Genomic DNA, 139,466 nt, shown 5'->3' with positions numbered 1-139,466 from the left:
GTGCTTTAAAGGGAGTCCCTTAGATACAAACAACCTGCTGATCTTGTCGCATTTCGTTGCACACTCCTCCTGCACTCCCCCAGTTTTGTGGGTAAATGCAGAGTGTAGTGCAGTAGAAGCAGGGATGCTCGAATCCGAATTTGGGTGAATCCGGATAGTTGCTATCCGGATTTCACCCAGATACCTGGAGGAGAGGGCGGTTAAGCTTACCCGTCTGATGTCTTCTTCGGTCCGTCCCTCAGCGCCTCCCATGATGCGGTCCACACGCATCACGTGACTACGAACGCTTCCTCCTTAAACCCGGAAGGAGGAAGTGTTTGTACTCCTGTAACCGCCGCGTGGAACGCATCGTGGGAGGCGCCGAGGGACGGTCCGAAGAAGACGTCACACAGGTAAGCTTGACCCCGCACAGGTTTACTGGGTGAAATCTGGTTAGCAACTATCCGAGTTTCACCGAAATTTGGATTTGAGCATCCCTGAGCAGAAGCGGTGCTCTCACCTCTATGCTGGAGTCCAGTGCTGTGCTTCCACTCTGTCCTCTAGGCCTAGTGCCCAGCATCTCCTACTGCATGTAGCATGATTACCCGCGGCATGAGGAGAGTGAGGTGCCGTTACTAGACGGAACAGGAGACAGACAGGATACGCAGCACTGAGGTGCCGTTACTAGAGGGAACAGGAGACAGACAGGATGCGCAGCACTGGACTCCAGTGGGGAGGTGAGGGCACAGCTTCTGCTGCACTATGCTCTGCATTTACACACTGGGCTGGGAGAGTGCATGAGGGGGATGGGGGCAGATTGTGAAACAAGGGGACATAAGGAGGCACAAAGGGGGACAGAAGGAGCCATGGGATAGGGATGCATAGGGTAGCAGAGTTAGCACAAGGCGAGAGAAGGAGGCATGGATGACGGAGACACAGGTTGACTAAAGGAGGCACAGGGTGACGGAGGTACAGGGGGGACAGAGGTGGCACATGGGGGAGAAGGAGGCACAAAGGGGTCAGAAGGAGGCAGAGAGGGACTGGAGGAGGAACAGGGTGGAAAAGTAGCACGGGGACAGAAGGGGGAACCAAAGGGGCAGAGGTGACGGGGACTGAAGGAGGACAGAAGATGGCACAGGAGGACAGATGGACAAAGGGGGCAGAATGGCACAGGGGACAGAAGGAGGCACAAGATTGACAGAAGGAAGCACAAAGGGGGACAGAAGGAGGCACAAGTGGGGACAGAAGAAGTCAAAGGGGGGCAGGGGGATGCATCGTGGGTGGGGGGGGATGTTTAAGGGGTCACGGAGGGCCATAGTGTTGGCTGCCTGCAGCTTACACTATCTGGACTCGGCAGAAGCAAGTGATAGAACACTTGTGAGGGCAGGGATTAATTTGGGGGCGAGGCTTAATCCAGGGCCATGGCGCTCTCCAGGAACAATGGCACTCCAGACGATGGCCTGGAATGCCTATGCCTAAAAATGGCCCTGTTCCTGAGTTATCTCCTAGGAGATAATTTCCATATTCTTAAAATAACTTTTAAGAGTTTTACAATTGAAAAAGTACCCAAAACTTGGTGAAAAAGTACTATCAAAAGGATTTTGAGTATTTCCATGCTTGCTGATGGTTTAAAAAGCATTTTATGGTGAGGTGCGAAAATATTACTTAGGAAAAAAGTGAATTGCATATGGGCCATGGTGTTCCAATATTTCAGCATACCCATCAAAATAGCATACAGATGTTTCTAAACATGTGCAAAGTCATGCAGCCCATACCCACCAGCAGCACTAGCCTGTCTCTGAGCCTCAGTCTTGGTACCCACTTGCTCTGGATCACGTGCGCGGAGTGGACAGTGTAGTGTCCGCTCTGATGGCTCTCTGTGTTCGGGGTGTAGCCTGGGGTACATGCGATACCCCCATAGGCTATATGGTAAACTCATCTGCCTGCCTGGGATTATATCCCATGGAGCCCTTGCAGAGTGAAAAAGTGTGAACGGTTCCTATTTATATAATAGAAGCCGTTCACTGTCAGTTTTGCAGAGAACAGCCAAAAATGTCCGTTCTCATCTCAAGTGGGAACAGCCTCACGGTGGTTAGGCCTCTTTACCACGGACAGTTGATAGTCAGTGAAATGCCTCTCAAACTCTCACAACTGCTTGCTGCTGCATGATAACTGTTCACTGCTGCCTGGCAACTGCTTGTCTTAGTCCTCTTTTCCACGGACAGTTGAACTGTGTGCTCAGCAAGCAGACAGCAGTGAGCAGTTGCCAGGCAGCAGCAAGCCGTTGTGAGAGGCATTTCAATTCCTATCAACTGTGGAAAAGAGGCCTTAGTGGTTTCCCTGCAGCTTTACTGCTGGTTACCATAAGGGCCCTATTCCACAGGCAACTGAACTGATCGCTCAGTGAGCAGTTACCAGGCAGCAGCAAGCAGTTGTGAGAGTTTGAGGCTTTTCACTGCCTATCAACTGCTCCTGGAAAAGGGGCCTTAGGCTTCTTTTCCACGGGCAGATGAACTGTGTGCTCAGCAAGCAGTTGCCAGGCAACAGTGAGCAGTTACCAGGTAGCAGCAAGCATTTGTGAGAGTTCAACAGTCTTTTCACCGCCTATCAACTGCTCATGGAAAAGGACATACAAATGATTTATTCACTGGGAGATTTGGGCACAGGGTAAAGCCGATATACAGCTCACCCTGCTGCTGCACAAGTCCCAGCAGCGCTAATTACTATTCCACCTCAAGGTCGCCGTGGATAGTGGGGAAAGATGTAATTGGCAGCCAAATTACAGTGCTTTTATAGTAATTTGTGCTCTATCTTTTGACGGTGCCCAAATTCCTCATTGAGAGCCGCTATAGCTGTAATTCCTATTACAGCCTATGGCGGCGCTAGCTGCGCCCAAATCTCTGGCGCTGTTTTTACAGCGCTCCTGGAAAGGGTCCTTAGGCTAGGTTCACAGTGGTCAGTTGCATAGCGCATGTGTTATATTGGGTTATAAGGAGTGTGAACTGCAATGGAGACTGGACATAGACTTCAATTCAAAGGCTGCATGTGGTGAGTTAGAATAACGTGATCAGTTACAATGCAGGCCCATAGAATTGTATGGGCAGTGAGTTGACATGCAGAATTATTCTGCATCGTAACGGAGCATTATGAACTAGCCCTTAGAGTTGCAAAGATCGGCAGCTGTCAGCGGCAGTAACTCGCCCGCAAATCATTACAGGTCTAAACCCCCCCCCCCCCCAATCAGCATTAAAGGGAAGGTTCAAGCAAAATAAAAAAATGAGTTTCACTTACCTGGGGCTTCTACCAGCCCCATGCAGCCATCCTGTGCCCTCGTAGTCACTCACTGCTGCTCCAGTCCCTCGCTGGCAGTTTGCCGACCTCGGAGGTCGGCGGGACGCATTGCGTACATTTTTACGCATTCCCCCAGTGCAGGAACATTAACACATACATTTTTACGCGTTACTGGTTCAATGCATAAAAATGTATGTGTTAATGTTCCCGCACTATCGGGAATGCGTAAAAATGTACACAATGTGTCCCGCCGACCTCCGAGGTCGGCAAGCTGCCAGCGGGGGACTGGAGCAGCAGTGAGTGACTACGAGGGCACAGGATGGCTGCATGGGGCTGGTAGAAGACCCAGGTAAGTGAAACTCATTTTTTTATTTTGCTTGGACATTCCCTTTAATGCCACAGACATTTGAATCCAAAGTCTTCCGAAGCTATGGCCTAACCCACCTGCCCTGCCTTGGCCAACCCCAACTTGGCAGTTGCCTAATAAGCTGTGACTGCTAAGTGGTGGACGGGCCAAAGCCACAGGTGGGGGTGGCCACAGGTGCAGAAGACTTTAGAAACCCAGTTTCAACCCCGTAATAATTTATAGGCAAGCAGATGAGTTACCACCACAGATAGCCACCGATCCTGGCAGCAATAACAGAGAGCCTTAGGGCCCTTTCACAGGAGCAGTTGATAGGCAGTGAAAAGCCTGTTGAACTCTCACAACTGCTTGGTGCTGCTGCTGCCTGGTAACTGCTCGTTGCTGCTTGGCAACTGCTTGGTGAACACACAGTTCACCTGCCCATGTGAAAGGGCCTTACATTACAGGGACTCTGTATTTTAATCTTGTTCCGCTTCACTGTAAAGGTGCACATACACTTACTCAATTTCCCGCCGGTAGACAGCAGATTCGATCACTGTGATCGAATCTGCTGTGAAATTGATGCGCAAACGCTGACCGATCGACTGATTTCCATCCATATCGATCGATCCCGTCAATCTGTCCATGCGAAAAATGTAGTTCGATCGCCGGCGGGTCGGGAGTGCGTTGATAGCGGCGTTCGAATGTCTGACGTCCGACGCTAGTGGCAGTACAGCACCTGTTCCGTCGGCATGTGTCCCTGCGGTCCCTTCTCCACGCTAGGCTCCGGCTGGTTTCACTTACTTCCTGTCGGGGGAAGTTTAAACAGTAGAGCGCCCTCTACTGTTTAAGCTTTCCCCGACAGGAAGTGAAGCTGAAGCCCAGAGCGGAGAAGAGACAGCGGAGACCGGGAAATGCGCGCCGGCCGGATCAGGTAATGTATCCTGGGGCAGCGGCAGCTCCACAGATTGTGAATCGATTTCATAGTGAAATTGAATCAAAATCTGTTTCCAGTGTAGGCAGCCAATAGATCCCTCTTTGATCAGATTCGATCACAGAGGGATCTATCTGCTGGTCGATCTGGTGGCAATCGACCAGTGTATGGCTGCCTTAACTGTGCTTCCTAGTCATATTGGAAGCAGCATTGGTGGCACCTGTGACCCAGCTATAAAGTGTGGAAGAACAGCGCTGCTAGTGGTTTCTCTTGTATTGTTTAAAAAATGCAACATGTGCAGCTAGAAGCAGTGAAATTTCACTGTGCTAAACATCATGTCACATGCAGGGAACATCCTATTTATTTTTTCATCACCTGACTGGATGCTTGAAATTAAGCCAGTAAAGTTTGGTTACACAATGACTTCAGTAATGCACTAGCACTGTTCCTACATTCAGATGATGTAGAAAAAAAAAAGTGTCACCAAGGATGTGGATAGTCTGAAAGTGTAACTGTAGGGGGGAAAAAGTGCCCCAATTAGATACAACAGTAGAAAGAAGCCGCTGGATAATCCAGAGGCTTCACTTGTCCCCCTCACTGAACCAACAATTGGATCCCCTCAAACTCCTTCAAGGGCTTGTGAAAGAGTGGGCGTGGCCGAGGTCCTGACTCTTGCCTCACATGTGCACAACAGCACAAAGCTGCTCATGCTTGGCAGTTGGCAGAAGAAGGCTCCTGGGATTTGCTCTGGAAAGAGTGAAGGATACTATTCTGAGGTGCACGAAACGCATCAAATACTTAAAGTGAACCTGTAATGGATTGCGGAGACACCGCCGCACGGTCTGGCAGCGGGGCGGCTGTCTTCGCGTTCAGACCGGCGGTTTCCGCATAGCAGCATGCGTCTGGTTTGTCTGAGCCTAGTAGTGCACACAGATGGAGAGCTACGCACGCACGCGCGCGCGCGCGCGCTAGGAGGCAGGAAATTTATGTCAATAGGAGAAGGATCAGCTGATCAGGACGATCAGCTGATCCCAGCGCAGTGGGTGATTGGCTGAGTGGGACTGGGCGGCGCTGAGGAGACCTGCACTATATATACTTCTTGCCTGTCAGTTGCTGGTTGTCTGCCGTTGCGAATACTAACGTGTGAGCACTCAGACCAGTCAGATCTCACAGTGTGTTAGAACCAGGGGGACCTGGGAATTCACACTTAGCCAGATTACGTTTGTGTTATATGTTAGACCAGTTCCAGGGTGTTGTGACCAAGGACCTCACACCCAAGCTTAGGGATACTGTGTCATTGATGTGTTGTACTTTAGACCAGTTCCAGGGTGTTGTGACCAAGGACCTCACACCCAAGCTTAGGGATACTGTGTCATTGCTGTGGTATTATCTAGACCAGTTCCAGGGTGTTGTGACCAAGGACCACACACTCAAGCTTAGGAACACTGTGCTATTACCGTGTTATACTCTAGACTAGTTCCAGGGTGTCGAGACCAAGGAACTCACACCCCAGTCTAGGACTTTGTTATACTTATATGTTATGACCATTTGCTCTGTCGACCTTTCTCTTGCTTTCTGATTCGGTACCTCTGCATATCTGCCTACCTGTTGCCAGACCCTGCCTGTACCCGGTTAGAGGAATCAGTCTCTCTCTCTCTCTGTACCTGATCTGCTCGTGTGTTGCCGACCTGGCCTGCCTGACCACTCAAGCTGTCACTCTCCCTGAGTGCTCAGTCTATCTGTACTAGCAGTAACACCATTCCACCAGGTGTCAGCTGCAACCAGGACTCCCGCTCCTCAGAGAGTCTGGCCTGTTAGCAGCCAGTGGTCTCTTACTCTGGCTGCAGTACAGTTTACCATCTGATATCATTATCCCTGGTTACCAGGTCCTCACTATCAAGGAGATAGTTTCTGCACTGCCCAGGGCCACCTGCCCCTCAGGTGGCTCTTGGCGAGCCGTTTACATATTCCGCTCCTCGGGAGATAGCCTTCAGTTCATCTAGCACTTTACTCATTAGGTGTCCAGAGGTTAGTCATACTTGTATTATTGGTGATTCTGCAGATCATCAACAATCAGATTCTCTCTGTGTGCTGACACCAATCGTTACAGAACCCAAGGCAGATGCTAATAAAAAACATAGTTACTTGCCTACGAAGAGGGAAGCCTTGGGTTCCTCCTCGAGACCACCGCTGCTGCCCAGGACCTCTGGAAATTTGTGACGGTGCGCCTCTTTATGCATGCACCCGACCCTCCTGCTCCGTACTCTGCAGGGAGCGTGGCCACATATTAGACGGCTGGGCTCTGAAGGGTCCGTGTGAGGCAACAGTGATCTCCAGGAGGACGTGGGGGCCTCCAGATGCCCCAGAGGCTTCCCTCTTCTCAGGGAAGTATCTCACTTTTTTATTTCAATTTGCCATGGGTACACTTTAAACTCATCTTTGTAAAAATTACATTCCAAAGTATGTTTCAATATTTGGGACAATTTCTCCAATTTATGAAAGAAAATGAGCTCAAAGGGAACCAGAGATGAACGTTTCACACAAAATAAACATATCAGTCGATAGCTTGTAAAGAATAAATGCTCTACCTGATAATTTTGCCACTCTGGCGTGCCTTTTTTAGTGTTTTATTATCCATTATTGCTCCAGGAAAAATCAAATATGGCCGCCGGCTCATATCCCTTCTCCTTCCGGGTTATGAGTTGTTCTGGATGTGCTGTCTAGGCTATATGAGACTAGGCTGCTATCTAGGCTATATGAGACTAGGCTGCTGCAGCCTTTCATCTATGTGCTTTCATTTTGGTATGATGTGCAGCTGCCTGTAGGAAGTGTCTCTCATAGGAATGAAACTGCAGTCATCATCAGTATCTAGTGCACACAGAGCACACAGGGATCATATTGCAGCCACACTTGTCTGTTTCAGAGATTCTCTCTCAGCAGCAGCAGCCCCTCCCATGTTATCACAGCTCTCAGTATGCAAAGAAGGAAATCTGAGCCAGGAGGTGGCAGGCTTGGGCTTGAAAAGACTCCACAGAAGACTGACTCAGCTATAATGATTCCAGGTCAAACCTAGACTGAGCCAGTCAGGGATTCTTATCACAGCTGCTAATAGACTAATTAAGCAGATAACAATGAAACTAAAAGCAGGGTAGGTGTTTACTGTCATGTTCCCACTGATAAATGTAATAAAATACATGAGGGTGCTTCGTCTCTGGTTCTCTTTAAAGTGTACATGAGATGAGTAGAAGAAAAAAAATGTATACATACCTGGTGCTTCCTTCAGCCCTCTCCGGCCTGATCAATCTCTCGTTCTCCTCCTCTGCTTTTTGTTCGTCTGCAATTGGTCCTGGAAAGTCCTCCGGTCCTGGGCCAACTGCACATGCGTGGCCTGGTGGTGCACGCTCACGTCAGCAAGAGCGTTCTCCACCAGCGCAGTACTACTAAGCAAGCACAGAACGCTCCCAGCCATGGGAGCAAGGAGGAGGAGCAGGTTCCACTGGACTGTGCCTGCGCCGGGTCCAATTGCGGGCAAATGAAGGGGCGACTGAGGGCAACGAGCGATCAATCGGGCTGGAGGAAGCCCCAGGGGTATATATATATATATATATATATATATATATATATATATATATATATATATATATATATATATATATATATATAATCTCATCCCATCTCAGGTACACTGTAAGAGGAACCGTAGTGAAAGTAACATAATTCATAAAATTGCTATTTTTCTTACTAATTTATAGATTATTTAGTCAGTGTTTGCCCACTGTAATATCTTTCTTCTCCCTGATTTAGATTCTGAAATGTATCACTGGTGGTGATATCTTTTAGTCCTGCTAGGTGATCTGTATGGAATGTTTGTTTACTGAGAGTTCTATGCCCAGAGGCAGATACTGCTTGCTTGGCATTTTAAAAAAGCTGTTATCTCCCAGAATGCAATGAGGTTCATAGACAGCAAACTGTGAGGACCATGGTCATGTCATCACACAGTGGGAGGGGTTTCTGTCAGGACCAAGATCATGACATCACATCGTGGGAGGGGTCTCACCACAACATCAGCTTTCACATGGGCAAGTGGGTGTCAGCCACTGATTGAGACGAAGTTCAATCACAGGTTAAAGCTCCTCTATAATGAAAATGTTCCCCCCCCCCCCCTAATTTCACAAGTGTTGTAAAACACAAATCCACAATGTTATTGTGTATTAATTCAAAATGAAGAAACTGCTGCTTTCAGCTGATACAAATTTTATGTTGATTTTATGCAGCTTGGACTTGCTCTTTACTTGTCAGTATAAAAGGAATGCTGCCTGTATCACATCTTTCATCCATTTTCCCTGCACTGCAACAATTCATCAACAACTGTATGAAATACTGCAAAGATTCTTAAGATACCAAAGGAAATATCACAACAGGTAAGAGTTTTTGTGAATTGTCATAAAGTTGTTGGATAATTTACCAAACTATTACCGCATGAGGCGGATACACAAAATTTTTTTTTTACTGCATGAGGTCATTTACCTCACAATAAATGCTTAACAAACAGGTAAATTGAGCTCTAAGTCTTTTCTCAAACCCTGTGAATGGTATGCTGCCGAGCAAAGCTTGTGAAAGGAGAATGGATCTGTATTTTAGCATTACCTTCCCTCACCACTAGATGGTGATATTAGCTTAGGACACTGCTGGTATTTGCTCTTTCATATGAATACCATTAGTGTAAAGTATTCTGTTGAAAGTCAGGGCCCGTTTCCACTAGTGATGCGCGGCTGTGAGATGTGCGGCGGCACTTCCTGGTCTGCTAGTACGCAGGCGCATCCCAGAAGCTGTGCCATGGGATTTGCTGCCTCCCGCACAAAAAAAATGCTGCAATGTCGGCGGAATAAACATGGCAAGTGGTTCGACCAGCGGCAGCATTATTCCCTATGGCAGATTTTCCGCGATTTGTCTGTGAGGAAACTGCGGATTCGGCTCAATTGAAGGAGAAGAAATGGAACCCTGGGTAAGAAACCTTCCCTCCCTCATCTGCCCACTCAGGAGTCTAGCATCCCCAGTCCCCACATACCCCCAACCCCCACCCTCAGTGGATTTTGCCCCTTAAAGGTCACTAGTGTGAAGAAACGTTCCGTCCTCCCATTGCCCCCAATGCGGGGCTAAAGCTTCTGTTTCTGTTCCGCTGGGCTTAATGGTCCGGGAAAATGGGTACTGCAACAAACTTTCGGTCCATTCAGCGGATTGTGCAGAACTGATCTGTTTAAATGGATGGATGTGAACGGATCCATAGGTTAACATCGTATCCGTTCAGTTTGTACAGTATGTTGTGTCTGGAAGAAGTACGATTGTGTCTGGAAGAATTCCCAGGTAAGTAAAAGACAACTTTCCCCCTGTTGCAAGCTTCCTTTAACCCATTTTGCATGCCTAATGTTTATGCAGGGCTGTTTTTAGGCATAGGCAAACCAGGCAGAAGCCTATAAGCAGACAAACCGAGAGCCCAATATAGTGTAGTAGGTATTAGCCCGAATGGAAGAAATGAAAGGTAAGTATTATACTTACAAACAAGGGTTACCGCTGAGGCAACCACTGTATAGGCAGGTGGGGAGTATAAACCTGTCCCCACTCAGGATTAAGATGTCGCTCTCTGTGATAGAAGAAAAGGAGGGTACAACACCCTTCCACCAAGGGTGGTTCACTGGATGAATCAATGTACAGTATGTTGTGTCTGGAAGAAGTACGATTGTGTCTGGAAGAATTCCCAGGTAAGTAAAAGACAACTTTCCCCCTGTTGCAAGCTTCCTTTAACCCATTTTGCATGCCTAATGTTTATGCAGGGCTGTTTTTAGGCATAGGCAAACCAGGCAGAAGCCTAGAGTGACAACTGTAGGAGGGCGCACCACCGAGCTAGTCTTAGCACACTCAGTGGCGTAGCTATGAATCTCGGGGCCCCGGTGCGAGTTTTACATTGGGGCCCCCCAAGAACTCTATACGTAGCAATTGATACGGCGCAACAAAACCTGCCAAGGTCATCTACAGTGTCAGAGGTGCCAGAAGGGGATGGGGAACAGCTTGTTAATGATTACTACCATTCAAAGCATCTATAGAAGTGATCATTACCAACACAGGACCAATAAACAGCTTATACTTTGGTTTAGGAAGGGCCCCATGGGGCCCCTCTGGCCCAAGGGCCCCGATGCGGTCGCTACCTCTGCAACCCCTATTACTACTCCCCTGAGCACACTTTACTTTACAGACTCAGGCTGTACAAAAATAGTACAATGTTTTTAAAGTGAACACCCCTCAAAACCGTTATTGGAAGGGTTCTGTGAGTTTGGGCCAATGAGACGTATATGGCCTGGTAACACTTTGTGTATCCTTTGCAAATGTGTTTTGACAAACAACATTATTTTAAGTAAATTATACTCATTGGTGCCCCAAAACTGATTGATGCAGGGTATGATTTTCCTGTCCACGAGATTGGGTTAGGGAGACAAAAGGTGCCTTGACTGGGGTGCTAAAATGACCAGAAACAGCCCTGCCTTAATCTTCTAACTCAACAGGACGTGTCACACTGGCCTCAGAGCCACTAGCAACCAGTAGCTGTGAGTAGACATCAATACACTTTATTAGAGTTGTCAGTGACAGCCAGTAATAAGGCGTCGCTGTACAAGCTGCTGCTAGTTGCTATGTTTATAAATGTGTTTCTAGTGACTTAGTTGTCTGTGTGATATGGGCCTAGTAAAGCTGTCCTACCCTATTCCCAAGCCAAACCCTCCATACAATTAACCATAACCTATACCCCCCTTCATCATTCATTTCCGCATCAGCCCCAACACCCAAAATCTCCTCCCACCAACTCTCCAAATGCGGACATAGGTCCTCGCTGTCACCCCATCCGCCCATGCCAGATTCCCCTGCTGTGTTATTTTCCTGCCTATGGATCATTTAGGGCTAATTTAGAAATGTATTTTTTTTTTTCTTGTGCAAAGCCTACGGTATACTTTCCAAGTATACTCGCGTATAGGCCGACCCGTGTATAAGCCGAGGTACCCACTTTTCCCTCAGAAACCAGGAAAAAGTGATTGATTCTCGTATAAGCCTTCCCCAGTATAGCCCCCTCCGCAGTAGCCAGTTGTGCCCCCGGTACAAGTCAGCACCCCTCACTATAGCCAAATGTGCCCCACAGATGATACAGCTGTGTCTCAAGATGCCACTAGATGGCGTCATAGGCATGAGACACAGCAATTAGCACATAAGAAGGATCCCCGATCATTGCACAGCTAACACGTTGCTAGAATGCTTTGCACAACAAGCCAGGGGACACAGGCCATCTGGAGCAGAGCACTCTGCACAACATGTTGCATTGGATTGGGGGGGGGGAGGGGCACAGACACAGCAGGGAGTCAGTTGGCAAAGTGCGGGCTCACTAGTGCACAATCTTTACACTCCTCTGTCAGTAACAAAACCTGCTCCACCATCTGTTCTGTTCCACTGACTCGCATATAGGCCAAAAGGGGAAACTTTTCAGCACCTTTTTCTGAAAAATTAGGCTTATATGCGAGTATATAAGGTCCTCACAAGTTTGCCTCAGGCAGCAAAAAGTCCAGAACTGGCTCTGCCTGTCAGGTGCAGCACTGTGGAATGTTTGTTTTTGAGAATTCTAAACTCAGTTAAAATAATGCCTGGTCTCCCAGAATGCTCTGGGAGGGAAATTCCACATAGCTAAACGGCCTAGGCTAAATATCACTGGGAGGACAGGGCTACATGCAATATACAGTATAGCAATAGAAAGTGTCTCTGATGCTGAAACCAGGATAATTAGCATAAAAGTAGGTATTCTGAATAATTTGCTGCATTCTACTGTATGCCACTCTTTAAAATAATGTTCTGCTAGATGCGTATAAAAAAAACAAAACAAAAAGCGGGCTTTGTCAGCACCTCTATGCTTTGAAGAAGGTCTACCTAAGATTACATCTGTACAGCCTGACAGTCAGTTCCCAGTACTGCGCTAACAACTCCTGAACCAATGGCCAAGCCCCTGACAGGCAGTGATATACTGACCCCAGCTATAACCTCCTATCACACACCATAAATAGCACAGTAATAGCACATATTACCTCTATTAAGCTGTCCCAGAAGGTGATCCATTTGCCAAATTGCCAACCACACACACGATATGGTAGGTTCATAAATGATGATTTATAAGAGAATACAAAACAAGCAGACCTGCACCAAGCAGCACCGATATTCAGTGTGCTATCACCTCTAGTTATGTTATACCAAGTAACCCCCTGAAAGGAATCTGGCTATATAACCAGCAGCACCGCCGAGTAGTAAGGGTGCTTTGCTATTAGCTGTGATCCGCTCCAAAAAGCGGATCGCTCACATTCTGCCGATCTCAACAGCACTGTGATTAACAAATAAATTGCCATGTTTTTTTTTCCATTGGCGCATTTCAATTTTTCCCGAATTGCAATCCCCAGGTTGCACGATTTTCTGGGTTATCGCTCTTCATTTCCGATGGCTTATCAGGGGAAAACCCAGGATTTTCAAAAGGGGGATTCCTCATAGGTCTCCCTCAGCCACACACAATACAGTATAATAATATGTAGTACATCATGCTGGGTACATACAATGCAATTTTTTTGTCCGACTGACAGGATCTGACAATTATTTCCTAAATGTTCAATCTGTTGTTGATCGACAACGGGATTGATCAGGAGCAGTTTGGATACAGATAATAATGAGGACAGCTGACATTGCTAATGAAGGGGAAAGTGAAGCATTCACACAGCAGGGCACAGGGCTGTGCTCATACCTGACCTGTTGAGTTCCCCAGAGCTGCTCCATGCTCTGTACTCACGCTGCTGCTCCATGCTCTGTACTCACGCTGCTGCTCCATGCTCTGTACTCACGCTGCTGCTCCATGCTCTGTACTCACGCTGCTGCTCCATGCTCTGTGCTCACGCTGCTGCTCCGTGCTCTGTGCTCACGCTGCTGCTCCGTGCTCTGTGCTCACGCTGCTGCTCCGTGCTCTGTGCTCACGCTGCTGCTCCGTGCTCTGTACACACGCTGCTGCTCCGTGCTCTGTACATACGCTGCTGCTCCATGCTCTGTACTCACGCTGCTGCTCCATGCTCTGTACTCACGCTGCTGCTCCATGCTCTGTACTCACGCTGCTGCTTTATGCTCTGTACACACGCTGCTGCTCCATGCTCTGTGCACACGCTGCTGCTCCGTGCTCTGTGCTCACGCTGCTGCTCCGTGCTCTGTGCTCACACTGCTGCTCCGTGCTCTGTACACACGCTGCTGCTCCGTGCTCTGTGCATACGCTACTGCTCCGTGCTCTGTGCATACGCTGCTGCTCCGTGCTCTGTACACACGCTGCCGCTCCGTGCTCTGTACACACGCTGCTGCTCCATGCTCTGTACACACGCTGCTGCTCCATGCTCTGTACACACGCTGCTGCTCCATGCTCTGTACACACGCTGCTGCTCCATGCTCTATACACACGCTGCTGCTCCATGCACACGCTGCTGCTCCATGCTTTGTACACATGCTGCTGGCTTGTTGCTCCATGCTCTGCTGCTCCATGCTGCTGGCTTGCTGCTCCATGCCCTGTACAGTCACTGCTGCTCCATGCTCTGTACACACAGCTGCTCCATGCCCTGTACACTCACTGCTGCTCCATGCTCTGCACACACAGCTGCTCCATGCCCTGTACACTCACTGCTGCTCCATGCTCTGTACACTCACTGCTGCTCCATGCTCTGCACACACACTGCTGCTCCATGCTCTGTACACTCACTGCTGCTCCATGCTCTGTACACTCACTGCTGCTCCATGCTCTGACACACACTGCTGCTCCATGCTCTGTACTCACACTGCTGCTCCATGCTCTGTACTCACACTGCTGCTCCATGCTCTGTACTCACACTGCTGCTCCATGCTCTGTACACTCACTGCTGCTCCATGCTCTGTACACTCACTGCTGCTCTATGCACTGTACACTCACTGCTGCTCTATGCACTGTACACTCACTGCTGCTCTATGCACTGTACACTCACTGCTGCTCCGTGCACTGTACACTCACTGCTGCTCCGTGCTCTGTACACGCAGCTGCTCCGTGCTCTGTACACGCAGCTGCTCCATGCTCTGTACACTTGCTGCTCCATGCTCTGTACACTTGCTGCTGCTCCATGTTCTGTACACTTGCTGCTGCTCCATGTTCTGTACACTTGCTGCTGCTCCATGTTCTGTACACTTGCTGCTGCTCCATGTTCTGTACACTTGCTGCTGCTCCATGTTCTGTACACTTGCTGCTGCTCCATGTTCTGTACACTTGCTGCTGCTCCATGCTCTGTACACACGCTGCTGCTCCATGCTCTGTACACACAGCTGCTCCATGCACTGTACACTCGCTGCTGCTCCATGCTTTGTACACTCGCTGCTGCTCCATGCTCTGTACACTCGCTGCTGCTCCATGCTCTGTACACTCGCTGCTGCTCCATGCTCTGTACACTCGCTGCTGCTCCATGCTCTGTACACTCGCTGCTGCTCCATGCTCTGTACACTCGCTGCTGCTCCATGCTCTGTACACTCGCTGCTGCTCCATGCTCTGTACACTCGCTGCTGCTCCATGCTCTGTACACTCGCTGCTGCTCCATGCTCTGTACACTCGCTGCTGCTCCATGCTCTGTACACTCGCTGCTGCTCCATGCTCTGTACACTCGCTGCTGCTCCATGCTCTGTACACTCGCTGCTGCTCCATGCTCTGTACACTCGCTGCTGCTCCATGCTCTGTACACTCGCTGCTGCTCCATGCTCTGTACACTCGCTGCTGCTCCATGCTCTGTACACTCGCTGCTGCTCCATGCTCTGTACACTCGCTGCTGCTCCATGCTCTGTACACTCGCTGCTGCTCCATGCTCTGTACACTCGCTGCTGCTCCATGCTCTGTACACTCGCTGCTGCTCCATGCTCTGTACACTCGCTGCTGCTCCATGCTCTGTACACTCGCTGCTGCTCCATGCTCTGTACACTCGCTGCTGCTCCATGCTCTGTACACTCGCTGCTGCTCCATGCTCTGTACACTCGCTGCTGCTCCATGCTCTGTACACTCGCTGCTGCTCCATGCTCTGTACACTCGCTGCTGCTCCATGCTCTGTACACTCGCTGCTGCTCCATGCTCTGTACACTCGCTGCTGCTCCATGCTCTGTACACTCGCTGCTGCTCCATGCTCTGTACACTCGCTGCTGCTCCATGCTCTGTACACTCGCTGCTGCTCCATGCTCTGTACACTCGCTGCTGCTCCATGCTCTGTACACTCGCTGCTGCTCCATGCTCTGTACACTCGCTGCTGCTCCATACACTCGCTGCTGCTCCATGCTCTGTACACTCGCTGCTGCTCCATGCTCTGCACACACGCTGCTGCTCCATGCTCTGTACACACGCTGCTGCTCCATGCTCTGTACACACGCTGCTGCTCCATGCTCTGTACACACGCTGCTGCTCCATGCTCTGTACACTCGCTGCTGCTCCATGCTCTGTACACTCGCTGCTGCTCCATGCTCTGTACACTCGCTGCTGCTCCATGCTCTGTACATTTGCCGCTGCTCCATGCTCTGTACACTCGCCGCTGCTCCATGCTCTGGACACACGCTGCTGCTCCATGCTCTGCACACACGCAGCTGCTCCATGCTCTGCACACACGCAGCTGCTCCATGCTCTGCACACACGCAGCTGCTCCATGCTCTGCACACACGCTGCTGCTCCATGCTCTGCACACACGCTGCTGCTCCATGCTCTGCACACACGCTGCTGCTCCATGCTCTGCACACACGCAGCTGCTCCATGCTCTGCACACACGCAGCTGCTCCATGCTCTGCACACACGCAGCTGCTCCATGCTCTGCACACACGCTGCTGCTCCATGCTCTGCACACACGCTGCTGCTCCATGCTCTGCACACACGCTGCTGCTCCATGCTCTGCACACACGCTGCTGCTCCATGCTCTGCACACACGCTGCTGCTCCATGCTCTGCACACACGCTGCTTCTCCATGCTCTGCACACACGCTGCTGCTCCATGCTCTGCACACACGCTGCTGCTCCATGCTCTGCACACACGCTGCTGCTCCATGCTCTGCACACACGCTGCTGCTCCATGCTCTGCACACACGCTGCTGCTCCATGCTCTGCACACACGCTGCTGCTCCATGCTCTGCACACACGCTGCTGCTCCATGCTCTGCACACACGCTGCTGCTCCATGCTCTGCACACACGCTGCTGCTCCATGCTCTGCACACACGCTGCTGCTCCATGCTCTGCACACACGCTGCTGCTCCATGCTCTGCACACACGCTGCTGCTCCATGCTCTGCACACACGCTGCTGCTCCATGCTCTGCACACACGCTGCTGCTCCATGCTCTGCACACACGCTGCTGCTCCATGCTCTGCACACACGCTGCTGCTCCATGCTCTGGACACACGCTGCTGCTCCATGCTCTGCACACACGCTGCTGCTCCATGCTCTGCACACACGCTGCTGCTCCATGCTCTGCACACACGCTGCTGCTCCATGCTCTGCACACACGCTGCTGCTCCATGCTCTGCACACACGCTGCTGCTCCATGCTCTGCACACTCGCTGCTGCTCCATGCTCTGCACACTCGCTGCTGCTCCATGCTCTGCACACACGCTGCTGCTCCATGCTCTGCACACACGCTGCTGCTCCATGCTCTGCACACACGCTGCTGCTCCATGCTCTGCACACACGCTGCTGCTCCATGCTCTGCACACACGCTGCTGCTCCATGCTCTGCACACACGCTGCTGCTCCATGCTCTGCACACACGCTGCTGCTCCATGCTCTGCACACACGCTGCTGCTCCATGCTCTGCACACACGCTGCTGCTCCATGCTCTGTACACACGCTGCTGCTCCATGCTCTGTACACACGCTGCTGCTCCATGCTCTGTACACACGCTGCTGCTCCATGCTCTGTACACACGCTGCTGCTCCATGCTCTGCACACACGCTGCTTCTCCATGCTCTGTACACACGCTGCTGCTCTATCCAAAGTCAACTGTAGCCAGGAAAGAAAGGGGGCGGGGCTGTGAGCAGCAGGATACCTGCAGATATTCTGGTGTCTCAACTTGTGCCTGTCCCCCAACACAGCAACAGCCCTGGTCTGAGCGGGGATTCTGGGCAGCTGTAATCCCCCCCCCCCCCTGCATTTGCCTATGCTTAGTATTCAATATATCAAAACAAAATACAGGTGTATATACACAGTGATAATTAATGGAAAAAAACACTTTACAAAAATTAACATTTGCCAGTTACTGTGTTACTCAAATATACAGGTAATTCGTCAATTTATGCATATAAATCCAATTTCATGATGACGATAATAATAATATTGCACGCTGACTGAGTATACCAAACAGCAAGTAATATACTTGGTATCCTTAGTAGTCCCAAGTTGGACCCCATTTTGGTTTCAAGAAAAAAAACATATATATCGAGGCACATCGCCTCTAGTTAGGACATTAAATAAGTTATTAAATAAAAGGGAGGTGCTGAAGGGAGTGTGGGCAGAAAACAGCAAAAATCTATTAACCCTTCGCACTCTCGCATGCAAATGTTCAAACAAATGCATTCACAGATTCACTCATCCAGGCACAACTGTTATCCCTACAGCTAAGTTATAAGAATGCATTCTTCTGTGAACTAAGACCCCGGCTTTTAACTTAGCTGTAGGGATAACGGTGGCGCCTGGATGAGTGAATCTGTGAATGCATTTGTGTGAACATTTGCATGCGAGAGTGCCATTCTGGTATCAGGCTGCATTCACAGTGGGATGTTCAAAAGCAGATCCCAGCTGTTTTGGTAATCGCGAGAGTTTGGAAATCGTGGTGCTCATTTCCCACTAGTGTGAGCCCTTTTTTGCAATCGTTGGCATGCGTTATTCTCGTTCTCGGAGGATCTTAGGGCTTGAGTCACTAAGACAAATAGCATGCCTTATCAGAGTAGCATAGCGAGTGCATAACGAGCGCACAGCGAGCGCTATGAACCCGCAGGGGCTCAGGGCAGGACGAGTGGAGCTCTTGTCAGTGCCAATTAGCAGGCATAAGTTCGTAGCGCTCGCTATGTTATCTCTGATATCTTATCTCTGATAAGGAGTGTTAACCTGATAAGGCGTGTTAACTCGGATAAGGCATGTTATTTGTCTTAATGAATCAAGCTCTTACACTCTAATCCTACCATAGTTGCAGTCTAATGTCCCCCCCATATTATTATTATGTATTTATATAGCACTGACATCCTCTGCAGCACTTTACAGAGCACATAGTCATGTCACTGACTGTCTTCAGAGAAGCTCACAATCTAATCCTACCATAGTCATAGTCTAATGTCCTACCATATTATTATTATGTATTTATATAGCACTGATATCTTCTGCAGCACATTACAGATCACATAGTCATGTCACTGACTGTCCTCAGAGGATCTTAGAATCGAATCCTGCCATAGTCATAGTCTAATGTCCTAGCATATTATTATTATTATTATTATTATTATTATTATTATGTGTTTATATAGTGCTGACATGTTCTGCAGCACTTTTCTGTTGCTCTTAGCAGCTTTCCGGCATCCTCCGTGCAGAGAAGCCAGCGTGTCACTTGACCTGCATAGTGTCACGTGACATGCTGGGAGCAGTGCACGGACGCCAGAAGCCTCTAGGAGCTACAGGAAGGCTACAAGACGTCGCTGGAGGCTTGGTGAGGATTTTACTACCTGTAAATACCCCCCAAATAAAGTCCCGTTATCCCCCTCAGGCATGCTGGTTAGTTGAGACATCCGTTTGTTCTGGATAACCGAGACTTTGTTGTACAGTACATCATACAGCCAGTTGGGGGAGGGGGCAAGAAGAATTAGGGCCGGTTCACACGGACGGCAGGCGGCGTTGGGGCGGCCAGGAAGTCGCGTCGTCCTGTGACGTCCCGTTCGGTGGCGGCGGTACAGAGATCGTCGCGATCAGCGTTTCTCGTCCCCGCAGGGGGACATGAAGCCGCGCCGGCTAGCCGTCCCTGGACGTTGCATGCGGCTTCTAGGGACGGCCGAAACGATGCGTTAAATCGGGATCAAAACGCCGCGTTTATGCAATCGACGGTAACCGCGCAATGCTAAACGCTCCTATTCACTTGAATGGGAGAGTTTAGCCGATGGGTCCCGAACGCTTGACGGTAGACGCCGCCAAGCGTCCGTGTGAACCGGCCCTAAGTGGGGAAAAAGTAAGATGTGAAATTGAGGTGTAGTGAGCACATCCAGCCCCTGGGAACTCTGGTGACTGCTGTCACTGCTGCAGTAATACACACTCAATTACAGTTATATGGCTACACCACTATTACTGATGGAATGTTCACCTCGTGCTACTATAAGCTGGGACATGAGGGTGATAACAGCCAATAAAGATATTCTGCATGGACACTAATCCGTCATTGTCAGCTGTGTGCTCCGAGATAATATGACGTTTACCGCTGAGCTGAATCTACGGCACAGATCTCACATTCCATCTCCAGTCCCCACAGTGAAGGCTGAGCTATGATGGGAGTCTGAGGAGCTGCTAGTGCGTACGTATGTGATAATGCTTTGTGGATTGTGCCCATAGTTATATCACATAACTGTCCATCAGAGGAGCTCACAATGGGTACAGTCAAAAGAACTGCGCAAAAATGGCACGGGGTGATGCCGATAATGGCATCTTGCTACTAAAGTTATTTAACATTTCAGAAATGTCCTGAAACATTAAATAACTGTAGTAGTTGTCATTAGTTTCATCTGTGATATGTTACCTGGTCCCGGTGATCCCATCTCCTCTCCACTTTCTGTTTAGCTTGCAAGAGTCCTGCTGCCAGCCAATCACCATGCGGGGACTGAAACCGTATGGTGATTGGCTGGATGGCGGACTCATTCAAACTAACAAGAACGTGAAGAGGAGACTTAGGCGATTATCAGGGACCAAGTAATGTTTACAACACCACTGCCTGCTCTGCTCTCACTGAACCCTCCCTCTGCCTTACCCTAACCGCTCCAGCCCCGCTGCCCCCCCCCCCCTCCCTGGCTGCCTAACATTTACCCCCCTGACCCTACCTATTCCCTGCCGCCATAGGCGGCAATAGTACAAGCCGCGATTTGCTGCATCGAGATTCAATTATGGTGCCCGATAAATAGCGGACACCAGACGCCCGCTATTTATAGCACCCGCTATTTATCGGGCGCCATAATTTAACCTTCTTGTCGCTAATTATGGCTTGTACTATTGCCACCTATGGCGGTGCCATTTGTATCTGCTCCGCTCACAATGTAATCCCTACCATAGTCATGTGTCCCTCAGTCTAGGGCCACTTATAGTAGGAAGCCAATTAAGTTCTCTTTAGGTGTACCCTTCATGTCCCCCACACTCTCCTCCATTCTGCCCTATAGGCGTCCTCCACTTCAGGAGCCCGTCTGTATAGATAGCTGTGATCCTCTCATCATAGCCCAAGAATTCCTGCACCCAGTGATGGGTTGAGGTGAAATGAGGACCTTAGGCAAGATGGCAGCTTTAGCCATTCCCTGGTGGCCACCTTGCTTTTTTTTGGGGGGGGGGGGGGTAATGTTTGGTGAGGGATAGCATCAACCAGACCCCTGGTCTCTCTCCAGGCAAGTTGCCTTGTGGATAATTATTACCATTTAGTATTTAAATAGCGCCAACATCTTCTGCAGCGCTGTACAGAGTATATTGTCCCTAATACTGGGCATACACGGCTCGATGCCCCCTTATCAATCGAGCCGCTGATGGCTCGATTGATAATTTCCGACAGGTCCGATCACGCTGCGGATCGATACCGCGCTCGATCCCCGCGGGGGGACAATAGCGGGGAATCGAGCCGCTTATAAGGAAGCGCCCGCGGGGACGAGCGGGAATCGATCCGCGCGGCTGCGGGAACGAGCGGACTTGCACAGACACGCGGTGGGGGTCGATCCGGCAGCTAATCAAGCCGCCGGTCGACCCGTGTATTCCCACCATTAGAGGGGCTCCCAATCTAATCCCTACCATAGTCTTATGTCTATGTATGTATTGTGTAGTGTGTGTATCATACTCTAGGGGCAATTTAGGGGGAAGCCAATTAACTTATCTGTATGTTTTTGGGATGTGGGAGGAAACCGGAGTGCCCGGAAGAAACCCACAGAGACATGGGGAGAACATACAAACTCCAGGCAGATAGTGCCCTGGCTGGGTTTCACACCGAGTACCCAGTACACTGCAATATAACATCAATGTAAGCCAACCTATAACCTCCACCGCTGCTTCTGTTTCAAATGTCGTCTCCAGAAGGTGACAGACTTCCAGCCAGAAGCCGCAGTGTAGTGATGTCATAAAGATAACGGGGTAATGGGAGGGACAGTTTTATGAAAAGGCAAGGGTAGAGAAAAAAGTTATATGCAGCATCCACGGTATGAGAAACATCTCAAATAAGACAGCAGACTGAACGCAAACAGATTCAAATGTACAATGGTCAAGATCCTGCACAGAAATGAAGAAATATTTTTTATGGTCACTGCCTGTTTACACAGAATCAACAATTTTGAGCCTAATGAACACATTTATACTGCCTGCTGTCACACCATTGTCACAATAATCAGGTCACCTTTGTCACGCTTACATTACATAAATGCGTGAATGCGCTTCACTGCTATTACTTTGCAGGAGCTCTGGGGGAAGCACTAGGGGGGGGGGGGGGGGGGGAGGGGACCTGGGGACAGAGCCGGGACAAGGTCCTCCAGCACCCAAGGCTGAGATACCAAAGTGCACCACTCCATCCCCCCCACCCCAGCCGTCACCTTAATCTCTAGTTATCTGGCTTGCAGTCACTGCCATGTATCCCCTTTTTTTATTTCTCTGATTCAAACACAATAGGGGAATGAAAGCTGAGCGCCCTCCCCCCCCCCCCCCCCCCCTACGCTGTACCCTGAGGCTGGAGCCTTTCTCGCCTCTACCTCGGCCTAGCCCTGCCTGGGGTGCTTGCTAGCCACCCCTGCGGTTCCATAGATTTTTCATAGATTTCAGGCTGACATTTAATAAAAATCATTCTGCAGAGAGTGATAGAAATAGATCCCCATCTGAACAGATTTTGGTCAGTCAGAAATGGATCCACGTTTTGGCTTGTCCAAATCAGTTGGCCATTGATTAATGGACGGCTACCATTAAGATGCCCATTCCTTATCGATTTTCAAGGCAGATCAGAGTGATCAAATCTGCTGGGCATCGATTTCTAAAATGATTCCTTTTTGAACGATTCCTGTCTGCTGCTTGGTGGCAATAGATGGCAGCCATTACCTGGACTATTTCAGAACACGGATGTGCAGAGTGGAGCATGTGACCTGAAGGATTAAAGGTGTCCATACGCTACTCAATGTATGGCCAGATCGACCACCAAGATGGCCACACACGATACAATAAAATGATCCGATTTTACAGCAATTTGATAAATCTGATCAGATCTCCCTTTTTTTTTCCCCGATTTTTATCGATCCGGAATGCTGGAAATTTTTCTCCACTTTTTCTAAAGATTGTATGATGTGTGATTGTCAATTTTCTTAATATACACACCCGAGCAAGTTTCTCAGAGTTTTCAATCATTTTTATCATAATTGGGGAAAAATTAAACATATGTGTGTGCTACATCGATCATATTTTTGAAATGCTACAATCAATCAGAAGAATTGATTGCAATTCTTGAATTGAACAGATATTTAAAAAATTGTATGGTGGGTGGCCACCTTTAGATAGACCCTTCTGTGATCTAATCTGACCAGAGAGAGATTTATCGCGTGCCCATACACTGCAGACAGATTTCCAATAGATTTCAGTATGACATCTATTGGAAACCTGCCTGCCAGGCTGCCCCCCACTTGTATAAATGCCCCCCCCCCCCCCGTGCCTGTGCTCACCGGTGTCTCATCTCCTGGTCTCCTCCAGGGTTCAGCGTCACCGCGGGCACCTGTACCACATGACTCAGCCTGTGCAGTGACATCACAACGTGGCATGTGGTACCAGTGATGGCGGACATTGGGAGAGGCCGAGCCGGAAGATAGGTGAGCCTTTTATGCTAGGGACACACGATGCAATTTTCTGACAGATTTGCTATGCTATTGATTATTTCCAACATGTCCGATCTGATTTCCGATCAATTGTTCAAAAGATTTTCCATACAAGTGAACGAAAAATCTATCAAAATATCGATCGGAAATTAGATTGGATATGTTGTAGATAATCAGTCTGACAGTAAATCTGTCAGAAAATTGCATGGTGTGTACCCAGCATAACACTGCACACTGGCTTGGTGGGCACTTGGGTGGAACACCGGCCGGGAGTCTGTCCGTTGTCGCGATATTGAATGGAATTACTGTGCCGGTACTCAATCGAGCACCTGCGACTGGGATTCTTCTGTCATTCCCATTCAACCCAATCGACCGATTTCGTACAGGAATTGATCGAAAGATTGGTCAGGTGGCCTTGTTGCAGCACCATTTCTAATGTTAGGTACACACAATGCAATTTTCTGACAGATATACTGTCGGATCGATTATTTCCAACATGTCCGATCTGAATTCCGATCTATTTTTTGATCAATTATCCGTTCACGTCTATGAAAAATCGATTAGACATCAGATTGGACATGTTAAAAATAATCAATCTGACAGTAAATCTGTCAGAAAATTGCATCGTGTGTACCTACCATAGCATTAAAATGATTATATCCGGAGGTGGATCAGGCCACAATATTGTGTAATGTAGGTCACCCTTATGCTAGGTACACACAATGCAATTTTCTGACAGATTTGCCGGCAGATCGATTATTTCCAACATGTCAAATCTGATGTCTGATTGATTTTTCAAATGGTTTGTCATAGGTGTGAACGGAAAAATCGATCGGAAATCAGATTGGACATGTTTGAAAGAACAGTATGTGACTGTAAAGCCCAATCTACACGATACGATTCTTTGTGCGATTCGATTACGATTCTATTTACGATCCGATTTAAATCCGACATGTCCGATCGGGATTTGATTTGATTCAATTCGATTTGCCATTGTTTTGCAATGGCAAATCGAATTTAATTGAATCCCGTTCGGACATGTCGGATTTAATCGGATCGTAAATAGAATCGTAATCGAATCGCACAAAGAATTGTATCGTGTAGATTGGGCTTTAATCTGTCAGGAAATTGCATCGTGTGCACCTAGAATTACAGCCACACACCCGCTGACTTGAGAACAGCCGAGGTCACGCCCGGGGGTGGGGCTTATCAGCACACTGATGTGTTGGGACAGTAAACATGTTTAATATACACAGAAAGGAGTTTTACAGCCACTTTGCTAGTGTCACTTTTACTAGCTATGAATTGCAGCCGGGGGTTAATGTTTAACTTATATAGACAAGATCGCAGCAGTTCCTTCCTCATTTCTCATCCTCTGCTCAGGCAGGCACTGACTTTCTGTGCACTCCACAAAGCCTGGACTGGATCTGTGAGACAGCAGGTGGCACCTGGGTCACATCAGGTCATAGTGCGGAAGGGCTGCTAAATGGTGAAGAAATCAGGATGTGTCATTACAAACGCCTGCACCTACCTGCAGTGACAGTTTACTATGATAAATCCAGGGCAGTTTGTATTTCCCACAAAAACTTTTCTCTGTGTTAAAGTTATGACAAGCCAGACTAAACCCAAAACTGATTGGAGCGCCGTCTGTCGCCAATCACGGAGTTGAAGGACAACTGAAGCAAGAGGGATATGGAGGCTGCCATATTTATTTCCTTTTAAACAATACACATTGCCCGGCAGTCCTGCTGATACTCTGCCTCTAATACGTTTAGCCATAGACCCTGAACAAGCATGCAGATCAGATGTTTCTGCTTCTAGAAACAATAGTTTAGTGGATCTTTAAAGAGGCCCTGTAGTGACATACAGTAGAATGCAGTAAATTATCCAGGATACCCACTTTTATGGTAAGTTTCTTAATTTCAACATCAGAAACACTTGCTATATCTATATATTGCTGTATATTGGTATGTCGCCCTGCGGAATTCTCCCAGAGCGTTCTGGGAAACCAGGTATATTTTCAACTAGCACAAACAAACACTCTGCAGGGCTGCACCTGACAGCACTAAAGATGTCATCACCTGTGATATTTTTCAGAATGTAAATCAGGGTGAGGAAAGACTTGACAATGGGCAAACACTGACTAAATCATTTATAAATGAATATTGTAAACAATAAGTTATGTTATTTATTACGTTATTTTCACTACAGTTCCTCTTTAAAGCTACATGCACATTTAATGTGGCAATACATCTGTCAACTTGTCGCCGATCGACCACCTGATTCGATTTATTATTATTGAGCCAGATATAAATCAGTGCCACCACAAGCGTGCATGATCAGCGATTCGCTTAATTTCAGGCTTCCGTCACTGCCCCCTACCCGTACATTAAAATACTTCACCTGTTCTCTGTTGCTCATCTCGCTGTCCATCCATCTTCCACATTGCCGACCCACATGGGGCATATAGCATGTGGGGTGTGTGTGACCTCATACACATGCCATAAGCCAGCAGGGATTGAGGTGCAAATGCGGAAGCAGAGAATGAATGGGAACTGCAGCAGGCCACAGCGGACAACTAAAGTATAAATGCCCTTCTCAGCCTCCCAAATAACCCTCTGACCCTGATGCCTGCTTCCACCTCATCCACACCTGTAGGCACTGGAAACTGAGTGATCCGAAATACAAGGACTTTATCTTATTGATATGCAGTCCCATTACCACCAGGTGGTGCTGTTGAGTGAAAAGCAGACAACCTTTTCTGTCTATTTCAAAGGAGCGCACATTTTCACATAAAGAGGAACTGTCGCGAAAATCTTAAAATTTGAAACACATACAAATAAGAAGTACTTTTCTCCCAGAGTAAAATGAGCCATAAATTACTTTTCTCCTATGTTGCTGTCACTTACAGGAAGGAGTAGAAATCTGACATTACCGACAGGTTTTGGGCTAGTCCATCTTCTCATGGGGGGTCTCAGGGTTTTCTTTATTTTTAAAAGCATTTAGTGAACGGCAGTTTCTCCGTCCAACTGCCAGAATAGTGTGCAGCGAGCAGGGAGGCTGGCCAGCACCTTTGTGTAAATCTTTTTCAGGGAATGTCTTTATAAAGAATAAAGGCCATGCTGAGAATCCCCTATGGAGAGATGGACTAGCCCAAAACCTATTGGTTTTGTCAGATTTCTGCTACTTACTGTAAGTGACAGCAACATAGGGGAAATGTCATTTATGGCACATTTTACTCTGGGAGAAATGTACTTCTTATTTGTATGCGTTTTACATTTTAAGATTTTCGTGACACTTCCTCTTAAGGATGGCAGAACAAGTGTCTGGCAATGACTGTTCGCATTTTTAACGCAAATTTTCATGTCAAAAATTAGAGTTTGCATTTAAAGAGAATCTGTACTCTAAAATTCTTACAATAAAAAGCATACCATTCTATTCATTATGTTCTCCTGGGCCCCTCTGTGCTGTTTCTGCCATGCCCTGCTGCAATCCTGGCTTGTAATTGCCAGTTTAGGCAGTGTTTACAAACAAAAAACATGGCTGCTAACCAGCATGTAATAGGCTGAGAGAAGCTCCAGTCTGTGACTCATACAGAGCCTGCAGGGGGCGTGGAGAGGGTTTGTATAACTTCTACCTATCACAAGCAGAGCAGCACATTCCTGCCTGAGTGCCTGAGCCAGACAGACCCGACAGAGGAGAGAAGATTAGATCATATAACAGAGATAATACAGCCACTGTGCAACTAGGCAAGTCTGCACTAAGACAAAGCACATTAGAACAGGTATAGGAACTTATAGGATAGAAGAAATAAGGCTGAAAAATTTTGCATGCTAGAATCACCAAATTTGCAGGGTATGTTAAGGAGAACAGTGGGAACAAGAGGAACATTCAAAAACATCTTGTCGTTTTTGAGAAAGTGGATTTTAAAGTTATGATAGGAAAAAAGTTTTATTTTTAAATGCGGTTAAATGGCAGATAATGCATCAAGCTATCGGTAGTGTAAATTTCCAAATATCAGTGACGGCCTGGGTGTAACCGGGTGTTGGAACGATTAACTTGTCATCCCTCGGCTGACCAAGAACACACCACATAGGGTGAACACTGCGGAGGAGATTGGGGCATAGAAACTGAAATAAGGTGGTGAATGCATATAGGCCACACAACCCCTTACCCATTTCTACAAAGAGTTACAATGAAATTAAAACACAACAGCCATAAAAGTCCTTTAATGCTCTTAATTAAACACAAATACCTTTAATTAATGTTCCCACGCCAATATCCTCGCAAAAGATACCTTAATTGACGATCTCCGTGCACCTGCCGCCACACACGACGCTCAACGCACCCCCCGCCCGCGCCTAGCACTAGCTAAGTATAGCTGAAGACAAAGCATCTTTAAATGTCCCTCCAGGACTTCCTATTGATCCATTAGCAGACCAATGGGAATCTAGAGGATTTTTTTCTGCTGGAAATCGATCGATGTTGCTACATCGATATCTGCCAGATTCTATCATTATGATTGAATTGACTGGATTGATGCAGAAAATCAAGTAATGTACGGGCACCCTTAAGGTGGTCATAAATTAGGGGACTTGGCCGCTGATTGACCATGCGATTCGATAATTATTATAGAATCGGATGAAAATCGGTGCCGGCAAGAGCATGTAGGATCGACAATGCGATCAGTTTCGGGCCAAAATTGGTCACACATATCGATCGGACATGCTGCAAGATGTCGGGCCGTCGTGGTCAATCAGGTGCTTGGCAGCAGCAGCGAGCAATATTGGGCCTAGCAATGAAAAAATGTAAAATGTGCCCCTCAAGTATACTTGTCTGTATCTCCCGCTGACTCCGGGCTACATCCGCAATCCGCATACATGTGCCCCACATGGTTGTCGGAGAAACGTGGGCTTGTGTGTGACGTCATGTACGTGCCCATGTACTGTATATGCCGGCAACCACATGGGGCACATGTATGCAGATTTCGGACGGAGCACGGAGCCAGCAGCTGACACTGACAAGTAAAGTATATTGCAGGGGGCACATTTTACATTTGGGGACAGCGCCACAGACAGCGCCGCAGCGGATACGGTATCACTAGGCCAATTCCATCGGTAATTGGGCTGCGGTTTATGGGCAGCACCAAATATAGGCGGCACTTTGACTAGCTGCATAGATGTGCAGAGCCCAAACATGGGCAACTTACACAACTTGCATTCAAACAGATGCAGCAAGGAGGACGTTGACTTCAAAAACAGCCTGTGCACAGCTTGTTCAACTCTTCCACGATGATGACGTGACCTCTCGGGAGAGACCTAACTCTAACTGACAATTAAACATAGTTAAAGCCTGAGGCTGCTAACAGGGCCAGTTCTAGACTTTTTGCTGCCTGAGACAAACTTGTGAGGATGCCACCTGATTTGGAATGATCGCACAGCATCCGACAATTTACTCTGCTTCATTTAGTGTTCTCGCATGACATGCTGCAGCTCAACACAATAGCACACTGGCTGGCTGTGAGTCTGTGACAAACAAACTGCTCACCCTCCGCCACTCCATTCCTCCTCAGGAAAGTACACACAGTAAAAATGCTGTTCATGTAATCTCTGCTCCTGATGCAATTGTTTCACCTTACTTAATGACTGAACCGGCCCTGGCTGCTATAGCCCATAAATGGTCTACACATTTTTTTCCAAAGAGCAGCAAGAAATAGGCAGCGCTTTTAGGCTGCAAATGAAATAAAAACCAACTGCTGGTGTTTGGGCAGCTGACAGATCTCTCTCTAATCACATTCGATCAGAGAGAGATCTGTCTCTTGGTCAATCTGCTCATGCATCATCTGATGTATGGGCAGGCTTTGAGGTCAGGATAAGGGGGGGGGGGGGGGGGATGCAGTTGCTAATTGGGGGAAAAGTGAAAGGGAGATAGGCTTCCAGTTTCTGTCCCATCTGCCATTGTTCGGTGGAGTCTCTCTATGATAGTTCTCTGGCGTTGTGTGTTCTTCCTGCATACAATAGCCATTATCGTCCCTCCAGTGTGGTGCATTTGGGTGACTGGTCTGTGGATGAGGAAATAAAACCTGTCAATGGTGCATCTACTTGTTTATCCATCAAGAGAGCTTCATAAAAACCCCCTTTGTCCTGTTTTCTAAACAAAAGCGTGCCGGTCACTATAAACACCATAAATATTACTGCTGGGAGGACAAAAGTCAGACTATTTGTTATTCATTTATCAGTATGTTATTCAGGGAGGAACAATGCAAGTGAAGAGCCTAGTGATCACTTTTCCCAGCATGCAATGCAATAGAGCTGACGGAGCAACAATGTGGCTACAAGAGGAATGCCCCTCCCTCCACCCTCTACTATGTCCCTGATTGGAGAGGAGGTGTACACAGGCATGGACTTCCTCAGGGGAAGGCATGGACTTCCTCAGGGGCGTAACAATAGCCCCCGTGGGGGGGTGTCCTGTACATAATGCAGAACAGCAGCGGAACTTTCTACATTACCTTCTCTTGGTGTGACAGGTCATCTTCTCTTTGGTGTACATGATGTGCCGGGATGGAAGCTGAAAGGTGATTGGCTGTACGGTGCTTGTACACCTAAGAGGGGTAAAGTGCAGATCAGGACATTTCGGCGTAACGACCAGCAGGCATTTCTTAGAAGCCTGTGTTAAACTTCAGCAATCGTGCGCACAACCGGTCATTTAGTTGCCCGATGCGAGAAGTAGCCGATTTACTACAACTATCAGTAGTTTGGGTGCCGAGTTTTACATTAGTGTTAGGCACTTTTAAGGGGTGTTAGGCATTAGGTGTGTGGGGTGGAAGCTAAGGTTAGTCACCTGGGAGGGTTGCTTTAGGGTTAGGCATTAGGTGGAGGGGTTAAGATTAGGCACTTAAACAGAGGGTGAAGGTTAGAATAGGTGCCGAGTCGCCTTATCCCGAAGCCCAACTAATGCAGCCCATATGTAATCACAAAGAGAACCAGTCCCGCTGCCAGGAGGAAGTCATTTATAAGGCTCTGCTGCTGCCTAGCCCCTGGGTCCACCCCCCCCCCCCCCCCGCAACAATCTAGTTATGCCCCTGGACCTCCTTCCACTGTATTTAGCTAAGTGTAAAGCTTCGTACTTTTGATAAACGGTTCTCAGCTGAGGCGGCCGGTCGTAATCTGGGGAAGGAAATCTTAAGGGAAACGGCCTTGTTATGCTGCCTTGCCCCCCCTGGCCGCTGTCCCTTCAAATGCTAGATGTCCCCCGGTGTCTGTGCATGTAAATACATTGCCTCTTTGCTGTCCCCAGATGTCCGCGGCATACTTACGCATTCGCATCCCATATAACTACTGGCATATTGTAAATGGAGCGCAAATGTGGATGTTCAGCGGACACTCAGGGGCAGCAGGCAGGTAAAGTACATGCAAGGGCACCTCTAACATTTAGGTGGACATCAGCCAGGGCTTATGTCCCGTTCATTGGCCATTGCCATATTGCACGCCATTACCACTGCACACCTGATCATCGACCACTCCGGATGAAGCTTTCTCAGCCTGTCCAATCGATACATTCAACCAATATTGTCCAAATTGTCGATCAGTCATGATTTGGCAGCACTGTATTTCATCCAATTCGATAAAAATAATCTAATCGGATAGTCGATTGGCCACCAAGTTGACAGATGTGTGGCCACCTTTAGCTTGGCACCAGACCGATCACTAATAAATTAGCACCCCTGGTCAGCATGACAATGGTGGCCTGATGTACAGTATATCACAATGGAGTAATGTGCTAATTAAGCTCATAATTTTTTTACGAACAGTGTGTTCTTTATTGAATGTCTCTGTATTCCGGACTATGTTCCAACAGACATAGGAACACACAATGCACCAGACAGGAGCAGGCAGAGGCGAGAGAGGCTCCAGCCTCAGGGTGCAGTGTAGGAGGGGGCGCACAACTCACTCAGCTATCATTCCCCTATTGTGTGTGAAGCAGAGAGAACTAAGAAAAGGGGATACATGACAGTGACTGCAAGCCAGATAACTAGAGAATAAGGTGTTGGGGGCTCTGGGGTGCCTCTTAGTCTAATAGTGTGTGACGGCTGGGGTGGGAGGGATGGAGGGGCGCACTTTGGTGTCCCGGTTCTGGCACCAGGATGCTTTTCTATAAAGCCCTATTCCAGGATTTGTTCCCCAATATCTCTCACCCTTCCCTATGTACCAACCCCCACATCCTAAAACCCCCTCAATAGTTACCGGGTGGGGTCCCCAGCCTCAGGAGCATAACTACAGGGGGGGTGAGGAGGGCTGTAAGGGGGGCCTAACTACTACTTCCATTCCTCCAATAAAGGGCTCCATCCTCCAGATCTGGAGTTTTTGTGGCTGCACTTGTGGATGTGAAGATTATGATGTCTCCTTGCTTTATGCAAGATGGGCCCCCAGGCTGGGAGGGACACCAGGGATAGGCAAGGGAGAGGGTGTGAACATTGGGGGGGCCCCATCAAAGATTTGCTGGGGGCCCCATGATTTTTAGTTCCGACCCTTGCAGCATAGCCTTAAATCCACAGAAAGGGAGAGGATAATATTGGCTCTGAATGCCACCATACCTCCTTTTAATAAGTAAGGGTGGCCAAACGTCACTCGATTTTCAACATTGATATCCAGCCGATTTGTTCATAATGATCAAATCTGGTAGAAATCGATGTTGCAACATGGACACCCAATCAATAATTTCCAGCCAAATTGGATTGAAAGGATCGCAGTGTGCCATGTACTGTGCACGTTACCCACGTGGGATGTAAATGGTGGAGGCAGGAGCAGCTGGATAATCGAGGCGGCCAGACAGGTTAGAAACTTTAATGCACGGGCAGTGGGGGGGAGGGAGGGTTCTAACATGGGGGGGGGGGGGGTCATGAGGCTGATTCCCGAGAGATTTCATGCTTAATTTGATCAGGAATTGGTGTATGGACAACCAGCAGTTCCCTCTGGGCTGAGATTCCATGAGAGAGAGATTTGTCTCTTGGTTGTTCTGCCCATATAGATATATGGGCAATTTAATACTTTCAGCCATAGGCCCTGCACAAGCACGCAGATCAGATTGTCTAACCCAATTAGCTGCATGCTTGATTTACACAATACTGATGCCAGAATGATCAGCAGGACATCCAGGAAACTGGTATCTATGTATGTAATAGGCTGTTGTGAATATGCATAGCATGGACGCAGTGCTGCACATACTTATAACTGCCACCTACTGTGCTGGCGGAGAGGGGGGGAGAGGGGAGATGGCTTGCATGAGTGCGCATGGTGGGTGCACAAGTGGTGGGGACTCTGTGGCACATGGGAGGGTGTGCACAGCAAGTGTGGTGGGAGGGAAAGATTCTTAAAAATAATGGTACTTGCTTATTATCCCGTCTGGAAAGTTTGGCAGCTTTCTGTTTGTTCTGTTTGATCCCCTACCCAGATCTAACCATTTTTGGAAAGCTGAAAGTCCTGGCTTTGCTTTGCACTGGGTCCCGAGTCAATGCAATGCCCCATTCCCAAGTTAGGGGGGTTTGGGGGACGGGTGTCCCATGCACTTTCCTGCAGAGAGCACAGTGGAATTGAGTCTCCTGCCCGTGCCATTAAGATAGGAGGTGAGGGTGCATAGCTGCGCTGCTCCTTCATCTGTAATGAGAGACCCAGGGCACTTGACGTAAGTTTTGAAGACACATATTTATGCTGCGAAGGAAGAAGACCTACCGGGTGTGCTGCTTATCATGTCGGGTTCGTCCTGTACTTCTGTATAGGCACTTTCTAGAACTTTCTAGTTCAGGGGGCACCCCTCCTTCAAACCCCCACAACTTGGGAATTGAGCATCATACCGACTCGGAACCTGGTGCAACAGAAAGCCATGACTTTCAGCTTTCCAAAAATGGTCAGGTTTTCCTGGGGGAGAAAACAGAACTTTAACAAAAAGCTGCTAAACTTTCCAGATGGGATAATACGTAGGTATCAAAATAATTTAAGGGTATTATTGGTTGTTTAAAGTAAATAAATATGGCTCCACATGTCTTTCACTTCAGGTTCCCTTTAATACATAGCAAGTCCATGTAGAGCCTGACAATCTACTATGTCAAATGTGATCGTGAAAATAAGATAGCAGAAGAATGCAAACATGTAAAAGAAACAATAAAAATGACTTTCAGATTACTGTTACCATCCATAGCTCGGAATGTGCATAAAATAAGCATACAGCATAGATTCCCCAGAATAATGACTAGTCCCTGGCAGCAGAGAGGAGAGGTGGGGTGAGAAGGGCAGTGCCTGTGTCCTACCTGTAATCAGCTGTGCTGCCCCCCTCCTCCTCCCCCTCACTGTCCCTTTAAGTGTTTGATTGGCAGGTGTACAGTGCGGTATAAAAAGAGCAGGTGAGAGTGAGAGTGACTGTAGTGTATATCAGACTCCGCTGTTCCGCTGCCTGTGACAATGACTGGCCAGCACTGCTGGGGATACGGCGAGGAGGACGGTAATTCTCTGCTAATCTGCTTCTCTTCTGCAGCCTAGACATTCCTAAGTGTATTAGCTGTACACACAGCTCTCTGTTCATGTACTGCTTTCTGCCACCCTCTATACCACCACATACCTCCACATCCTGCCCACAACCTGCTATCGTCTACCCGTGTCTCACCTTACAGCTGTCCCCTCTTATTGCTCCATACCACCCCCCCCCCCCCCCATCCTGCTGCCCACAATCTGCTATCGTCTCCCTGTGTCTTACCAATTACTGCTGTCCCCTCTTATTGCTCCCTACCCCCCCCCCCCCCCCCCCCCCATCCTGCTGCCCACAATCTGCTATTGTCTCCCGGTGTCTTGCCCATTACCGCTGTCCACAGACATTTAACGCTCAACTTTTCTGCTCCAAGTTGCTGCTTGGATTAAATCCCGACGGTGGCAGCTTTTTGATAGCAGCAATGACATTTATAATGGGCAGCACGGTGGCGTAGTGGTTAGCGCTCTCGCCTTGCAGCGCTGGGTCCCTGGTTCAAATCCCAGCCAGGGCACCATCTGCAAGGAGTTTGTATGTTCTTCCCGTGTCTGCGTGGGTTTCCTCCGGGTACTCTGGTTTCCTCCCACATCCCAAAAACATACAGATAAGTTAAGTGGCTCACTCCTAAATTGACCCTAGACTACAGTACTTACACTACATAATATACATACATAGACATATAATAGTAGGGATTAGATTGTGAGCTCCTTTGAGGGACAGTTAGTGACACGACAATATATATATATATACACTGTACAGCGCTGCGTAAGATGTCGGTGCTATATAAATACTAAATAATAATAATAATCCCAAATTTGTTGCTGTTTCCTAGGATAGGATTTTGATTATTTTTACCCAAATCATGTATGTGGAACCTTCAGAAATTTTCTCTTGATTGCAAAATTTGTAGAAAAAAATTCTACAAATGTCTTCAGGGGCTGGTTGACACTTGGAGACTTTTCAGCGCTTTGCTGATCGCAGAGCGCTGCTGCTAATGTTTCCCTATGGGATCATTCTCACTGCAGCGTTAAACGTGCTGCATGCAGTGCTTTGTGGGCGACTGAGATGTGATTCTCGTTCTATTGAACGAGAATCACAACGCAAACTGTGGCAAAACCATGATCTCGATCGCGGTTGCGATTTGCTTTCAGAGTGTGAACTAGCCTTTACTGTATTCGGTAAGGCTGAAAACAGCTGATTTTGCTGAACAGTTTGTGAAATGTCAATTCACTAAGGACGAAATCTTATGGAAGACTGAAAATACCAACCGGTGATGTATATTACAGAATTGTGAGGTAAATACCTCAATAAATGTCAGTTCACAGAGATTATCACATGCGGTAACACAAGTGAGAAGTTCGGCGTCTCCAACCTGGAGCTGTCAGTAAATGTGAATTCTCAGATTATCACATGCGGTAACACAAGTGAGATGTTCCATGTCTCCAACCTGCAGCTGTCAGTAAACGTGAATTCACATAGATTATCACATGCGGTAACACAAGTGAAATGTTCGGTGTCTCCAGCCTGGAGCTGTCAGTAAATGTGAATTCACAGAGATTATCACATGCGGTAACACAAGTGAGATGTTTGGCGTCTCCAGCCTGGAGCTGTCAGTAAATGTGAATTCACAGAGATTATTATTACATGTGGTAACACAAGTGAAATGTTCGGTGTCTCCAGTCTGGAGCTGTCAGTAAATGTGAATTCACAGAGATTATCACATGCGGTAACACAAGTAGGATGTTTGATGTCTCCAGCCTGGAGCTGTCAGTAAATGTGAATTCACAGAGATTATCACATGCAGTAACACAAGTGAGATGTTCCGTGTCTCCAGCCTGGAGCTGTCAGTAAATGTGAATTCTCAGATTATCACATGCGGTAACACAAGTGAGATGTTCGGTGTCTCCAGCCTGGAGTTGTCAGTAAGGCCTAGTGCACACCAGAGCGGTTCTGCTGCGGTTTGCGATCCGCTTGCGGGTGCAGATCTGCTAGGGTAATGTATTTCAATGGGCTGGTGCACACCAGAGCGGGAGGCGTTTTGCAGAAACGCATACTCCCGGGCTGCTGCAGATTTTGGATTGCGGAGGCGTTTCTGCCTCAATGTTAAGTATAGGAAAAACGCAAACCGCTCTGAAAAACGGCACTTCAGAGCGGTTTTGCAGGCGGTTTTTGTTACAGTAGCTGTTCAGTAACAGCTTTACTGTAACAATACATGAAATCTGCTACACCAAAAACGCTTCACAAAACCGCAAAATGCTAGCTGCCTGAAACGCTACAGAAAAATAACAAAAAGCATTTCAAAATATGCTAGCATTTTGCGGATCTGCTAGCGTTTTTTAGTGTGCACCAGGCCTTTATGTGAATTCACAGAGATTATCACATGCGGTAACACAAGTGAGATGTTCGGTGTCTCCAGTCTGGAGCTGTCAGTAAATGTCAATTCACAGAGATTATCACATGCAGTAACACAAGTGAGATGTTCGGTGTCTCCAGCCTGGAGCTGTCAGTAAATGTGAATTCACAGAGATTATCACATGCGGTAACACAAGTGAGATGTTCGGTGTCTCCAGCCTGGAGCTGTCAGTAAATGTGAATTCACAGAGATTATCACATGCGGTAACACAAGTGAGATGTTCGGTGTCTCCAGCCTGGAGCTGTCAGTAAATGTGAATTCACAGAGATTATCACATGCGGTAACACAAGTGAAATGTTCGGTGTCTCCAGCCTGGAGCTGTCAGTAAATGTGAATTCACAGAGATTATCACATGCGGTAACACAAGTGAGATGTTTGGCGTCTCCAGCCTGGAGCTGTCAGTAAATGTGAATTCACAGAGATTATTATTACATGTGGTAACACAAGTGAAATGTTCGGTGTCTCCAGTCTGGAGCTGTCAGTAAATGTGAATTCACAGAGATTATCACATGCGGTAACACAAGTAGGATGTTTGATGTCTCCAGCCTGGAGCTGTCAGTAAATGTGAATTCACAGAGATTATCACATGCAGTAACACAAGTGAGATGTTCCGTGTCTCCAGCCTGGAGCTGTCAGTAAATGTGAATTCTCAGATTATCACATGCGGTAACACAAGTGAGATGTTCGATGTCTCCAGCCTGGAGTTGTCAGTAAGGCCTAGTGCACACCAGAGCGGTTCTGCTGCGGTTTGCGATCCGCTTGCGGGTGCAGATCCGCTAGGGTAATGTATTTCAATGGGCTGGTGCACACCAGAGCGGGAGGCGTTTTGCAGAAACGCATACTCCCAGGCTGCTGCAGATTTTGGATTGCGGAGGCGTTTCTGCCTCAATGTTAAGTATAGGAAAAACGCAAACCGCTCTGAAAAACGGCACTTCAGAGCGGTTTTGCAGGCGTTTTTTGTTACAGTAGCTGTTCAGTAACAGCTTTACTGTAACAATACATGAAATCTGCTACACCAAAAACGCTTCACAAAACCGCAAAATGCTAGCTGCCTGAAACGCTACAGAAAAATAACAAAAAGCATTTAAAAATATGCTAGCATTTTGCGGATCTGCTAGCGTTTTTTAGTGTGCACCAGGCCTTTATGTGAATTCACAGAGATTATCACATGCGGTAACACAAGTGAGATGTTCGGTGTCTCCAGTCTGGAGCTGTCAGTAAATGTCAATTCACAGAGATTATCACATGCAGTAACACAAGTGAGATGTTCGGTGTCTCCAGCCTGGAGCTGTCAGTAAATGTGAATTCACAGAGATTATCACATGCAGTAACACAAGTGAGATGTTCGGTGTCTCCAGTCTGGAGCTGTCAGTAAATGTCAGTTCACAGAGATTATCACATGCAGTAACACAAGTGAGATGTTCGGTGTCTCCAGCCTGGAGCTGTCAGTAAATGTCAGTTCACAGAGATTATCACATGCAGTAACACAAGTGAGATGTTCGGTGTCTCCAGCCTGGAGCTGTCAGTAAATGTCAGTTCACAGAGATTATCACATGTGGTAACACAAGTGAGATGTTCGGTGTCTCCAGCCTGGAGCTGTCAGTAAATGTGAATTCACAGAAATTATCACATGCGGTAACATAAGTGACAGTGGCGTAGCAATAGGGGTTGCAGAGAAAGCTACCGCATCGGGCCCTTGTGTCAAAGGGGCCCTCCCTCAAGCAAAATATTATAATTTGAATGCAAATTGATGCACATGGATGCAGCTAGCCATAAGTATACTTACATGAGTTTTGTACAGCAGGAGACATTGGCAGGGCTTCCAAACAGAGGCTGCACCCGAATTGACTACCTGCAATAGATGTGCAGAGCTCCACAATTGTGGACTAAAATACACAACATGCATTCAAAACAGGTATACACATTTCTCTCAAACAGACAAACAAGAGAGATGTGTATACCATTTTATGACTAGCAGCACTAGGAAAAAAATCGTGTTTTATCGTTAGACTAGCAGTAGGTCTTCCCCGAGAGGACCCGTCATCGCCGTGGGGAAGTCTAGTAGGGAATCATTTGTGCACATATTATTTATACTGAAGCTAACGTCCTCCTTTGCTGTACCTGTTTTGAATGCATGTTGTGTATTTTAGTCCACAATTGTGGAGCTCTGCACATCCATTGCAGGTAGTCAATTCGAGTGCAGCCTCTGTTTGGAAGCGCTGCCAATGTCTCCTGCTGTCCAAAACTCATGTAAGTATACTTATGGCTAGCTGCATCTATGTGCATCAATTTGCATTCAAATTATAGATTAGGACTATTACATGATTTGCATCTGATTTGCATTCAAGGCATGTATTTAGCCCTGTGGGGCTCTGCATGCCTCTGTTGGTCTACAATTCAGTTTCAGCCTATGAGCGCTGTCATTTGTTTGATGTTTGTTTGAGAGAAATGTGTATACCATTTTATGACTAGCAGCACTAGGAAAAAATCGTGTTTTTATCGTTAGACTAGCGGTAGGTCTTCCCCGAGAGGACCCGTCATCGCCGTGGGGAAGTCTAGTAGGGAATAATTTGTGCACATATTATTAATACTGAAGCTAATGTCCTCCTTTGCTGTACCTGTTTTGAATGCATGTTGTGTATTTTAGTCCACAATTGTGGAGCTCTGCACATCTATTGCAGGTAGTCAATTCGGGTGCAGCTTCTGTTTGGAAGTGCTGCCAATGTCTCCTGCTGTACAATATTGGTAAGATTACAGATATTCTACTTTTGAGAATCGCTCATGAGGAGATGGACTAGTCCAAAACATGCCAGATCCAACAGATTTTTACAGCATACTGTCGGCAATGGGCCTTTGCACACTTACCACGTCACACCGGATGTTTCTGAATCGCTGCCGAGCCAACGCAAAGTCTGCAGGGCTTTACCATAGGATCGTATGACTTCTGCCATTGGAGTCCATGGGTGACGCAGGAATTTCATCAACAGGAGCGTGATGCGTCGTGGTGCACATGCACGGACCATCGGGAATCCCAGTGACGTAGTTCCTGCCCAGCAGTATGTCACTGAGCGGGGGCGGCTCGATGCATATGACCATGTCGCTGCACTCTGCTGCATGATCATATGTTTGTCATTTTTGGCATTGCAGTGGGATGCAGCAGGAGCATAACATCCCTACTGCAATGCAAAATTATTCAGGATCTATAGCTAAAGGTACTGGAGGCAGGAGATCAGCAGGACAGCCAGGCAATCTGAAATAAATATGTCAGCCCCCATATATCACCTCAGGTTCCCTTTAACAGGGCGTTGCCATAACCGATTGACACGAGCTCAGTCACCTGTAATCCTATAAAGCTTATATAGATTACAGGTCACAGATCTTACACAAATCTCTTTATCCTCCCCCAGAAATGCTATACATTGGAAGTGTTGCTTTTCATTTGCTGTATGGCTCGTTATTTTTCCAAGCGGCAGGCTTTGATATTTCTCCTCGTTACGCTACTCTGATTTTGCATGTATAATGTATGATATTCATGTAAGGATTCCTGCATGTTGGATGGAATAACGTTTGATTTTATTCAGAATATTGTACCAGCGCTGGGAAGGCTCTGGATTTATGAGGCTTTTGCCTGCTTCTATGCGATGCTGCAATTTATTTTAGAACGATATTGATCATATATTTGCAGTAGCGAGATTACTCCGTGTTGGCACAAGTCAGACTCGGCATACCCGCTTAGCCAGAGGACATAGATGGGGAGAACATAAATGAATTAAACAACTTACATTTAAATTCCTGACTCCAGCGATTCTTGATTTTTTGGGGCCATTTCCCCCCCCCCCCCCCCCCCTCCTGGCGCTTTACCTGCATGTTGTGATTTTTTGCAAAGCGCTTTTCTAAAGCGATGTGGTTTGTTCACTTCCTGACGCAAGTCAGAAAGTGAACTCTTTGACCCGGAAAGAATAAATACAATGCATTTATTTCTAAAAGCGCTCAGGAAATTGCTATACTACGGTAAGCACTTTTTCAAGTGTTTTGCGATTTCCCTATACCTTCCAATATAGGCAAATCGCCCCAAATATGGTACAGGCGGTGCTTTGGTGAGCGGATCGGAATCAAACTGCTCAGATGTGAACACGCTCATAGGGAATCATTGCACAAACCATTTTAGAGCGATTTTGAAAATCACAGACGCTTAAAACAAGGTGTGAACAAGCCCTCAAAGATAGTGACACATAGTAGAATGTGGTTATAGTGGACTTGAACTCTTACACAGGACAGAAACGTAATCCTAGAGAAATGCACCCTGTATGTGTATGAAAGTTTAGCCTGTCTAACTTCCCCTCATCTGTAATCACAAATTGTAATCTGATCTCTCTCCTGTGTCACATGACTGCCTATGGTGGAGATGGCAGGTAAGGCCATTTGAAAGCACAGGCTGTAAACAATATGTCTGCTTCCATAAATCAGGAAGTAGAAACCGTGCAGATTTATTTTAGGATTTGTATCAGCTGTAACAAATACATGTTTTTTGTTTAAAGGTTAGTATGCTGTTGCTTATCTTTTAGAGCAGAGAGGAAGTTCTGAGTTCAGGTCCGCTTTAATGATTCACTTTTACAGTAATTATCCTGGTTTCAGCATCAGAAGCACTTCCTATATCTATTGCTGTGTATTGGGATTTAACCCCGCCCTCCCAGTGATGTCACAACCTAGTCTGATTAGATATGCAGAATTCTCCTCCCAGAGAATTCTAGGAGACAAGGGCCCGTATGCAATTCACATCTTCACCTGAGTTTTCTACCAGGAGATCATTTTTCATCTTCGATTTAAAATAACTTTCCAGCACTTTTCAACTAAAAAAGTACCAAAAAGTAGGTGAAAAAGTATTAAAATTATTGTGAGTATGAGTCTTGCTTTCTGGTGGCTTAAAAGGCATTTTATTGACAAGTCTAAAATTATCACCTAGGAAGAAACTCAGGAGAAAAAGTGAATTGCATTTGGCCCAAGGTATGTTTTATATTGCTTTGGAACAATCAGTAAAAAAACAAAACATTCTGCAAAGATCATCTGACAGGAGTAAAGTTGTTGTCACCTGTGATATGAGGTATGAGCCAAAAATAATTCCGGGTACAACCCCCGTTGTACTTGGCGAAATAAATATGATTCTGATTCTGATACATTTCAGAATGCAATCTACAATGGGCAAACAGTGACTAAATAATTTATAAAGTAATATTGTAAAAAAAAATGAAGTAATTTTATTCACTACGTTATTTTCACTACAGTTTCCCAAATCTGATCAGAGAGGAATCTGTTACTGCCACACATTGCATGTAGATTTCGGATAGATTTCAGCATTAACCTCCTCGGCGTTCTATTGAGATCGCCAGGGAGGCTGCGGGAGGGTTTTTTTTTAATTAAAAAAAAACTATTTCATGCAGCCAACTGAAAGTTGGCTGCATGAAAGCCCACTAGAGGGCGCTCCGGAGGCGTTCTTCCGATCGCCTCCGGCGCCCATAATAAACAAGGAAGGCCGCAATGAGCGGCCTTCCTTGTTTTGCTTAGATCGTCGCCATGGCGACGAGCGGAGTGACGTCATGGACGTCAGCCGACGTCCTGACGTCAGCCGCCTCCGATCCAGCCCTTAGCGCTGGCCGGAACTTTTTGTTCCGGCTGCGCAGGGCTCAGGCGGCTAGGGGGGCCCTCTTTCGCCGCTGCTCGCGGCGAATCGCCGCAGAGCGGCGGCGATCAGGCAGCACACGCGGCTGGCAAAGTGCCGGCTGCGTGTGCTGCACTTTATTTGATAAAAATCGGCCCAGCAGGGCCTGAGCGGCAGCCTCCGGCGGTGATGGACGAGCTGAGCTCGTCCATACCGCTCAGGAGGTTAAATGTATTATATATGTATAGGACTCACACTATCGCCGGGGCCTCAGAAGCAGACGGGCTCCCCCAAATTATTAATAGTGCTCCACAGCGGCAGCAGAGTGCAGTCACCACTCACCTGTCCAGCCGGTGCGTTTCTCCTTCCTGTGTCCTGGAGCGGGGGTCGTCACTAGTTCTGGGGCCCTGGGCAATTACATACCACCATGCCCTGCCCTGCACTCCTTCAACCAAAATTTACCATCCATAATGTTGATTGATTTTGTATGAAAATCTATCTAGACAAGACAAGACAAATAACATTTACCGTATATCGTGCTTTTCTCCTGGCGGACTCAAAGCGCCAGAGCTGCAGCCACTAGGACGCGCTCTATAGGCAGTTGCAGTGTTAGGGAGACTTGCCTAAGGTCTCCTACTGAATAGGTGCTGGCTTACTGAACAGGCAGAGCCGAGATTCGAAACCCTGGTCTCCTGTGTCTAAATTACGATCAGGTGGGCCATATGGGGACATCGATTTCTGAGTGATCAAATCCGCCAGTCTCTCTGAAACCTCCAAGGCAAAACTCTCCAGGTCTGCCTCCCAGGGGCATTGTGGGAGAGTGATGTCATCTGTCACATGTAACATATGCATGCAGGTGCACAGGGATGTGCATGAGGTGCATCGTCTGATGGAAGATGCTGTCCCATTCTCCAGAAGCAAAACAAACATGACAGCAGACATCATTAAAAAAATGTCATTCATAAAAATGTCACAAACGTCAACTGTTAGGATTCTGAAGTTTGGCTGCTATTTTGGGCTGTCGGAGGCGAGGGTAAAGGAAACCAGAGACAAATAAGGATAAAAAGTTTTATTACAAACCTGGGGCCTCCTCCAGCCCCATCCGCACAGATCGCTCCCACGCTGCCATCCTCAGCCTTCTCTATCGCTGGCACTGGGTCCCATAACTTCGGCCAGTCACGGCCAGTTTTACGCATGCACAGTGCGCTCCCTCCGGCTCTCCGGCAGAGAATAGCACTGAGCCTGCGCAGTATTATTCTCCGCTGGAGAGAGACGGATGGAGCGCACTGCGCTTGCGATGACTGGCCAAAGTTACACGACCTGGTACCGGAGCTGGAGAAGACTGAGGACGGCGGCGTGGGAGTGATCCGCGCGGATGGGGCTGGAGGAAGTCTTAGGTATGTATAAAACTTTTAAGTGTACTCATCTCTGGTACACGCTTGGGCAGAGAATGCAAATAAACCAGATAAATACTGGTTTATTTGCAGTGGGGATGACATAACCCACGCTGTATATCGATTGCCGTACCCGAGCCTCTGCCACCTGATTTCTACAGCTCACTTTACACTTAGGGTATCAGCTATGCAATGCTATTACTGCTGGTGGCATTGTCACCTCCTCACTGTCATTAACCTAACCTCAGCTAACTTTCCTTACTGATGCGTAACACTGACCTCACTAATTCTAACCATGCATAAACCTCTCTGATCCCCCTCTAATGATGCTTAATCCAAACTTCTTAACCTTAACTCATAGTACTCACATCCTCCTTCTCCTACCGTTGTATTTAAAGTGAACCTGAAGTGAAAATAAACTTATGAAATAATTAATTTTATGTGTAGTATGGCTAATGTACACATTATGCAATTTTCCATTAGATTGGCGGTCGTATCGATTATTTCCGATAGGTCTGATGGTTTATGCACAGTTCCCAATCATTGATCTAAGTCTCCGTAGCAATGATCGGTGGCTTCTATGAGAAAAAAAAAGTTTCCCATCCACAGTACACTTTCTGTAAGCGTGCATGATAGTACGCTTACAGGACGCATATAAAAAAAATACTGAGGACATCATGTGGTCAAATAGTAAAATTACACCAACAAACATTTTTTTTTCATTAAAAGTCTTTTTTTTTTTAACATGTAAAATTAACCCCTTTCCTCCCACACTCTCCCCAAGGTACCCAAACATTTTTTTGTATAATAAAAACAAAATGACGATTAAGAAATATGCATAAACAGTTACCTAAGGGACTGAACTTTTTTTAATATGTATGTCAAGAGAGTATATTACTGTTATTTTTCAGATTATGGGCTTGGAAATAGTGATGAATGCAAAACTGAAAAAATGCTCCTTTATTTCTAAATAAAATATAGGCGCCAGACAGTCATAATTTAAACGGTGTAATAACTGGTAGAAATGGGCAAATAAATTACGTGGATTTTAATTATGGTAGCATGCATTATTTAAAAACTATAATGGCCTAAAACTGAAAAAAAATGATTTTTTTTCCCCCAGTTTTTTCCTATTTTCCCATTAAAAAACATTTAGAATAAAATAATTCTTGGCAGAATGTACCACCCAAAGAAAGCCTAATTGGTGGTGAAAAAAACAAGATCTAGTTCATTTCATTGTGATAAAGTAATGAATAAGTTATTGGCGAATTAATGGAAGGAGCGCTGAAAGGTGAAAATTGCTCTGGTGCTCAAGGTGTAAAACCCCCTCAGTTGTGAAGTGGTTAACCAGTACACTGTCCAGCCACTGCTGAGGCATTTAGGCTGTCAGTAGGGGCGCCTTTGCCAGATCTAGTCTTGCATGGCGCCACCCTATGTGGGTCTTTGTCTGACACTTTGATCCCCCCCAGTACCACGCATTGCCGCATAATAATAAAATTAGAAAATAGAATCAAAGCACATACAGTGAGAATGCGCCCTAAGCCCTAACCCACACTTTTCAGTAACTTTGAGAAAGCGCCCAATTCACAGCGCCAAAATAGATTCAGACTTGCAGGAAAGATTTAGGGCTGGTTCAGACACGTCTGAATCAGCAGTCCAGCGTCTCTTTGCAAATGTGTTTCGGCAATAGTGCAGAAAAGCATTTGTCGGCTTTCGGCTGTGCTTTCTGGGTGCTGCATTTTTCACCCCCACATGGGAACACGGAAGCATGATGGTAAACGATCTGCTTCCAGAGCCAGCTAAGCGCTGGGTAGACGACTACAAAAATTGCATCAAAGCATGGTGTCTGCGCAAACAACGGTACATGATTGTACCAACGGCTGTCCATTCATTTGAATGGACAGTGTTTAAACGACGTTTACTGTCATGTAAATGTCTGTGTGAAGCGGATTTTTTTTGGGGGGGGGGGGGGGTGGACTGTTAATATGATTAAAAAAATAAATAAATAGAGAATGCAAGAGGTGTGACTCTACTCTAGAAGCTGTCATGAGCCTGGAAACCCTTATATGATGTCACGTATCGTTCTGAGAGGCGTATCTACTTCCTGTAAGAACAGATGTGGGCGCAGACAGTGATAAAATGCTAAAAGACTTTCTAACCTTTTTCCACATGCTTCAAAAGTAATCTTATTTTGTAAAGTAAAAGAAGGATTTTGCGATGAGTATTGGACCCGGCACAGCACGCCACCCCTCGGAAAGAGAATAGGAAAGTGATGTAAATTACCAGCAGCAGGGCTATTCCTTGCCGCAGGTGTCATAGAATATATAGATAAGAGATCCACTTACGCCAGCGATAGACGATCACCAGAGGTCAGGAAAGCGACACTCTAGAATGTCCTGTCTTCTGCCTCAGAAGGAGGATGAGGTTACAGACACTTCTCAGCACATACTGGAGACATTTTTATATATATGAGAACATAATGAGCCGAGATCCTGCCATTGCTGAGAGGGAATTGGGTCAGACGCTGTAAAATGCCTCTGGCTTTATCATTATGACTCGTACAGACTCATTCAGATCCTGTCATATACTGTCTATCTTCTGTCTCTTCTGCTGACATTGAGCGGTACAATGACCCATCATTATCTGGAGATCACCCAGCTCTTGTGCTGCGCCACACAGAAATCTTTACACTACAGGACTATAATGACCTGCTTGTGTTTACATCATATAGACAGCTTCCCCCAGATTTTGCCAGTTCTGTTATCCTCTCCTACTGCCAAATATAGTGTAGCATGTACTGGTATTTGAAATGAAATATAATAGAGTAATAAGCTATACTCACAAAGCAGGGTTACCTCAAAGGCAACCGCTGTATAGGCAGGTGGGGAGATTAGACCGGATTCCATTCAGGATTAAGAAGTCGCTCGCCGTAGATTAGGGGAAAAGGGGGTAACACCACTCCACCAGGGGTGGACTTGATATAGCGTAGTATGGATACAGAGGCGCCAAAAGGATGAAAGTATCTAAAAAGTTTAAAACATTAAGAAGGCAGTGGTGGACTTACCTCCTCCAAACAGACAGAAAAAAAAACACATTGCCAATTTGTTTGTCAAATAGAACAAGTTTATTTATATACTCGGGGGGACAATGCAACACGTTCCACAGGTTTGATCCCATTTCATCAGGCAATAACAACAGAGTAATAACATATGTGGTCAGAAGAGCCAGGAACCTCTGTCTGATTGTTGATCTTAAAGGACCACTGTAGTATGAGGTATGTGGAGGCTGCCATATTTATTTCCTTTTAAACAGTACCAGTTGCCTGGCTAACCTGCGGATGCTCTGCCTCTAATACCTTTAGACCTAGACCCTGAACAAGCATGCAGCAGATCAGGTGTTTCTGACATTTTTGTCAGATCTGACAAGATTATCTGCATGGTTGTTTCTGGTGTGATTCACACTACTGCAGGCAAATAGCTCAGCAGGGCTGCAAGGCAACTGGTATTGCTTAAAAGGAACTCAATATGGCAGCCTCTATATACCTCTCACTACAGTTCTTACCACATCCTTGTGGAAAGTCATTATACCTAACTGGTCTTAACTGTACACTTTTTATGCTTGGAAGATTTATGAAATAAATTACAGTTTATGCTACTTAGGTGTCCTCCCGTTACTTTTTCATGACTTGTTCTGAGTGAATACAGGATCGGTGCTGACTGAAAGGAGAATGGTCACATATCAGAGCATCTGTTTATGGAATTCTTGCTGTGTAAATGTGTATGGTTGCACCAGCGCCACAGTCCAATACTATGCATTGCATTGACTGTATGCAAACTTGTAGTCAGAAAAACACACAAGAAGACTGGCGCCTACCCCAGATCAGGCTCTGGTCTTCTTGTGTGTTGGATCACCAGAGAATCGGTGTTAATAATAGTGAAATTTACTCACAAAGCTGGGTTGCTTATAAGGCCACCACTCATGAAGACATGTAGGGAAGTACTGTCCCCACTCGGCCTTTACAGCGGTTGCAGGATTAGGTTGCAGCTCCAAATGATTTTACTCCAGGACCTCCTAGGGCAGGAGTCAGGAACCTTTTTGGCTGAGTGAGCCATGAACGCCACATATTTTAAAATGTATTTTGGTGAGAGCCACACAATATGTTTTAAACTGGGACAGTGCGCATGCACAGCAGAGGGCTCACATCCCTGTTGCCATGGTGATGTATACATGGTTGATCCAGCGGAAGTGTCTTCAGCTTCTCTTGGTTTTTCAGCAACATTAGCAATTTCCCCGAGAGCCAGACAGGAGAAATACCCACTAACAACTTGTACAATTAGCTAGCTGACTTGGGGGTTGATTCACTTTGTAAGATGCGATCCCCGCACTTTGGCTCAATGACAGACAGCCTATTGGGCCAATCAAAGTGCAGGGATCTCATCCTACAAAGTCACTGAACCTGACAGAGTCCTGGGTGGGACAATTGGAGCGGCTGTTAGTTTTGGGGGGAGTGCAAGTTAGTTATTAGTGCATGCTACAGCAGTGACATGCCTACTTTGAAAATGTTGCTTGCGCTGCCACACTAAGCTGCGCTGCTTGAGCAGTGTAGCTTAGTGAAATAACCCCCACTGATTTGTATTTGAGCCAGATGTAGCAATCAAAAGAGCCACATCTGGTTCCCGAGCCATAGGTTCCCTACCCCTGTCCTAGGGTATAGACCCCTAGCGTGGGGGTAAACTGTATGCAGGAAAAAGCTGGAGGCGCTTGTAGATATCCAAATGCATATGTGTATGAGGAATTCCTTATAGCAAAGTAAACCATGGTATAAATTATGACATACATATATATCTCCTACCTTAGAAAAGGAAAGAGGATCAGACATGACAATGCGTTTCACAGCAAAAGACGCTTCTTCAGGTCAATTGCTGTGCCTTCCATAAAAGAAGTATGCTATACAATGGTGCCCAGGAGCATACTTCTTCTGCTGAAGGAACCGTAAACGCGTTGTCATGTCAGTGCACAATAAAGTTTGAAAAGTCCAAATTTGAATCTGATCCTCTTTCCTTTTGTAAGGTAGGAGATATACAGTATATGTTCAGTATGTCATTATACCGTGGATTACTTTGCTATAAGGAATTCCACATACATACACGCATTTGGATACCTTTTGATTCCTCCAGCTTTTTCCTGCCATTTGATTGACTGAAATGGGACACAGTTCTTTTGCTGGAAGCTTGTTTTAAAGACCTACCCTGACTGATGAACGGTAAAAATAAAAGGTGCCTCTACACCAATGATCTAATATTTGGTGAGAGGTAGGGTCAACAGGCCCCTGGTCTCTCTCCAGGCCCCAGGCACCTGCCTAAGTTGCCTAGTGCATAATCTGGCTCTGTGTGACAGTGTCATGTTATATGGTTTGGGGTCAGATGCTGTGGAAGATATTTGTTTAGAACAATGATAGAAGTCAGCTATTGGGAAAACAGTAATATAGTAAAATAATAAAAGAATAGAAAATCAATGATGTTACCATTTTACCAGCTTACAAACAGATCTGTATATTGTAGTGCATGTCTCTTATTGCTCTCCATTTTCCCTCTATCTCCAGGTCCCTCTGAATGGCACCGATACTTCCCCATCGCCCAAGGGAACCGCCAGTCGCCCATCAATATTGTTGCCAGCCAAGCCGTCTTTGATCCTAACCTAAAGCCTTTAGTGGTGTCCTATGACCATTCCACGTCCATCAGCCTGGCCAACAATGGCCACTCCGTCATGGTGGAGTTCGATGACAACGATGACAAAACAGGTAAGACCTCAAGATCAACATCTTAAAGTGGAACTCTGAGCCAGAGTAATGAAGGGTTAGAGCAGGCCTGGACAAACTCTGTGCAGCCCGGGCCACATTCCTAACTTGCCTGACCTCCTCCTCACTCTTTCCCCTCTCCCTCCCTGCAGAGTCGCAAGCAGGCGATTAGCGGGGGGTTAACTCACCTACGTAGCTCTTCCTGCATCACATCTCCATAGTAACAGGCCATCATGTGACATGCGTCACATGACACGCCAGCGTACCACACACTGGTAGCCAGCGTGTAATACGCTGGCATGTCACGTGACGGCCTGTTACTATGGAGATGCGATGCAGGAATCGCTATGTAGGTGAGTTAACACCCACTAATCGCCTGCTCGCAACTCTGCAGGGAGGGAGGGGAAAATAAAAGGAATCCGGCCCACAGGCTGTAGTTTGCCTAGCGCTGAGTTAGAGCCTCCGCCAGGTTTTGTCCAAGACTTCCTCCCTTTCTGTTGATGGTGAAACCCCAGGAACTTTTTGGTTATATGAAGTATGGCTCGATCGAATGATCAGAAAAATCTAGCCATTTTATGACCACATTTACTAAGTAAGGAAGTAGCAGTGTAACTCTGGGGAGAAGTTCTGCAGCCCCCCAACTTCTAACCTACCAAGGCATTTCATCCAAGGAAGCCCCTTCCTTGGGCATTAGCATGTAGTTGTGATGCCCATGGTTGTAGCCCCGCCTCCTATGCATGGCCGTTTTTAGGGCCGTGCGGCCCGTGCCGCCGCCCTGAGCGCTGTTTGGAGGGGGGCGCTGTAATGGAGGGGGGAGCCGGAGCCGCGGGGAAGGCAGCCCGACCTCTCCCTCCCTTTCCCCGGGCCGCCCTCCGTGCTCCCCCCTCTGATGCACAGTAAATAGCGCAGCAGGAAGCTCTGACCACAACTACTCGCCTTCCTGCGTTCCACTCGCTGCTATCTCCTATCGGTATAGACACTGAGTGATACACACGCTGCTTCCTGTTTAGCCGGAAGCAGCGTGTGTATCACTCAGCGTCTATACCGATAGGAGATAGCAGCGATTGGAACGCAGGAAGGTGAGTAGTTGTGGTCAGAGCTTCCTGCTGCGCTATTTACTGTGCATTGGAGGGGTTAGCACGGAGAACGGCCCGGAGGAGAGGGAGGGAGAGGTCCGGCTGCCCTCCCCCCTCCATTATGGGGGGGACCTACCTAACCTATACTGGGGGACACCTACCTAATCTAACCTATACTGGGGGGGCAGAAACCCAGACAGGTTGTCATCTTTCCTCCCTCTTTGGAAAATGGAAAAAATGACTCTTTGGAGGAAGTAATGGGGGGGGGGGGGGGGTAGTTATTGACTAATTGGAGGGGGGAAGCTGCCTAATAAGCATCACTAGCTACTTGAGGGGGGTGCTGCCTAATAAGGGTCATAATGTCATTTTGGTAGTTTTTGCCGAGGTGAGATACAAAAGTGACATGAATGTCTGATTGATTGATTGATTGATAAGAGATTATTGTTCACGGTATATATGTTAGCTTCTTTTGGTATTGGATGTTCTATGATAGTTCATTACAACACTGGCAGTTATAATTCAAAATAACACATTTGTTCATTCTCCTCAAAAACTGGCTATGAGCTATTTCTAACCATAACACTCTCATGGAAGATTGACCATGAGAATTTTGCTATCTACAACACTAGTCAAAATATGAGATGATGTGCAAGTTCTCACATAAGCAAAAAATAGTCAGACGTGTTCTGTGACACTTCTACAGCACGTTGTGATCACGCAGTCATGTGTCTTGTCTGCACACGCGTACTGATACAAGCACATGGTGATCACGCACCCTTATCTGCACAGGTGCATGGATGAAACATGTTCTACGCCTGCGCAGACATTGAATTCTGTCTATATAAAGGAGGGAAAAATACTTTAGGGGGGACTCTCGAAGGGAAAGCAGATATGGCGTCTGTTTGTGTAGCCGGGTATTTCCCCTCCGACGTCGCTGAGGTCCCCCGATCTTCTCTGTGTGATGCAATACTCCGTAAGAAAGAATATTGATGTTCACTAATTACTCAAATACAATGTAACTATGATTCTGCAAGCCTAGATGATTATTATAACAGGATTGTAGCTCAATAAATATTACTATTGAACCTTTCCTCATGTTTTGCTGTAATTCATTTTACCCACTACGGTGGTGAGCGTAGTTAGAGGGTTTAAAAACCCTTCCCGTGAGGCAAAACACAAGAGGTGCCTTGAAAAAAAGTCATCAAGGGCGCCCTCACCCCAAAAAGTATGCGCACCATTGTACTAGACGGTAATTTTCCATCTTCTTTTTAAAATAACTTTTCAGCACTCTGCAATTGAAAAAGTACCAAAAAGTTGGTGAAAAAAGTACCGCCAAAGTGATTCTATTACTTATCAGTATTTTCTTGCTTGCTGTTGGCTTCAAATGCATTTTATTTACATGGTGGGAAAATATCAACTAGAAGAAAACTTGTGAAAAAAATTGAATTGGATCGGGTCCCGTTGTTATCTATTACACCTGCATGCTCCATCTCCACTCGTATCAGGCTAATACAGTCACCATGTCCTGGGGCACAGCCCATTGCTACCACTGATTGTATTCAGCTATCAGTGAGGCAGACAAATATTGACTGAATGGGTGGATAAACTCATAGCAGGCCAGGCCAGGAAACCCTTCTATGATTGGAGAATAACTGACTTGGCAGTTTCACCATCTGCTAGGAAGCCCGGTCACTATTAGGCTCCCTGCACACTGCAAATCCGTTTTCCGATTCCGTTTCCGATTCCGATTCCGTTTCCGATTTTCCTTGAATACATTCAACAGAAAAACGGATCAAAAAACGCAGCATGCAGTTAAGATTAAAAATCTGAATCGGAATCGGATGTAAAAACAGATTAAAAAGCGGAATCGGAATCTGAAATGCATGCAGTGTGCAAGAGGCCTTAATGACATCTTACGGCACAACTAACCAGTCATCAGAAAAGATAACAGCAGCCAATGGCCTCAGATAACCGGATCATCCAGAGGAAGGCAGAAATAACTGTAAAAGTGGTTGCCAAATCTCTGCTTCAAAAAGGAAAAATACACCCAACAGTCAATCATTCATCATTAGAAACGTAGGTAGAAACCATATAGAGAATTCCTTTTAAAGTTATAGAAGCGGCTCTGACGGACGAGTATAGAAGCCCTTTTCAACTACCAGCGTTTTGCGATCCGTTTCTGATCGCTTGTGGAGCGCAAAATGCGAAGTACAGGAAACTGATGGAATCTGTGGCGATTGCTTCCATTAGTGTGATGCGTTTGCGACACGGTTTTATCTAATTTTTTCCTCGATTTGGCAATTCAAAATATTATACCACTCGTTTTTTTTTACTCCTGGCACAAATGGCAAATGCACCACAGTTGCGCCGTACACTCCGCCTCCATAGTTCTTTCGCTAAAAACGGAAAAAAAACGCGCCTTAAAGGACAACTGACCTAAGAGTGAAATGGAAGCTGCAATATTTAATTCCTTTGACATAATGCACATTTCCTGGCTGTCCTGCCTCTTAGCCATAGCCTTTGAACAAGCATGCAGCAGATCAGGTGCTCTGACTGAAGTGTGACTGGATTAGCTGTATGCTTGTTTCAGGTGTGTGATTCAGACACTACTGCATGGTATTGTTTAATAGGAAATAATTCATGCAGCCTCCATATCCCTATCAGGTCATGTGTCTTTTAAAATTGGCAATGTTGTTCAACATTTTTTTTCGACTGAAAAAATGTTATCAAATTTATTCAATCAATTGTATTTCTGCCATGACTGATTAGATAATTATTGAACCATTTGGGAAAAGTCATTTTTATCTTGTTCAGAAAAAAAACGTATTAGGATTATTAGGATAATCTTTCTTAGTAACCATGGAAATTTTATAATTTGGTTATATGAAGTATGGCTCGATGGAATGATCAGAAAAATCGAGCCATTTTATGACCACATTTACTAAGTAAGGAAGTAGCAGTGTAACTCTGGGGAGAAGTTCTGCAGCCCTCCAACTTCTAACCTGCCAAGGCATTTCATCCAAGGAAGCCCCTTCCTTGGGCATTAGCATGTAGTTGTGATGCCCATGGTTGTAGCCCCGCCTCCTATGCATGGCCGTTTTTAGGGCCGTGCGGCCCGTGCCGCCGCCCTGAGTGCTGTTTGGAGGGGGGCGCTGTAATGGAGGGGGGAGCCGGAGCCGCGGGGAGGACAGCCCGACCTCTCCCTCCCTCTCCCCGGGCCGCCCTCCGTGCTCCCCCCTCCGATGCACAGTAAATAGCGCAGCAGGAAGCTCTGACCACAACTACTCACCTTCCTGCGTTCCACTCGCTGCTATCTCCTATCGGTATAGACGCTGAGTGATACACACGCTGCTTCCTGTTTAGCCGGAAGCAGCGTGTGTATCACTCAGCGTCTATACCGATAGGAGATAGCAGCGATTGGAACGCAGGAAGGTGAGTAGTTGTGGTCAGAGCTTCCTGCTGCGCTATTTACTGTGCATCGGAGGGGGGAGCACGGAGAACGGCCCGGGGAGAGGGAGGGAGAGGTCGGGCTGCCCTCCCCCCTCCATTATGGGGGGGACCTACCTAACCTATACTGGGGGACACCTACCTAATCTAACCTATACTGGGGGGCAGCTACCTAATCTAACCTATACTGGGGGGCAGCTACCTATCTAACCTATACTGGGGGGCAGCTACCTATCTAACCTATACTGGGGGGCAGCTACCTAATCTAACCTATACTGGGGGGCAGCTACCTAATCTAACCTATACTGGGGGGCAGCTACCTAATCTAACCTATACTGGGGGGCAGCTACCTAATCTAACCTATACTGGGGGCAGCTACCTATCTAACCTATACTGGGGGGCAGCTACCTAATCTAACCTATACTGGGGGGCAGCTACCTATCTAACCTATACTGGGGGGCAGCTACCTAATCTAACCTATACTGGGGGGCAGCTACCTATCTAACCTATACTGGGGGCAGCTACCTACATATCCTATACTGGGGGGCAGCTACCTATCTAACCTATACTGGGGGGGCAGCTACCTAATCTAACCTATACTGGGGGGCAGCTACCTAATCTAACCTATACTGGGGGGCAGCTACCTATCTAACCTATACTGGGGGCAGCTACCTATCTAACCTATACTGGGGGGCACCTACTTAATCTAACCTATACTGGGGGGCAGCTACCTATCTAACCTATACTGGGGGGGCACCTACCTAATCTAACCTATGCTGGGGGGTACCTACCTATTCTAACCTATGCTGGGGGGCACGTACCTAATCTAACCTATACTGGGGGGGGGGGGGGCACCTACCTATCTAACCTATACTGGGGGGAAACCTACCTATGAAACCTATACTGGGGGGCAGCTACCTAATCTAACCTATATTGGGGGACACCTACCTAATCTAACCTATACTGGGGGGCAGCTACCTATCTAACCCATACTGGGGGGCACTTAACTAATCTAATCTATGCTGGGGGGCACCTAACTAATCTAACCTATGCTGGGGGCACGTACCTAATCTAACCTATACTGGGGGGGGGGGACCTACCTATCTAACCTATACTGGGGGGCACCTACCTATCAAACCTATACTGAGGGCACTTATCTAACCTGTATTGGGGCACCTATCTACCTACCTAGCTAGCCTATACAGGTGGCAACTATACTGGCTACCTGTATTGCAGGCACCTACCTAACTAACCTATACTGGGGGCACCTACTTATCTAACCTATGCTGGGGGCAACTATTCTGGCTACCTATATTAGAAGCACCCACCTAGCTAACCTGTACTGGGGCACCTACCTATCTAACTTATACCGGGGGCACCTGCCTATATAACCTATACTGGGGGCAACTATACTGGCTACCTAAACTGGAGGCACCTACCTGGCTAACCTATACTGGGGCAACTATACTGGCTAACCTACGCCTGGCTACCTATACTGGGGTACCTATTCTTGGCTACCCATACTGGGGGGACCTATACTGAGTGCAACTAGACCTGGCTAACCTATACTGTGGGCACCGATACCTTGCTCCGGGGAGGGGGGGGGGTGCATTTTAGCCTACAAACTGCACTGCTCCTATGTCACATGTGGAGTTGTGTCTCCTCCTCCCCATTGGAGCTGCGGGCGTTCTGGCCGGGACTGAACATCTTATGTTTTAGCCAGGATATGGCATATGAGAAGGTATGAACTCCTGCTACAGTGGATCCACCATCCAGCAAGTCATATAATCTCTCAGCCTCTTGTGTAGGAGTAAGGATGCTGCAAAATGGCATGCTGATAAACCTCGGGTGTAAAGCCTTGATTGGGTGTGTGGCACTAACGAGTTCTATTTTCTGATGACCAATGGACCTGACGGACCCCTGACCAGTCTCCTCCCAAGTGTATGGGTGCCCCCCTCCGGCCCATGGTGCGTGTTGCATGCGCCTGTACTGTACCACGTGACACCGATGCGATTAGTGATGTCAGTACATGCACCAGTGTCACATGGTACAGGGGCTCGCAGTAACAACTCAAAAAGATACTGGACACCGGAGGGAGGCAAGGATTTGCAGCGACATGACAGGTGAGCATGTAACACCACAAGCTTGGGGGGTACATATTACATGGGGGAGGGGGTGGCCCAGCAAGCTGTGGCATCGGCTCTAGGACAATTTTTCATGCTGAAATCTGTTGGAAATCTGTCTGCAGTGTGTAAGTAGGTTACAGATCCCCCAGATCAGATTCTTTCAGAGAGAGATCTGGTGGCACATGGACAGGTGTATGGCCACCTAAACGGCTCTTTTCTACATCCAACTTACATCTATTGCTAACCTATCAGCTTACTAACCTTCATCACTAACAGGCTGCTGTTAACCCTTACAGAAAGCGAACTGAAAAAAAATCTATGTAAGCCTTTGTGACAGGGATGTGAGCACGCTAGAAATGCACATGTAAACCTGTATGACCGGTTAGAGAAATGCCTCCATCCGTCTTCGGCCACTGCAGCAGGAGTGGCTGGTTTACTGATCCGCCACAGCTATGGTGGATAGGTCATGAATATATTCATTTATAATGTCCCCCAAGCAGGTGTGTGAAGTATAGACAATGTATTTTGGTGGCCAGAACCATATAGCAAGCACACGTCTGCCAGGATGTCACTCTAACATTTAATCCAGGGTGTAGTTAATCCTTGATGCTTGGAAAAGTTGAGGACAAAAGAAGAAGAGAACATCAGAGGTTAAGATGGGTAGACAGCAGAACATGCCTTTGCAACAACTGAAAGAAGCCAAAATTGACAGACACATCTGGCGTGCAGAATTACATATGGTCACCAAGAGTCAGAGTCAACTAAACAAATGAGGACACATAGTTATGACTTTCTGATGGGAAAGCCTATTGGAGTTTGCACTAAGAAATCCCAGCACTGCCCACATGCTTGCTGGGAAAGTGGAAGAAAGGTGTGTCTGTTGTGTGCAAAGAACTGTTAACAGATAACAAACCCTGTCAACAATGCAGGAGGGGGTTAAAAAATAGAGGATCCTAAATGTAGTGTAGAACATGTCAGGCACACAAATTAGGACTGCCCACTTCCAGAGATTCTCCGCCCACAGCCCGGATTTCACCTCCACAGTTGAGGAGAGGAAACTACATCCTACTGGGGGAAGAGAAAACAACCGTGCAAATACCTGCCCAATACGTCACAGCCTGCCACCAACTAAGAGGAAAATGATACTCCATGGACTGTATACTCCTTATATTGCGACTATACCCGCTCCCCTATGGACTGCACATCCCAGCCCCCCATACTGTCCCTTATATCATTCACATCCCTATGGACTGTATTCCCTAACCCCCTATACCCTTACCTTATCCGCACAACCCCCCCCCCCCATGTTAATGCTTTGCTTTGACAATGCTAAATGTATTTGGTCCTGCCAATAAAGCTTTTTTTTTTATTTGAATTTGGATCTATTCACCAGTTTCTTCTTACCAACCACACAACCACTAATTATGCAGGAGGGGAAAATGGGATTGACCACTTGTGGGCAAATTGCAGGAGGAGGTAGGGTGGCTCCTTGATCATTGCTGTCTAAAAAGAGTTTACTCTCCTTGTTGGACCTCTGTCGATTAATTACAGCTATCAAACTGTTTCATGCAGAGACCAACTTCTGAGGGCAGGGGATAGACAAAAAAGATCAATATTTCATAGATTTTCACTCTGGGTCATGTAATAGGCTGCCATTGAGCAGAGACAATAAAACGTTAAAGGTGCCCTACATGTAGCGATGATGGGCAGATTCGACCAAGAGACAAATCTCTCTTTGATCGAAGCAGATTAGAGATCTGTCGGCTGCCCATACACCGCAGGCCGATTCCCAGTCAATTTCAGGCTGAAATCTCTCGGGAATCGTCCGAGTCTGCCGCCTTGCAGCTGCATCCCTAGTGTATAGATGTGCCCCCGTGTGTGCATTTATACATCCTATGTCACCCACCATGCAGTGCCCATCCGTCTTTGGAATCCCGCTGCTACATCAGCGCTATACACGCCGCTGGCATTTAGCATGTGCTTCGTGGAAATAGGGCACATTTATACGCTAGGTAGAACAGTGCCAAGGGTTTCGTCGCTCATCCCGATATTACTCGCAGTTACCACCGCACACCCAATCAACCACAACGGCCGGATATTTACAGTGTGTCCGATCAATACATGCGGCCAATTTCGACCCAATTGGGCACACTCTTGGCGCCATCGATTTTCATCCGATTTGATAATAGTTATCAAATTAAATGGTCGATCAGTCACCAAGTCTAAGTTGAGAGAGGCAACTTTATAAATGTTAAAACATGAAATAAACTCATGGGACATCTAAAAAAGGTTCTTTTTTTGGAGTAGGAGGATAGATACAATTGTTTATCTCATAAATTTATTTTTACCTTATGCTCACTTTAAATCTTCAGTCTGGCACACTTCATGTTGTCTTCTTCTTCCAGTGATCAGCGGGGGTCCCCTTGACGACCCGTACCGGCTCAAGCAGTTCCACTTCCACTGGGGCATCCAGCGCAATGAAGGGTCCGAGCACACAGTGGATGGGAGGTCCTTCCCCTGTGAGGTGAGTGAGGAAAGGACAGAGATGGAATATATGATGTCATGGGGACCTAGGCAAGGTAGTAGATTTGGGGCCACCTTGTGGTCCTTTTGGTAAGGTGAAGTGGTAGAGAGGTCAGAGAAGGTGTCTGGTGGGCCCCTTGACACCCACCAGGCTCTAGGCACATGCCACGGTTGCCTGGTGGATGATCCTGCTCTGGGAATAGAGGTAACATATGGAATTCTGATCCATAGTCTACACCTATAAGCTGAAACGCTCCCATCTGATTGGATGTTGAAAGAGAATTACCCTTGTAATTTTTCCCCTATATTATAGAAAGGTATGGCTAAGGTAGCCATACACTTATAGATTGCCATCCGATGTGGTATAACTGTCGCTTCCCCACTGATTAGAATCAATTCCTACCATACACATCACAGATTTTTTCCATAGATTCCAGCAGAAAATCCATGAAAAATCGATCAAACCGCAGTGTTGGACGGAGTGCAATTAGATGGACCGCCTATCAATTCCTGCTTTTGCCCCGCCCCCGAGGAGCTCACCCTCCTCCTGCACAATCTACAGGCCTGCACTGATTGTAGCAATTTGGGGGGACATATTCAGGCACTGTGTGAAATCAGCTGCCTCGGGGCCACTAGTCGATTTACTATTGATTGGCCACACTGTTTTCACCTAGCAAATATGCTTTAAGTACAGTCAGGTCACTGTGTAGGTGAATCAGCCTTTTTACTTTCCCAGATTTCACTATTCTGAGCATTTAATCCACAGCTGCACCTGGTTCACTGGAACGCGAAGTCTTACGCCACGTTCAGCGAGGCCGCTGCTGCTCCTAATGGTCTGGTTGTGATCGGCGTGTTCCTGGAGGTCAGTATGGTACCAGAATGCTGAAAGCCGATAAATGATAATGCTGCGTATGTGTAACTACAAATCATGGACCCCCCAGCAAAACCTTGATGAAGCCCCGAAATATACACCCCACTCCCCTTGCCTCTTCTTGGTGGCCCTCAATGCATGGGGGCTTATCCTACAAGGCTCACAAAACAAGTGTGGCCATCAGGATTTTCACACCCATAATGAGCTGTATTGTTGGGGGTAGACTTCTCTCTCCAGAGGTTCATGATCAGAGGTTCTGCTACGCCTATCAGGGGATCATTTTTTAGGCATTCTAAAAATAATGTTTGTGATTTCTATTTTTTTTAGACCGGGGAAGAGCACCCGTCGCTGAACAGACTAACAGATGCATTGTACATGGTTAGATTTAAGGTAAATGGTTCGCTGGGGCATTTTGTGTTGGGTAAAAATGCCTTCTGATGGCAAGTTGGAGATGAAGTGTAACACACTAAAAGGAAAAAACACAGAGACAATGAGAGCTCAAATGGTGCAGTACGTCACGATAAAAGGTGAATAATTGGAGGACAGATGAGTAATACTCACAAAGGTGGGTTGCAGAAGGGCAACTGACCACTTTAGACAGGTGGAAATACACAACCCCGACCCCAATCAGGTTACCAGGGGATCTGGAGATGGTCGCTCTCTTGCAAAAGGCACATACACTCTGATAGCCTATGAGGTGGTGGTAACCAATAGGAATCAGGTGTAGGGGACTCCCCTCACTAAGAGGGGAGTAAGACACAGATAAGGGAAAAGAGGCGCCCAGGAAGAATAAAATACATTAAAAACAAAAATAAGAGAAGAAAGTGAGGCGACTTACCCGAATGACGACAAATTAATATAAAATTAATTGTTTATTAGTATCAAACACAGGCAACGCATTTCGTGGGAACTCGCCCACTTCCTCAGGCCAAATAAAGTGCCTCTAAATGCCGGTAGCCGGCATTCGGGTCTCCTCACTTCTGATGGCAAGTGCTCATTATCATCCTACAGGATAACCCACACATCTCTCAATGGCACCATCCTAAGACAACATCCTGACGCCCCCTTTTATTACATTGAGAAACATCAGGATAGTAAAGCAATCAATCCTGCATGCTGGAAAGATATCACTGGAAAGGGCGACATTGGCTATTCCTGTGATTGACGGAGCTCTGGCTGGTCTGCCCCATGTAATGTGTTGTCCCCCCCCCCTCCCCCGTGGTGAGTGTGGAAGCAGCTCACCTATGTGCCATGTGCCTCCTCTAGCGTCTTCTCTCCATTGCCACCAGGGGCTCCTGTATCTCGTGACTCTGTTTCATGTACTGACGACATGAACAGGGTCAGCGTCACCGGGTACAGACACCCCCAGCATTGGAAAGAAGACACTACAGGAGGTGCAAGGTGGATAGGTAAGTTGCTTCCACGCTTACCACAGGAGTGGGGCTTTTGCTGTTCCCATTACATAGGGGGCAGCGGGCAAAGGCGCATTGCAAGTAGATTTCCAATAGATTTCAGCATATCGGCTTACAGTGTGTGGGCAAGTGATAGATCCTTCTCTGATCACAGTCGATCAGAGAGGGAACTATCTGATGGTTGATCTGTGCAACCTTTACAAGCGCCCCTCTCAGCCCCTCCCAGCACATGAATAGAGTTGTTCAGTTTATGGGGTTAGCAAGGCTTTCATACATAACACAGACCTTTAACACACAGCACGTTACATAAGGAAAGGTAAACCTTTTAATCTTATATTAGTGTTCCAAGTTTGCATTGTAAGTAAGTGCGGGATGTTTGCTGGCTAAGATATCAGTGCTTACTCACGCCTGTGACTATATATATAATCTGTACTCTTTACTCTTCCACCTATTGTACACACGGAATCACTTTCGGCATTCCAGGTGGATCCCATTCTATAGATTTTGCTGACACAATAGCAGCTGTTGTGTATAGAAGTGAATCACTGTATTCTCTATAGAGAGAGACCTATAGAACAACATGCAGTCCGATCAGATTCTCCTATCCCATTTCAGCCCTTGTCTCGCCCTTCCTCGCCCCTCGCGAATGACACTGCATCCTTTGTGCCGTCCACCCTGCGCTTTCCACTGCTTGTATTTACAGAAAAAAACGCTATTGTCCGCCTTATTTTTCCATACCGGCGTCTAACGTTACCCTGAATAGTCACAGCGCACAGAAAATAAGCCGCGCTTTGTCTTTGCTTTTTAAAAGACATTGTTGAAGGAAAAAGGCAGGAAATATGACTTGGGTCATGTGATCAGTTCTTTAAATAAAAAAATTGAAATTGGTAGAAAATGTCCTGCACAGAATAAGGTGGATTTTAAATTCCATCGGGGCTATTTGTTGGCAGGCCAATTTAATTTATTTTTCTTTAACTGCTTGCCGACCGCTCCACGTCGACTAGCGTAAATGCGGCGGCAGCCCCAGGACCACTCCACGCCGATTGTCGTGAAGTCCTGGGGTTTTGCAGGAGATCGCGCGCCGATGCCATCAGTCTCCCAGCGGCGATCTCCCAGCCACTAGGAGACTGTTAGACGGTGAAAACGCAGTCTAATAACACTGTACAGCACAACATCTAAGGCAGCGCTGCACTGGGGACAGTCGTGTGACACGGCTGTCCCCCTGGGAGGCACTAAAGCAACCCGCTGTGATAGGCTGAAGCCTATCACAGCCGATTGCTGTAATTGGCTGGCAGGGGAGGGAGGGATAATAAAATACAATTTAAAAAAATGTAAAATGTATAAAAAAAAAAAAAAGGAAATAAATATTTATTAAAAAAACCCTTAAAGCTGCAGTGGCCTAATTTGTAAAAAAATGGCCTGGTCACTAGGGGGGGTTTAATATCGTGGTCCTTAAGTGCAACCCCCCCCCCCCCCCCCCCAAAGAAAAATGTACATAGCAATGATCGTAATATTTTTGCAACTACGATTACACGTAATTATTATTATTAGTGGCGCTGTACAAAGTAAGAAACAAACATGGGGTACATAATAATACAGACAACGGTATACACCAATATGCAAAATACAGAGTTGGTACAAAACACAGAATTGTTACATAATACAGAATTGTAATAACAGTGACAAAAGTAACACGATGAATAAAATGCATAGCATATTTCAAGACACAAAAGGTGGAAGAGCCCTGCCCTTGCGAGCTTATAATCTAAGGATTAGGGGAAAACAAGAGGTAGGGCAGTATGCAATAATCATACCTAGAGGCAGTGTGTTTTTAGGATTTTGAAAGCTCAGCAGCCACCAATTAGGCCACGGTTGGTGCACTTGGGCAAGCCCTGGCAAGCAGGTGTGGATGGCCACGGAACTATGGAAGACTTCAGAAATAAACACCATAGCAGCATTGCTGAGGAAGGGGGAGGAGTTTCTGTCATGAATGAATTATGGACAGCAGTGGAATGATTTTCCCTAGCACTCCCCCGACCCTTACAGCAATAATAGGCAGCCTTATATATCAGGCTCTGTATTTTGCACTGGAAGTACTCTTTAAAGGAGAGGTCCACGCTAAATAAAAACATCTAAATCCACTTACCTGGGGCTTCCTCCAGCCCGCCCCTGGCAGCGTCCTGTGCCCTCGCCTCAGCTCCGGTGGCTCCTGGTGTCCTCCGCTGCAGAAGCCGACCTCGCCAGGTCGGTTTCTTGTGCGCTCCACCATGCAGGTCATGTGGTCTGGCCGACGTCATCAGGTCTGTACTGCGCAGGAAGGGGAGGGGGCGGTAAGGGTTAGACATCAGGAAGGGGGTTTTGGGGGGGGGGGCTAAGGGTAAGGCATCAGGAAGGGTGTTTGTAGAGGGGGGGCGTTAAGGGTTAGGCATCAAAGAGGGTGTTTGGGGGGGTAAGGGTTAGGTGTTTGTGCATCGGGGGCAGTTGGGGTTAGGCGTCGGGGAGAGGGTTCTGTGTGATAGCGTTATTCTACTAAAGGCTTTCCTGGGCACACAAGTTTCCAGGCACTCTTTTATTACAACCACCTGGGTCTGTGAACTTGTAGGGGAGCATCAGTATGGCACAATATACTGCATTTGCATGACTGAACTTAAGTTACTATTAAGGTCGCATTCACAGTGCCACATTGCGGAGCTGCGTTATAAAGTCTTATAACACAGCTTACCGCACTGCAATGTTGACAGCTGACATCTTCCCTCAGTGATCAGAAGCCATCGTGTATGGCTCCTGATCACATGATCACTATGATCGCCGGCGGATCATAGTGATCACTTACAGAGCTGCGGCGGTGGGGGAGAAGAAGAGGATCCACTCACCTCCCAATCCCCCACCGCTCTGGCCAGAATCTCTGCTCGCTGTGGCGTAAGTCCCGAGCCGTGGCTTGATGACTACATCAAGCCGCGACCCGGGACTTATCGTCAGTACGAGAAGGGATGTCGGCGAGAGCGGAGGTGTCCACAGCGGCTCATCGCTGGAGCCTGGAAGGTGAGTGAAGGCTGCTGGTGAAAGGGGGGACATCTGGCCCAGCAAGCCCTAACAGGATCCAGCTGCCTGACCCCCCAAACACGCCCCCCCCTCCCATGCATAAGTGCCTGGTGGCCAGTCCTGAAAGGGTTAAAAAAAACCATTAACAGTGTTGTTACACTTCAGTGTGTTGAAGCAGAAGCAGGAATAGATTTCGTACTACTGTAAACCTTATCAGTGGCAGCTACTACAGTTGGAATGCTGCCTAACGGCCAGCACCTCATACTAATCACAGATTAATCACTGACACACTGAAGGCGTAGGCAAAGCCATTATCGTCTGACAGATAACATTAAACTCCCAGGCAGTATGATTCTTTCTAGATTTCAGGGTCTAATTTTTTTTCATGAGCTTTTAGATCCTAAAAGTCAGAAAAAAATCATACCACAGCCCCAACACAGAACTCACCTCCCCAGAATCCACCGCTGCAATTCTTCCTCCTGTCCTCCGGGTGGCACTCTCCCCCTATGGTGAGTTTGCTAGCTATCGTCATGTGACAAACGCCAATCTCACCCAGGGCTTTGAGAGCCTCCAAGGACTTGAAGAAGATGGGCAGTTGCTGCTGACTCCATTTACCTCTTGCACGGGCGTCCGCACTTTGGGCAAAATGGGGCGGACCGTCAGTCGCCCAGTCACCGTCCCCGCTGTCTAATCCCAGCAGCCAGCCTACCGTCAGACCTCCAATCAGCCTGCGACCAGTGCATGCGGGCGCTAGGACCTCACGGACACCTCACTAATATGCGGAAGTCACATCTCTCCCGCATATGCAGCGCAGTGTCCACAGGGGTACCGTGCGCCCGCTCTCACTGGTCGCCGGCTGATTCTGAGGTCTTATGCTGGGCTGGCTGCTGGGACATGGTGAGTGGGGGTCCCTGTCACTCACTATATATACTGGGGGGCACCTGTCACCACCTAAGCGAGGCGGGGGGAGTCCCTGTCACTACCTAAACTGTGTGTGTGTGTGTGTGTGTGTGTGTGTGTGTGTGTGTGTGTGTGGGGAGGGGGGCACCTGTGTAGGAGGCGCTCACAGTCTAATTCATACTATAGTCCTAGTCTGATGACCCACCATTGCTAAATTCATGTACATTTAATTCCACCCATGACAACACCTACATCCTGGTCCATCGCCACGCCCTTTTTTTTGTCAAGCACACAAATAACTATGCTGTGTTCCTTTTCATCTTCCTCTGCCTGAAAGAGTTAAACATCAGGTAGGCAAGTGACAGTTTCTGTCTGGGTCGGGACCGGGTCAGATTGTAGCATTACCCTCACTGATAAATAATTACAGCCTTAAACACTTTCCTGTCAGTAAATGGCTTCTGAGAGCAGGAAAGAGATAAAAAGGGTAATTAATTCATAAATTTGAGCTCTGACATACTTCAAAGATGGTGTCATTGAGCAGAGATAATGAAACAGTAAAAACTTAAAAACTAGATTTAAATAAAAAATAAAACTGTGGCATATCTAAAAAAAAGTCATTTTTAGGAGAAAGAGGATAGAAAGATACAATTGTTTTTCTTGGTTTATTTTCACCTTGGACAGAGCATGGAGCAGCAGTGTGAGTGCAGAGCATGAGGCAGCAGTGTGTGTACACAGCATGGAGCAGCAGCATGTGTACAGAGCAGCAGTGTGTGTATACAGCATGGAGCAGCAGTGTGTGTACAGAGCATGGAGCAGCAGTGTGTGTACAGAGCATGGAGCAGCAGTGTGTGTACAGAGCATGGAGCAGCAGTGTGTGTACAGAGCATGGGGCAGCAGTGTGTGTGCAGAGCATGAGGCAGCAGTGTGTGTAGAGCATGGAGCAGCAGCATGTGTACAGAGCACAGAGCAGCAGTGTGTGTATACAGCATGGAGCAGCAGTGTGTGTACAGAGCATGGAGCAGCAGCATGTGTACAGAGCATGGAGCAGCAGCATGTGTACAGAGCATGGAGCAGCAGCGTGTGTACAGAGCATGGAGCAGCAGCGTGTGTACAGAGCATGGAGCAGCAGCGTGTGTACAGAGCATGGAGCAGCAGCGTGTGTACAGAGCATGGAGCAGCAGCGTGTGTACAGAGCACGGAGCAGCAGCGTGTGTACAGGGCACGGAGCAGCAGGGTGTGTACAGAGCATGGAGCAGCAGCGTGTACAGAGCGTGGAGCAGCTCTGGGGAACTTAAGAGTCAGATATGAGCACAGCCCTTTGCCCTGCTGTGTGAATGCTTCACATTACCATCAGACTCATTACCAATGGCGGCTGTCCTCATTATCTTTATCCAAACTGATTCTGATCATTCCCGTTGTCAGTCGGCGGCCGGACAGGAAATTGCATTATGTGTCCCCAGCATGATGTCCTACCATATTATTATACTGTATTGGGCGTAGCTGAGGGCGACCTTTCAGGAATGCCCCTGCTGCTACTGGGATGCTGCAGGATGGGACATATGCAATTCACTCTATCTCCTGAGGTTTCTCCTAGGAGATCATTTTTCATTTTTTCTTTATAATAATTTTTCAGCAGTTTGCAATTAGAAAATTACCAAAAAGTAGATCCAAAAGTAATGCCAAAATTATTTGAGTATTTTCTTTCTTGCTGGGGGTCTAAAAGGCATTTAAAGAGAATCTGAAGCGAGAATAAATCTCGCTTCAGAGCTCATAGTTAGCAGGGGCACGTGTGCCCCTGCTAAAACGCCGCTATCGCACGGCTAAACGGGGGTCCCTTACCTTCAAAATCCCCTCTGTGCAGCGGGGGAGCGCTTCCGCATTGGGGCAGGGCTAACTGCTGCAGCCCTGCCCCACGCGCGTCTGTCAGCGCGTATCTCCGCCTCTCCCCCGCCCCTCTCAGTCTTCCTTCACTGAGAGGGGCGGGGGAGAGGCGGCGATGCGCCGCTGATAGATGCGCTGTGGTCGTTGATTTTGCGGGGGGGGGGGGGGGTGTTGGGACCCCCGTTTAGCCGCGGGATAGCGGCGTTTTTATATAAGCACTGAAGCGAGATTTATTCTCGCTTCAGTGTCTCTTTAATTGACAAGGTGTGAAAATACTACCTAGGAAAAAACTTAGGAGAAAAAGTGAATTGCATTTTGGGCTAATGTGTGGCCGGTTTCCAGCTCCCCATTGTCTCCTACCCTGCATTACTGTTACCTCTCATTTTTTGAGTGCTGGTATACTGAACACCCAATGTAAACATTACTGGGCAGATCAGGAGAGGTGAAAGCACTTCTTCACAGAGGCATCATGGGAACATATTCAAATCAAAATAAAGCTGGAGGGATTTCAACGAAATAGGTGATGGGAAATTTGCGACCTGGAGGCGCCGTGAAAGTTTAGGTGCTTCATAGGAACCCTTGTTAATTCAGACAAGGTGGGGGGGGGGGGGGGGGGGATTTGGGTGCCAAAGACTTGGTCTCGCCCACTATTTTTAGCTGCCGTGTGTATACAGTGGCAGGGCTGCCCACTGTTTCATTGGGAGCTTAGCGCATAACATGGACGCCTAGTGGGTGCCCAAAGTTCCGGGGCACCCAATATTTTGCATCATTGCAGTGAAGGTGGTGTGGATATTGTTACATTTGTGGGGGGAGGGGGTAGTTAGGGCTAGACATTAGTGGGGGTCGGTTAGGGGGCTAGGCATGTCTGTGGGGTCGGTGGTAAGTTAGGGATAGGCATCTGTTTTGGGTTTGGCTAGGGCCAGCCATCGTTGTGGAGATTGGTTAGGGCTAGCCATCGTTGTGGAGATTGGTTAGGGTCAGGTATCGGTGTGGGGATTGGCTAGGGTCAGATATCGGTGGGGGGATTAGCTAGGGTCAGGTATCATTGTGGGGATTGGTTAGGGTCAGGTATCGGTGTGGGGATTGGCTAGGGTTAGATATCGATGTGGGGATTGGCTAGGGTTAGATATCGATGTGGGGATTGGCTAGGGTCAGATGTCGGTGTGGGGATTGGCTAGGGTCAGGTATCGGTGTGGGGATTGGCTAGGGTCAGGTATCGGTATGGGGATTGGCTAGGGTCAGATATCGGTGTGGGGACTGGCTAGGGTCAGATATCGGTGTGGGGACTGGCTAGGGTCAGATATCGGTGTGGGGATTGGCAAGGGTCATATCGGTGTGGGGATTGGCTAGGGTTAGATATCGATGTGGAGATTGGCTAGGGTCAGGTATCGGTGTGGGGATTGGATAGGGTCAGGTATAGGTGTGGGGATTGGCTAGGGTCAGGTACCGCTGTGGGGATTGGCTAGGGTCAGGTACCGCTGTGGGGATTGGCTAGGGTCAGGTACCGCTGTGGGGATTGGCTAGGGTCAGTAATCGGTGGGGGGATTGGCTAGGGTCAGATGTCGGTGGGGGGATTGGCTAGGGTCAGATGTCTGTGTGGAGATTGGCTAGGGTCAGGTATCGGTGGGGCGGGGTTATTTAGGATAGGACATTTTACCAATATTCTCCTAGTGCAGGGGTCGGGAACCTATGGCTCGCGAGCCATATATGGCTCTTTTCATGCCTGCATATGGCTCTCTGGCTCGCTAAAAGACGTGTGACAGAGCGGCCAGAGAGCCTGTTTACTAATCTGCGCCGCCGCCCTCTCCTCCATGCCGGGTCTTTGTATTTATGTGTGCCTCCTTCATCGGCACCGCCTCCCGCGCCAGAACGCCTTTTCTGCCCGACCCAGATGGATGCGCTGATGCTGGCGCTGCCTGTGAAACAGTGATGTCACACATTACGTGTGACACGTCGGCGCAGCCAGCGGGAACTGAGGCAGCTTGGCGGAGGGAGGAGCCGAACCGACGACGTGCGACCCGGAGGTAGCCGCACCCATAGCTACGCAGCCAGCCACTACTGCTCCGGAGCGCACTAGTGCACAAGCCAGAAGCAGCAGCTGCCGTCGTGGTCACTGTTCAGGTGGTCACTCCAGTCTGGTCAGTTCATTTGTGGGGAAATCGTCTGCCAATGAGAGTTCATTTGTGGGGAAATCGTCTGCCAATGAGAGTTCATTTGTGGGGAAATCGTCTGCCAATGAGATTGCATTTGTGGGGAAATCGTCTGCCAATGAGATTGCATTTGTGGGGAAATCGTCTGCCAATGAGATTGCATTTGTGGGGAAATCACATGTGCTAACCATTAGCAACTGCATAACAACGTTATTAAAAAGAATGCAGACACTTATTGTACTTTAAAAGTGTTTGTTTTGCATAAAATGTACACATTACCTTGTATTTAGTTTTAAACATATTGTATGGCTCTCAAAGAATTTCATTTTAAAATATGTCGTGTTTATGGCTCTCTCGGACAAAAAGGTTCCCTACCCCTGTCCTAGTGGCTATTTCCCTAGCGACACTTTTTTTGGGGGGGGGGGCAGCCAACTATAGTTATGTCCCTGCCGAACATCATCCTTCAACCCTGGTAAGCGCCTTCAATTTTAAGTGGCCACTGATTGGCTGATTTTACCACCTCCATGTGGCATGAGGGCCAACAGATGCTTTGAAGAGATTGTGTAGTGGTAACATTGACTAAACATTGGATGTGTGTAAAAGGCTTTATCCATTCTCAGCTGAGCCTAGAAAGACATTTTTATAGATAGTCAATGGGTGCCCTTCCTATCCTGCCCTGTATACGCTTAGCTATACAGCCAGCGTAAGTGGGGGCAGCATGAACACAAACTATGGGCGTCAGACACTGAACGGCATATTAGCTGCCTTCCTGCTGTAGGAAAAAAATTGTATCTGGTTCAGAGAAGGATAAATATAAATGGGGCCCAAGGAAAGGTAGTAGCATTGACAAACCATATTAGTCTTTTTGGTCAGTTGAGGTGGGAAAGGAGTCAGATAAGGTGGCAACCGGGCCCTCGACACCCAGTAGGCCCCAGATACCTGCCTAGGTTGGCTTGTTCTGCCATGGTTATCCGTAGTGATTGCTGCATCTCCTCATAGCTCTTCACTTAATGTTCCTGCAGGATACCAAAACAGAATTCCACAGCTTCAATCCGAAGTGCCTGCTGCCAGCGACTCTGGACTACTGGACGTACCCCGGCTCACTGACCACACCCCCGCTCAACGAGACTGTGACGTGGCTCGTCCTGAAGGAGACTATTAAGGTGTCTGAGAAGCAGGTGAGATGCATAAGCAACTCTGTTACTGGCAACCAAACACAAACAGCTGGGTATGCCTAGAGGTGCCCATACGCTGGCAGATGGCCAGCAGATTCGATTATCAGATCCAGTCTGATCAGAGTGGGATATATTGCTGCCAGTGTAGTGCAAACAGATTGCAGCATGAAGTTAAGGAAAGGTGGGGGGAAAGGCTGCGCATCCCTAAACACATGTTGCAATTGAATGATTAATCGCACAGGCATACACCGCCTCTGCCAGACTGAAAGATGCATGCCCTGCATCCAAGACAAGTGCTAACATTTATTAAACTAGGAGGAACTTTAGCTTCCAATATGGTTTGCATGCAAAGTATATTATACTAGACACTTGACTAGGCAAACCTCTGGGCAAGTGACCTAACCTAAATTTAAAACCTTGGGAGCAGCTAAGCAAAAAAAAAAATGTGTAACTTACATTTGGTTGAACAGCGAGGAGATTGCCAGCGCATACCACTAAGGCTGCATCTGAAATGACCACCAGATTGCAGCATGAAATCTACTGGAAATCTGTCCAGCTGCCTTCACCTACTCTCCTATATCCCCGTGTTTTGCATCTTTCTCCAAGGCCATCGGGGGTACCTGTGCCATGTGGCCGTCACACATACTGACCACATGTATATGCAGCCTTACCATGTGGTAGGGTACAGGCGCTCCGGCAGCCATGCAGTAGGACAAGAGAGAAAACCCCAAAGGACAGGTGAGCCTGTAGCACTCAACACAGGCCTGGGGAGGAGTTACATAATTCAAATGGGGGGAAAACTGGTAGTTAGGAAATTGAACACCACTACCGCCGTGCACTCAACCATGCCATTTCAAGCGACTTCTTTCCAGCATGCCGGATTAATCATTCCGATCTACTTTGGCCGGATAGTGAGAAGTCCTCCAGAGGCTTCCTACATCCTACTCGAGACCACCGATCCAGCGCGGGGACTCCCTGGAAGTTCAGGGTTGCATTACTGGCCGGGAATGAGCGCACTGCGCTGGACACCTTGCGCCTGCGCAAAAGTACAGGGCCGCTGGGGCTTGGTGGAAAAAGCCCCACACAAGTGGCTCCAAGCTACTGCCCCGGCACAAGGCATCCTACCACTGCGCAGTGCGGCCACACTTGTTTCATGGATGGGAACGTGGCCTGCACAAGATTCAACAAGTCCATGTCGAAGAGGTGTGGGGGGTGCCAGTGCTGGATGGATGGAGGTGAGGAGGCCACTGGATTATCCAGAGACTTCCTTCTACTGAGGTAAGTAGTCATTCAGGGCACTTTTTTCCCTACTTCGTAGAAATCCAACATTAATGACCCTCCTGAACCTGAGACAGGTGAATTCAGTCACCGTACTGAGCCTGTTTCCTCACAGCAGCAGGAAGCATCTCCCCCAATCCATCTACGCTCTCAAGTCACCAGCTGGAGAAGATTAAACTTTGTACCTGATTGCTGCTTGATGAATAAATTAAACACAAGTGGTTTGTTTATGTTCAGATTGTGGAGGTGATGAGGTGAAAGGAACAATCATTATTACAGCTACTGTGTGAAGGGTGTGTATGTCGCTGCTGTGTGCACTCGAGGCCTTAACATCCGCTAGGTTTCTCTCATGCAGAAGGCGGCACAGAATTCACCGCCTGTCTGCTGCTCCCATGTCTTCACCGCCTGTCCGCTACTCCCATGTCTCAGGACTTGCTAGCCCTCCACACAGGCATGGGAGGCATCCTTCATGGAGCCATGTGGCTGCGGTTGAGTTCAGATGCCAATAACACCACGGCATGTCAAATGTTGCTGCCACTCCATTCGGCTGCACTTTAATTGCAACTGAAAGGCACTTGTGGCTGGCAGCCCAGAGGCTGGACTTCTCGACAAGTGTACAGTTCAGCCTCCCATGTGAAAGGCCTTAATCATACCTCCCAACCTTTTGAGAAAAGAAAGAGGGACTGTTTAAGACACACATCTGACACTCCTTTAAACACGTCACCACCTCACCCCTTTTCATCCATGCCACAAAGCATTCAGAAGCAGAAGACATTGTTTTATCATTCAAACCACACTGGTCCTCTCATCATTGGTTTTCCTTCACTTTAAACTTTGAGGCAGGGGTCACACTTACCGGCTTTCGTACGCGTTTTCTGCACAGAAAAACTGACTTCAACTGAGAACTCATGTTAATCAATAAGCAATGTCACACTTTAATGCAGATTTCGTATGCAGAAAAAAACTGACATCTTGCGCAATTTGTCAGTTTTCTCTATAAATTACATTAGCTGCTGTAAGGCAGGGGTCACATTTGTCTTTCAGTTTTTTGCAAAGTGTAGAAACTGAAAGACAAGTGTGACCCCTGCCTGAAAATAAGAATTATATCAATTTAAATGATAGAAATAACATTTAGAGTATATTAAACACATATAAAAATACATATATTTACATATATATGTACATGAGTCCTGAAAAAGGGACAAATGAGGAAGAATGTGGGACAGAGGTATTTGGTTCCCAAAGAGGGGACTGTTCCTGTGAAAACGGGGCAGTTGGTATCTTTGCCTAGATTAGCAAAATCAAGCCATCTAGACATGAATCGGTTTGCCGAGGTGGTTTCGGGGCCAGGTCACTGTTGGATGCCCGGCTGCTGTGCCAAAACTGTGCCAGCATAACTGTAGTGTCAGAGCAGCAGTCAGTGTAGTCTCAGCCAGGGGCATAATAGCTCCGAGCTTGGAGGGGTCCTGTATGTGAGTTAAAGTGGATCCGAGATGAACTTTTACTCATTGCATAATTGTGTTCCTTTCCTATTGTTTATAGGGCATTCCTCAAGCCAAATACTTTTTTGTTTTTGTTTTAATACCCTAATTCCCTATAAACTAAACAAGGCACGCCCACAGGTTTTCAGAGAGCCAAGGCATTTTCAGACAATAGCAAGGGCTCATGGGAGCTCGGTCAGGGCAGGAGGAGGGGGAGGTATTACTAGCCAGAGATTTCAGAGGCAGAGGGGAGGAGGATGGGGATTAGGTTTTTTTCACAGGCTGAGTGCTCAAGATGCAGATAAGCTTGCCTCTGTATAATGTTTACAAACAACATGGCTGCTGTCATTGTATCACAGGAAGAAATAATCATATTCTTTTGAAGCTGTTTCCAGCTAGATGTGCTGTGTAAACTATCTAAACTTTAGATAAGATATATAGACAAGTTACTTGTTATAGTTTTTCATCTCGGATCCGCTTTAACGCTGAATGGCAGTGCAGCGCTATACATTACCTGCTCCTGGCGGTGATACAGGTTCTCATCACTCCGCTGTCGCTCTGCATTATATACAGGCCTGGGTCCCCCCCCGACCTTCATTACAGATAGGGGATAGAGGGTGGGGCCCAGCTAACAGTTCCCTGCAGGGGGTCCAGCCCAATGTAGTTGGGATTCTCTGTAAGGGCTCCCATAAGTTTGGCCAGTTGGCGCATATGCAGTGCGGCAGCACATGCTCCCCTGTCACGCTCCCATAGCTGGGAGCATTCTGCGCCTGCATTGTAGTACTGTGCAGGCACAGAACCCTCCCACCCACAAGAGCACAAAGGGGACGCACGCATGGCCGGGCCTCACATGCGCAGTAAGTCTCGACTGGCTGAACTTATGGGATCCCTTATGGAGAATCCAGAAGGTGAAGGATGGCGGCGAGGGATGGATCAGGCTGAAGGAAGCCCCAGATATATATAAATTTCTTCTTATCCCCTCATTTCAGGTTCCCTTTAAACCTGTTTGACCTTGTTAATGGCAACAGGGCGCTTTAATGCGTGGCTTGCTGCTGCTGCCACCGTACACACGCCAAGACTGACACATCTGTGATTGGTGAATGGGAACATGTGTTCCCTGAGACAATCAATGGCTTCAACGAGAAGTCAATGATCATTCCTGTAATAACACTATCTGTGTGCTCTGAGCTCTGTTCAGAGCACACAGAATAGAATGTGTGTTGGGACATCTAGTGGTAAAAAAATACATACAAAATACACATTTTAAACGACATTTTACATAAATTAAATAAAAAAAATGAACCCCTCCTTCCCCCCTCCCCTGCCCACCATAGTTACCAAAATAAAACACTTGTAAAAACAAAACAGAAACAAAACAAAGTGATAGCATTTAAAAAAAATACATAGTTACCTTTGAGCACAATAACACATGTCGAACTCCAGGCCTGGAGGGCCAGATCCATGCCAGTATCTAGGATGGACTGAGAAAGAGAGGAATGTGTTCTACTTCATGGACCCACACCTTTCCTGATTCAGGCCCATCAATTAATTTGAGCGGTGCCAAAAATAGGTGAGGACCTCGGCTCTTGAAAGACCGGTTTGAAATCCCTGCCTTAGAGAATTCGCTTTTTTACTGTGTATGTCATGAGGGTATATTACTGTTATTTTTGCAAATAAGGGCTTGTACAGTAATTGATCAGGTACAAATAACACAAAACAGAAAAAAACACACCTTTATTTCAAAATAATATATTGTCGCCATACATTGTACTAGGGACATAATTTAAACGTTGTAGTAACCGTGACAAATGGGCAAAAAAAAGTTTAGGTTTTGTTGAAAGTAACATTGTTTATTTTAAAACTAGAGGGGATGGAATTGAGGAAATAGTGTATTTGTTTCCTTGTGTTTCCCTTTAAAATGTATGGAAAGTAAAGTAATTACTGAAAACAAAATATCACCCCCCAAATGCCTAATTTGTGATGGAAAAAACAAGATATATAGATCCTTTAGGTGTGATAAGTTGTAATAAAGTTATTGGTGAATGAAAGGGAGGAGCAGTGACAGGTGAAAATTGCTCTGGTCCATAAGGAGGAAAACCCCTTAGTGGCGAAGTGGTTAAATACAGTTGAAAAATAGATAAGGTATATGTAAACTTACCTCCTCTCAGGGGGAAAAAAAACTCAATGGGGAGGTTAAGAACTGTCATTTTGTTGGTCACGTTTGCAACACGTTTCTCTGGACTAGGTTTCAATTTTTTCAGGCATATAAAGAGATCAAAATCTCCAATGACTGAGCCATAATAGAACTAAGGGGCTAGGGTTTGAGGTTTCCTGACAAGTTTCTGTCTTCCACAGATGGAGAGATTTCGGAGAACACTCCTTTTCAGCGGAGAGGAAGAAGAAGAGCGCCTCCACATGGCGAACAATTTTCGCCCACCACAGCCACTGAACGGCAGGAAAGTGCAGGCGTCGTTCAAGTGTTGATGCCGAGGAGCATCTGGAACTGTCCTACCACCAGAGACCAATATCACTGTTCTGTGTGGCCCCCGGGGGCCACTTCCTCCCTTGTTATGTTGTAATGTACAAATGTACAATCCCTCAGGTGCCGCAGACTTGAGTCTTCCCCCGCACTTTGGCACATGCTTCCTGTTCCAGTGCAGTGTGACCAGGCTACAGATAAATGGAAGGAGGCTTCTGGGCCGATGGGTCAGTCTACAGAGATTTATATGATAAGCCCTATTGTGAAGATACCTGCTAATAAAGCAGGTGGTTTTGGCGCTCATCGCCGAGCCGAAACTAGGCGCCGCCATAGCAGTAATGTTACACTGCTTGAGATGTTTAAGAGTAATTTGGGGCTCCAGCGATAGCTGGACCCCGAATTACTCCTCCCTCCGAGTTACGACTAGGAGGGGGAATAGGGATTTGAGCGGGAGCAGGGTGAGTTGTCATTTGGCTCAACCTGCGCCCAGCTCACTGGCAGTGCACTAATACGTACACCCTGCTGAGACAATCCACTGGGGCTTCACTCTGGCCAGATTTGCATCTTAAAGGACCACTATCGCAAAAAAAGTAGGCAATTAAAATGTGATCGAACCAACAGGTTTTGGGCCAGTCCATTTCCTCATGGGGGATTCTCAGGGTTTTTTTTTTTGTTTTTTTTAACAGCATTTCCTGAACAGCAGTTGCAAAGTCTAACTAACAAAATAGTGTGCAAGTCAGTAGGGAGGCTGGCTGGTACCTTACTATCTTGGCAGTTAAACTGCTGTTCTGGAAATGCTGTTGAAAACAAAGAAAACCCCGAGAATCCCCCATGACGAGATGGACTGGCTTACAACCTGTCAGCTCTGTCACATTTTAACTGCTTAAAGTGAACCTGTGAGCAGGGCCGGTTCTAGACTTTTTGCTGCCGGAGGCAAACTTGTGAGGATGTGCCAACCCCCCCCCCCCCCCCCAGATTTTGAATGATCGCACAGCACCCGACAACTTACTCTGCTTCATTTAATGTTCTCACATGAAATGCTGCAGCTCAACACAATAGCTCACTGGCTGGGAGTCTGTGACAAATAAACTGCTTGCCCTCAGCCACCCCAGTCCTCCTCAGTCAGGACAGCAGTTCACCTCCTCCCTACTGCTGTGCAAGTCAAATGAGACGCTGCTGCTCTCCTGCCTCCCCCCTCCTCACTCACTGTCAGACTCCTCACACAGCACAACAAGCTGCTTTTCCCGAATTACTTCTATACCTCGCTCTCCTCTTGCTTCTCCTCCTACTCTGACTGCATGCTGTTAGTGTAAACACAGTACAAACATGCTGCCCCTGTAATCTCTGCACCTGATGCAAGTGTTTCACCTTGCCTCATGAGAGAACCGGCCCTGCCTGTGAGATCATTAGCACCGCTGGATGCTGGGACCCTCTGGAAGTTTGTGGCCAAGCTCTGTTCTGTGAACGAGTGATTCCACATGGTGCAGGATATTTTGCACCTGCGCAGCAGCATGGAGCCTGCTTGGGCTTGGCGGAAAAAGCTGAGCCGATCATCTCTGTGCTGCGTAGGCACGAAATGTCCTGCTCTGTGTGGCCTCGCTGGTTCTTCTCTTACACGAAGCCCTTGTCAGAAGGGTTTGGGGGGTACCAACGCTGAATCGTTGGAGGTGAGGGGGATGGGGAGGTTTCTGGATTGTCCAGAGGCTTCACATTACTCAGGTAAATATCCATTTGTAGCACTTGTTATCTGTAACCTCCCGCCTTTTGTATCCTTTAAGGCTCGATACACGCCACACCAGATCCTATTTTTCGATCGAGAAAAAGATCGGATTGGGCCAAACAATTGTACAGTCTACTGATTGCCAGTGACCCATCTCAGCTCAAAATCCTTCCCTTTAAAGTAGTTCTGACATGCTGGAAAATATTGATTGAAATACTGGGTACTGTTACATACAGGGCCAGATCTAGACTTTTTGATGCCTGAGGCAAATTTGTGAGGATGCGATTTGGAATGATCGCACAGCACCCTCCATTCCTCTTTAGTCAGGACAGCAGTGCCACCTCCTCCTTTCTGCTGTGCAAGTGAAATGAAACACTGCTGCTCTCCTGCCTCTCCCCCTCCTCCCTCACTGTCAGACTCCTCACACAGCACAACAAGCTGCTTTTTCCCACTGATGACCTCTTCACCTCACTCTCATCTCGCTTCTTCTCCTACTCTGACTGCATGCTGTTAGTGTAAACACACAGTACAATGCCGCCCCTGTAATCTCTGCCGCCTGATGCAAATGTTTCACCTTGCTTCATGACAGAACCGGCCCTGGTTACATATGTATGAACTTTGGATTAATTTTCGATTGATATGCAATTAGAAAAATGATGGGAAATCTAATGTGTGCCAGCTTTCTTCTACAGCTGGTCGGTGTCATATCTGAATATCGATATGATCACTTGTTCTAAAAGGGTCTGATGTAAAAATTGCATGGTGTGTGCAAGGTGCCTTATTCACCATGCTATTTCCCATCAGATTGTCATGTCTAATCGATAAGTTTCATTTTGATTTTCAAGATCAGGTTTCAATTGATTTTCTGATCGATTTTGTGCGGTATTGGTCAGAAAATTGTTCGGAACCTGAACTGACCTATTGGAAATTATCGATCCGGGAAACTACATGGTGCGTACAAGGCTTTAAGAGCTTGGAAGCGCAAACATAGTGCCTTAAACCCCGCCCATCACTACATGCCCCACCCCTATTGCACAGCAGCAAATCACACCAGTTTTCTTTTTATTATATTTAATATACTGTAATGACACTTCTAATAGGAAGGGTCTTGTTTAGAGTAGACAAACACAGCGGACTTTTGCCATCTGAAACAATTGTCTGTATGTACTCTATCATGAGCACAAGTTTCTCCCGATGGTGATCCTTTCCCTCTCTTTGGCCCAGTGCACACCAAAACCGCTAGCAGATCGTCAAAACGCTGGCGGTTTTAGGAGCAGAGAGACGATATTTGCCGGGTGCACACCGAGCGGATTTTGTATGAGATCCGCCGGCCGCATCAGCATCCGCGTGGCTAATGTATCTATGGGCTGGTGCACACCAGCGGTTTGAGGTTTTTAGCAAACTGCAAATGTGAAGCAAGAGGCACGTTTGCGGCTTGCTAAAAACCTCAGACCGCCGGTGTGCACCAGCCCATAGAGATACATTAGCCATGTGGATTTTCAGGCAGATTCGGCCGGCGGATCCGCCCGGTGTGCACTGGGCCTTTGTTAGAATGATTGCTGCAGTAGTTTTTGCTCCCTCTCCCCGTAACAGAAAAAAAGGCAGCGTGTCTGTACAGTGATCAGTAGCAAACTTTCGCCTAAAGCAATCCCAGAAAATTTGTTTTTGGTTGACTGGCATCTTGCATGTGTGCATAGTGTGAATCCCTGCTTCAAGCAGTTTTTTTTTTAAAATGCATATAATAAAATACTATTTTAAATTAATTATGCATAAATCATGCACCATGAGGTGTTGTCATTTGTCGTTTATTGCTGTCAGTCAATTTGTTTCAGATCGATTTAAAATTCTATCGCGGTCTTCATACAGCTTGGAATCTGCAATCCAAATCATTCACAGCTGCTTTTCATTGGTCCAATTTCAAGCTGCAGAAAGATTGCAACACAATTTGCATCAACTACTAAAAACCAAGCATCTCATCATCAATTATCTCTAATGAGGAGAAGCATGTGTGTATATTGTGTATATGTGTGTGATGTGTATGCATGTACTGTATATGTGTGTGTTGTGTATGTGTGTGTGTATACAGTATATATGTGTGATCACTGATGTGTATGTAGGTTACAGCAGTAGTGTGCACACAGCTCTGGGTGTCAGTGGGCTGTGGAGTATCACACACACAAAAAAAAACAAACAATAAAGATTGTTTGGAAAAAAAAAAAAAACCACAGGAGACCAATGTGCTAGCCCTCAAAAGGGCTGTTTGGGATGCTTTCACAGCAAGTGAGAAACAAGAACACAGGCCTAGCTAATGCTTTACCTACCTATCTGCAGCAAGTCTGACCCTGCTCTCACCAACAGTCAGCAGCCAACAGAGAATAAATCCAATATGGCCACCGCAACTGCTTTTTGATAGGTGGGTGGGGGGGTCCAGGAAATGGTGCAAGCTGATTGGCTGCCATGTGTCTGTTGACTGTGATGAAATGGTTCAGTTTCACTCAATGATGATGTATAGGGGGCAAATCAACCACGCCAAATGTTCACTGTTTGTCGCTAATGCGAACAGCGGACGTTCGAACAGTTCGGGCCATCTCTATTAGCCGCTAAAGTCGGCGGCCATTGACTTTAATGTAAAAAATGTGAACGCAATTATTTGTACAAAAAAAAGCTTACATTAAAGTGAACGGCAAGCTCAAGTTTGCGGAGAACTGTTCGAGCCATCACTAGTCAGAGGTGCAAGAGGAGGATGGGGAACATTTTGTTAATGATTACTACTATTCAAAGCATCTGTAGAATCAGAAACATTTATTGCGCAATCGGGGTGTAATATAGTGCAAGCGGGGTTGTACCTGGAATTGTTTTTGGCTCATACAAGTTCTGGAATGATGGGGGGGGATAATGTCGGAAAGCTATTATTAGCAGATATGATTATTACCAGCACAGGTTCAGGGAGGGCCCCTCGCAACCTCTGTACACTTTATTGCTACACCACTGGTTTCTTTCATATTAATATTTGAAATTAAGAAATATATCAATTTAAAGAATAGGAATAAAGTTTGGAGTCAAAACATTTTTCAGTAAAAATATCTGTATTTACAAAGATCTGTATATCAATCCGGAAAGAGGAACCAATGAGGAAGAAAGAGGGACAGAGGGATTTGGTTCCCAAAAAGGGCGTGCATGAAATAGAGGCGCTGTGAATAAAAGGTGCCGCACAAAGCTGAAATCATTGTCTTTCGGCAATGATAAGGAAAATATCGGTTTGCAAGTAGATAAAGTGTTAAAATTAGCAATAGTTTCTAGAGTCATTTCTAATGATTTTAACCACTTAAGTACCAGCGGTCTCTGCCCCCTTAAGGACCAGAGGCCGCTGGTACAGAAACGGCGGAATCCCGACGGATAACGCCGAATCACCGCACCTACCCGACGCACGTCGGGAACCTGGGCCACCCACTCTGACGTCTCTACGACGGCAGAGTCATGTGAGTCGGTCAGGAGTTGCTTTCATTGGCTCCTGACCCTGCCTATCAATGTAAGCCAATGGGAACGGCTTACATTGATAGACACGGCCAGGAGCCAATGAAATCGGCTCCTGACCCGCTCACAGGGCTCTGCCGTCATAGAGACAGGCAGAGCAAGTGAGCTGCGGCGAGGGACGTTGGGATTCAGCGGCGAGGGCGATGAAAACGGCGGATGCGCGCAGCGGCGACTAATTGAAATCTACGCCCTGCCAGCCAGGTGACTAAAGTAGTTAAGTACTGTTTTGCAAAACCAAATACTGTTATTTTTATCATTTCTTCATTTTTTTCTGAAATAGAATACAGGTAGTCCCCGACTTACAAACGACCCGCCAATACAAACGGCATGGATTCTGTGGGAACACGTAAAAAAAAAATGTTCAAATTGGACTAGTAGTTTTCGAGAAAATAGATTTAAAAAAATGGCTTTTAAACTTATATAATCAGGTACTGGGGGCAGAGGTGACACAGAGGAAGATACTGGAGGCACAGGGGGGCACAGGGGACCGAGATGGCACAGTGTTCCGACTTAAGAAACAGATTCAGGTTAAGAACGAACCTACAGTCCCCATCTCGTTTGTTAACCGGGGACTACCTGGTAATATATTAAAATGGCGGTAATAAAAAGTGTGCCGGGTGAAACTAAAAACAAACTATAGTATATAACAATGAAAAAGAAAATATATTCACAGTCCTAAAAAGCGTATTGCAACTACTAAACCTAACCCTACTCTCACACAGAACCCTCCCTCTACCTATCCCTTAAACCCCCCCTCCCTGGTGGTGCCTAACCCTAAGACTCCTCTTGTGGTGCCTAACCCTAAGACCCCACTGATGGTGCCCAACTCTTAGACCCTCCTGGTGGTGCCTAACCCTAAGACCCCTCTGTTGGTGCCTAACCCTAAGACCCCTCTGGTGGTGCCTAACCCTAAGACCCCTCTGGTCGTGCCTAACCCTAAGACGCCCCTGGTGGTTCCTAACCCTAAGACCCCCCTGGTGGTTCCTAACCCTAAGACCCCCCTGGTGGTGCCTAACCCTAAGACTCCTCTGGTGGTGCCTAACCCTAATTCTCCCCTGGTGGTGCCTAATCCTAAGACCCCCCCTGGTAGTGCATGACCCTTAGACCCCCCTGGCGGTGCCTAACCCTAAGACTTCTCTGGTGGTGCCTAACCCTAATTCTCCCCTAGTGATGCCTAACCCTAAGACCCCCCTTCCGGATGCCTAACTCTAAAACCTCCTTTCTCTGCTGCAAATAACAAATATAAAAAGCATAAGCGATACATTTGTAAGATAAAACATTTCAAAATGATAAGTTACAAAATTATAATTCTCAAAACGAATTTCAAAAAGTTAAAAAGACGATAATTTACAAAAAAATAACAAAAAATTTCCACTATTTAATGGGTGCCCGAATCGTCCAATTTTGCGCCCAGTAGCCGATATTTCACATTAGAGTGAATGACGGCGCCCGATTTGTCCAATTCTCATATGCGCCTGATTTTCCTGCTCGCCCAAAGAGGGACAGTCCATCCGAAAAGGGACAGTTGGGAACTATGCATTATGGTTCTTTTATGCCATCTGGTGGTTATGTTTGGGACTGCATATTTTGTCTTACTAATATAGAAGGTACTGGTATTGCAAACAAGGTTAAAGGGAATCTTCAGTCAAAATAAAAAAAGATTTGAACTTACCTGGGGCTTCTTCCAGCCCCCTGGACTCCTACTGTGCCCACACCGTCCTCCTGATCCCCTCCGGGCAGCAGCGAAGACCCCCACAAAGCTGAGCTGTTGCCAGCAGTCGGCGCCTACTGCTCATGCGTGGCCACAAATCGCACGCACTCTGGTTGCGTTCTTAGCGCTGGGAGAGTTCTGCCCATGCGCAGTAGCCGCTGACTGGCTCCGACTGCTAACTGCTCAGCAATTTGCGTAACTAATCCTGACACTCCCGGGAGTTAATAGTCGAAGAGATTTTGCATCTACTGAGGCTTCACTTAGCTGGCACTGTCAGCATTTGGTTGTGCAAATGTTCTCAGCTGAAGGGGGCTTTTTGTGGGTGTTTGCAGTCTGCTAATAGTAACTGGAGCTGTGAGGCCCTGGTGCGATGCAGCATGTCAGTTAGGGTTATTGATTAAGTGTCAGTGTAGAAGGGTTAGTATTAGGATATAGGGTGAGGGGAGGTTATAGTTATTTTTTTATTATTATTTTATATAGTGCCAACATCTTCCATAGTGCTGTACATAGTGCAAAAACAAATATTGGGGAGCATACTTACATGGGAAGTTAAAAACGTTGTACAATCAGGACATCCAGCAATAAAAGTACAGACATAGATGTGTGATTTGAGACCTCACCAATACTGGTTTATGTTCATATGATAACCTACAGCAGAATAAGAATACACTAGGAGGAGGTCCCTGCCCTTGTGAGTCTAGAGGGTGGTGTCCCTGAGTGCTTCTGACAGGCGCATCTGTACTGCACATGAGCAAGCACGGACTGACGCACGTGCAGTGTGGATCCACTCAGGGACGTGATTTACTTCTGAAGCCTTCCTAGGAGTCCTGAAGTCATATTCCACCAGTTAGTATAATAATTTTACCAGGGGGACAGCAGAAGAACGAGGAGATGGAGAGAGGGCACAAAAGGCTCAATGGGATCCAACCCCACTTCAAAGTCAGGTTAATGTAGAGAGGGAGGCTAGGGTTAAGTGTCAGGGAGGAGTTAGTGTAGAAGGGGAGGCTAGGGTTAGGTGTCAGGGAGGAGTTCATGTAGAGAGGGAGGTTAGGGTTAGGTGTCAGCGAGGATTTAATGTTAGAGAGGGAGGCTAGGGTAGGTGTCAGGGAGGAGTTAATGTAGAGAGGGAGGGTAGGGTTAGGTGTCAGGGGTGAGTTAATGTAGAGAGAGAGGCTAGGGTTAGGTGTCAGTGAGGAATTAATGTTAGAGATGGAGGCTAGGGTCAGGTGTCAGGGAGGAGTTAGTGTAGAGATTGAGGCTAGAGTTAGGTGTCAGGGAGGAGTTAATGTTAGACATGGAGGCTAGGGTTAGGTGTCAGGGAGAAGTTAGTGTAGAGATTGAGGCTAGAGTTAGGTGTCAGGGAGGAGTTAGTGTAGAGATGGAGGCTAGACTAAGGTGTCAGGGAGGAGTTAATGTTAGAGATGGAGGCTAGGGTTAGGTGTCAGGGAGGAGTTAGTGTAGAGATGGAGGCTAGGGTTTGGTGTCAGGAAGGAGTTAATGTTAGAGATGGAGGCTGGGGTTAGATGTCAGGGAGGAGTTAGTGTAAAGATGGAGGCTAGGCTAAGGTGTCAGGGAGGAGTTAATGTTAGAGATGGAGGCTAGGGTTAGGTGTCAGGGAGGAGTTAATGTTAGAGAGGAAGGCTACGGTTAGGTGGAGGGAGGAGGTAATGTTAGAGAGGGAGGCTAGGGCTAGGTGTCAGGGAGGAGTTAGTGTAGAGAGGGAGGCTAGGGTTAGGTGTCAGGGTCACGTTAATGTTAGAGAGGGAGGCTAGAATTAGGTGTCAGGGAGGAGTTAATGTTAGAGAGGGAGGTTAGGGTTAGGTGTCAGGGAGGAGTTAATGTTAGAGATGGAGGCTTAGGTGTCAGGGAGGAGTTAATGTTAGAGATGGAGGCTTAGGTGTCAGGGAGGAGTTCATGTTAGTCATGGAGGCTAGGGTTAGGTGTAGAGTTAATGTAAAGAGTGAGGCTAGGGTTAGGTGTCAGGGACGAGTTAATGTTAGAGATGGAGGCTAGGGTTAGGTGTCAGGGAGCAGTCCATGTAGAGAGGGAGGCTAGGGTTAGGTGTCAGGGAGGCGTGAATGTCGAGGGAGAGTTTAGAGACAGGTGCAGGACCAGCACTTCTGTACCTTTATTTTGGTCCCTGGCAGAGTTTTTGGCAGCGTAGAGACTCACTTGTCCCGGCCGGTCCGCTACTCCATTAGTCTGGGCATTAGCGTCTTCCCGCTGGCCTCCTCTTCTCAGTGACCCGACAGCATGTTATTGCGTGTTAACATGTGCCAGGTCACAGAGGAGAGGCACTCCTGTGAGGATGGAGGCAGGAATGTCCAGACTAATGGAGGGGCCCACCTGCCGGGTGATTCACTACACTGCCGGAAACTTTGCCAGGGAACAAAATAAAGTGAGTGTGAGTGAGTGTATGCGTGGGTGTGTGTGCCTGAGTGTGTGTGTGTGTGTGTGCGTGCCTGAGTGTGTGCGTGGGTGTGTGCGTGCGTGCCTGAGTGTGTGCAAGTGTGTTTGTGTGAGTGGGTGTGTGTGTATGTGCCTGAGTGTGTGCACATGTGTTTGTGCGTGCGTGTGTATGAGTGCCTGAGTGTGTGCACGTGTGTGTGCATGTGTTTGGGAGCCGAACACACATTTGTCAGAAATAAAGTTCCCCTAATGTCCCTTATGGGGTGGGGTTTCAGGGGGGCCTCCAGTTGAGTTTTGCCCAGAGGCCCCATTGCCACTAGAACTAGCCCTGGTTAGGTATCGGAAAGGAGTGGACATTAGGGAGGTTAGGTAAGGTGTTAACATTAGAGATGAAGTATAGGGCCAGTTGTGAGTCAATGTTAAGTAGGAGCGGAAGGCTGGGTGTTGGGACAGTGATTGGGTGCAGTTGTTGGGTAACATGTACCCAAACCACAGAGAAGATCATTCGTCAAAAAAACATAAATAACACATAGACCAAGACCAAAGGCAGTCGCACTTCTGGCTGTTTCTGTAATGCTGCCTGACAGTCCAGTCCCTCCTCTGCCTGCAGAACTCTGTGAATCACTTACCCAGATCCGGTGTTATGCATGCTAGTTCCAGGTGTGGCCTAGAAATCATTGAAGCCAAAAGATCAGCAGGACAGCCAGGCAATTGGCATTTTGTAAAAAGGAAGGGGGGGGGGGGGGGGATGGAGATGGCAGATGCCATAGTCCTCTTAGTTTAGATTGTCCAATATCAGGCACAACGGTTTATTCCAGGCATTCGGGGGTTTGATCTTCTTTGTTTGTTCTTTCTCATAACTCCTTCACTGGCTAATTGCTCCTAATAAGTCCGTTTTAAAGGACCACTATCGCGAAAAAAGTAGGCAGTTGAAATCTGACCGAACCGACAGGTTTCAAGCCAGTCCATCTCCTCATGGGGGATTCTCAGGGCTTTTGTTGTTTTCAACAGCATTTCCTGAACAGCTGTTCCAAAGTCTAACTGACAAAATAGTGTGCAAGTCAGAAGGGAGGCTGGCTGGTATCTTACTATTATGGCAGTTAAACTGCTGTTCAAGAAATGCTGGTGAAAACAAAGAAAACCTTGAGAATGCCCTATGAGGAGATGGACTAGCCCCAAACCTGTTGGTTCTGTCAGATTTTAACTGCCTATTTTTTTTTTTTTGCGATAGTGGTCCTGTAAAGCAATTGCTCAGGAGCCCCCGTACCAGCTTCTTGCTGCAGCACAGACAGCCAGAGAAACAGAGGTATTCCCTCCAATATTTATAATACAGCAATAAGTACACTTAGACCCGCCCAAGCTCCTCCCAGACTAAGGTCAGGTTCTGATATATCATTTATTAGGACGTGATCCTTGCAACTGTATGTTAGACACGCACTCACTTCTGCCATTTACATGTAAGCCACTAGGTGGCATATGGTGTTTGTCTGATTATCTTCGCAAAGTAAAAAACTCTCTTATGCAGAAGATTGCATTGAAATTATTGTATTGTAATGAAACATATTAGTCAGTGATGTTTAGGCTCAACACACGTTGAGCCGCAGGCAAAACGGCCCGTTCAACTGGTCTGTCTGATTGATATTCTGGTCTGATTCACGTGCGGAGCATATGCATTTCGAGCACAGGTTTCCAAGCGATCTGGAAAAATGCAGCAGGTCAGGACGTTGCGTTTGCATTTTGGTCCAATTACATTCTGATCACATTCCAATTGACAGTGTGAACGGGTCCTATTAACAGGGCCGCCTTCAGAAATTTGTGGGCTCCATACCAGCAAACTTTCTGGGCACTCCTCACTCCCCTGTGCTGCCCCCGTCCGGGGCAAAACCGGGGTTTTCAAGAGGGGATTACTGAAAAGTCTCTCTCAGCCACGCACAATATATTAATATGGTAGGACATTAGATTATGACTATGGTAAGATTAGGTTGCGAGCTCATCTAAGGACAGTCAGTGACATGACTATGTACTCCGTAAAGTGCTGCAGAAGATGTCAGTGCTATATTAATACATACTATTAATGTTAGGACATTAGTCTATGGTAAGATTAAGTTGTGAGCTCATCTGAGGACAGTCAGTGACATGACTATGTACTCCGTAAAGTGCTGCAGAAGATGTCAGTGCTATATTAACCTCCCTAGCGGTATGGACAGAAATGTCCGTTCAAAAAAACATGCTGTGAACAGTATAAACGTGCATACACATCAATACTCTCCTGCACTGTATACTAGACCCTTGCTTGACACATTTTGGCAAGTTCCAGGGAAAAAAAAGTTTTAAAAATAAATTTTATCACTGTTTGCACAGAAATCCTGGGGAAATTGAACGCTGGGTAGGTTAATACATACTATTAATGTTAGGACATTAGTCTATGGTAAGATTAAGTTGTGAGCTCATCTGAGGACAGTCAGTGACATGACTATGTACTCCGTAAAGTGCTGCAGAAGATGTCAGTGCTATATTAATACATACTATTAATGTTAGGACATTAGTCTATGGTAAGATTAAGTTGTGAGCTCATCTGAGGACAGTCAGTGACATGACTATGTACTCCGTAAAGTGCTGAAGAAGATGTCAGTGCTATATAAATACATAATAATAATATGGTAGGACATTAAGCTATGACTATGGTAAGATTAGATTGTGAGCTCCTCTGAGGACAGGCAGTGACATGACTATGTACTCTGTAAAGCATACCTCACTACTTTTGGAGCCAGGAAAGAGGGACACGCTCCCTGTCACTACCACTGGGAAATGGCAACATTACTACTCCCTGTGCATGGCAACTTTATCATACTTTAGTGCATCAGACCCATAGTCTGCTGCATAGTTACCTCACCAGGTGTCACACAGGAAATGAGCATGCTGGCCAGACAGGTAACACCAAGCATTGTTACCTGCTGTCAGTCCCCCCCTCTCTTTCTGCACCCACTAATCACACAAACCCTCAGCAGCCTGAGCTAGCACTAAACACTATTTTTGATTTTTGAGGAGGATGAATAAAAATATAACTTTTTAACCTCCTTAGCGGTAATCCTGAGTCAGGCTTGGGACAGAAATCTGCAGCTCAGAGTGGTAATCCTGTGCCTGAGGGTAGGAAAACACAAGCAGAATCGCATATGCGTTTTCCACTATATGCTAAGGAAAACGCATATGTGATTCTGCCTAGTGTGTTCCTACCCTGAGTGAGTTATATGCTGGAGCTGCAGCTGATCTCTCTGTGGTATGTATTTACTTGTTTTTAGGGTCTAAAAGCTTGTGAAAAACGCCAGGGAGGTAAAGTAATTTATATTGAGTTCAATTTTAATTTACCCTTCTTAAATATTGTTTAGTTCCCTAGCCACAGCACAGCAACATCACTGGCAGGCAGGGCCGGGCCGAGGCATAGGCTGGAGAGGCTCCAGCCTCAGGGCGCAGTGTAGGAGGGGGTGCAGAATTCATTCAGCTGTCATTCCTAGTTGTGTTTGAAGCAGAAAGAAATAAGAAAAGGGGATACATAGCAGTGACTGCAAGCCAGATAACTAGATATTAAGGTGTTGGGGAGGTTGTGGGCCCTGTGGCGCCTCTTAGTCTAATAGCAATCAGTGTGTGATGGCTGGGGTGGGAGGGATGGAGGGGCGCACTTTGGTATCTCAGCCTTGGGTGCTGGAGGACCTTGTCCCGGCTCTGCTGGCAGGCATGAAGATCTCCAGCAAAAGGCAGACTTACCCTGTCCCTTCTTGGAGGGTTTGCATCACAGAGCAGCACTGCTGGAGTTTGGCTCTGTTTACTTCTTGTGGCCTATTCTTCCCCCGAGGTGAACCGCTGCTCATAACGTTGCCGCTGCCCTGGGCTGGTTGGCACAATGAAGAGGCGGGACGAGGTGGAGCAAGGTGGTTTCTCTACCCGCAGAAATGTGAGCTGGTCAGCACAGTGGAGGGGCAGGATGAGGAGGAGCATGGCAGCGTCTCTACCCCTGCTGTTCCTGTCAAACTGTGGGCTGGTTGGCACAGTGGAGAGGCAGGACGAGGAGGAGCACAGCGGCGTCTCTCTGATCTGTCAGCTTAGTGAGTAGTTGCAAAATCGGAGATGGCAGTATCGACGATTATTGTGCTCAGTAGAGGGAGAGAACACGGGATTGTACTGGAAGAGAGAAGAAAAACCAGAGTAGGAAGGAATAAAAATGGTGAGTGGTACATACCAATAAAACAATTCAACCAAAAAAATAGTAAAAATATATGAAACTTTATTATATCAAAAACAGTGTATCTAAAAACAGCCTGACCTCATAGCCTAACCACCCCATCCATTTATCTCCACAACATCCACAACAAGCTCAGCATACACACTCAAACTGACATGATTCAAAAGCACAAAGCAGGGAAAATGTTTCCGCAGTATGTTTCTGCAGTATTAACAGAGCTCTAGTTGAAAAAATGCGTTAGTCTGCCTGTACAGTTTCCACTATGCAAGGGAAGCAGCTATTATACTGCACTGTTGATTACAGTCCATATCTGGTACCTCCTTACTGAAAAGGCATATCAGGCAGTCTCTTTATCTCCTCTAAAGTTGTTGCCAGGAATACAAAATCAGTTGAGTTTAGTCAAAAGCAGTTAGCAGACAAACAGCAGTGAAGAATAGCGCCAGCACATGTGCACTAATATCCAGCAGATATAGCAGAGGGATACCTCAATTGTACTGGAAGAGGGCGGGTGACGGGAACTGACACTAAAATCTAGGGCAGGCCTGCGAATAACGGGACTGTTGGGGGATATGTGTAAAGTGCTGCAGAAGATGTCAATGCTATATAAATACATATTAATGATATGGAAGGGCATTAGACTATGGTAGGGATTAGATTGTGAGCCCCTCTGAGGACAGTCAGTGACATGACTATGTACTCTGTAAAGTGCTGCAGAAGATGTCAGTGCTATATAAATGCATAATAATAATATGGTAGGACATTAGACTATGACTATGGAAGGATTAGATTATGAGCTCCTCTGAGGACAGTCAGTGACATGACTATGTAGTCTGTAAAGTGCTGCGGAAGATGACATTGCTATAGAAGTAGTTAGAATGAGACAATGCTGAATTTAGTTTTTTTTTTTTAGGGGGAAGGAAGAGTGGGAAAAGGATGGTAAGACAGCAGAGTGGGAAAAAGAGATGGAAGAGAGTGGGGGAAATGTAGAGAGGGAGAGCATGCCACAGGCTGAGAGGAGCATAAATTAAATGTGAACCTAAAAATGTCCATGAGCTCCCTTCAGCCAAGAGCTTCGGCAACTGACCAAGCTAAAGTGGGATCAATTATCTCTCTTCTTCAAGAGGAATCCCAAGCATGGGCCTTGTCAGCACTTTTTGAAGCTTTTGCAGAACTGTATGATGATCCGGCCTGCCCAGCTTCAGATGAATCTGTCCTTCCAAGTCTTCATCAGGACCGTCGCCCTCAGGACCAGTTGTAGACTTTTTGGTGCCTGAAGCAAACTTCTGAGGATTGAAACTCCCCCTATTTGGAATGATTGCACAGCACCCAACAACTTACTCTGATTCAGTCAGTCAGCAAGGGAGCATATGCAACAACTTGAGACATGAAATACTGCAGCTCAACACAATAACACACTGGCAGAATGGTTGCGAGTTTGTGACAAACAAACTACTCACCCTCAGCCAGTCGGCTGTCCTCCATTCCTCCTCAGTCAGGACAGCAGTGCCACCTCCTCCCTCCTGCTGTGCAAGTCAAATGAAACACTGCTGCTCTCCTGCTTCCCCCCCCTTCTCACTCACTGTCAAGACTCCTCACACAGCACAACAAGCTGCTTTTCCCCAATGATCTCTTCACCTCGCTCGCTCTTCTCACGCTTCTCCTCCTACTCTGACTGCATGCGGTTAGTGTAAACACAGTACAAACATGCTGCCTCTGTAATCTCTGCACCTGATGCAAGTGTTTCCCCTTGCTTCATGAGCAAATCGTCCTGTCGAGGAGTACATCTCTGATTTTTGCAGTTGGCATGGCGACACCCAGTGAAATGATGCTGCACTGAAATTCTACCTGGGTTTGTCTGAACAGATGAAAGATGAACTGACCCGGGTGGGCATTCCGGAGTCCTTGAAAGATCTCATACAGCGATCTACACATAGCGATTTTGTGCGCGATTCTTTCGATAACCGGTAATTTTTTGAGTGACGTGTGATTGTTTCCATGATTTTGCAACATGGGTATGAGCGCGTTTAGGCGAATGACGGGTGATGATAATGACCGGTTTAACCCGTATGAAACCGCTTGCTCTAGGCTCCAGCTGAGTGGAATCCACCAGACACTGACTCAGATGAAATTATCAAAGATTTATTTGCAACTGAACAGTGGTCATGGAAATTGTTGTCAGCTTCAAACACTTCAATGCCAGAACACACCTTCCCTTGCACATCAAAGGTCAAAAATACACAATATCTATGCACCTGCGGAAGGAAACTGTTAGTTACACAGAAATTATAGTGAGCTACAATAGGTCTTCTCATACAACAATCAACCACTTTACAGCATATACAGATCACAGTACTGTTGTTGGGCGTGGGCTGGGGAAAGGGTTGGTCTACTGAGCAATTCAGTCCAGTGCCTAATCAGTTCTCAGTCCCTTGCAACCAAGTCCTAGCTATATTGCTCAGCAAAACCTTGGGGGAAACTCATCACAGTTTGCAATATGGTACTGAATAAACGACAGTTCTTTGGTTGGTCCAATCAGGACATTCACCTTGCTCCAAGATCTTTTAGACTCTTTAGGTTGTATTTGTAGCACTCAATACACTTTACTCTTAATACCTCCCCTCTGGATTGGGCTTTCCAAAACAACAAACAAAATAAAATATAAATCAAATAATCAAAAAGGGTTAAAGCAAAATAAAGATAAATGAAATAAAATATAAAGTGACTGATGCACCCCTCTATACCATCAACACCACCCTCCTACAATAGAACTCTCTTTAAGTGCACTTTCACTTTAAGGCTGAATAAGCTCTGAATTAGAGTTGATGCAAGACTAGTAATCCAAGTAGGTTTTAAGAAACAAAAAAGAGACGAGCGACGGGGACTGTGTACCCCTATGCATATGATAACAACAATATGAGTCACCTGGTTGGTAAACGACTGACACTATATTGGAGAAAAGGGCCAACACAGGTAATGAATATCTAGCAAGAATATGATCCACACATATATGATACAAGAAAAAATACAACTTTATTAGACAATCCAATTAAAACCAGATAAAATTCATAAAATCTCCCGATAAAACCAAAGATAATTGGTATTCCAGCTCAATTAGAGTAATTATACATAATAGCAATTCATTGTATGGTAAAAAAGCATATGCGGAGGGGCACTAATCATCAGTGCATATAAGTGCTGAGTGCAAAAAGGTGCCTAATATAGGAGGATACACTACGATCAGATATCCAACAATTCATGAACAACATCTATAAGCTACAAGAAAAGATTAAATAAATACATGTGTGTCATAAAGTGCTTAGTGCTACTGAATACATGAGTCAAAAACCATATACATATATGTGCAAAGTAGGTCCTCCGTGTGCGGCAGCGCGCATACACAGCCCCAGATAAGAAAACTGGGGGTGCGCATGCACACCGCCCCACACACAGAGCCCGTGGACACCACAAACCACCTGAAAAGAAAATCCTAAGAGGGGAAAAAAAACCGAGTGTTCCTGTGTAAAAGAGCGCCCTTACCGGAGCTGAAAAGACTGGAAGCCGGGAGAGGGAAACGCCTGACGCGGTCGCAGCTAATCTGCTGCTTCAGAAGAGGCTGCCCAGTACTGGGATTGGCTGAATTAAATACTGAAGAACGGAGCTCCGTTATGACGTGTACGGCCGTACACGTGACTGCCAAGCGGCATGCGGACCAATGGGCGCATACTGCTCGTGTCAGTAAGGGCCTGGGTCACATGATAAAAGAACCCCAGGTCCTGAATAAACTCACTACGCATGCGCTATAGAGAGAAAAGCTCCGGGCTAATGTATAAATAAATAAATAACCTGCCCATATATATGCAAGATACATAGTTCATATATCAATTCATCATCCAGATTTATACATAATAATTAAAGGGATACTGTAGGGGGGTCGGGGGAAAATGAGCTGAGCTTACCCGGGGCTTCTAATGGTCCCCCGCAGACATCCTGTGCCCGCGCAGCCACTCACCGATGCTCCAGCCCCGCCTCCGGTTCACTTCTGCAATTTCTGACTTTAAAGTCACAAAACCACTGCGCCTGCGTTGCCATGTCCTCGCTCCCGCTGATGTCATCAAGAGCGCACAGCGCAGGCCCAGTATGGTCTGTGTCTGCGCAGTACACTCCTGGTGACATCAGCGGGAGCGAGGACATGGCAAAGCAGGCGCAGTGGTTTTCTGACTTTAAAGTCAGAAATTCCAGAAGTGAACCGGAGGCGGGGCCGGAGCATTGGGGAGTGGCTGCGCCAACACAGGATGTCTGCGGGGGACCACTAGAAGCCCCGGGTAAGTTCAGCTCATTTTCCCCCGACCCCCCTACAGTATCCCTTTAATAATTAATACTTTGGTAATCCGAAACAACATGTACATAAGTTGACAAAATAAACTTGACAATACTGCCATCTAGTGGCCGAAAGAAAAAAAGCACCACAGAGAAAACTAAACTTTCAGTGGAATCAAGCAATCTTTATCTTGTCTTTATCCAAGATATGTTCAAGGTTTTGTATATATGGTAATAGGAGATAATCCAAGAGGCCAGTGTATGCGAAACTAAAAAGAAAAACATACATAAATAAAAAATAAATAAATACAAACTAAGCTGGCTTCAACAAGAAAGTCACATTTTCAAGTGTCCATGACTGCTTACCCCAATCAGGACCTCAGTATAGATTAGAAAAAAGATTTTTAGGAATCACAACAGACTCAAAAGTAACCCCACACAAATGTCACCGATCACTCACCTCAATCGGATCGAAAAAGGAAAGAGAAGAGCATGGGTATCATTAGAGGTTTATTGTGATATGTGCCAAAGGGTGAGAACACCATCAATTCACAAAAAAAGGGACGTGGAACAGTAAAAAAGATGAGGAAAACTGTCCATTCATGCAGACCCCAAATCCAAACCAAGGAATAAAGGTGTTCCCAAAAATGGATCCCCACATAAAGCCACTCCCCTAAAATGCAAATAGGGGTGAGAAAAGGATGTAAAGACCTACATAACTTACCCATCCTCTCTTTTGGAAGGATATGCCAATCACCTAAAACTATAGGTCAAAGATGGTGAAGCCTGAGAAAAAAAAGGGGGCACAAAAAAGGTCATATCATTAGTCAAAATCATAAGTTAAACTCCTAGAAAACATGCAAAATTTGTGTCCTCATTGAGGCCCCGAGGTCGTTTGGTTCGTAATTTGTGGATCCACTTTAACTCACTCTTAAGCAATCTCAAAACAATGTCACCACCCCTCTCATTGTGAAAAATCCTCTCAATACCAGTGCATGTCCAATCCTCCAAACTCCCACCATGAAAAAGCAAAGCATGCTCTGCTACTGATGTTAGGTTTTTATTATCAGCCCTATCTCGTTCAGCCAGTTTGACAGTGGACACATGCTTTTGTATCCGTGATTTAAGTTGATTTTTTGTCTGGCCCACATACTGTTTTCCACATGGACACTGGAGTACATAGATAACACCACTTGTCTGGCAGTTAATGAACTGCCTGATGTCAAATTCCTGCCCAGTGGCATTACTCAGAAATTTCTTGCTGACTCTCATCAGCGGACAGATGGAACACTTTCCACATTTATAATTGCCTTTTATGCCAATCTGGGTGGTCTCCATCCGAAAGTGGCTTTTGCTCACAATGCTCTTTATTGTAGGAGCTCTCCTGGCTGTAATGCTTGGGTGACTGGTAATACAATTCCTCAGGACCGGGTCATTCTGAAGAATACCCCAATGTTTGCCTAATATATCATACAAATGGGGCCACGCAGTATTGTACTGCGTGATCAATCTTGTCAGGGTGTCACTTTTTTTGGCCTGGCAGAGAGAAGACTATCACGTGGTGTTGCTCTGGCCCGCCTAAGGGCCTGCTCCACGCATTTCCTAGGGTACCCCCGTTCCTTAAATCGTTTCTTTAATACTTGACTTTCAGTCTCAAAGGCTTCAGCTGTTGAGCAGTTCCTCTTAAGCCTGATGAACTGCCCAACCGGGATATTCTTCTTGAGATTTGTCGTGTGGTATGATCCATACTCCAAAAGACTGTTTGTTGCAGTGGGCTTCCTATAGATAGTAGTTTGTAATCTATAGTCTGGACCTTTATAGATTCCAACATCCAGAAAATCAACCCTCTCATCAGAGATGGTATAAGTCAATTTGATGTTCAAATCATTTATGTTTAATTCTTCCAGGAATGCCAAACAAACATCTCTCGGCCCATGCCAGAGTACGAGCAGGTCGTCGATGAAGCGATACCACCCCAAAATGTAGGGGTGATATCGCTCCATCGACGCCGCCCACACAATCTCCCTCTCCCACCACCCCAGAAAGAGGTTCGCCACCGATGGGGCACATTTGATCCCCATGGCGACGCCCCTCCTCTGGAGATAGAACTGCCTGTCTTTGGTTTTATCGGGAGATTTTATGAATTTTATCTGGTTTTAATTGGATTGTCTAATAAAGTTGTATTTTTTCTTGTATCATATATGTGTGGATCATATTCTTGCTAGATATTCATTACCTGTGTTGGCCCTTTTCTCCAATATAGTGTCAGTCGTTTACCAACCAGGTGACTCATATTGTTGTTATCATATGCATAGGGGTACACAGTCCCCGTCGCTCGTCTCTTTTTTGTTTCTAGTTTGCTATAATGAAATCTCTTTGATTTCTTACAGAGCGATATTTATTATGGATACTAATTTATTGGATACCCTGGAACAGACATGGTCCAATAGGTTGAAGTCATTGTTTGATGGAGCTAGTGGAAGTCAGAGAACAGTGCTTCCGGATGGATTCAAATCCTTGTGTGTGGATTTTAAGGATGTCCACATAACCTATGTTAAAACTTGGTGGAATATTAAAAGTTTAGAGAATTATCTTGAGGAGAATATTTATCCAAGGGGTCTAAGAGTTCAGATATTCCCGTCATGGCAGCTGGGCCTTTTGGACAAGGAAGATTGGGAAATTGGACTGGGCAAGTGTTTAAGAATAATTGTTAATATGCTACTAACCTTGGACAGGCGTTTGCTGAGAGATACCAAAGAAAAAATTAGTGAATTACGTAGCAAAATCAATGAATTTGATCACAGCACATTGGTTGAGCCATACATGCAGAGATTAAAGAAGGATATCGAGGAGGCTGAAACACAGATTGTTAATGATAAAAAGAAAAAGTTGGAACGAGACAGAACAGACTATATTTCACATAAAGCTTACAGATGGAGTCATAGGGGAAACCCCAAGGGGAATATCATCCATAGAAAACCAAGAAGACATAAGAATCCACCCAGACAACCGGGGGAGGGGGGAGCCCGAGCCCCGGAGTCATCCCTGTCAGAGTTAAGCGAATACACTGAATCTGAATCAGATACCACCAGTTATAATCTTAGGAAGAGAGGACTGGATTCACAACCAAGAACAATGTCGCGGAGACCTAAGAAACAGAAGGGCATGGGGGAACCGGAGGATTCCACACAGAATATAGAGGTACTAAAGATCATCAATCTTTCTGAGAGACAGTTGACTCAAGATGAGATTAGGGTTCTGCAGAGGGGGCTTTCCTTTGCTCCCACGAATTCTTTTGATTTTTTTGAAGTCCTGAAAGATGTCTATTTGTTTTGCAGGCGTTTGGTCCTGAAAAGAATGTTCGATAGATCTACGGCAACCATGGTACAGTTGGAACAGGATTACCCCGATTTTCAGGATAGACAGGCCATGCAGGACTTAATCGCGCTACTTGAGGAGAATCAGACAGTACGACAGGTTGGTGGAACACCCTTTAAGCCTCAATCAAAATACTTGCCATCATTGAATTTGTGCCCCGAGGTGAAAGTATTTTTTGAATTAGTTACGAGGGACTTGGAAAAATTAGAGCTACAGAAGGTGGGGGGCACACAGAATTTAAGTTGGGCCGAAAGACAGGCTTTAAAGGGACTCAGTAGAAGAAAGGATATTTTGATAAAAGAAGCCGACAAAGGCGGAAATGTAGTTATATGGCCGAAAACTAAATATCTTAAGGAAGCAGCCAAACAACTAAACAATCAGGAATTTTACATCAAATTGAGGAGTGACCCGACAAAGAAAAGTCAGTCTAGATTAAAGGACATACTTGATATGGCCTTGGAATCTGGAGCCATCAATGAGAAAGAAAGAAACTTTTTGTGGGTGGACAAACCCATAACCCCTACCTTCTATATGCTCCCCAAGGTGCACAAAAAAATGGATGACCCTCCTGGTCGTCCAATTATATCAGGCATTGGCAGCCTTAACGAGCATTGTAGCCAATTTATTGATTTTTTCTTGCAACCCCATGTAACAGCTTTGGCATCTTATATTAGAGACACAGGAGATTTGTTGTGCCGTATTGATAATTTGGAAGTACAACAGGATACTCTCCTTGTGACCTGTGATGTGGAATCTTTATATTCTAATATCGACCACACACAGGGCCTTATGGCAGTTAAATACTTTCTGGAGATGGGGAGCACTATGGAACGTGGTCTTCAGGCATTTGTTTTGGATCTGTTGGATTATGTAATGAGGAATAACTTCTTCCTGTTTGACAGGCAGTTCTATCTCCAGAGGAGGGGCGTCGCCATGGGGATCAAATGTGCCCCATCGGTGGCGAACCTCTTTCTGGGGTGGTGGGAGAGGGAGATTGTGTGGGCGGCGTCGATGGAGCGATATCACCCCTACATTTTGGGGTGGTATCGCTTCATCGACGACCTGCTCGTACTCTGGCATGGGCCGAGAGATGTTTGTTTGGCATTCCTGGAAGAATTAAACATAAATGATTTGAACATCAAATTGACTTATACCATCTCTGATGAGAGGGTTGATTTTCTGGATGTTGGAATCTATAAAGGTCCAGACTATAGATTACAAACTACTATCTATAGGAAGCCCACTGCAACAAACAGTCTTTTGGAGTATGGATCATACCACACGACAAATCTCAAGAAGAATATCCCGGTTGGGCAGTTCATCAGGCTTAAGAGGAACTGCTCAACAGCTGAAGCCTTTGAGACTGAAAGTCAAGTATTAAAGAAACGATTTAAGGAACGGGGGTACCCTAGGAAATGCGTGGAGCAGGCCCTTAGGCGGGCCAGAGCAACACCACGTGATAGTCTTCTCTCTGCCAGGCCAAAAAAACGCGACACCCTGACAAGATTGATCACGCAGTACAATACTGCGTGGCCCCATTTGTATGATATATTAGGCAAACATTGGGGTATTCTTCAGAATGACCCGGTCCTGAGGAATTGTATTACCAGTCACCCAAGCATTACAGCCAGGAGAGCTCCTACAATAAAGAGCATTGTGAGCAAAAGCCACTTTCGGATGGAGACCACCCAGATTGGCATAAAAGGCAATTATAAATGTGGAAAGTGTTCCATCTGTCCGCTGATGAGTCAGCAAGAAATTTCTGAGTAATGCCACTGGGCAGGAATTTGACATCAGGCAGTTCATTAACTGCCAGACAAGTGGTGTTATCTATGTACTCCAGTGTCCATGTGGAAAACAGTATGTGGGCCAGACAAAAAATCAACTTAAATCACGGATACAAAAGCATGTGTCCACTGTCAAACTGGCTGAACGAGATAGGGCTGATAATAAAAACCTAACATCAGTAGCAGAGCATGCTTTGCTTTTTCATGGTGGGAGTTTGGAGGATTGGACATGCACTGGTATTGAGAGGATTTTTCACAATGAGAGGGGTAGTGACATTGTTTTGAGATTGCTTAAGAGTGAGTTAAAGTGGATCCACAAATTACGAACCAAACGACCTCGGGGCCTCAATGAGGACACAAATTTTGCATGTTTTCTAGGAGTTTAACTTATGATTTTGACTAATGATATGACCTTTTTTGTGCCCCCTTTTTTTTCTCAGGCTTCACCATCTTTGACCTATAGTTTTAGGTGATTGGCATATCCTTCCAAAAGAGAGGATGGGTAAGTTATGTAGGTCTTTACATCCTTTTCTCACCCCTATTTGCATTTTAGGGGAGTGGCTTTATGTGGGGATCCATTTTTGGGAACACCTTTATTCCTTGGTTTGGATTTGGGGTCTGCATGAATGGACAGTTTTCCTCATCTTTTTTACTGTTCCACGTCCCTTTTTTTGTGAATTGATGGTGTTCTCACCCTTTGGCACATATCACAATAAACCTCTAATGATACCCATGCTCTTCTCTTTCCTTTTTCGATCCGATTGAGGTGAGTGATCGGTGACATTTGTGTGGGGTTACTTTTGAGTCTGTTGTGATTCCTAAAAATCTTTTTTCTAATCTATACTGAGGTCCTGATTGGGGTAAGCAGTCATGGACACTTGAAAATGTGACTTTCTTGTTGAAGCCAGCTTAGTTTGTATTTATTTATTTTTTATTTATGTATGTTTTTCTTTTTAGTTTCGCATACACTGGCCTCTTGGATTATCTCCTATTACCATATATACAAAACCTTGAACATATCTTGGATAAAGACAAGATAAAGATTGCTTGATTCCACTGAAAGTTTAGTTTTCTCTGTGGTGCTTTTTTTCTTTCGGCCACTAGATGGCAGTATTGTCAAGTTTATTTTGTCAACTTATGTACATGTTGTTTCGGATTACCAAAGTATTAATTATTAATTATTATGTATAAATCTGGATGATGAATTGATATATGAACTATGCATCTTGCATATATATGGGCAGGTTATTTATTTATTTATACATTAGCCCGGAGCTTTTCTCTCTATAGCGCATGCGTGGTGAGTTTATTCAGGACCTGGGGTTCTTTTATCATGTGACCCAGGCCCTTACTGACACGAGCAGTATGCGCCCATTGGTCCGCATGCCGCTTGGCAGTCACGTGTACGGCCGTACACGTCATAACGGAGCTCCGTTCTTCAGTATTTAATTCAGCCAATCCCAGTACTGGGCAGCCTCTTCTGAAGCAGCAGATTAGCTGCGACCGCGTCAGGCGTTTCCCTCTCCCGGCTTCCAGTCTTTTCAGCTCCGGTAAGGGCGCTCTTTTACACAGGAACACTCGGTTTTTTTTCCCCTCTTAGGATTTTCTTTTCAGGTGGTTTGTGGTGTCCACGGGCTCTGTGTGTGGGGCGGTGTGCATGCGCACCCCCAGTTTTTTTATCTGGGGCTGTGTATGCGCGCTGCCGCACACGGAGGACCTACTTTGCACATATATGTATATGGTTTTTGACTCATGTATTCAGTAGCACTAAGCACTTTATGACACACATGTATTTATTTAATCTTTTCTTGTAGCTTATAGATGTTGTTCATGAATTGTTGGATATCTGATCGTAGTGTATCCTCCTATATTAGGCACCTTTTTGCACTCAGCACTTATATGCACTGATAATTAGTGCCCCTCCGCATATGCTTTTTTACCATACAATGAATTGCTATTATGTATAATTACTCTAATTGAGCTGGAATACCAATTATCTTTGGTTTTATCGGGAGATTTTATGAATTTTATCTGGTTTTAATTGGATTGTCTAATAAAGTTGTATTTTTTCTTGTATCATATATGTGTGGATCATATTCTTGCTAGATATTCATTACCTGTGTTGGCCCTTTTCTCCAATATAGTGCCAAGTAGGTTTTAAGTCTGTATCTTGATCAGATGACAGTTTACTTTCTCTGTAGCACACTTTAGTGTCACAAGTAGCGATGCAACTCCTCCTCCTCCACTTAACTTAGGAATACTGACAGGTTCTCTTTAAAGTGGTCTAACACCCAGCATTTCAACTTTGCTTTAAAAGATTGCTTACAGCTTATAAACTATTATGCCAGATTTTTTTTTTAGCAGAAATTCACTGAATGGATTAAACATGACATTTTAGTGCTGCATTTAGCTAGAACCCTCCTCCGTGCTTGCTTGTTTAGTTACAAATGTATCTATCTACAATGTAACAAACAAACACTGCTCTGAGAGAACAAAGAGGGCTTCCCCGGCAGGCTTTTCAAAGGTCTATTTGTATTCCAAATAAAGATACATTTGTAACTAAAGATAAGAACGGATTCGGATTCCTAGTTGAATCCAACACTAAAATGTCATGTTTAACCCATTCAGTGAATTTCTGCTTAAAAAAAAAATCTGGCATAATAGTTTGTAAGCTGTAAGCAATCTTTTAAAGCAAAGTTGTAATGCTGGGTGTTAAACCGCTTTAAATATCAAACTCTTTGTAATCATGCAGAACACATCAACATCTGAAGTTTAACTCTTGACTTGAAACGGACTTGACAGGGAAAATGTCTCTATATAACAGGACCATATGCAAGTGGGGCTGTGTCAGCTCAGCAGGGTACTCTAGTGTGGTTGAGAATGTCTCTCAGTGACAGTAGGGCCTGGACTTTTTATAAGCAATAGCAACTTGTCTCACTTTATATCAGCAGCTCTTTTCTGCATAAGCAACTGTATTCTTAGCACAAAGTCTCTGTGACTGTACAGCACTCTCAGATAGGCAGTCTTTAGCAATACTACTCAGGGAAACAATCAGGGCCTCTCCAGGTTCTAGGTCACTATCATCAGCAAGCTTACGCTGGACACTGGCTACTAACTGTACACAATTTATGGCTTAGATGTGGCTCTCAGGCCTATATTCATCTGACTGCGAATGTGTTTGGGTCAAAGTTAATCCGGGTCTGCCGCCTCCAGCCTCCGAGTAGTGTCCAGCCGACTGCCGCTGTCCTTACTGTATGGCTGCCGGGTCCCCCTAGCCTCCGGGCGACTGCTACGGCTTTTCTCTGCGCTGGTCTGGGGTCCCACCCTGCTTCACACTGCTTGCTCCTCCTCAAGTCCTCTCTCCTCCACGCTCTCCTCCTGGCTACGACTAGTTCCCGCCAGTTACACCCTTCTAGACCCTGCCCCCTGCGCTGCATCTCTGACAGGCCGTGCGGGGCTCGGGAAAGTCCCAGCAAATTCCTACTTTGCACACTCTGGTCGCCTAGCAACAGGTTATGCAACCTTTCCTTCGCTTACAGGCCCTTCTCATGCACCGTTTTGGTTCTAGCAGCATGATACTTAGTCTTAAAGGTGCCACATACATAGGAATGCTTAAGTAATCTGTAACCCTCTTTTTTTTTTGGGGGGGGGGGGGGGGTTACAACTTCACAGCGGATCAGATCTTTAAGAACCCCAATGACTCCCGCACAAAGTGCCACGATCATTTAAACTCTTGTTCGCACCCATAGGGTGTCATTACTTGATGTGATGGGGAACGCTCTTCACCAGGTGACGTCTACGTGATCCATCTTCCTGCGTCTTCAGGTGAGTATTCCGCATTAGAGAAAGAAGACTTGAGGACTCTGGCGTCTATTGTACAACGTGGAGCTTCCCTGCTTATGAATCAACTTCAGTGCCAGTCTCATCTTACACCTGCTCAACCGTGCATCTGCTTCCTGGGCACAACCACCTGAAGAATACTGTGTTCTATCTCATACTTATTTTAGTCCTGTATGCCAAATCCAATTCTGGGCACGACATAGTCGAGCTTGGCAAATAAAACGATTCTGATTCTGATCTACTAGCCTGGCTGTTACTGAACCTATGCAACTGGGTCTAGCTAGAACCCTTTTATCCAAGAAGAATGTCAGCGTCACTGGCTGATTAACCCAAGTATGTACTGTGGAGCCTCAGAAAATTATCACAATAACTGTCCAGTAAAATCTGTTGGTAAGCTTGGTCTTGATGTACCTCCAGATCTTGATGTACCTTCATATCTTGGTCTTGATGTACCTTCATATCTTGGCCTTGATGTACCTCCAGATCTTGGTCTTGATGTACCTCCAGATCTTGGTCTTGATGTACCTTCAGATCTTGGTCTTGATGTACCTCCAGATCTTAGTCTTGATGTACCTCCAGATCTTGGTCTTGATGTACCTCCAGATCTTAGTCTTGATGTACCTTCATATCTTGTCCTTGATGTACCTCCAGATCTTAGTCTTGATGTACCTTCATATCTTGGCCTTGATGCATCTCCAGATCTTGGTCTGGATGTACCTTCAGACCTTGGTCTGGATGTACCTTCAGTTACACATTCTTTAATGCTCGGGTGTTCTTCATTATAGTATAATTGCTTGTATACCTTTCCTTTAAGTAAATGTGAAAAAAAAAAAATCAGCTGTTGGAACATAGAGTGAATGTAAAAAGCTGTTGTCCCAGTGTACAGGGTACACCGTGTCTGATCTGTGTTGATTGTGTACCTGATATGGGACGTATTTTGCTGAACACACACCCCCTATCATGCTTATGTCTCGGATGGACTTTGCAATTGGCACAATACGTACAGACAGAGGTGTCTGATGGCACAAATATTCCCAGTCCTCGTATCTCTGCATTGTTGCATCAGACACTGCGCAGGCCAAACATGTGATCAGGAAAGACCACAGCACACAATACAATCCCCTCACTTCACTATTCCAATCTGTCGCACAGACTTTCTTGCAAAGTTCCATCCACAAGCATCAGATTTTTCTGTACCAAATTGATTGTTGGTTACTGGGCAGCCCACAAAAATGTTTCTTTTGGTCAAACTGTTTTATTTAACAATAATAACAACGATATTATGATAGTTTCCAAAGCATTGCTAAAAAATCTATGTGTGTTCTCATTCTCAGGAAAGGATGGAGATGAAATGTGGCCTTGGGCAAAATAGCAGGTTTTGCCCACCACTGATGGTCACCTGTCTCTTTGCAGTAGGATTTGGTGGGGGCTAGCATCCACTAGGCCCCTGGACCTCCTCCAGGCCCTAGGCAGCTACTTAGGATTGCCTTGTGAATGATCCAGCTCTGTTCATGCTGCACGGCATTTATAAAGCACACCCATAGCCTGAGAGACCAACCTTAATTCCCTGTTTTTATTGAAAAACTACTAGAATAAAAATGGCTTAAATAAAAACTCCATCTGCCTCTCTTAGGCTGGGTTTCCAGTTGAGTTGGATTTTGAATGGCCAGCGAGAGCAGACAGCCTAGTGTCCTATCTGGTGGTCCATTGTGGTCCACTGGTGCCCAGGGCAGATGTCTTAACCTAACCATAGGCTATATTGGAAATGCATCTCCACTCCAGGAAAGCAGACAGCACAAGTCTGGTTCATTTGACCACAACGGATGCAGACAAGTGTGAATGGATATTACTGATGGAATAGGATACGTCGAGTGTCAGTTTTCTAATACAGCTTCCACTATAATGGGAACCAAGCCTTACAATACTCCCATTACAGTGCCTTCCTCAAACCACCCATCAACTATGCATGTATCTTAGGGCTGGATTTACTGTAAGGCACTGTAGGCACATGCCTATAAGTGCTAATGATAAAAATGCGGCTCACTCCCCTCCCAAGTGCCTGCCTCCTGCCTTACCTATGCAGAGTCCCAAGTAGAGTGTAAATGAGATGAATCAAGCCCATTGGCTTCAGACTTAGTCCGACGTTTTGATCAGAAGAGGAAAACTTTGTGTCGGATTTTATCTGGCAACAGCATCATCTAGCACAGAGGTGCCAACACTTTTTCAGCTTGTGAGCAACTTTTAAAAAATTAGCAAGTCAAAATGATCAACCCATGTACTATTTTAGGAGCACATTTGTATATACAGAATGGAAACTGTAGTTGGGTCAGGATCTACCGTGAAGTCCTTTGCGATCTACCTAATGGGTACCCCTGATCTAGCAGAAGCCAGTTTTCCTATGTTGCACTATAACATATAAAGACGACAAACAAATGGCTCAGAAAATAGATTGTATTTTCTTTTCAGCATACAGAAGCACACACTTTCCTATGTCACACTATGTCTAAGATTGGGCCAATGGAGAAAAATGGATAAGAAAGGGTTATATATATACCGTATTTTTCGGAATATAAGACGCACTTTTTCTCCCCCAAAAGAGGGGGAGAAAAGTCAGTGCGTCTTATATTCCAAAGAATAAAAAAAATTGCCCAAAAATGTCACCTGGTGCGATCAGCTTCGGGCAGCCAGTGTGACTGCTGCGTGTGTGGTCCCCACTTTCCCCGTAAAGTAGGCGGCGGTGGCAGTAGTGAACATACATCACCTCAACCTTGGAACCCGCGGTGATCAGCAGCTGTTCCGGTATCCTTTGTGTCCCTGGCGTCCGCTCCGCAAAGTAATTACCGGTAAGTGGTGGCAGCAGCTGCGGGCATCCCTCACCTCATCCTCGGAGCCCGCGAGATCAGCCGCACGTCTCTCTCTCTTTCCCTCAAGTGCCGGTACTTCCTGGTCACGTCATTACAGATGCGACTAATGACGCGACCGGCACTTGAGGGAAAGAGAGAGAGACGTGCGGCTGATCTCGCAGGCTCCGAGGATGAGGCGAGGGATGCCCGCAGCTGCTGCCACCACTTACCGGTAATTACTTTGCGGAGTGGACGCCAGGGACACAAAGGATACCGGAACAGCTGCTGATCACCGCGGGCATCAGGTCAGGTAAGTGATAACAACTGTGCCCGGGGAAAGCCACAAAAGGGGACTTGAGGAGGCCACAAGGGGTGACTGGAGGGGAACACCAAGGGGGATGGGGTAGGCCAAAAAAGGGACACGGGCAGGACACAATGGCAACAGGAGGAAGCCACAAAGGGGGGCAGGATGAGGCCACAATGGGGGTGGGGGCAGCAGGAGAACACAATAGTGACAGGAGGAAGCCACAAAGGGGGGCAGGATGAGGCCACAATGGGGGTGGGGGCAGCAGGAGAACACAATGGTGACAGGAGAAAGCCACAAAGGGGGGCAGGATGAGGCCACAATGGGGGTGGGGGCAGTAGGAGAACACAATGGTGACAGGAGGAAGCCACAAAGGGGGGAGGATGAGGCCACAAGGGGAGGGGGCAGGATGAGGCCACAAGGGTAAACAGAGGAGCATACAAGGGGGACTTAAGGAGGCCGCAAGGGTAAACAGGAGGTGGACACAGGAGGTGGACACCAAGGGGGGCAGGGGTAGACCAGAAGGGGGCGCACAATGGTGAAAGGAGGAAGCCACAAGGGGGGCAAGAGGAGGCCACAAGGGGGGGCAGGAGGTGGACAGCAAGGGGGACAGGAGAAGGATGCTCAAGGGGACAAATTGGGGGGAGAAAATCTACAAGACACCCCTGGACTATAGATGCACCAGGTTTAGTATTTTTTTTCCCCTGGTTTTTGCCCTCTAATCCTAGGTGCGTCTTATAGTCCGAAAAATATATATACACTCACCTAAAGGATTATTAGGAACACCATGCTAATACGGTGTTTGACCCCCTTTCACCTTCAGAACTGCCTTAATTCTACGTGGCATTGATTCAACAAGGTGCTGAAAGCATTCTTTAGAAATGTTGGCCCATATTGACAGGATAGCATCTTGCAGTAAATAGAGATTTGTGGGATGCACATCCAGGGCACGAAGCTCCCGTTCCATCACATCCCAAAGATGCTCTATTGGGTTGAGATCTGGTGACTGTGGGGGCCATTTTAGTACAGATTCGAGCTTTGTGACATGGTGCATTATCCTGCTGGAAGTAGCCATCAGAGGATGGGTACATGGTGGTCATGGAGGGATGGACATGGTCACAAACAATGCTCAGTTAGCCCGTGGTATTTAAACGATGCCCAATTGGCACTAAGGGGCCTAAGCGTGCCAAGAAAACATCCACCACACCATTACACCACCACCACCAGCCTGCACAGTTGTAACAAGGCATGATGGATCTAAGTTCTCATTCTGTCTGTGCCAAATTCTGACTCGGTCGAGACTCATCAGACCAGACAACAGTTTTCCAGTCTTCAACTGTCCAATTTTGGTGAGCTCGTGCAAATTGTAACCTATTTTTCCTATTTGTAGTGGAGATGGGTGGTACCCTGTGGGGTCTTCTGCTGTTGTAGCCCATCCGCCTCAAGGTTGTGCGTGTCGTGGCTTCACAAATGCTTTGCTGCATACCTCGGTTGTAACGAGTGGTTATTTCAGTCAACGTTTCTCTTCTATCATCTTGAATCAGTCGGCCCATTCTCCTCTGACATCTAGCATCAACAAGGCATTTTTGCCCAAAGGACTGCCGCATACTTGATGTTTTTCCCTTTTCACACCATTCTTTGTAAACCCTAGAAATGGTTGTGCGTGAAAATCCCAGTAACTGAGCAGACTGTGGAATACTCAGACCGGCCCGTCTGGCACCAACAACCATACCACGCTCAAAATTGCTTAAACCACATATATATATATATATATATATATATATATATATTTATATATATTTTTTTTTTTTTTTTTTTTTTTTTTTGGTTATTTGGTCCTGATCACAATACCAACTTTGTTGAAAGCCTAAGCCAGTATTTTCTAAGATTCGTATACTAACTGTGAAGCATGGTGGTGGGAACTATATAGTTTAGGGCTGGTTTCTGCTTCAGGGCCTGGGTAGCTCACCGTTTCTAAAGCGCCACTCTCAGTTCTTCATTATAATAGAGTTTGAAAATATTGTGAGGCCATTTGTCAGAAAACTATGACTTGCAACATGACAACGACTCTCCAAAACGCCTGGAAATCCAACAAAGAATGGTTTAGAACAAAAGGAATTCTAGAAGGGTTCTAAAATTGTTAGGTGAAACCAAAATCTAAGTCCCATCCCCTGCCGCTACGTCCCATAATATAAATATTATGTCGGCACATTTGGACTGATCGCTGGGGGGAAAAAAAAGTGTTGGGGGACGTGGGTGATTGAGAAATAGGTTTGTAGAGGGTTCAATTGAGATTTCAGCAGTCAGAGCCTGCAGCACTCTCCATATACCAGCAGATGGAGTAGGCACAGCTGAAAGAGGAACAAGTCTGAACCAAGTGAACCCAGCAGAGAGCACTGTGGGAGCTGTATGGAGATTCAGGTCAATGCTGCATTGTCATTGGCTTTTGTACATTGGGGAACCTCAGCACTCTTCTCCTTTGGAGTTTCCGCAATATATGAGCAGTCTCCAGGAAGCACTTAGGTTATGTCTACACAAGCATTAAACATGGCTTGCAATCACAATGAAAATGCATTTTGTGTTCTTATGCAGCTGCTGCTCAGAAAGTTGTCTAATTAACCGCAAGCAAAAATACATTGTTTTTCTCCAAATAAGCCGTTTCGGACCCTCTTAATGCATTTTCAGTCTATACATTTTCACATGCTTATCAACACTGCTATTTTCCATGGCATGCTACACTTTGGGGTCATTCACACCAGGGGCCAGTGGCATAGCTAAGGAGCTGTGAGCCCCGATGCAAGTTTTACAGTGGGGCCCCCCAAGCACTCTATACATAATAATTGATACGGCGCACCAAAACCTGCCAATGGCAACTACAGTGTCAGAGGTGCAAGAAGGGGATGGGGAACAGTTTGTTAATGATTACTACTATTCATAGTATCTATAGAAGTGATTATTATGAGCACAAAACCAATAGAGCTAATAATGTAGTTGAGGGAGGGCCCTTCGGGGCCCCTCTGGCCCAAGGGCCCCGATGTGGTTGCTACCTCTGCACCCCCTATTGCTACGCTCCTGCCAGGGGCATAACTAGGGGGAGCAGACCCTGCTTCTCCAGGGGGGCCCAGAGGTGTGGATGGCCCCAAAGACTGACCTTCCCTTCTGCCTGGAACCCACTACAAAGCGCGAATCGCAATTCCTAGCGGTTTTAATGAGTGTTTTGTAAGCGATTTCATGAGCATTTTCTGGTGATTTTGGTAGCGATTTTAAAAAGTGTAAGCTTTTTGCCAGTTTTTGCTGGTGTAAGCTTTTTGCTAACGCTCAAAAATGCTGCATGTCCGGTGTTTGTGATTTTGGTAATCGCAATCATTCCAGTGGCATTTGGCCCATCCATTAACATTAGCTAAGCGTTTAGGGAAGTCGCTAGCATTTTGAAAACCTCTCTAAACACTCAAAAAATGGCTCTAGGGTTCCTGCCCTTCATCTGATACTCCAGATCAGGTGTTTTTGTGGCTACACGTTATGGGTGTGAAGATCCTAATTTAGGAGCCTTATAAGATGGGCCTCCAGGGGAGGCAAGGGAGGGGGTGTGACCATGGAGGGCTCCCATCTAGGTTTTGCTAGCGGCCCCATGATCTGTAGTTCTGCTCCTGGCACTTGCATATAAAGCATGCGATTTTCACATCCACGAATCTGCATTTGCGTTTTTGCATTCTCTATAGACCAAACATTTCTGCAAATTTTTGTGATGTATTTATATGGGTTTGTTTATGAAAATGTGCATTGTAATTTGTCCATGAGTATCAATGCAGCTAATTTACTTGAAAATTCATCTAATTAGCTTCAAAACGGCATGCAAATTTTCATGCCGGACGTGATGTTTTTTGTCAATCTTCTGCATTCCCATTGACTCGCTATAAAAACACGAGTCGCACAAAAATAAAAAGACCCGGCAAATTCACACAAAATGATAAAGACATTGCAATGCCACAGATACAGAACATCTGCAGCAAATGCGGCTTCACAATTCATCAAGTGTGAACCCTGCCTAAGTGCATTTTGTAGATATGGCCGCTTCCGCATATACATATACCTATAAGGAGCCTGCCTGTTTCTGATGATGTTTACGCCAAGACTCGGGAGGAATCTGTTGCTTCCGGGTCTCGGCACTTGTTCCCTGCTGATGACGCTGCTGCTCAGGCACAGGCCGCACATTCTGATAGGCGGAGGGCACGTTCCCAGTAAGCCCTCCGCAGATGTTAACAATAGTCAGCTGACACCTAGGTAGGTGATTGGATGTGCGGAGTGTGGCTGGCCACTGATTGGATGAAAGCTGTATTTAAACCTGCAGAGTGCTTCCAGTCATCGCCCATGATAAGCATAGCATGTAGCACTCCAGCGGGAAAATTAAGTCACGCTACTTCACTACTGCACGTAAGAACATGTAACTCGCGCTGTTTCACCATGTTAACCGTAATGAATCTGTCTGTATGAACCCCCCAAATGCCTGGAAATCCATTAAAGTGTACCCGAGGTGAGAGGGATATGGAGGCTGACATATTTATTAACTTGAAAACAATGTCAGCTGCTTGGCAGCCCTGTTGATCTTCTGACATAGGTAGTGTCTGCGCCAAAACCCTGGAACAAGCATATTGCAAATCAAGTAAACCGTGAGTCAGAGTACCTGATCTGCTGCAAGCTTGTTTAGCGTCTATGGCTGGCAATAGGAGCCTGGTGTCTCTGCTGATGGAAAAGGGTGAGGAGGGAGGGAGTATTAGAGGGTGGACTAAGCAAGAATTTTCAGCTAGCTAGAGCAATGTGGGAAGAGGCAAGGGAAGCATATGAGGGTCAGGGCCGGCGCTACCATTAAGGCAAAGGAGGCAGCTGCCCCAGGGCCCCAGAGCTTGTAGGGGCCCCCAGTGGCTACAAGAGGAAAACAATTTTTTTCAAATCGGACTTATAGTTTTTGAGAAAATCGATTTTAAAGTTTCGAAGGAAAAAAGTATACTTTTAAATGCGGTAAATGTCACTTTTAGTAGCAAACCTAACGGTAGTGTAATTTTGCATGCATCAAACGAAAGCGCAATAAATTTCCTGACGGGGTTTCCAGGGGGTCTATACGCAGCCGCAGCGCTTTGGCCAGGGATCGCTATACAGCCGCAATATGGCTGTATAAGGATTCCTGGCATTTTTTCCTATTTTCCCAATTTTTTTTTTATGTTTAGAGTGTGGGAATTTTTTTTTTTTAAATTATGTGGGGTCCCCCCTCCTGAAACTTTTTAACCCCTTGTCCCCCATGCAAGCTGGGATAGCCAGAATGTGGAGCTCCGACCGATTGGGGCTTCACACCCTGACTATACCAGCTGCAAAAAAGGTCCCCTAATGCCGATTTTTGTTCCGGGGTATATGTTGGGGGGGCCCCCCAGGTTTATTTTGCCCTGGGGCCCCATTGTTGCTTAAACCGGCCCTGATGAGGGTGGGTAGGAGAAGACAGAAATGTGACAATATTAGGTGAGGATGAAAGAGGTGTAGTATGTATGGTTTGATGAAAGGTTGGAGGATGTGGTACAAACCCAACTAGATGGGGAGGAGATTGGGAGATGGAGGGTGTTGAGGTGAAGGAAAAGATCCAAGGGAATAAATGGGGAGTGACTGAGTTAGGAGAGATTGAATGAACAAGGCGTACATAATTTTTTACATTTAGGTTTTGATTTTGATTTTGGATTTGAAGAATTACAAATGATCTCTACATATATTTTGAACTTTTCTTTACTAAGTAAATAAATTAACAAATCAAACGATGATGCAAAATGAACCCAACATAAGAGGGTTTCAATGAAGCACGTTTTATCTAGAAAGGTTCTAAAATTAAAATACATACAAACAAATACAACAAATAAAATACAAGCTCCGTTGACTGGTTACTACAGAATTAAATGCCATTATGCGTAAGCTAATCACAAAAGACAATGTAATTACGGTTATGGACAAAATTATGCTCAAGATCAATTACAAACTTGCCAGAAATGTTCCATTACCACTGCGTATCATAAACGCGAATCTTGATGTGAAATTACGATTCTGTGAATATCGAGCTCAACACTAGGCGTGTACTCACTATTACAAAAGAAAGAAAGAAAGAAGGCCTGCAGATGTGTTGTAATGTGGAAATCTAGTGACTCAGCAGATCAGGAGTGACTCTGCCCTTCTCTTGTCAGTGTCAGACATCTGCCACGTGGGCCTCCAGTCTTATCAGGCTGTACACACACACACGCTTATTGATCCTCTTAAGGTGGCCATACATCAGGAGACTTGGCTGCCAATCGACCATCTGATTAGATAATTGTCGAATCGGATGAGAATCGGTGCTGCTAAGAGCGTGCCTGATCGACATGTGACCAATCTCATGCAGAAATTGGTTGCATGTATCAGTCAGACATGCTGCAAGATGTAGGTCCAACTTGTTCGATCAGGTACGTGGCGTTAGCGGCGAGTGATATCGGGACGAGTGATAAACGAAGTAACAACCGGTGCTGTCTCCCCTAGTGTATAAATGCTATAGAAGAGGACCGGTCTCACCAGCACAGCCGCTGCCATGGCTGGATAAAGCCTCTGAACATAATCACCCTCTGTAAAGATCCCATACATCAGTCGGTGTATGGGCAGATTGACCATGAGAAAGCTCTCTATCTGATTGAATGAACTCAGAGAGAGATCTGTTGTCAGTCCATACACTGCAGGCCAATTCCTGATAGATTCCAGCATGAAATGTAATCAAGAATCAGCTTAGCGCTGCCACCTCCGCCACCTGCCTGCCCCCCCCCCCCCCTTCCAATTGTAAACTATCCCCCCACCTGTCTGCTGGCATGACTACCAGCCTCATCCACCATCCTCACCGTTACTGTGAGCGCCACCACGTACCATGTGGGGCGTCTGTGACATGCCAGGTGCCACACGGGAGTGATGGCGGAGGAGGCTGGGAGTCACGCCAGCAGAGCAGGAGAGAATTTACACTGCACTTGGGTAAGGCGCAGGGGGAAATTTTACACTTGGGGACAGTGACCAGGGGTCTGAAACGTACATCGGTTGTCGCTATCTCGAACGCCATTACCATCGCGCACCTGCTCAATCCATACATTTGACTAATTTCAGCCGCAAATCAATCAAGTCATCATTTAGGTATGCTTTTTGCATCACCGATTTTCATCCCATTCGATAAAATTATCAAATCAGATGGTCGATCTGGTAGCTAAATCGCTAGTTGTATGGGCACCTTATGAGATTAAACACTGCAGAGTGGGCAGGGCTCAATTTAAGCCAAGGCCACATAGGCCATGGGCTAGGGCAGCACAGGATCAAGGGCGGGTGACCAGCAGGCTGTACTGTGGAGGGTTCAAATCCCGTGGCCTGCAAACTTCCCTATTGGTTGCAGCCAAAGAGCGCGAGACCGGTAAGCGTGTTATTGCACGCGCGGCTTAACAGTCCGAGCTCCCCGTCTCTGTGCAAATGGCAGGACGGGTTGAGCCAGTGACTGGGCCCAAGGAACGGTCACGACCGAAGACCAAGCTGCCAGTGATTGAAGAGAGGATTCTCTGGAGGAATTAACACCACACGGTGACAGCGGAGGTGGTGAGATCATTCTAGTTACGCATACAATAACAATAACATTTGTAAAGCGCTTTTCTCCCATAGGACTCAAAGCGCATAGCTGCCTCTCAGATTAATACAGGGTTGCATGCTGGGTTGTGTTACAGAGGAGATAGTCAGATGTTCATGAATGCCAGACTGAAGAGAGAGGTTTTCAGTTTAGACTTAAATGCTTCCAGGGATGGAACTGTCCTGATTGGGTGTGGCAGGGAGTTCCAAAGTGTAGGGGCAGCATGACAAAAGGCTCTGTCTCCAAAGGTTTTGAGGTGGACTCTGGGGGAGACCAAGGTGTTACGTCCTTTTGATCTAAGATTGTGGGGGGTGTGATGCAGTTGCAACAAGTCCTTCAGGTATCCAGGGCCCAGATTGTGCAAGGATTTGAATGTCAGTAAGCCAATCTTAAACAGAATTCTCCATTTTATCGGTAGCCAGTGGAGTGAGCTCAGGGTTGGTGTTATGTGGCAATGGCGGGGTTGGCTCGTTAACAGCCTTGCGGCGGTACTAATTGCAGGCGGCGTAAGTCTTTCTTATGCAGGCCTGTGTAGAGGACGTTGCAGTAGTCTAACCTTGATGTGACGAAGGCATGAACTAGGGTTGGAAGATCCTCTGAAGGAATTAGGTGTTTAATTCTTGCAATATTCCTTAGGTGAAAGAAGGAATGTTTCACAACAGCTGAGATTTGATTACTGAAGCTTAGTTTCCCATCAATCAGTACTCCCAGGCTGCGCACACAGTCTGAGTTGTTCAGGTCTGAGCTCCCTATCCTTAGCGGTGTTGGTTGAGACTGGAGCTGCTTTGCTGTTGAGCCCTGGCCCTCGATAACAAGAACCTCAGTTTTGTCAGCATTAAGTTTTAGCCAATTATTATTCATCCACTCCTGAAGCTCAGCTAAGCATGCGTTTATTTGTGGAGTAGGGTCTGTGACGTCAGGTTTGAATGACAAATATAGCTGGGTGTCATCAATAACAATAACGCAATCTGCATACCAAAAGGGGATCCACTTCTCACTTTGCCAAACAAACACAGTTGAACCCTCTCTCCGCCTCTCTGAAGACCATTACAATATTGGTACCGATATCGGAGGGGAGGTATGAATGAGGTGGTATGTGTACACATTGTGAGTGTGTGTGAGTTCATCAATGGCCATTTTTAAATGCTTTTAATTGGTTGGTCTGTGTATGGCACAATTTTTCCATTAAAGCTATCATTTTAGTATTTTCACTAAAGCAACTGGCCTATTTATTTATTACAATGGTTGAACTTTTTTACATATAGGGTTGCTCCCTCGCATATCAGAGGTGTGGGTGGTGACAACTAAGGTGGTTGGTTGTGGTTGAGTCAGGCACTCTTTACTCCATTTTTACTGTACTGTGTAGGGCTACCTATCTATTCAGAAGGGGGGGGGGAGGGTCATCTGGCTTCTCATACTAGATGGAAAGGGGGAGGGGTCATTAGGCAACCTATACTGGAGGGAAGGGTGGGGGTGGCATCAGGCTATCTAAACTGGAGGGAAGGTTTTTTATTTTTAATCTTGCTACCTATGCTAGATACATTGGCTGCCTATACTGGAGGGACGGGGAAGGGTCATCTTACTACCAATACTGAAGGTGGGTAGCTGCTGACAGTGGTCTTGGGTGGTAAAGAGTACAAATCTGGCCCTGAGAGTGGGATTAGTAATGCTGCAGGTGTAACAAGCCTGCAAAGGAAAGAAATACATTTGCAGCCCAATGCAGGGACGGGCCGAGGCAGAGGCAATAGAGGCTCCAGCCTCAGGGCGCAGTGTAGGAGGGGGCGCACAACTCACTCAGCTATCATTCCCCTATTGTGTTAGAGAGAAATAGGAAAAGGGGATACATAGCAGTGACTGCAAGCCAGATAACTAGAGATTAAGGTGTTGGGGGCCCTGGGGCGCCTCTTAGTCTATTAGCAATCAGTGTGTGATGGCTGGCGTGGGAGGGATAGAGGTGCGCACTTTGGTGTCTCTGCCTTAGGTGCTGGAGGACCTTGTCCCAGCTCTGGCGCAATGACGTTGTTTTGGCGCCTGCCTCCATTTCTGGCTGAGTCCACACAGTTGCCTATGGGATCACAAATGAAGCGATTGTTCCACAGTTTTTCCAACCGTTCCGATAAGTTTTCTAGATTATCACGTAAGGCAGTGTACGTAGCGTAACCGTTTACTCGCTGCACACTTGATTTGCACACTGAAGATGCATACACATGCACCATTAGTGTGGTCCATCAAAACTGGGTGCTGTACTGATGCGCTGCTCAGTTACTGTATATCAAAGTGTTCTGTTGCTATGGGCAGGGATGACGGAGTAGCCCACGATGGTGTAGCTTCTGGTGATTGAGTGAGGTGGGGAAGAATGTGATTAGGGTAGCTGTTTTTTATACGGTGTGCCGGATGTTTAACCCTTTCCGATCCTATGTCAGTCTTCATTTGATATTCGCCTATTTCCCTATAGCTGCAATACTGGACATTGGCACGGTTGCTGATAAAATCCGACACAGCACCATCTTCTATGTCTGACACTCAGATCACTGCCGGCCATCTCCACTGCATCTGCCATCTTCCCAGTCACTCCACTGTATCTTCGAAGATCATAGGGGTGCCAGTGCTGGATCTGGTCTAGCACAGCGTTCCCCTATGTGGATCTTTGTCTGACACTTTAACCCCCCCCCCCCCCCCCCCGGCAACATGAAGTACACTGGTGCAAGGGGCGGAGATAGAGTGCATGAACTAGTGCTGCTCCACCCCTTCTACTGATGCTGTGCTTCGTCCACCCGCCACTGATGCTGGGTATAGAGCCTCCACACGACCACCGCCAAACCTTTTCCTGTTCACCCACAACCCTATCCTCCCCCATGCAGCAGATCAGAGGTTTCTGACAACATTGTCAGATCTCACAAGACTTCCTGCATGCTTGTTTCTGTACACACATTAGATAAATATCAGTCTGAACCACACAGACCGTCTCGTCCATCCATGCCCCCACTCCCTTCTCAGGCACTAAACAGAAAGACCCCTGAGGTGGCAACCGCAAATCACATTGGCCAGCTAAATGCAGAGGAGATGCTGAAGCTTTGCAAAACATAAGCACTGTAGCACACTCCACGCTTCAGCAGTCAGTGCCAGGCCATGAAGCACATAGACTCCACACAGGCAATGAAGATGCAATTGCAAGGTAGCGAATAAGCATGCACAACAAACTCGTCACAATCTTCTATCCCAGATAGCATACAATAAGGGGCTGAGAGATTAAGGTGAAATGGGGCCCTACGAAATACACAACTTGGCTTTTTTGGTAAGATTTGTTGGGGCTGGCATAAACCAGACGAACACGCTGAAGCCAGCGCAGGAGATTTGGGTGCAGCTGGCGCCACCATAGGCCGTAATAGGAATAACGGCTATAGCAGGCACAGGGAGTAACTTCAGCGCCGTCAGAAGACTGAGCAGAAACAGTGTTGCCAACTCATCCCTTTAAATACGGACGCTTATGAATTATACATGTCTTGTGGCTAGTTAGATGCAGTTTAGGCACTGATTATCTGTGAGAAGCCCCGGATCCTGTATAACTTAGATGTGTCAGTATTTAAAGGGATGAGTTGGCAACCCTGAGCAGAAGTTACTTTTAAAACATAATAATGGAAGCCAAATTATTTCATTCCCCACCATCCATGGCGGCCTGGAGGGGGAATAGTATTTAATACGGCCGGGACTTGTGCGGCAGCAGGGTCAGCCATATACCAGCTGTATCCTGCGCCCAAGTCTCCAGCGCAGTTATCTCTTGTAGGCAAAACAGACCCCTAGACTCTCTCCATACCCTAGGCATCTGCCTAAAATGCCTTATAGATGATCCGGCTTTGTCCAAAACCAGCAATTTTCTGCTGCATATTTGTCTGAGATTTGAAGCGACCCTGTCACCATTGCGTCACACGTGGGTTGCAGCAATACTGAATTGGCTGCATTACCCCGGCAGGAGGTTGTTGCCCTTCGGCCAGCTGTGCTATAAAAGTAAGGGAAAGGGCTTCACACTATATATAAGGAATTACGAAATGTTAATAGGCAAAAGGGTTTTCTCATCGCGTGCTTTAATGTATAACGCTGCATATCAGCGCTACTTGCAATAATTAACTTTGTTCCAAGTTGTGTTTTTGGTTTTTGCAGCGCAGATGAGACACGTCTCAGGGTATCATGTAAGGAACATGCTGTACATGTAATCATTAAACGCTGTTATCTGCCTCCCAGACAAATACAGGCCTGTGGAGAGGGGCAGAGTGCAGCCACAAGGGCCTCATACACACAGGAGGGCAATGCGATGCTCTTTCCAGCTCTCCACAGGGCAACAATGTCTCCCAAGTCACCCATAAACCTGTGAGCTGGCCTTGCCCAAGCTGACATGTTTATGTCAGTTGTGAGGGAAGGAGAAGGAAATGACCAGATGCTATTTGTGCTGGGCTGCTGGGTGTGTGTTAGTGGCTGCGTCACGCGGGTCTCAGGGGTGCAATAAGTGTGATGTTTCCAGCAGGTGACAAAAGCGATGTTCTAAGTGATCAACTGCTGATCTATTCAAATGAACGGAAGCGAATGATTAAACGATGGCACAGATTTTTGCATTGTTTGTGTAAACACCGAGGTAGATCCTGTCATCTCGGCTCATCGGGACTCTGCATGTAGCATCCCCCGTCGGCTACAGTGGTCTTCTCCGTGTCACTCTTTCGGGGCTCAACACGCGACGTTATGATGAAATTCTGGTTAACAATGGATGTCAAAAACGTTTTTGCTCGGTATAGCAGACAAATATTTGTGAGCGGCTAAACGCGATGTTGCTGCTGCGGGCGCATGAGCACGAATTTCACATAATTGTCATTTTGCAACATAAGTCGCGATTGTGATGAAAAATCGTAGTTAATTTAGTTTGCAACAGTAATTAGTAACTCATTTTGCAATTTCGGGTAATTTTTTTGTCATTTCGGCCCAAATTTGGTGGTTAATAGCAAAGCCAACATGCATGTTATTGTCACCAAAATTGCGTATGTTAAGGGAAATAGTGGGAACAAGTGGAAATTTCTTTTTTTTTTTTTCAAAAAGGCCTTGAAGTTTTGGAGATTTAAAAAAAAATGCAATTTTAAAAAAAGCTAAGGTAAAATGTTTTTTAAGTTTTCATTATTCTGAATTTAAAAAACATTTTGTACTTTAAAAATCAATTTTCTCAAAAATCACAAGGTCTTTTTGAAAAACGATCCTTAAAGGCAACCTAAACCCAATAAAAAAAATGAGTTTCACTTACCTGGGGCTTCCACCAGCCCCCTGCAGCCATCCTGTGCCCTCGTAGTCACTCACTGCTGCTCCAGTCCCCCGCCGCCAGCTAATTTCGATTTTGCCGACTCTGAGTCAGTGGGCCACCACGCATATCATTGCACGCGTGACCGCGGTTACAGGAAGCTATAGTGGGTGTCAACACGTATCCTTGTACGCGTTGCACCTGCCCCAGGTAAATGAAACTCATTTTTTATTGGGTTTAGGTTCCCTTTAACATATGTAGCAACTTTGGGGATGATAGCATGATAGCTTTGCTATTAAACATCAAATTCGTCACAAAATAACTTTATGCAAAATTATAAATGAATTACACAAAATCACTTGAATTTCCAAGTCCTAATTACGTGTGGGTGTAATTGCGTAATCATAATTAGCAAATTGCGATCATCACTAAAGGTAGCCATACATTAGAACGATTATGGGCAGATTCGATTAGAATCTGATTAGAGATAAATTTGTCTCTAGTTGAATCTGCCCATACACTACAGGACGATTCCCGTCAGATTTCAGCATGAAATCATCAGGGAATCGGCTGAGCCGCCGCATCCTCCCCGCCACTGCCCCCAAAATATATAAATGTATGTAGTGTAGTGCATTTATACATTACCTGTCCTGTAGCAGCTTCCGCACGGTGTCAGTCCATATCGCCGGGTTCCGCATACACGCTAGCGGCGCATAGTGTCTGACGTCAGCCGCTATGCGCTGCCGGCGTGTATGCGGAACCCGGCGAGATGGACGGAAACCGCGTGGAGGCTGACACGGGACAGGTAATGTATAAATGCACTACACTACACACATTTATCACTACACAGAGAATTAAATGTGTGCATTAAACACCAAGTGAACACCTGACATAACTGGCTAAGCAAATTTTGCCTAATTGGCTATTCATGAGGCAATGCTCATGCAAATATGCATTCGCTTTCGCATGCCGACTTATGCAGGGTCAAAAACCAATGCGCCTGTCCTTCAACCCCCCCCCCCCCACCTTTGAAGTGCAGTGTGTGAGCCAGCCCTGGGCTCCAAAGCTCGGTGCGACCCATGCTTCATTCCTTTCCTTTTCAAATGTGTTCCACCCAAGCTATGCTCAGCAGCAGAACGCAATGGACGTTAAGGTAAGTGCCCGTTTTTAAATATTGGGAGGTGGGTGCGGACGGCTCTCCCCGGCGCTGGCCACGCTTGGGGGGGAAGGGGGCCCCTGCGCCACCCAGCCTCCCCCTCCAGGGTGCTGCTGTGGTTCCCAGGCAGTGAGAGCGACTAAGACCCCGCGGTCCCCCCGGTTGTATGGGGGCATTGGGAAGCCTCCCTGTGGCGCTCCTGGATAGTGCTATTACAGCATGAACTAATTCCCGCAGGGCGACCGCTTTGCGGCATTGGTTTTTGGCCCTGCATAAGTTGGCATGGGAAAGCGAGTGCATATTTGCATGAGCATTGCCTCATGAATAGCCAATTAGGCCAAATTTGCTTAGCCAGATATGTCAGGTGTTCACTTGGTGTTTAATGCACACATTCAATTCTTTGTGTAGTGGGACTACATACATTTATACACTGCAGTGGCAGCGGCGGGGGTTTCGTCGTCTCGTCGCTCGTTCGCAATTCGGCCGCCGTACCGCCGCGCACCCAAACAAACAATTTCGGCCCGACATCTTCCAGCATGTGCGATCGACCTTGTGGCCAATTTCTGTCCCGAAATTGGTCGCTTTGTCAGTCGGGCAAGTACTTGGCAGCACCAATTTTCATCCAATTCGATTATAATAATCGAATTGGATGGTCAAGTGGTTGGCTAGTGTATGGCCCCCTTAACGCCTGCTTGAAACAAGCCTAGGATACCGTTCACTATTAGATCAGGCAAACAATTGATATCTACCTGATATCTGTCTAACTTTATCTCCTTAGCTTTGCACTGCTTGATGTAATAGAATGTTAATAAAGTTGTCAAGCTTTGAAGGTTAATGATTATGCTGTACTGGTGAGGACAGTAAAGTACAAGCTCTTCTGAGTCAGACAATGATTGTGATGGGTTGAAATAATCATACTGAGGGGATTAGAATATAAACTCCTCTGTAATGGGTACATGGGTCGATCCGGCGTCGATTAGCCGCCGGATCGACCCCCGCCGCGTCCCTGCGTATCTATCCCCGCTCGTCCCCGCCGGCGGTCCTTATCAGCCGCTCGATTCCCTGCCATTGTCCGCCGGCGGGAATCGAGCGGGCGCGGGTCGAGCGTCTTGATCGGGCCAGCTGAATATTATCAGCTGGCCGGATCAGCTGGTCGATGCACGGTACAGAAACGTACCGTGTATCCCCAGCATAATGCCCTGTGCACCTTTCCTGCAGTGTTATGCTGGGAATACACCATACAATTTTCTGTAAGATTCTCTGTGAGATTTACCTGCCAGATAGATAAAGTTCAACATGTTGGAAATTATCTATCTAACCATCTATCTGCCGAGCAATTAGGCATTGTTCTACTCAGCAGGAGATAACCAGAAGACAATGCACCAGAGATAATGACCAGTCTCTACAGAAAATTATCTAATGATACATTCTAACAGAAAAATCTAACAGAAAATTGTATGGTGTATTCCCAGCATCACATAACGATTGTATCGCAACACAACCTACACAGTGGGAAAGGGCCCTGATTGTCATTTGCAGGGATTAGAATTCTATCCCTCGAGTGATAGTTTAGGACTGAATGCTGTACAGACACATCACTAGGCTCTAGTCTAGTAACTCATTCTGTTGCTATGGAGGGGAGGAGGGAGAATAGCATGGTATGCAGCAAAGCAGTTTCCAGCAGGGGGGGATAAGGAGGGAACAATGTGCAAGCTGTGACGATCCACGCTCCCGATATTTCAGTGATGCATTCAGGTGACAGTATATACTAGATTCTCGGCTTGGAGGGCCTTGGCTGAGTTTAGTATAGCGTTTGTACATCCACTTTACTCAGAACTCTCTGTACAGGTCCAAAGAATAGATTAGAGCCATGTAAATAAGTAAACCACGCAAATAGTCCCCTATTTACAGAGCTTAGAGGCTTTGCTGGCTCTCATGGTGAATGAGGAAGGCCACCGTGTTTACAAACAATGAACGATCCTCTTCCTCTGCCCTGTGATCTCCCATTCTGTGTGCAGGGCGGATATGGCCGGTTCCAGGCGTATATTGGGGAGGGGTTGACCACACAGTCCAGTCCATTCCAGTTCTCTCCCCCCTTCCCTGGGGTCAGACTAGCAGAGTTGTGTGTTGGAGAATGCAGAGCAGACTCCATACAACACAACAAGTGCTGCAGATGGCTGCCTCGCCTCTCAACAACATTCCTGATGGTCTGTAGTGATGCGCTTAATATCACATTTTCGGTTTGCGAATTACGAATCCGAATCTCTGCAAAAATTTGCGACTCTTGCGAATCTGAGAATCTCAATAGACTTCAATGGCAGGCGAATGGCCGCCGACTTTAGAGGTTAATAGCAAAACCCCCTTAAGTGCTAGAAACACCACATATTTATGGTAAGTGGAGAGGGAAAGTGGCTACGAGAGGAAACAAACATTTTTCAAAAAGAAAATAGATTTTAAAGTTTCATATGAAAAAAGTATACATTTAAATGACAGATAATGTAGCAAACCTAACGGTAGTGTAAATTTACATATATAAAAAAAAAAGAAAAAGATGAATTTCATGATGGGGTTTTTGAACTGCGTACAGACTCTCTGGAAACCCCTCAGATACAGCCACAATATGGCTGTATGAAGATCCCTGGCAACGTTACCAATTTTTTAAACTTTTTTTTTTTAATGTTCAGAGTGAGCCTTTTTAACCCCTTGTCTCCCATGCAGGCTGGCTGGGATAGCCAGAATGCAGAGCCCTGGACCGAGTGGGGCTTCGCACACTGAGCTATACCAGCCCACATTGGTCAATGGTATGAGGGGGGGGGGGGGCACTGGGGGGAGGGGCTGCCAAGCCTCCCCCTCCCCCTGGAGCCCCTTGTCCAATCCATGGACAAGGGTCTGTTCCCCACCTCCGGTGCCCCAGGGGGGTGGGGTGTTTATGGATGCATCTAAGAGTACCCTTTAAGAAGGGGACCCCCAGATGCCCGCCCCCCTCCCAGGAGAAATGAGTATAGGGGTACAAAGTACCCCTTACCTATTTCCACAAAGGGTTAAATTAAATAAAAACACAACCACAAAAAATCCATTATTTTCTTAATTAACCATAAGTACTTACCTGTAACTGTAAGAAAATGTTCCCATGCCAATATCCTCTCACCTTGCAAGCTTGATTGTAGCAAAAGATTAAAGATGTGCACCCGCCGCTACCCACCGCCACACAGCACAGCTCTAGCTATATAGCTAGAGCACGAAAGCATCTTTGAATTTTGGCTCCAAGTCTCCCTATTCGTCTATTAGGGATCCTCGTGTAGCCACTGTCCCCCACCACATACTCTGAAAATGTGGTGTTTCTAGCACGTAAGAGGGCTTTGGCTTTGCTATTAACCGCTAAAGTCGGCGGCCGTCAAAGTCTATGGGAAAAATGCGAATGCAAATTTTTTTGTAAAAAAATTTGTGTTGAACGCGAATTTCGAATACCGCTGGTTCGCTGCGAAGTATTTGCTTGGCGAATACTTCAGCCCATCTCCAATGGCCTGCAGAGCTTGCAATTATCCTGCCAGCCAATACCATATAGAATCATTTGTAGATCAACTGCAAGCACCAAAATAAATATTCCTCTGTTGCCTTAGTATACACCAATTCCTCCAAAATGTCTGATCAATTGAATTTTTGTCGATTATGAACCAAACATCAATTGAATGGTTCAATGGAGCAGGACAGAAAATTGAGGTTTATCTGGCAGAGAGGGCTGTGGTAGATCAAACGCCCATGTGGTTGTACTGTATACAGCAGATTCCATGCTGGAATGTGCTGTGTTAGCAATCTCTCTCTCTCTGAATAAATTGATTGTTTTGCTACATTGGGTGACAATCTATAAGTGTATGGCCAGTTTAAAGGACAACTGTAATGAGAGGTATATAAAGTCTGCCATAACTATTTCCTTTTAACCTCCCTGGCGTTATGATTATTTCCAGATTTAGGGTCTAAAAGCCATGCAATTTTTTCACAAGCTTCGAATCGAGCGCGGAAAACGATCGGGCGCGGAATCGAGCGGCAAAATCGACCCGTGTATTCCCAGCATTACTGTCAGATCTGACAAGATTAGCTGCATGCTTGTTTCTGGTGTAAAGCTAAGTACACACATTAGATAAATATCGCCTGAACCCTATTAAAACAATTAACAAATAACTTATCGGGAGACAGTTTAATCCATCCAGTTGAATATGTTTTCAACCAATGATCGTTCATCAGAGGGAGTGTGTATAGTTAATTAAACAACGTACTGTATAATGATCTTGTTGTGTACAGCGCATACACCACAATCGCTCATGATTGTATCAATTGTTTCAGTTAATTTCACCTCAGACTTCACTTCTGCATTATCTGTCAATTCCTTCATTCTTGGATTGTTCATGTGTGTATACGGGTCGTTCGTTTAAGATCGTTAACCTTCACCTATTGATCGTTGGTCAAGGTTCATTTAGACCAATTTTCATCTGAGATGTGTATGTCCCTTTATTTAGACACTACTGCAGCCAAATAGATCAGCCAGACAACTGATATTGTTTATAAAGAAAATTAAAATGTCAGTCTCCATATCCCTCTCACTTCAGGTGTCCTTTAAAGTGATCCCGAGGTGAGATGGATATGGAGTCTGCCATATTTATTTCCTTTTAAACGATACCAGTTGCCTGGCTATCCTGCTGATCCTCTGCCTCTAAAGCCCAATCTACACGATCCGATTCTTTGTGCGATTCGATTATGATTCTATTTACGATGCGATTAAATCCGACATGTCCGATCGAATCCCAATCGGACATGTCGGTTTTAATCGGATCGTAAATAGAATCGTAATCGAATCGCACAAAGAATCGTATCGTGTAGATGGGGCTTAATACATTTAGCCATAGACAAGCATGCAGCAGACCAGGTACTCTGACTCAGGTTTTACTGGATTAGCCTTATGCTTGTTCTGGGGTTTGGACTCAGACACTACTTACGCCAGAAGATCAACAGGGCTGCCAGGCAACTGGCATTGCTTACAAGGAAATAAATATGGCAGCCTCCATATCGCTCTCACCTTGGGTTCCCTTTAACCACCTTAGCGGTATGGACGAGCTCAGCTCGTCCATCACCGCCGGTGGCTGCCGCTCAGGCCCTGCTGGGCCGATTTGCTCGCTGTAAAAAGCAGCACACGCAGCCGGCACTTTGCCAGCCGCGTGTGCTGCCCGATCGCCGCTGCAGCGCGGCGATCCGCCGCGTGCAGCGGCGAAAGAGGGTCCCCCCAGCCGCCCGAGCCCTGCGCAGCCGGAACAAACAGTTCCGGCCAGCGCTGAGGGCTGGATCGGAGGCGGCTGACGTCAGGACGTCGGCTGACGTCCATGACGTCACTCCGCTCGTCGCCATGGCGACGAGCAAAACGAAACAAGGAAGGCCGCTCATTGCGGCCTTCCTTGTTACTGCGGATCGCCGGAGGCGATCAGAAATATGGATTAGGAGCGCCCTCTAGTGGGCTTTCATGCAGCCAACTTTCAGTTGGCTGCATGAAATCGTTTTTTTTTTTATTAAAAAAAACCCCTCCCGCAGCTGCCCTGGCGATCTTAATAGAACGCCAGGGTGGTTAATGCAAATGTGAAGCGACATAAGAAAAAAGAGAGATACTCATATATGGAGAGGAAAGGCACTGGATCCTCTGCCTGCCTTATATATGAATGATAGCAGCTCTGGCAGGGGTCGGAATGGGGTTCTGGCATCGAAGCTACTGTGTGGGGTGTGTGTGACACCCCCCCCCCCCCCCCCAGTCCCCCCCACCCCTCATCCATTCAAATGAACAGAGCACCAGAACCCAAACACACATCCAGCACTGAAAAGCCCTGCTGCTGGACCGAAGGGCCCCTTCACACTAGAGCATTTTGCCGTGATTTCACCAAAGCCCTCAAACGCTAGTGCTTTTAAAAACTACTAGTGTAATAAAACCCTATGGGCCCGTTCTTACTTGGACAATTTGCGCTAATCGCTGCAAATCGCCCAAAATCGTGAAACGCAAATGCGTCGCCTGCACCATTTGCAGGCATTTCACGGCGTTCGCGTTTCAGTGCTATAGAAGCGCTAAATGCGATCGCGGGAAAAATCGCTGCAGTGTTCAGTGATTTTTCCGCGTGAAATCGTGGGAAAATCTCTCCCGCAAAACGCCGGCAAAAATCGCCAGCGTTTTGCGCTTTTAAGTGTGAATGGACATTTACTGCTTCACTGCACAGGAATGAAGAGGAGTGCAGAGGGGTTATTTCGAGTACTTTTACACTGCATGTGCATCCATCCATTTTTTGAAGTGCATGCATTTTGCCAATCGCACTGTAATGGACATAGTGGTTGCGGTGCCCACTACAGAGTGGTTTCATCCATTTTAACCCATTCACAAACGTAGTGCCTGCTGTAGTTTCCTGCATCTGGGATTAGGTTCAGGCCCCTTGCGTGCTGCGGCGCACCATGTTAAGCTTCCCCGCCGCATCCCCACCGCAAGGGCCATGCACTTCACACAATGAGACGCGGTGCGCCGTATCGCTGCAATGCCAACGCCAAGGCTGCAGCACGATGCTTCGTGATCTGTGTCTACTGCATGGATTATACAGCAATAAAAGTCAGTAGGTGATGCAGGCAGTGCGCACAACAGGAGCACGGTGGGACGCGACACTCATGCATGGACCATCGGGAAAGCCAGTGACGTACTTCCTGCACAGCTGGGAGTACGTCACTAGCCGGGGGTGGCGATATGCATATGACTGTGTCCCTGCACCGTAGTGCAGAGTCATATGAAGGCTGATTTCTACAGTGCGATGCGGGCGTACGAGACAAATCGCCACCGGGAGACTTGGGCACAGGATACAGCCAGTAAATGGCTTATCCTGCTTCTGCACGTTTCTGGTTCCGTTAAATAATATTCCTCCTCTAGGTCCATGTGGATGGTGGGGAATGAAACAATTTGGCTTCCAGCAAATGCTGGAGGCCGAATTACAGTGTTTAAAAAGTAACTTCAGCTCCGTCTTCTGACTGCGCCAAAGTTACTCACTGAGTGCCGCTATAGCCGTAATTCCTATTATGGCCTAAGGTGGTGCCGGCTGCGCCCAAAGCTCCTGCGCTGGAATAGCAGTGTTCGCGATGCGGAGCTAACAAGTCACACACGTGCGCCCCACATGCAATAAATCGCCAACCACGTGGGGCGTCAATGAGGAAGAAGAATGTGGACACAGCGGCAGACATTTGTAGGATGACAGACTGGTAAAGTATTATGCACTGGGGATTAAAATAACATTTGGGGGACGTGGCGGGGGCGGCGAGGTGACGGGGCAATGTCACAAGAATGATACCCAAAAGATTTCATGCTAAAACACTCTGCGGTTTATTGCAGCCAACAGATCTCTCTCTGATGTATGTACAGTATGTCCACCTTAAGGCTGCTTACACACAGGGACGTTACAGGCGCACGTTAGTGCAGCCTGTAACGCTCCCCCAACGCACAGCAATGTAACACAAGTGGGCTGTTCACACAGCCCACGTTGCGTTACATGTAACACTGCACGTTCTGCCGAAAGTGCAGCATGCTACGGCGTTAGAGCGGCTATAGCCGCGTTAGACTGTTTGCACATGCTCAGTGGGAGGCGGAGAGGAGGTAGGGAGATGCAGCTACAGTAGCCGTGCACATGGCTACTTAATATTCATTGCACTGGCGGCCGCTGATTGGCTGGCGGGACCACGTGATGCGGAGTGTCTCGCTCCGCATCACGTGGTCCCGCCAGCCAATCAGCGCCACTCTGAGAGACCTTATACGGATAGAGCCGCCTAACGCGGCTCACTCTACCGTCCTCTCCCGCACCACCATACGTTGCGTTAGGTGAACTTTATGCGACCTTAACGTAGCACCTAACGCAACGTCTTGGTGTGCAAGTAGCCTAAGAGAAGCAAGGCAATAAAACTATCAAAACAAGGCAGAGCTTTTATGGGGCTCCCCTGTTTAAGCCCTACTCCCTGATAGCCCCAAAAATTAAGGGGTGGCACCTCATAGACAACTGGTGTGGATTCCATAAACCATCTTTACAGAGTGGCTACCAAAACTCAACTCAGCCATCACATTACCCACTCCCATAAAAGTGTGGCCAGTAGGACTCCCCCCGCCCAGAACATGTTGGGACCCCCTGTGATGTCACCCTCCAACACCCTACAATTCCTGTTCCCTTTTCCGCAGTTTACAATTCAGCCTCAGACTCTGAGGGAATTCTGAGGACATTCAGAACTGCAGGTAAAGTAACGTTTTGGATTGGTTGGTGAGTCCACCACAGTCCAATTTAGTTTTGTATGTACAATCTGTGATCTCATATAAAGATCGGGTCGCAGCCACCAATTCACATTTTAGCATGCAATATGCAAATCTAACTCTAGCTAATCCTGTAGGAAAAAGGGTTATTTCAACATTCTTTCTAGAAATAGCAAAATATAACAATATCAATAAAAACGGTTATGGTAACGTTCCCTTAGGAAACGCAGAACTCTTTGCGGAGATTTCAGATCACTTAGACAAACTATTTTTTAATTGTTTATTTTATAGGAAAATAATGCATAACACTGAATATAGAAAAGGTACAGATTGATTTAGTAATATAATAGGGATTGAATGACTAAAATAATAGGGATTAAAAGTGAAAATCACTGGATAATCAGACCCGGAATCATTTATTTCGCCAAGTACCAGGGGGGGGGGGGGGGGGGGGTTGTACCTGAAATTGGTTTTGGCTCATACCGTTTCTGGAAGGAGGTGGGAATAATGTGTGAAAGCCAAGAGCCGAGGCTGCCATACTACGGGGCCACCAGTCTGATGGCACAATGTCTGAGGCAGTCTGTAGAATTTACTTGTTAACGTGTCCTTTAAAATGGTAAGTCCAAACAGAAAATATAAAGTACTTTGGGTAATAGACCAATGATGGAAAGCATAGATGCATGATGGAATATGGATACTGGCAAAGGAAGGACTCTGGTCTCCCTGACAGCCTGCGTCCAGCAGTTTTAACTCTTTCTCCACTGGAGGGTGGAGATGGTAACAAGAGATGATTCCCCCACCCCTAGCAATCTGACCTTAGGCTGATGTCCGGCCCCTTGCCTTAGGGAGAGAGCTAGGCATTTTAGCCAATTAAGCCACAACTTTATAGATATCAGACATATGATATAAAAGCCAACATTTTAGACTCTGTCATCATGGGCTGAAACTATAGGTGCCAAACATGCTTGTTTTACCACCTTCTCTGTCTGGGGAATTGGTATCCCAGGCTGGGAACAAGCTATCCAATTGATTAGCCTCTCAGAAGGTGTACAGAGCTTGCTGCATTATGCTCTGTGAATTCTGAAAGACTGGGCTCTAGCGGTTCAGAAAATATTTATCAAATTATGGCATCACGTGGAATTATATCTACCAGAGTGGACAGTGAATTTCATCATCCCTGTCAGGCAATGTGGAGGAATGTGGTTTTGGACAGCCAGAAATTTATGACCGGTGATCTGGTTTCAAGCCCCTGAACTCTCCTTAAAGAGACTCTGAAGTCTCTTAAAATTCCGCTTTTTATTTCAAAAAATGTGTTTAACATCATTCCCCTAACTAAAATGCTGCATCGCCGCGGCTGGAATCTAACTACCCCCCCCCCCCCCCCAAACTCCCCGGGGGGGGGGGGGGGGGCAATACGGGCAGCGCTTCCTACCACCTAAATGAATGTTGGCTCCTTTTCTTGTCACTAATAAAGCTTTCTTTTGATGCTATTTGATTGATGCTGCGATTTTTACTTTTTATTATATTCATCAAAAAAGACATGAATTTTGGCAAAAAAATTATTTTTTTAACTTTCTGTGCTGACATTTTTCAAATAAAGTAAAATTTCTGTATACATGCAGCGCGAAAAATGTGGACAAACATGTTTTTGCTAAAAAAAACCCATTCAGTGTATATTTATTGGTTTGGGTAAAAGTTATAGCGTTTACAAACTATGGTGCAAAAAGTGAATTTTCCCATTTTCAAGCATCTCTGACTTTTCTGACCGCCTGACATGTTTCATGAGGGGCTAGAATTCCAGGATAGTATAAATACCCCCCAAATGACCCCATTTGGAAAGAAGACATCCCAAAGTATTCACTGAGAGGCATGGTGAGTTCATAGAAGATATTATTTTTTGTCACAAGTAAGCGGAAAATGACACTTTGTGACACAAAAAAAGTTTCCATTTCTTCTAACTTGCGACAAAAAGAAATGAAATCTGCCACAGACTCACCATGCCCCTCTCTGAATACCTTGAAGTGTCTACTTTCCAAAATGGGGTCATTTGTGGGGTGTGTTTACTGTCCTGACATTTTGGGGGGTGCTAAATTGTAAGCACCTCTGTAAAGCCTAAAGGTGCTCATTGGACTTTGGGCCCCTTAGCGCAGTTAGGCTGCAAAAAAGTGCCACACATGTGGTATTGCCGTACTCCGGAGAAGTAGTATAATGTGTTTTGGGGTCTATTTTTACACATACCCATGCTGGGTGGGAGAAATATCTCTGTAAATGACAATTGTTTGATTTTTTTTTTTTTACACACAATTGTCCATTTACAGAGATATTTCTCCCACTCAGCATGGGTATGTGTAAAAATACACCCCAAAACACATTATACTACTTCTCCTGAGTACGGTGATACCATATGTGTGGCACTTTTTTGCACCCTAACTGCGCTAAGGGGCCCAAAGTCCAATGAGTACCTTTAGGATTTCACAGGTCATTTTTGTTTCAAGACTACTCCTAACGGTTTAGGGCCCCTAAAATGCCAGGGCAGTATAGGAACCCCTCTAATGACCCCATTTTAGAAAGAAGACACCCCAAGGTATTCCGTTAGGAGTATGGTGAGTTCATAGAAGATTTTATTTTTTTGTCACAAGTTAGCGGAAATTGATTTTAAATGTGTTTTTTCACAAAGTGTCATTTTCCGCTAACTTGTGACAAAAAATAAAATCTTCTATGAACTCACCATACTCCTAACAGAATACCTTTGGGTGTCTTCTTTCTAGAATGGGGTCATTTGTGGGGTTCCTATACTGCCCTGGCATTTTAGGGGCCCTAAACCGTGAGGAGTAGTCTTGAAACCAAATGTCGCAAAATGACCTGTGAAATCCTAAAGGTACTCATTGGACTTTGGGCCCCTTAGCGTAGTTAGGGTGTAAAAAAGTGCCACACATGTGGTACCGCCGTACTCAGGAGAAGTAGTATAATGTGTTTTGGGGTGTATTTTTACACATACCCATGCTGGGTGGGAGAAATATCTCTGTAAATGACAATTGTTTGATTTTTTTACACACAATTGTCCATTTACAGAGAGATTTCTCCCACCCAGCATGGGTATGTGTAAAAATACACCCCAAAACACATTATACTACTTTTCCTGAGTACGTCGGTACCACATGTGTGACACTTTTTTTTGCAGCCTAGGTGCGCTAAGGGGCCCAACGTCCTATTCACAAGTCATTTTGAGGCATTTGTTTTCTAGACTACTCCTCACGGTTTAGGGCCCCTAAAATGCCAGGGCAGTATAGGAACACCACAAGTGACCCCATTTTAGAAAGAAGACACCCCAAGGTATTCCGTTAGGTGTATGGCGAGTTCATAGAAGATTTTATTTTTTTGTCACAAGTTAGTGAAAAATGACACTTTGTGAAAAAAAAACAATAAAAATCAATTTCCGCTAACTTTTGACAAAATATTAAATCTTCTATGAACTTGTCATGAACCTAACAGAATACCTTGGGGTGTCTTTTTTTCTAAAATGGGGTCACTTGTGGGGTTCCTATACCGCCCTGGCATTTTACGGGCCCAAAACCGTGAGTAGTCTGGAAACCAAATGTCTCAAAATGACTGTTCAGGGGTATAAGCATCTGCAAATTTTGATGACAGGTGGTCTATGAGGGGGCGAATTTTGTGGAACCGGTCATAAGCAGGGTGGCCTTTTAGATGACAGGTTGTATTGGGCCTGATCTGATGGATAGGAGTGCTAGGGGGGGTGACAGGAGGTGATTGATGGGTGTCTCAGGGGGTGGTTAGAGGGGAAAATAGATGCAATCAATGCACTGGGGAGGTGATCGGAAGGGGGTCTGAGGGGGATCTGAGAGTTTGGCCGAGTGATCAGGAGCCCACACGGGGAAAATTAGGGCCTGATCTGATGGGTAGGTGTGCTAGGGCGTGACAGGAGGTGATTGATGGGTGTCTCAAGGTGTGATTAGAGGGGGGAAAAGATGCAAGCAATGCACTGGCGAGGTGATCAGGGCTGGGGTCTGAGGGCGTTCTGAGGGTGTGGGCGGGTGATTGAGTGCCCTAGGGGCAGATAGGGGGCTAATCTGATAGGTAGCAGTGACAGGGGGTGATTGATGGGTAATTAGTGGGTGTTTAGGGTAGAGAACAGATGTAAACACTGCACTTGGAAGGTGATCTGACGTCGGATCTGCGGGCGATCTATTGGTGTGGGTGGGTGATCAGATTGCCCGCAAGGGGCAGGTTAGGGGGTGATTGATGGGTGGCATTGACAGGGGGTGATTGATGGGTGATTGACAGGTGATCAGTGGGTTATTACAGGGAAGAACAGATGTAAATATTGCACTGGCGAATTGATAAGGGGGGGTCTGAGGGCAATCTGAGCGTGCAGGCGGGTGATTGGGTGCCCGCAAGGGGCAGATTAGGATCTGATGGGTAACAGTGACAGGTGGTGATAGGGGGTGATTGATGGGTAATTAGTGGGTGTTTAGGGTAGAGAACAGATGTAAACACCACACTTGGGAGGTGATCTGACGTCGGATCTGCGGGCGATCTATTGGTGTGGGTGGGTGATCAGATTGCCCGCAAGGGAAAGGTTAGGGGCTGATTGATGGGTGGCAGTGACAGGGGGTGATTGATGGGTGGCAGTGACAGGGGGTGATTGATGGGTGATTGACAGGTGATCAGTGGGTTATTACAGGGAAGAACAGATGTAAATATTGCACTGGCGAATTGATAAGGGGGGCTCTGAGGGCAATCTGAGCGTGTAGGCGGGTGATTGGGTGCCCGCAAGGGGCAGATTAGGGTCTGATCTGATGGGTAACAGTGACAGGTGGTGATAGGGGGTGATTGATGGGTAATTAGTGGGTGTTTAGGGTAGAGAACAGATGTAAACACTGCACTTGGGAGGTGATCTGACGTCGGATCTGCGGGCGATCTATTGGTGTGGGTGGGTGATCAGATTGCCCGCAAGGGGCAGGTTAGGGGCTGATTGATGGGTGGCAGTGACAGAGGGTGATTGATAGGTGATCAGGGGGATAGATGCATACAGTACACAGGGGGGGGGTGAAAGAATCTGAGGGGTGGGGGGTGATCAGGAGGGAGCAGGGGGCAGTTTAGGGCATAAAAAAAAAATAGCGTTGACAGATAGTGACAGGGAGTGATTGATGGGTGATTAGGGGGGGGTGATTGGGTGCAAACAGTGGTCTGGGGGGTTGGCAGGGGGGGGGGTCTGAGGGGTGCTGTGGGCGATCAGGGGGCTGGGGGGGGGGGGGGAAATCAGTGTGCTTGGGTGCAGCCTAGGGTGGCTGCAGCCTGCCCTGGTGGTCCCTCGGACACTGGGACCACCAGGGCAGGAGGCAGCCTGTATAATACACTTTGTATACATTACAAAGTGTATTATACACTTTGTATGCGGCGATCCGGGTGCTAGTAACCCGCCGGCGCCTCCGAACGGCCGGCGGGTTACAGCGCGAGGTGGGTGGAGCTAGTCCCCGGCGGCCGATCGCGTCACGAATGACGCGATTGCGCCGCCCATGCCCGTACAAGGACCGCCGCCTCTGTGCATGCGGCGGTCCTTGCGGGATCCACTTTCCGGCCATGGCGACGGGGCGGGATGACGTCACAGACGTCATGGACGTCGGGACGTCAGAGGGAATCCCGATCCACCCCTCAGCGCTGCCTGGCACTGATTGGAATAACCGGCAAGGAAGTTAAGCAAAAACAATAAAACCGTTAAAAAGCAGATTTTGTAGTTTTATGGTAGCCTCTGTAGAAGCACAGCAGTGCGCGAAACGGCCATCAGGCATCCTGTACCCAGCACCCACCACCATCGTGCCTCCTCTCACATTTGGTATGTGTACCACTACTTTTTATGCATCATATGAAGTTTGCATCTGTGAATATTTTTGCAATAATAAATTGAGTATCTGCAGCAGTGCCAGTCTTTCTTTTTTCTACTTGTCTGTATAAGCAATAAGATGCCAGATCATACACTGGAGTAATAGTCCCAATAATACAAGTTCACATTATTTTGTGGGTAGAGTACACAATCGAGTATGATACACAAGGAGGAATGGGGCTTGCCAAAGGCTTACAATCTAGCGGGAGGGGGTCATGACAGGATAGAAGGGGGGCTACACCGAGAGGTTCTTGGCAGAGAGAACTAGGACATTAGATAGGTGGGGTAGGTAAGTTTTGAGGGCTTGTTTGAAGGTTTTGATGGAGGGGCCAAGCCTGATAGGTAGTGGGAGAGAGTTCCTTAGCATGGGGCAGCTGTAGTGAAGTCCTGTAGTCCCATATGAGAGTGCGAGATGTGTGGCATGGAGTGTGGAGGGGGGGCAGCAGCCAACTTGGGTAACTGTGGGAAGAGAGATATGCCAGAAATAAAGGGGCCCCTCCCCTAAAGCCACTTATGGGGGCTGGCTGGATAATTTGGCTCCGGGGCCCCATTGTCACAAGAAACAGTCCTGAAGGTTTCATAGGAGGTATCTGTGCCAGCTTCCACATCCAGAGAAGAGTCCACTCAACCATCTATGTATGTATGTTATCTGTGCGAGTAGATAGCAGAGTTGTGATAAAGCAAGGCCCCCTTTGTATAATGTTTAGCCTGAGACTGTCTACAGCAGTCCTGGAGGGCCATATCCAGGCCAGTGTTCAGGATGGACAGAGAAATGGAGAAATGTGCTCTACTTGAGGAACCACGCCTTTCCTGATTCACTCCCATCAATTCATTTAAACTCTGTGAGGACCTCAGCCCTTGTGGACCGGAGTTCAACATTCTTGGTCTACAGGGACTCTAGACAACTTACTAGCCCACATATAACTAAGTTTTTAGGGGACCAACTGTTTCATTACTTGTAAGCTATAAGCTGTATATAGAGCCGTAACCAGAGGATTACAGCACCCACACTTCAGGCATCTGATAGCCGTCCGTCACCCTTGTGTGAGCAGCTGCTCTCAGGGCCACATAGAACAGTTCCTGTTAGGTAGGAGCTCTGCTGGGATTGGCTCTTCAGCAGCTTACTTCTCCTTGGACATATGGGAGACAGACGCCACTTGCTCTTCTCCAAGGCCAAAGCAGGTGAGTTTCTCTGGACCTGAGCCCTGGTCTGTTTGAAACTTCAGTGAACGAACATTCCGCAGAGATCACCTGCCAGGACTTCAGGGAGAGGAAAAATTTTATATTGGACAAACACGGACTAAATATTCTATTAATGTGAGCGATTTGAAATCCTGCTTTTTTTCTGTTATGTGCTTGTTGTAAGAAGTTGTCAATATAAAGGTTCCAGCCCTGCATACTCCTTGGGGTCCTGTACATAAAGCACTGGTGACTGTTGAGGAGCAGTTACACTGCAGCTGAAGTCATCCTGTCATAGGGACAGAACATTGCACCGGCTGATTCCGCATCACATGGGTCGGGCGTGAGATTTAGCAAGGATCTGTGCGGTTACACAATGCCATAGGGGTGTCGGAGTCACCCAGCCAAGCCAAAGCCGACTGCTGCTTGTGTGACAGCCAGTTCAGGCAGGAAGCAGACATTCCTCGCATCACACAGGTATGGCTGCAATTATAAGGTGATACTAAGACCCGCCGGGCCAGATTCCTTTCACCAACACCAGCACATTGGGTCATAACCATAACACAGACAGACAGATGCAACCTCGCCACTTGCGGTGCATTTTATATGTGGTATATTTGCATTTTAGCTATGGTAAAATATCGGTGTTTAATACTGATATTTTACGATTTATATGATCACATGACTGCTGCATTTGGAAGTTGCATTAGATGAGATTAGATGATGATGTCATTTTTTAAAAGGAACCTGAAGTGAGGAGTATATGCGGAAGCAGGAAATTTGGGAACCCGCTAGCGGCGAAAGTTTGGGCACCACCATAGGCACCTATGAAAATAGCGATGAATAGCGGGCACTGGGTCCAGGGAAGAAGGGGTATTTAAGGTTTGGCACAGGGGGGTGGGGATGATAGGGTTGGGCATCAGGTAGGGTGTTTGCCGGGATGGGGGTTTAGGGGTAGGCGTGTGTGTGTGGGAGGGGTGTTGGGGTTAGGCATCAGGTAGGGTGTTTGTGTGAGGAGGGTGGTGGGTTAGGACTAAGCGTCAGTAAGGGTGTCCGTGCGAGGGAGGGGGCAGTTAGGGTTGGGCATCTTGTAGGGTATCTGTGTGAAGAAGGGGGGGCAGTTAGGGTTAGGCATCAGATAGATTTCCTGTGTGGAGGAGGGGGGGCAGTTAGGGTTAGGCATCAGGTAGGGTATCTGTGTGAAGGAGGGGGGGCAGTTAGAGTTAGGCATCAGGTAGATTTCCTGTGTGGAGGAGGGGGGGCAGTTAGGGTTAGGCATCAGGTAGGGTATTTGTGTGAAGGAGGGGGGCAGGTAAGGTATCTGTGCGGAGGAGGGGGGGGGCAGTCAGGGTTAGGCATCAGGTAGGGTAGTTGTGTGGAGAAGGGGGGGGGCAGTTAAAGTTAGGCATTAGGTAGGGTATCTGTGTGGAGGAGGGGGGGCAGGTAGGGTATCTGTGCGGGGGGAGGGGCAGTTAGGGTTTGGCATCAGGTAGTGTATCTGTGTGAGGGAGGGGGGCAGTTAGGGTTAGGCATCTGGTAGGGTAAGGGTAGTTGTGCGGAGAAGTGGGGGCAGTTAGGGTTAGGCATCAGGTAGTGTATCTGTGTGAAGGAGGGGGGCAGGTAAGGTATCTGTGCGGAGGAGGGGGGGCAGTTAGGGTTAGGCATCTGGAAGGGTATCTGTGCGGAGAAGTGGGGGCAGTTAGGGTTAGGCATCAGGTAGGGTAGTTGTGCGGAGAAGGGGGGGCAGTTAGGGTTAGGCATCAGGTAGGGTAGTTGTGCGGAGAAGGGGGGGCAGTTAGGGTTAGGCATTAAGTAGGGTATCTGTGTGGAGGAGGGGGGGGAGTTAGGGTTTGGCATCAGGTAGTGTATCTGTGTGAAGGAGGGGGGGCAGTTAGGGTTAGGCATCAGATAGGGTATCTGTGCGGAGGAGGGTGGGCAGTTAGGGTATCTGTGCGGAGAAGGGGGGGCAGTTAGGGTAAGGCATCAGGTAGGGTATCTGTGCGGAGGAGGGGGGGCAGTTAGGGTAAGGCATCAGGTAGGGTATCTGTGCGGAGGAGGGGGGGCAGTTAGGGTTAGGCATCAGGTAGGGTATCTGTGCGGAGGAGGGGGGCAGTTAGGGTTAGGCATCTGGTAGGGTATCTGTGCGGAGGAGGGGGGCAGTTAGGGTTAGGCATCTGGTAGGGTATCTGTGCGGAGGACAGGGGCAGTTAGGGTTAGGCATCAGGTAGGGTATCTGTGCGGAGGCAGTTAGGGTTAGGCATCAGGTAGGGTATCTGTGAGGAGGAGGGGGCAGTTAGGGTTAGGCATTAGGTAGGGTATCTGTGTGGAGGAGGGGGGGCAGGTAGGGTATCTGTGTGTGGGGGGGGGGGGGCAGTTAGGGTTTGGCATCAGGTAGTGTATCTGTGTGAAGGAGGGGGGCAGTTAGGGTTTGGCATCAGGTAGGGTATCTGTGCGGAGAAGGGGGGGCAGTTAGGGTTAGGCATCAGGTAGGGTATCTGTGCGGAGGAGGGGGGCAGTCAGGGTTAGGCATCAGGTAGGGTATCTGTGCGGAGGAGGGGGGGGCAGTTAGGGTTAGGCATCAGGTAGGGTATCTGTGCGGAGGAGGGGGGCAGTTAGGGTTAGGCATCTGGTAGGGTATCTGTGCGGAGGAGGGGGCAGTTAGGGTTAGGCATCTGGTAGGGTATCTGTGCGGAGGACAGGGGCAGTTAGGGTTAGGCATCAGGTAGGGTATCTGTGCGGAGGCAGTTAGGGTTAGGCATCAGGTAGGGTATCTGTGAGGAGGAGGGGGCAGTTAGGGTTAGGCATTAGGTAGGGTATCTGTGTGGAGGAGGGGGGGCAGGTAGGGTATCTGTGTGTGGGGGGGGGGGGGCAGTTAGGGTTTGGCATCAGGTAGTGTATCTGTGTGAAGGAGGGGGGCAGTTAGGGTTAGGCATCAGGTAGGGTATCTGTGCGGAGAAGGGGGGGCAGTTAGGGTTAGGCATCAGGTAGGGTATCTGTGCGGAGGAGGGGGGCAGTCAGGGTTAGGCATCAGGTAGGGTATCTGTGCGGAGGAGGGGGGCAGTCAGGGTTAGGCATCAGGTAGGGTATCTGTGAGGAGGAGGGGGGGGGCAGTTAGGGTTAGGCATCAGGTAGGGTATCTGTGCGGAGGAGGGGGGGCAGTCAGGGTTAGGCATCAGGTAGGGTATCTGTGAGGAGGAGGGGGCAGTTAGGGTTAGGCATCAGGTAGGGTATCTGTGCGGAGAAGGGGGGGCAGTTAGGGTTAGGCATCAGGTAGGGTATCTGTGCGGAGGAGGGGGAGCAGTCAGGGTTAGGCATCAGGTAGGGTATCTGTGAGGAGGAGGGGGGGGGGGCAGTTAGGGTTAGGCATCAGGTAGGGTATCTGTGCGGAGGAGGGGGGGCAGTCAGGGTTAGGCATCAGGTAGGGTATCTGTGAGGAGGAGGGGGCAGTTAGGGTTAGGCATCAGGTAGGGTATCTGTGCGGAGAAGGGGGGGCAGTTAGGGTTAGGCATCAGGTAGGGTATCTGTGCGGAGGAGGGGGAGCAGTCAGGGTTAGGCATCAGGTAGGGTATCTGTGAGGAGGAGGGGGGGCAGTTAGGGTTAGGCATCAGGTAGGGTATCTGTGAGAGGGAGGGGGCAGTTAGGGTTAGGCATCTGGTAGGGTATCTGTGTGGAGGAGGGGGGGCAGTTATGGTTAGGCATCAGGTAGGGTATCTGTGCGGAGGAGGGGGGCAGTTAGGGTTAGGCATCAGGTAGGGTATCTGTGCGGAGGAGGGGGGCAGTTAGGGTTAGGCATCAGGTAGGGTATCTGTGCGGAGGCAGTTAGGGCTAGGCATCAGGTAGGGTATCTGTGAGGAGGAGGGGGCAGTTAGGGTTAGGCATCTGGTAGGGTATCTGTGAGGAGGAAGGGGCAGTTAGGGTTAGGCATAAGGTAGGGTATCTGTGCGGAGGCAGTTAGGGTTAGGCATCAGGTAGGGTATCTGTGCGGAGGAGGGGGGCAGTTAGGGGTAGGCATCAGGTAGGGCATCTGTGCGGAGGAGGGGGACAGTTAGGGGTAGGCATCAGGTAGGGTATCTGTGCGGAGGAGGGGAGGCAGTAAGGGTTACGCATCAGGTAGGGTAACTGTGAGGAGGAGGGGGCAGTTAGGGGTAGGCATCTGGTAGGGTATCTGAGCGGAGGGGGGGTTAGGGGCAACTACGCAGGGTGCAAGATAGAGCAGCTTCTGGTTGGTGGGGCAAGTAGGAGAACAATGTTGGGAGGTATCAGTCATCCCCCTCCACCTCACTGTTCCAGCACTGGGAAAACCCAAAACCTCTGGAGAATCTGCATTTTTGCCCTAATAATCCCACAGGTTTGCTTTAATACATCTTTTGTTTCAAAGTAATAATATACAAAGTGACTGAGAATGTCAGTTCATGCATTCAATAAGCTTATAATAAAGTAAAAACATGTGACCAGGGGCGGCTCTGGGAATTTTTTAGTGAGGGTGCAATGCAGGTGCTGGGTCCCATGGTGGGGTAGTGCCTTGCAGGGGTGTTGCTGGGACCCAGGAAGATTTATTTTATTTCTTTATTTAAAGAGGAACTCCAATGAAAATCATGTAATAGAAAAATG

General features: G+C 46.8%; 1 protein-coding gene across 1 annotated transcript; it reads left to right on the top strand.

Annotated features, from left to right (window-relative positions):
• Positions 1-34,121: 34,121 nt before the first annotated feature.
• CA7 (carbonic anhydrase 7) lies at positions 34,122-78,039 on the top strand. Its single transcript, XM_068259538.1, has 7 exons — positions 34,122-34,188; positions 49,275-49,472; positions 58,524-58,642; positions 59,408-59,503; positions 59,840-59,902; positions 69,920-70,075; positions 75,187-78,039. Exons 1-7 carry the CDS (start codon positions 34,149-34,151, stop codon positions 75,313-75,315), a joined length of 801 nt encoding a protein of 266 aa, XP_068115639.1. The 5' UTR covers positions 34,122-34,148; the 3' UTR covers positions 75,316-78,039.
• Positions 78,040-139,466: the final 61,427 nt, after the last annotated feature.

The sequence above is a fragment of the Hyperolius riggenbachi genome, chromosome 11, assembly GCF_040937935.1.
Source record: "Hyperolius riggenbachi isolate aHypRig1 chromosome 11, aHypRig1.pri, whole genome shotgun sequence".
Lineage (NCBI taxonomy): Eukaryota > Metazoa > Chordata > Amphibia > Anura > Hyperoliidae > Hyperolius > Hyperolius riggenbachi.
Note: the sequence above shows the minus strand (reverse complement) of the source record. Positions and strands in the feature narration are given on the sequence as shown.

What these genes read in the sequence shown, in the direction of transcription:
- CA7 (XM_068259538.1), top strand. Translation starts at nt 34,149, where the DNA reads ATGACTGGCCAGCACTGCTGGGGATACGGCGAGGAGGACG. An exon ending in GGAGGTCCTTCCCCTGTGAG is followed by an intron (nt 58,643 to 59,407) that starts GTGAGTGAGGAA and finishes TTTAATCCACAG; the next exon opens with CTGCACCTGGTTCACTGGAA. An exon ending in TGTACATGGTTAGATTTAAG is followed by an intron (nt 59,903 to 69,919) that starts GTAAATGGTTCG and finishes ATGTTCCTGCAG; the next exon opens with GATACCAAAACAGAATTCCA.